The 138,911-nt window shown below is 40.2% G+C and overlaps 1 protein-coding gene across 1 annotated transcript; it reads right to left on the bottom strand.

The window, feature by feature from the left end:
• Nucleotides 1-37,444: 37,444 nt before the first annotated feature.
• Nucleotides 37,445-82,312, bottom strand: gask1a (golgi associated kinase 1A). The gene is made up of 7 exons (XM_073486456.1): nucleotides 82,223-82,312; nucleotides 78,751-79,102; nucleotides 77,990-78,264; nucleotides 72,210-72,617; nucleotides 44,297-44,419; nucleotides 41,677-41,780; nucleotides 37,445-38,911 (listed from the first exon to the last, which is right to left on the bottom strand). Exons 1-7 carry the CDS (start codon nucleotides 82,310-82,312, stop codon nucleotides 38,725-38,727), a joined length of 1,539 nt encoding a protein of 512 aa, XP_073342557.1. The 3' UTR covers nucleotides 37,445-38,724.
• Between the last annotated feature and the right edge of the window lie 56,599 nt (nucleotides 82,313-138,911).

Genomic DNA, 138,911 nt, shown 5'->3' with positions numbered 1-138,911 from the left:
TCTCATTCAGCCTGCCATCTTCTTCTGCCTGGATTTGTGTTTCGGTAAAGAATGCCCTTTGTGGTATTTTATACCTTGGGTCTAAAATGTGGACCAGTTGTTTGAATCCCTCATTCTCTACGACGCTGTAGGGCTGAATATCTTTGCAGATAAAGTAGGCTATGGCATCAGTTATGGCCTGGGAGCGGGCAGAGTTAGCTGCCAGAGGTGTGTTTTGTCCAAAGAAACTAGCGATAGACCTACTGTTTGTGTCACCAGCTTTGCTACTGCTCGGTGTGGCTCGTGCTTTGGTAGCATCCGAAGGAGAGGAAGGGGGAGCAGCCGCAGACTCAGAGGTATCCACGCTGTGCCGTCTTTTCATGTGCGTTTCCAGGTTCGTCGTGCTACTGACGTACTTGATAGCCGCACGGCATTGTTTGCAAATTGCGTGCGTCTTGTCAAGTTGACCTCCTCGCTTGAAAAACCCGAAATATTGCCACACGTTTGATTTGTGCATCTTTTTTTGTGCATTAAATATCTCATCGCTGCTAACGTCATTCTCATTTGCCTCCATATTTGTTGTGTAAAACACCTGCTTGCATCAGTGCCTGAGGATGTGATGGTGCATTCAGGTTGCCTCGGAAAATACGATAGGACAGGGAGTAGATACTAGAACATGAAATAATTGATTTAACAATGGTATTTACCGGTGCAGACAGGCTAGAAGAGATGCACCGCAAATTCACCCGTATATTATACCCGACGCACCTTGAATCTACCGGCGCAGTCGCATCACAAACGTTTGTATCGGACCACCGATATGAATCGGTGAATCTCGACATCCCTAATATGTATATATATATATATATATATATATATATATATATATATATATATATATATATATATATATACATATACACATATACATACACACATAAAATATATGGTGTGGGCTTTTGGGTATGGTAATATTGTGATATGACATAAGTGTTGTCTTTTATCTCTGGCTGCATTACAGTAAAGTGATGTAATTTTGTGAACTGACCAGACTGTTCTAGCTGTTCTATTATTTGCCTTTACCCACTTTCACCCACTATCAGACATTACTGATGATTATTTATCAAAGCACCAATGGCCATCCCCCCAATATAACCTAACAAGTAGTCAAATAAACAGGTAGTCAAATAAAATCTGGGTCTCGAATAAACTCCCAGTGCCTATATAATTTGCATGCCAAAGCATAATGTATAAAAGTGTTATAAATCTCTGGATTTATAGAGAAGAAACCCCTTTATGAAAAAAATACATATATTAATATACAACTGAGGAGTGAAATTAAATGTCTTGAAGAAACTGTACCTTTGGAGGAACTCCAGTGTTGAGCGTAGTTCCACTGAGTAGTGTATGTTGAAACAGTAGTAGCTCCCAAACAGCAGGCAGGATGGATCACAAAGGATGGAGCAGGGCCGGGGGTCCTCACAGAGGATGGAGCAGGGCTAGGGGTTCCCCTGGAGGCTGTAGAGGGGGTCCTCACAGAGGATGGAGCAGGGCTGGGGGTCCTCACAGAGGATGAAGTTGGGCTTGGGGTCTTCACAGTGACGGAGGAGAAGGAGAAGGGCTGGGAGTCCTCTAGCCACTAAATTCAGCTTTACTGAGGTCGACTGTGCTCCACCAAATCGTGATGTAGTGAACTTGAAGGAGAAACAATAACAACAAGTACATTTTATGATGCAACGCATACAAACAATTCATACAAGACATTAATTACTGTGACAATATTCACTATAGCTAAACTTGGAGGGGGGTGCAGGAAAGACCGCTGGGCTGCATTATCAGTTGCATCAAGGGCTGAGACTGAGACCACAGGCTGGACATCAGCATGACTGAGTGGCAGGCTGCTAAAACAACAGCATTACGACATGTGCTGTAACAGCAACAGCATAACAGCAATGTAAACAAACATGCAAGATGTAATTTTCCTAATGCTCACCTTAGCAGTGTGAAATCCACAACTAGAGGCCATGGACCCTCTAAAAAGGGTGGTCTGACCACGGGCCTGCATGGGGCATTACTCAATCTGAAACAATCAGAATTGTATTCAGCCTGGAGTGAGACACTCAGCGTACAGTCCATGGTCAGATTAATACTATCTGCACCATCAGAATGACTATTTCTCATCTAGTGATATGCATGATCATGAGTAATAGGTGGATATTTTGCTATACTTTACCTTCTGGTAGAGATCATGCCATTTGCGCTGCCTCAGGACTGGTCTGTTGCTTCCTCCAGCAGCCCAAACCCCAGAGCTGGCGAATGTCCTCAGTCTCACCATCCACTCCCCCTCTCCCATTGCCTTGTGGCTCTTTGGTTTAGTGCTCATCTGAAGACAACATGGAAATAATAACAGTAGTTACAACTATGAATCACAGCATAAACATAGTGTGCTGAACAAGTGCGCAAGTCCTGTGAAATTCCAATCTCTGTGCAATTACCACATTATATATATATTTTGATTAATGCTACACAGCATCTTATCTTATTACAAAGATGTGCTCACTTGTCCTGTGCAATTATCCAACCATGGTCATATCTATCAGTGAGAGGTGTATATCATGTATACATTTATTTATTTTGATTTTATTCATCAATCAATCAATCAATCAATCAATCAATCAATATTTTCCTCTACTTTTGACTCTTGAGCTGCTATTACAAGTTACTGGTGTAGGATCAATAGAGGTCACGTTATTTTGTCGTTTTTGCATTCAGATACTGTAATGACATGACTATACTTTATCTGTAGACATGAACAGCTTTCATACGTAAGCTTCAGGTTGGCTGATAAGGTCCGTTTTTTCTTGGAAGTAGTTTAAATTAAAGTCATAAACTAAGCAGCTAGAAGACCGGTTAACATGTACAGTAGGCTAAATCAGTAGACTGTACAAGTGTACTAAGCAAAACAAATGAACACCGAACATGAACAGGTAAACACGGAATGGGATCATGTAATAATAATACACTGTGCTACTGAAGCACATACACACTGGCGTAACGCTACCAAGAGCACTAATAATAGGTTAACTTACAGTTACAGTAGCTGTAAGACCGACGTTAGCTAACATTAACGCTGGTTATCTAAACTTAGCCACGTAGCTGTAAGACCGACGTTAGCTGACGTTAATGTTGGTTATCTAAACTTAGCCACGTAGCTGTACGACCGACGTTAGCTAACGTTAATGTTGGTTATCTAAACTTAGCCACGTAGCTGTAAGACTAACGTTAGCTAATGTTAACATTGGTTATCTAAACTTAGCCATGTAGCTGTAAGACCGACGTTAGCTAACGTTAACTTTGGTTATCTAAACTTAGCCACCGCTAGGAAGATGTGAAACAGGTCATCGGCGAATTTAAATGTTTAGCTAAATGATACGTTTCTTGAATCAGAATATTCGGAATATTATAACTATATAAATATATAGTTGTACACAAGTGTCTAGCTATGATGACTGAAGTTGCTGAAAAACATCATGACTCACCAACAAAATCATATAATTAGCCAGTGTGACGAATGGATATATAAAATGTATGACCATTCGATCAGAAAATAAAAACATTGAATGTACTTACTGTGAATCAGAAGTAGGTTTGTGCTTGCTTGACGACGGAGACGTTACTAACGTCACTTTAGCGGGTCAATGTCATTCAAAAGCAACGTGACCAGAAAGAAGCGCTGTGATTGGTCCCCCTCCAATGTGATGCCGAAGCGTGATTTTCCTCCATCCAATCTTGACAATGGAGAGGGAGTCCCGTAATTGGATGATGAGTTTGGACTTTGGACTGACTCTCCTGAGCCCACTAGTGTGGGTCAAGGAATTGTAAACCTGTGAAGCTGTACATTACATGTCTTTATTATTATGGGACACTAGTGACAGAGTTCAAGGGAGACCTTGAAACTGTCGCAAACTGCCTGTGTTCCCTCCATATTTTCCCAGGTTCCCACCAAGAAGTTGGTCTTTGAAGTGTCACAGGGAATCTCAAAACAACAAGAGTAAAACAGGATAGGCAAATAAGAAAAGTAGAGTACTTGCCTCGATTCAGACCTTTGAATCTGCCCACTCTCGCAAGTTATTTAATGAAATGTGAAGATGGAAATGTGTTATGACTGAGGAACATTGACGACTTGATAATATTAGGAAAACATAGTGGCCTACATTTAACTGCCACAAGCTAAATTTTTTTTTTTCTAAAATATAAATGCAAAATTTACAGTGTTAGCTGTTATATATTACGGCATATATCTCTTATTTACACAAGGTTAGTACACTTAACAGTGACAAAATGTATTTTTTACAAAAAATGATCAAAAAATTACAGTATTGACTGTAATGTAAATTACGGCATATTTCTGTTATAAACACAGTGCAAGAATATTTAACAGTGGAGCAATGTATTTTTTCCAGAAAAAAAATGTAAAAATTACAGTTTTGACTGATATATATAGTTACGGTATTTCACTATTCTAAAAATTTTATTTAGAGTTTACGTTTTTTTACTGTAGTAGTTTTTCAGTTTTTTACCATAAAATCTACTGACATTTTTTACAATGTGGAGTATCATTAATTTCCAGAAATAAATCTATTTGTGATGAGAGAAACACGCAGAAGTCTTTGTCTGAAAACAACGAGGGGTCCATCTCCACACACACTGTAGTGCATGACAGTTTGGAAGAGAAATATTCATTTGAATAGGGGAATGGTCTGATATTACAATAGCATGGTATTTACAGGAAGTAACTGTTGGAATAAGTGTACTATCTAGCAAGTAGTCAATCCTTCAATATGTCTGGTGTACTGGTGAAAAGAAAGAGTAGTGTTTAGAGGACGGGTCAATCACACGCAGTGGATCTGAAACATTATATGTCTCGAGAAATGATTTTGTAACTGTGGCTGATTTGTGGCCATTAATATCCGAGATGGTATTGGTAGAGATAAAGGGGACATTTTTCTTAATGAGAATTGCAACTCCTCTGTCTCTTGAGTTAAAGCTTGAATGGTAAATCTGAGTTATCCACTTCTTCTTTTTATTTTATTTATTTTTTATTTAACCTTTATTGAAATCTCGAGGGGATCATTGAGGGCAAGCCCTCATTTACAATGATGTCAAGAGCACAGGGGAACAAAGAGACAAACAACAACAAAAACAAACATTGTTTCATTCAAAAGCAGAGTAGCTGGAAATCATATTTTTAAATTGGTCCATGGAAACGATTGTGTTGAGTTTGAGTGTCTGTTGTAAAGTATTCCAGGATGATGCAGCAGAGTAACTGAAAGCATTTTTACCAAATTCAGTGTTAATCCGGGAAAGGTTGAGCATTAAGTAATCACTTGAATGTGTTGAAAAGTTACTATGAGACCAATTTAATAAAGTGTTAATGTATGATGGCATGTTGCCTTTCAAGACTTTATAGATGAAAGTGAACCAGTGCATGTCTTGTCTCGTGGATAAAGGTGCCCATCCAACCTTTTCATATAAAGTGCAATGATGGGTGGAGTAGCTGTCACCAGTAATGAATCTGAGTGTGGAGTGATAAACTGAGTCCAGTGGTTTTAGAGTGGAGACAGAGGCATGTCTATAGATGATGTCACCATAATCTAGAACTGATAAAAAGACTGCTTGGATGAGCTGTTTCCTGCAGGGCAAGGGGAAATTGGTTTTGTTCCAGTAAAGGTATCCTAATTTTTGTTTTAATTTACCTGTCAGTTTATCAGTGTGAAATTTAAATGTGAGTTTTTGATCCAGCCAGATGCATAGATATTTATAATCTGTAACTGTCAATATTGTGTCCTGATAGCGTGGTGATATGTAAACCATCATCTGTGAGGTTTCTTGCTCTTGAAAATACCATGTATTTGGTCTTATCTGGATTAAGGACTAATTTCAGGTTGAGAAGTTACCATTGTAAAGTGTCAAAGGCTTGCTGGAGGATCTTAATTGCTGACTGTGGGGTGTTGGAAGTGCAGTACAGAACTGTGTCATCTGCGTAGAGATGGGCATTACAATCTGTTATGTAAGCTTTCATGTTATTAATATAAATGGTGAACAGGACAGGACCCAGTATTGAGCCTTGTGGAACCCCCTTTGTAAATGGTAGAAAAGCAGATTGATAGTTTTCGAGAGTTACCCCTGGGCGGAACTGAGCTACATGCCGAAGTATCCTTGAGCAAGATACTGAACCCCGAAATTGCTCCTGACGCGCAGTTGGCACCTTGTGTGGCAGCCTCTGCCGTCAGAAGGGCCCTGCGATGAGCTGGCGACTCGTCCAGGGATATACCCTGGCCTCCGCCCATATGAAAACTGGGATTGGCTCCAGTAACCCCCGCAACCCCCCGAAAGGGGGGGGATAAAGCGCGACGCTCACGGATAAAGCAGTTAAGATAATGAGAGATGAGAATTGAAACCAATATCTTTCAGTCTTTGTAGAAGCAGAGCATGGTCAACGGTGTCAAATGCTTTGGTTAAGTCAATAAATAGGGCTGCACAGTATTTACCCTTATCCATAGCACATATGATGTCATTTGTGACTGATGTAACTGCAGTAGTAGTATGTAGTAGTGCTATGTTTGGTTCGGAAGCCGGACTGGTGAGGACTCAGCACATCATTAAGTGAAAGGAATGATTTGAGCTGATTATTGACTAGAGATTCTAGGACCTTTGCAAGACAGGGTACTTTGGAAATTGGTCGATAGTTATTAAGATTTGATTTATCACAATTCTTATGAAGAGGGACTATATGTGTACTTTTCCAGACTATGGGTATGACTCCAGAGGAAATTGAGAGATTAAACAGATATGTAATTTGGTCTGCAACACACAGTTTTAAGAAATAGGGATCTATTTTATCCTCACTAGTTGATTTCCTGCGGTCAATGTTCTGAAGAGCGTCTTTAACGGTGGAGGAGGTAAACGGCTGCAATGAAAACAGAGAGGAATGGATTGAGGACAAGTGATTTTGTGGGTGGCTGTTATGAGCAAGACCAGGATATACCATATCGAACTGGTTTCCAGCAGCAGCAAAGTGTGCACTGAATGCATCACAAATTTCTGACAGTTTATCAATTTGGTGGTCATTAAGTGCAATGGAGGGAGGGAAAGATCCACAGGACTTGTTTTTATTTACATTAACTGCTTTCCAAAATTTAGATGGATTTGTAAGGGAGCTAGAAATCAGTTCTATGTGGTTAGCTTTTGCTTTTCATAATGCGGAAGTGCATGTATTTCTAAGTTGTCTAAATGACAGAGCATGTCTTTAATTTGACATGCTCTGTAACCTGAATATATGTTTCTTGGATGAATAAGATATCTGGTTTAAAGGTCTGAAGATGTCTTAATACGTTATTGTGCTTAGCTGCATTATTAAGTCCTCTAACATTCCAAGTAATAAAAGTAAGTGGAGGAGGGCATTGTATTACTGGTCGGATTATAAGATAGCCATAACTGGTTAGTTGGGAAAAATAAGTCTCATATAGGAAAGTGAGTGTCAAGTAAAACATGGTTAAAATCAAAGGTACAGTACCACAGCTGAAAAAAGAAAAAACAAACCAAATACAAAAGTGACCAAACTAATCTCTGTATGTAACACGTATCCCTTGGATCATCTCCTCCCAAACAGGAGATGACCCCCACCCACCCCCTAGATGATCAATGATTCAACATGTAAAACTTGGGTCCGCTACTCTGCACTTAAAACGGCAACTCAAACTGCTCTTAGCAGAGAACAGCAAAACACAAGACTAAATCCTGAACATTCTTAGTATTAGAATTGATAGATAGTATGTCAACATGAGCTGAATAAATATATAAATGCATCAAATTTCCAGAAATGGTATTCAATTGCCACTTGAGCTTCTTTCAGGGCGTCTGCTTCAGCAGAAACTGAAACACATTTCAGCACTTACTCTTCAGCTAACCCTTTAACTCCTTTCAGTGCTTACAATTTGTGCTTTCACGTAAACTGATTAATCAGTACATTTCAATGCCTTATTTTAACTGACATTTTATTTCCTTTCAGTGTTCACCCCTAAAAAAACACTTAGACCTCTTTTAGCACTTTCATGTAAGCTAATGTTCAGAGCCTTTGAAAGTGCTAAAAGGTTCAGTGCTGTATATTCTTTACAGCTATTTCTCTCTCACAAATATGTTTCAAAAGCTAAACATTTGGCAATCTTTGGGAGATTGAGTTGTAATGGTGATACGCTGCTCATCATTGTTATAGCAATGCACCTAAGGGAGGATGTGTGTGTTCAGTCTGGTTAATGAGACAACTTCCAACAAGCTCTGACACCACCTCTTCACAGGGATGGCTGGCTGTGGAGGAAGCTGCTCTGCTCCGCTCCACCTTTTCCACCACCGTTTTCCTCTTTGTCTGTGTTGTTCTCCTGGTTTCTTCTGTCATCATTTAGTTAGCACTTTTCTGTCATGTCAGTTAGCACTTCATGTCAGTTAGCACTTTTCTGTCATGTCAGTTTCTTCTTTTCTCTGGTCTTTTCCCCATCCATCCCCTCTGAGCAATCCACATCCATCTCTAAATTGTACCCTCTTAGCCTGGGGAGCCAGTGCAGAGACATCAGCATAAATAAGGTATGAGGTGGTGTACCGTTACTACATCCACAAGCACACACACACACCATTGACATACCCACTCTCTTCCATCAGAAGAAGGGGAGTGTAGGGCAAGGGTTCCCTGGGGAAAGTGTTCATGTTTTCTTTGAAGGAGGGAGATGCCAAAAAGACCCAGAAAAACAATTCAGAGGACCAGGAATTAAGTCAGCTGGGTGGGGTAAACTATAAACCTCCTTTTGACTAGATCATACTGATGGTTAATACATCTTTAAATCCTGGCTAAAATTAGGAAATGATAAATTATAATACAGAAACTAATAATGAGTGCTGAAAAATTGACAGGACAAATAGTGGTCTGATTCGTAATATTAAAACAAATATAGGATTTACAACCGTTTACAGTTAGCCCATCTGCTAGACGACCATGAATATTTCACCTCATTGAAAGTACCTCCAGATGAGTTTGACCTGTTCTGCTTTAATATTTGACTGTATGGAATACAACCTTGCTAAGTGAACATTATGATGTGCTTGTATGGGACGTGGTAAATATTTCACTTTTCTCAGTCCCGAAGAAGGAAATAAAAAGAGGGGAAACCACACAACTGGATTTGCCATAGTGTTATTACCTCAGCTAATTCAATGCATAAAATCACTTGGTTGACTGCAAAATAAATCATGTGAAAAGGGGGATGCTACTGTAGTGTTTAAAGCAGTATTAGAAGTATGTGGCATTCCTGCCTAACAGTTTATTTAAAAAAATATTTTTGCTGACCCTAAAGCCACACGGTTACATGCTGCCATTCCGACAGACCGCCATTACGACATACCGCCATTCCGACATTGTACTATTCAGACATGTCACCATTCCGACATACCACTATTCCGACATGCAAACGTCCCGCCATTCCGACAAAGTTTCGTCCCGGTATTCCGACAAGGCTAAGCCTAACCCGCAACCCGTAACCCTAACCCTAACCCTAACCCTTTTAAAAGATTTGTCGGAATGGCAACACGTTTAAAAAAGAAATAAATACCACCATTCCGACCTTAGGAGGCAAAAAATGTCGGAATGATGGGACGTTTAATTAAAGGGTTAAGTGCTGCCATTCCGACAATTATGGCGGTTGCCTCCCAAGCCACACAACCAAATCGCAGGAATAACTGTTGGCAATGCTTCTTTCTGCAAACCATGGATATGACAGCCTTTGTCCCACATTTCTTTGTTTGGATACGGTCATCTTAGTTTCCGAGCTTGTGTATCTCACCGATTAACTCTTTAACTAACCACTTTGGGTTAGACAACAAACAGTGTTTTTGTGGGGGTTTTTTGTGCCTTAAGATTAGCTTATGGAATTGCTAATTGCCTTTTTTAGGTAAGAGAGCTCACAACATTACTGTGTGTTTTAGGCTGTTTAATAAAGCAAATGAATACCAGGCTCTGCGAACAATGCTGAATTATTTAGCCAATAAATATATTTAACCATATGTCGTTGTCTGTGCAGGTTTGTTTTAATGTGGAAAACCAATGGTAACTGTGTGCTGAAGTCACTGCTTCAGTTATGAGATTGAATAAATTGATTGATATTGATTCAAGTTAACCTTGTCTAGTCGAATTTGATTAATTTCCTCCGGATTAGTCAAAGAGATAAAAGAACGGAGGTGGTGCCCTATTTACGAGTGCTTTATTAATCGCAAGTGATTAATAAATTACATTTATTAGTAGTGTATCTCCTACATTTGTAACAATGCAACTTACAATTTAGTATCAGTGAGTGAAGTTGTTAATCTAAAATACCTAAAATTAGACTTGATAGTGGATGTAATGACTTTTTCTAATGAAAATGATGCTTTTTGCCTGCAGTTGGACTATATCCCTACACTATATCTCTATATATACTCGAAGAGTAATTCCCCAGGATCATCCAGCCATACAGGATCAGACCCAGAGTAAAATCCAGCTCAGACTGAATCATCCAAAGATGAGGAAAGTTTGAAAATCCTAGACAAAGCTTTGTCATAAGGGACTCATCCAGTTATGACTGGTTTTGGTGGTTAAAAATTGTACTTTGACAGTTAATCAATGCTAATAGACATTTTACAGTGATAAAAACCCATGTATTCAATGTTTTTGTTGTGGAAAATTTTGTAACCATTGTTATGCAGATGATATTCAATTATACATTTCTTTTAAACCTCAAAATGTTTCAAGGCTGTCTTTTCTGCTAAATTGCATAACCCGTATAAAGGATTGGATGGCTGATAATTATTTACAGCTCAACATCGACAAGACTGAAATCATTATTTCTGCTCCTGACTATTTTGTTCCAAAGCTGATTGAATGTCTTGGCCCTTTATACTCCTCAGTTAAACCTACTCTCTGCAATTTGGGTGTTTTTATGGGTAGGACTATGACACTAGACCATCAGGTTAACAGTTTGGTTCGTTCTTGTTTTGAGAAAACATGCCAAACTCAGGCCCATTGTCCCAAGACCTCAGTTGGAAATGATCATTCATGCATTTATTTCTTTGCAACCTGACAGGTAAAAGGTAAAACAGGTAAAAACACCAATCCTTATGTCTTTACACTGGTTGCCCATACAATTCAGAATTAATTTCAAGATCCTGGTAATCACATTCAGAGCCCTGCATGGTGAAGCACCAACCTACATTCAAGAGCTCCTAATGCCTTATAACACAAGTAGGACTCTGAGGTCCACTGACCAGGGTTTGTTAATTGTTCCTCACACCAGGCTAAAGACAAAAGGACACTGTGCTTTTGAAGTAGTAGCTCCTACACTCTGGAACTCTCTGCCATTGAACCTACATAATATGGACACAGCTAACACATTTTAAAAGCAGCTAAAGACTCATTTATTTAAACTTGCTTTTGAGTAATGTGTCTGCTATTTTATATTCTATGTTTAATCCCTATCTTGCTGGCTGGCTGTTTTTATGTTTTTTGCTCTGTTTCTTTGTTTGTGTTTTTGTTTTTCTGTAATTTTGTTGTGAAGCACTTTGTGACATTCTGCTCTTGAAAGGTGTTAAATAAATAAACGTATTATTATTTTTTTAACAGTTGTAACACATTTGTTTGTAAAATTAGTCAGTTAGGGATTATTTTTATGGTAAACTGTATTCTCAGTTAATCAATGCTAATAGACATTTTTAAAGTGATAAAAGCACATGTATTAAGTGTTGTTGTTGTACAAGGTATCTGTCAAATACCAAACAAATCTACATGAAACAACAGAACTGATCCTGCTTTTACAGCTCATTTTCACATTTTTTTTTCTCATTTTAGACTTTCTTTTGGTACTAACCTATATTAACAGTTTTAACAGAATTCATCTGTAAAATGACAGTCATGTATGACTGTTTTTAACCGTTTAAATTGTATTTTCACAGTTAATCAATGCTAATAGACATTTTACAGTGATAAAAATATACGTATTCAATGTGTTTGTGGTGGGGAAAACTAATTATACAAGATAAATGTCAAATAATGAGCAAATTACATAAAACTACAGAACAAATACTGCTTTTACCATTGATTTTCACCAATTTGATCAAATTTTCAAAATACTATTACAGTATTAAACTGTATTTTAACAGTTTCAGCAAAATTCATCTGTAAAAAGTCATTTATAAATGTTTTTAATGGTTAAAAACTGTATTTTGACAATTAATCAATGCTATTAGACATTTTTACAGTGATGAAAACGTATTCAATGTTTTTGTTGTGGGATATTCTGTGATTATATTGGATATCTATCAATTAAACAAACAAATCTATGTAACACTACAGAACAAATACTGCTTTTTCTGGTAATTTTCATTAATTCTATGTATTTTTTAGTGTTGTCAAACGATTAAAATATTTAATCACGATTAATCGCATTAATGTCATAGTTAACTCACAATTAATCGCAATTAATTGCACATTTGTATCTATTCTAAATGTCCCTTGATTTCTTTTTGATGCTATGACGAGAGGGCGGAGAATTCGCATCAGCTGTGTGCTTTGCCATCAAGTGGTATTTCAGACTGGACGTGCTACGATGATAGCTCAGTTCGCAACGACAAAAGACACAGATCACTTTGGTCTTGTCAATGGAACCATTTGGCAACTGTTTAAAAGTAAACTTTCCATTCAGAATCTTATTGGCATCCATTTCGGCGTCTCGCGCTCGCCATCCCTCAAAACGTAACGTGCCTACACTACTCTTTGACCGGCTCGCAAGCCCAAACGGCGTGCCTGTTATTTTGCTTCCGGTCTAGCTAGATCTGGTGTGGTGTTGTAGTTTTTCTAACATTACTAGTTGTTGCAACAGCATGTGAAAAAACTACAGTTTGCTAGGCCTGTTATTTTACATAGGACATGTGAATTTACAGAGTTTTTTTGTTATTTCCTTGCCACTTTCATGTTGTGGAATTACAGACTTTGAATGTTAAAGTACACATGAATATATATAAAAAAAAAAGTACCTTAAAACTACAAAGAAAAATGTTAAATTGTTAGTATGGACATAAACCTTTATATAATGAGCTACATATTTAATTACAGATAATTATTGTCATTTTACATAAATTTGTATGTAATTAAAGAAATCAGAAAAATACTGTATAAATAATAGAGTCATTTTACTGTACAAAAATGAGAAATAAATGTAATTTTTCATTATTGGCATAATCCTTACAATAACAGTTGGTTTGTTAATTTACAGATATTGTCCAATTGTATACAATAAAAAAACAGAAAACTACTGTAAAAATTTAGTTATTTTCTGTAAAATTAGGATTTTTTTTTTTACAGTGTAGCACACATACACACAAATGCGCTGCAAATGTCAACTAGTCATTGAAGCGGCGGTGCCAGGCAGCTGAGTTAAGGTAAGTCAGACACTGCCACCACAAAAAGCCTCGAATAAAGAGTGTATGTGGTTGGAAGAAGGAAAACATGACTGAAAAGAAGAAAGGAAGATGGGAAATGAGACTAAAAGAGGGAGAGAAAGAAGGGGATGAAATGAAGAGGTAAATGAAGAAACAGGCGAACTAAACAAAAATGGATGAAGGGTATGAAGGCAGGGACGAGCCCTGGCGGTAAGCTTGTATTTTTTGTTATCACCTTCAAATCTTTTAAGTTTTACTGCAGTGCCACCATGACATTAGATGATACAACTGGGCATTTTATAATGATGTGAGTTTATGGAATGTCTGAAATAGAAAACAGCAAAGTCATTCTTGGTGATTAATTGTTTCACATTAATTTAGATATTTCATTCAATTTATTGGTTCTGCTGTAAACTCATACTACACATGGGCATGGCTTCATGACATCAACTTCTTTTACAACTCAATCCAGTGTGCTGTGACCTGATGGCGTCAGTTCATGTGTTTGGTTTGGCTGTGACCGCAGGCGATTGGCTTTTGGGTGCAGGGGGCAGGATATATACTATACAACTGCCATCTGTGGTGTGGCAGACATTGCTATTGAAAATGCTTAAGAAGTGTTTGTCTCTCTCTTATAACGACTCTGGTGAGGCTCTCTTTGCAGGTATAGTGGGAGGATGAACGGAAGCAGAAGTGCTGGGAATAGGCAGGGGAATGATGTGTGGATACAGGATTGAGCTGGCGCTTGATTTGGAACAAACTGGTTATGACTTTGGGCTCTGTCTTACACTCGACACAAGGCAGTGCACAGCGCAGCACAAGTGTCATTGCTAGTTTCCGACTGACGTAGTTGTCATTTTCATGCCCAGCGCCCACGTTGTGTAAATAGCAAATGTACCTGCGCCCACCTGTGCACCCCTTGGCGCATTGTTCTTAAAGTGAGGTGTGGTCAGGCACACTGATGGCAGTTTGTTATATCGAGGCAGCAGAAAGCGACAGCGCCATAGACCAACAAAAAGCTGATCTAAAGGTAAAAGCGCAGTCTGTTTCCTGCTTTTTAAAGGCCGCATTAGATGCACCTACACAGGCGGGTTCACATCGTGCATACACTGATTTTATGATTTGAGAGGCTGCTTTCAGTTATTTTAAACATTTCCAAGAACACAGTCATGTCACTGTAACAAATATCGTGGCACATTTAATCAGCAAAACTAAAAGCTGTAGTTCACACAGAGGGACGCAGCAGCACTCCACCTTCTCAGCAGTTTAGTCTGAGTGTATTTTTTCATATACAGTCAAACAGAGATGTTGATGGGACAGATGATTGTGAAATGGCCAGGCAGAGGTTCCAGCAGCTGAGGATCACATCCCTTTCCCTCAGCCAAGACAAGTGCCACTGTTTAATGTGTCAGGCCCTGGCGCACCTGGCTCTAAAAGGAGTAGGGAATAGGGCCCTTTGGGTCATTCCATACCAACTCACCTCGGGCCTTGTTTCATATCATGAAAAAAACATGTTGAAACTTTTATTAAACTCATGGGGCCTTGTAAAAATCCTGTAGCTGTACTATAAATGCTTTTTAAGTTATGAATTGTTGAAGTTTGGCCCTCAGAGCTAAATTTCAGCATTTGTGTGATTCTGTGTATGTGTATTCTAAATCTCACCAATTGCTTATTTTTCACTGGATTGGGTTAGAATTTGTCCTGAACATGCAAGAGACCCTAAGGAAACTTGGCAACATGTCTTCATTTAAATAGCTGTTGCTGAATGATTATGTCAGAAATGAGCTCAGAGTTTGAAATCATGAAAATGTATGTGTATTGTGTGTGTTGTATGTGTAAAGAATTAAGATCAATATTTTGTCCAGACACAGAGAAAAAGATGACATCATCTAGTATTCAACAAACCATGCCATTACAAGGTGTAACTTGCAAATTTCCAGAACCCAATCTGACCACCTGTCATTGTTCCTACTGCCTAAATACTCACCACTCATCAGATGTGTTAAACCCACGGTGAGGACAGTCAAAGTTTGGCCAGAGGGAGCAGACTCTGCACTTCAGCAGCGTTATATGCCTCCTCCGCTCTGGACTGTATCAACTCCAACATCAACAGTGTTACCACCCTCAAACGGATCACCACATTCCCTGATCAGAAGCCATGAATGAACAGAGCGGTCGGACTCCTGCTGAAAGCACGTGACACCACCTTCAGATCAGGCAATGCTCGGGCCTATAGCTCATCCAGGGCTAACCTGAAGAAAGGCATCAAAAAGGCCAAGCACAGCCACAAGCTTAGGATCGAGGAGCACTTCAAGAACAACTCTGACCCCCAACGTATGTGGCAAGGCATCCAGGCCATCACAGGCTACAAACCCATCAACACCTCCACTCCATCCAGCGACGCCTCCTTACCTTATGAGCTTAACCACTTCTATGGCCGCTTTGACAGGGACAACAAGGAGGTGGCCATCAAGGTTGTGCTCCCTGCAGACCACCAGCCCCTCACACCCTCTCCCACCAATGTGCGTGCGGCACTGAGCAGGGTTAATGCACGGAAGGCTGCTGGTTCTGATGGTGTCCCCAGATGCATCCTCAGGGCCTGTGCTGTGCAGCTGACTGAGGTCTGGACTGACATATTCAACCTAACAGCTGTCCCCACATGCTTCAAAACCACCTCCATCGTGCCGGTGCCAAAACACTCCACTGCAGCGAGCCTTAATGACTTCTGCCCAGTTGCACTCACCCCCATCATCACAAAGTGCTTCGAGAGGCTGGTCCTGGCTCACCTCAAAACCAGTTTACCACCCGCACTGGACCCCTTCCAATTCGCCTACTGCCAAAACAGGAGTATGGAAGAAGCCATCTCATCGGTGCTTCACTCCGCCCTCTCCCACCTAAGAAACTGTAACACCTATGTGAGAATGCTGTTCATCAACTTCAGTTCAGCATTCAACACCATCATCCCCTCCAAACTGATCACCAAACTTAGTGACCTGGGCATCAATACCTCCCTCTGCAACTGGATTCTGGACTTCCTAACCAACAGACCACAGTCTGATCAAGAAAGCTCACCAGTGTCTCTTCTTCCTAAGGAGACTAAAAAAGGTCCATCTGTCTCCTTAGATTCTGGTGAACTTCTTCTGCTGAACCATCGAGAGCATCCAACTGTGTAACAGTATTGTATGGCAACTGCTCTGTCCCTGACCGGAAAGCACTGCAGAGGGTTGTGAAAACTGCCCAACGCATCCGCGGTTCCTCACTCCCCTCCATCAAGGCTCTCCAGAGCAAGCGATGTCTGCGAAAGGCGCGCAGCATCGTTACAGACTGTTCTCACCCCAACCACAGACTGTTCACCCTCCTCCCCTCCGGGAGGCGCTACAGGTCTCTCTGCACCCAGACCAGTAGGTTCAGGGGAAGCTTTTTCCCTGCGCGTGTCACCCTACTGAACTCCACACCCCGGTGATGACCAACTGCACCCCACCCCCCCACACCCCACCTTTAGTACTGCTAATAACACTTATATACTGTACAAACTGTATCTTCCTTTAGTACTGCCAGTAATATTTATATACTGTAAATATTGTACCTAGACCTACTTACACTCTATTCATTTATATACTGTACATACTGTAATATCTGTCTTTGCTGCACTTTTTATACTGTACATACTTTGCACTTTACTGCTTTTTGCACTTCTGGTTAGATGCTAACTGCATTTTGTTGTCTCTGCACTTGTACTGTGCACAATGACAATAAAATTAAATCTAAATCTAAAATCTAAAAACAGGCTCTACTGATGAAATAAAAAACATTGAATGTATTATTACAGCCAGTGAAAAGTGTGAAAATTGTCTAATAAAAAAAAATCATTAACGATGAAGAAGTAATATAACATCTTTTAATTTTGTCCATATATGCAATGAGTATCAACACTTTCACTTACAAAGTTTCAAGGAAATTGAAATAATCCTTCTTGGGAAAATCTACAGTCAAAATAACCCAAAAAGTGCAGATACAGGACTAAATAACTTCTTGATGTGATAGAACTACATTAATACTACATAAAACCAAAATTTGGCTGAAAGAAAGTGAAAACTACTGGAGAAATGTTTTTTTTGAAAATTACATTATTCTTAGTTCTGGAAAAAAAATATATAAAAAAAATATTATTATTAATGTGATTACTGTAACCAGTCAGCAACAACTGTTTGAATGAATACATGTTGCCAAGTTTCCTTAGCGTCTCCTGGATGTTCAGGACAACTTTCAACCCAATCCAGTGAAAAATAAGCAATTGGTGAGGTTTAGAATACACATACAGAGAATCACAAAACTGCTGAAATTTAGCTCTGAGTACCAAACTTAAAAAATTCATAACTTTCAACATGATTTTTTTCAAGAAAATCCATGACATGAACTGGAAAAAGTTCTGGAATATTGTCGAGTTTGCATGGACTGACCCCTTTTAATGTTCTGAAGAACTTGTTTACCCATAGAGCTACCTGGTTGGCGAGGGCAGATGTTGTCAGTGGCATGGTGGACATCATCCTGGTCTGAGTCCATGTTGTGCCCAGATCATTCTGTAATGATTTGTAAATTGGACCTTAATGCAGACATGGCCTCAGAAGTAAAATGGATTAAGAGGATTTATTGGAGGGACAGCTGGGAATGGAGATAAGTTGAAGGGAGAAGTGGGCTAAGAGAAATGGCAAAAGAGATGGTGAGGTATGGCAGGATCTTGGGGGTGGCAGGTGTTAGAGACTGGGCAAGCAGCAGGCAGGCAGCCAAGCAGGCAGGCAGTAATGATCCTGGAGTACATGAGGAGAGGCCTGAAGTGTGTACTACCACTGTGGCTGTGGTTACATATGGTTTCAATCCAATTGAAATCATTCTGATTGTTTCATTAGACAATCTTTACAGCTCATCAAGAACGGTAAACTTGGATGATGGTTTAATTCATATTTTCAAAAGCTTGTTTGAACAACTCAATGTTTGTAGCCTTTTGACCATGGAGGCGATCAGCGATCTTTATGTCAACAAAAAAGTTGTATCAGCCCCAGACAAGCTCTGTTTTGCTATCACCATGTTTCTTTCCCTCCTGGAAGCAACACCACCTTATATTACACGAACATGAGGTAAACATGCGCGGAAGAAATATATTGGGCTATAATGGGCTATAATTCAGATTATTAGTGGAATCTCAGGGTCCATGGAAATGCAGTTATTTGGAGATGAATGGATGAAGAGCTTGGGATGTTGTAGTGCATAGTGATGAGCTTGATGGAAGGCAGGTGTGTGTAACACAGGGTTGCCCAATGAAATGTAAGTTTTACCCCCTTTGCACACATACAACATAAATATTCAAATAAGAACATGATAAAAAAAATACATAACTAATTATACAATATATACAGTATAAATATGCTTATATACCTATAAATGTATTCAACCCACCTGTAAACAGGACAAAGGCTAAACAAGGATTCTTTATGACTGTATCAGCTATTAACAGGCTATCACATACTTGGCAAACTTTCTGCCACTGCTACACTTGTTGCCTGCAGTGTTGTGCACTTGACTATGTGGTCAGGTCTGCTCCAGTCCTCTTCTTGTGTTAAACACTGTGTACTGAGCTCAGTTGGTTTCATTTCATTTAGGTTAACAAATATACCTAACAAATATATTGTTAAATATAGTTCAGGAAAGCAAAATAAACATCACAACAACAAGAAAAAATCAAAAGCAGGAGGGAGGTCCCAAACTAAAGTACATGTCCGGTGCTTTTAGAATGACTATCACACTGAGTCCATGATTGGTGCAATGGAAGGTGCAGTAATGTCCATAATCAAAGATGAATGTTGAACACACGTGGAAAACTGCATCCTGTCTGTCGCACCGTTACACATCAGTAACAGCACACTGATCTTTGATACCCAACCAGGAGAGTGCTGATTTCCAGCTCCAAGGGCTTTAAAGATGTCTTAGTTCTGAAGGGGAGTTTGGGGAAACAAAATGGCAGTCGCAATTGCACATCTATGCAATCTTGCTCTTGAGGACAGTCCCAATATCTGTTGGTTTATACACTGGTATCTTTGTCTTTGATAACATGTATCCCCATTGTCGTCCTCTTAATGAATACCTGGATGAAAGCTTCATAATCTGCGACCTGTAGAATCCACATATCCACATACAGGCGTGAGGTGGATCATCTCATACAGTGGTGCGGAGCAAACAACCTCATCCTCAACACCTCCAAAACCAAGGAGATGATCGTTGACTTCTGTAGGACTAAGGTGGAACCGCACGCCCCCCTCCACATAAATGGGGAGACAGTGGAGGAGGTGGAAAAGCTGAAGTTTCTGGGAGTCACACTGTCGAACCAGCTGGCATGGACAAACAACACCATGCAGCTGGTCAAGAAACCCCACACAGAGTCTTTTTCTTGAGGAAACTGAAGCGGGCCAAACTACCTCCAAAACTACTCCTCAACTTCTACAGAAGCACCATAGAGTCCATCCTGACCAACAGCGCCACAGTGTGGTATGCCAGCTGTACAGCCGCAGAACGGTACAGTCTCCATCGTGTGGTGAAGGCGGCTCAGCACGTCATCAAGTTGGAGCTCCCCGGACTGGACACCATTTACACAAAAAGGCTCAACAAGAAAGCCCTCAGCATCCTCAGAGACACTACACACCCCGGTCACTCCATGTTTGAGCTGCTACCATCTGGCAGAAGGTTCAGGACAATCAGAACCAAAACAATCATACTGAGAAACAGCTTCTACCCCAGAGCTGTTGCCTCCATCATCCCATTTCCATCATAACAGTCACTGTTATACACATGCATGTTATACATGCTGCTGCCATCACTTATTATTACTATTACCATTATTTGAAGCTGCACTGACACCTTTCTGCTGCAGACACTTTCTTTTTTTATATATACTGCTGCTCTTGTCTTGTTTTGTTGATCTCCATGTGTGCCTTTTATATTTTTAAATATTTTTTTAATATATTCTATATTGTCTAACTTCTGTTGTCTTTTACAGAGAATAGTCGAACGAAGTTTCATTGTACACCCTGTATAATGACAATAAAAGATTCATTCATTCATTCACAAAATAAAACACAATGAAATTACATTTTTGCATTCAACAATTAGGTCAGATTGAGTCAGGAATGTGCACATACATAAACAAAACATGAACCACACTCACAGGCTATATACAAGCTTAAGGAGTTGTTGGTGTGTGTAATCATTCATTCTATCTATAATGTCTGTGAAGTGATGCCTTTGTAACACTACTACACTGACTGACTGGAGGAAATAATCTACAGACCAAGTTCTGAATTTAAGATGAAGTTCATACAAGGCTTCAACAATCCAAGCTAGAAATTCATTTGAAGTTTTTAGTACATTTTTTTTTGACAGTGACAACAAACCTATAAAAATAGACAACTGAGGGATCAGTAATATACATAATATATATGATATATTATATAATACATAATACACTGTATATTATCTTGAGCTGAACTTTATAATGTATCTTTTGCGAAGAATGAGGGCAAGGTGTTTGTCTCCCATCTCTACATTGGTTACAGGAAGCCAGTGTGGAGGAATGATTACAGGCACCAACTACTACTATTTAACCTATATGTGACATTTGAGTGTTGTACTAAAAGGGGAAAGGCATATAACTGGTGATGTATTTCAAGCTTAACAAGATAGCAAACAAGTAAAATAGAAAGGTATTTATCACCATAGACAGTGAATTTCGCAGCTGATTGTCTTTTTTCATTATAACTAAATCACAATAACTAAAACTAATGTTATTTTCAAATTAAGATTGTTTTCCCAACTGCTTGGTGAAGCTTATGAGAAATTGGGTAAATTCACTTAAAATTACCATCTAAGTAATTATCAACCACCTTAAAATGCAGTAAAAAATCAAATGAAGACATTACAGATAAGGTTTTAAAAGCTATTTAAGGGCTAATGTTAGCTTGACTACTGAATAGTAGCTAGCTAACATTTGCATTCAATGGCTGAAGTTGCGAGCAGATGAAGTGCAACAGCTAGGTAAAAATAGTGCATATCAATAGATCAGATTTTACTGATTTGATGTTTTAATTACCTAACATGATTGTGGTTGGTAGACCTTACATTCCTCAAGAATTAAAGAGTTCTATAAGATTAAAACATGTTTGAGAGAAAATATAAATGAAATGCCTATTTGTAAATTGAACAACTCAACATTTCCCCTTTCTTCAGTCTCAAAAAACAAGCATACAAAAAAAAAACGAGCTTTGCTCCCAACAGAATGCCACTCTCTTCTTCCCCTTGGTATCTGCCCTCCAGCTGGCTTATGTAAGACTCGTCCTCTGAACGTTGGCAACTGATCTGTGGAAACCTGTGACAATGAAAACATTTGTCTTACTTCTGTCAGAGAAAAACATGATCTGTATTGTTTACTGGGCACAGGTCAGGAGGTGAATGCAGACTTTGCTGAACATAGTAGCTGTGTGCATTAATGAACCTGGAAGTTACTTTTGAAAAGTGTGCCCGCAGCAACAGCATTGCAAATGAAGCTAATTCAAAATTTGATATCATTTAAATAAGGGAGGAAAAATATTCTCATTACTGGCATGGCCTCCTTTTCCCAGTTCACATGTTCACATCACTGCCTCAAGGTAGCAACAGCAGACCTGTGGCTTGCCTCTGCCTCTTATAATAGTCGATTCTTTTTGCTCTGCACCAGATAATGACCTTCATACTGCTCCATGATGATAGCCATTATGGATGAGTCATGGGTGAGTGGCTGTTTGTCTTTACCACCTATCGCTGTCTCCTCCACTCTCTCTTTCACTCTCTGACATACACATGCACAACTAAAAATGAGCAAATACATATATAATAGAAATAAAATTAATTAATTGGTAATTGTAATTGTAATTTGTACTTAGTGTACAATCTACATTATGGAAATGGAGCTTCTTCGGCAGCAATTCAAGTAGTCCCATTGATTTACCCTTTACAAGATGTGTCCTTTTTATATCCATAATGAGTAGGCTACATAGTACTGATACATGTAATCCTAATTATTAATTGTCAGTAGAACAATAAAACTGTTTCCATTTTGTCTGTTTCAACTATTTATCTATTTGTGTTTTTAACGCACAAATTGTAATTTCTGCTTCTAGGGGTCTCTTTAGCAGCAAACAAGTATGTAAGTGTGGGGAGGGCCAGGCAGAGTGGGGGTGCATAGCCACTTCTCAGTTGCCCAGAGCCAGCCAGCTCTGGAGGAGATTGTCAGTAATGTTGACTACTGAGTGGACTGGATATGCACTTTTCTTCATGAGCGTAATGTAACAGAGGAGTGGGGAAAAAGAAGACAGAGAACTGGAGTCTCCAGTGAGTTCTGAGCTGAGTAATTGACCAAAATACAAACATACAGACACACATACCCTCAGTGCATGCCGTTGCTAGCTAGCTTATGACTAATGTACAGTTAAGTAATCTGGCTATTTGGGGTGAATAAACACTTGCTTTGCTGGTGGTGAGCACACCATTAAACGACCATGATTGCTGATCAAATCTATCTGACGTGACTCAGGGGCAAATGGTCATGGATGAGATAATAAATATTTTTTATTCACTTTACATTTTGTCTCATTCACAGGTGGGATGGCAAAACAGTGGTTAGCACTGAGGTTCTGCAAGAAGGTTCTTGGTTCATACCTTAAGGGCCTTTCTGCGTGTTCTCTCAATGTCTTTGTGGGTGTCCTCTGGTTGCTCTGACCTACCTCAGTCAAAAGACATACAGGTTAATTGGTTACTGTAGTTGCCCATTGGTGTGAATGTGAGTGTAAGTGGTATGTCTCTATATGTCAGCCCTGTGATGCACAGGCGAGCTGTCCATGATGTACCCTGTCTCTCATCCAGTGTCAGCTTGGACTGGCTCCAAAGGATAAGCGGTTACAGATGATGGAAGTCAAAAATACTTCACAAATGCTTTCTATGTGGATTGCCCTTTAGATTCGTGACCTTAGTTTAGTGGTTTCCATAGCAGACTTGACATAGCTGTGTGCCTTTTACACTTCATTATTCTCCATGTGATTTCCTGAGGTTCAGCATCATAATTAATATTGGCTAATTCATATTTCTTTGTAATCTGAATTATGATCCATTCATTCATCCACATATCCTCTCATCTTAGAGACTTTCAACACAAAATCCTGCTATTTTAAACTTCTTTAACAGTGCAGCATGCAGGCTTTATAATCAGAGCTGGTCCTGACCTCCCTGGAGCTCCAAGCAAAATTCTGATAGGGGGCTGACTTATGAGACATGTAAACCATGTTTTAACCTTAAAAAAACAGTTTCACATTCATTTTGATAGTACAGTGTCTTGTAATAGGGTGAATGGTGTCTCAGCCACTCTGCCCTCCTATCACTTGTTTCTCCACTTTGTAATGTCAGTGAGAGGATCACAGCGCTATATACATGTTAACTTCAAGATACAAGTTTTCAAGACATAACATTGTTATGATATAATGAGTTTTGTTAGTACTCAGCACCTATATTACGTCTGACAAATTGTTACAGACCTGGGATTTGTGTTTACAACAGTGGTGTTGCACTCGTGTTTTTTGAAGACGTTTCACCTCTCATCCAAGAGAGTTGCAGGCTTTTAAACTCTTTGTGAGTGTGTCCTTACAGAGTCGTTAATGACACGTGTGAACTCTGAGTTTCAGAGTCAATAGGGCCACTTGGGGGTCATTGATTTAACTGACCTTCATGAGGGTTGCTATTGCTGGTTTTTCTCCTAAAGATGTTACATCTGAAGGAGAAAAAGCATTCCTTTGAGGACAACAATGTAGACATCTTGGGCAGAGAAGACAGATGGTTTGAAAGAGGAGTAAAAGAATCCATCTATGTCAAACTGGAACGACCGTCTTTGAACAGAGGAGGTGGCCTAAGACATTACTTATCACCCATCTGCAATGTAGTACTGAGTTCCCTCCCCAGACAGCTTAACAACCATTCACACCTGGGTTCACCCAGCCTTGGTGTAACCCACATGATAGTGACTTAGAGAAAAAAAAAAAACCTAACTATAAGAGTATTGCAATATTGTTATTTCACTCAAAATAACATAAGAGTTGTTTAAATAATGGAGTATCCAATATCCAGTGAACACATCACAAAAGATTGACAAGCTATCTTGGACCAGTCAGAGATGACTGAACGCATCTATTCCCACCCCCCTGCTCCCGTCTTGTGTGTGCGAAGAGACAGAGACGGCATCGTGTCGGAACACTGCTAACAGGGTCGGTGAAAAGACTGAAATAGTTGATGAAACTTCAGGAAATACCAGTTAACCTTGATAATATATGCTGTACGCTGTATGCTGTGACTTTCACAAAGTACTTGTGGAGTATCTTTGGAAAAGGCAAATTAGCACAGTCGCAAACTCCAGCGCTAGTAGCCATAGCTAATAGCCATTAGCTCCGACAGTGGTCGGCCCTTTTGATGTCTGTGACCTTCCCGCACACACTTCATCTGTACCACCCCAACGACTGTGAACCTGTGAGTTAAAGGGACATGGGGCAGGATTTGTGAAAAAATAAACAGGCATTTGAAGTTTTTTAATGCTAATGGGTGATGAAGCGTTCAAAACCAAAAAGAATGAGCCCACCCACATATCTCTTCATTGCCTTGAACAGGCTGTGTGCTGCATAATGTACTGCAATACAGCGTCCGAATTTCCCGCGCAGTCCTGCGGACGTGATGTCAGATGACGCTGACTGTGCGTCCTTGACGGCTTTCGACTTGGATACAGGAAGAAGACAAGCGCGGTGGACCCAAACTAGTGTTTGGGTAGTAATGGATTCTGCTACGGCCAGCAAACGACCCACCACCACACAAAGTCCACTAAAAAGTCATACTAAAAAAAACAAAGGTTTTATCAGTGGCATGTCGTGAGTCGAAACGAAATTACGACCAAAGCCGGGCTGACACCCGAATAAACATCGGATAAGCGTTCGGCTCATGGAGGCAGCTTCAACTTGAATTGGGACTGAAAACAGATGCTGACATGGCTCATTTCCTAGTAACCAGGTGAGAAAACATTACAGGTCATGTTTAGAGCTTGATTTGAAAATCATATGAGATCACAGAGGACTTGCAGTGACCTAACGTGCAAAGTAGCGTTAGCTGCAAACATGTAACTTAGTCCACCGCTGTGTAACACTGAATAGTTACAGACTGCGCATTTTCCACGGTCCTTTAGTCTGAAACCGAATAATTAGAAATGTGTCCCTTTATATATGGGACCGAAAGCCCAACCTGTTATCCGGGAGGTGACGTTAGCAGCTGGATGTAGCCACAGACTAAAGGTTTGTTTGTGTGTGTGTAGTAACATTAGCCACTTACACACAGCAATCCGGTATCAGAGACGATATTTTTGTCCCCCAATATGCCGTCTTTGCTTTCGCCTGTTCCTTTCAGACTGCATCAACCGTAACGGTAAATCACCGCGCTTGTGTGTCGCTACATACAGCGAGCCGGCTTCCCAGCTGCTTCATGTGTGTAGGGGATAAGGCATCAGCTGCACTGCTGTGAAGAGTTCATGTGCGCTCCCACGCCGGCTTGGTTCATCATCATCATCATCATTTCTTTATTCACATCAGTTAAAACCATGTACAACATACTCTTTTAAATCTGTAATAATCTTATGTGAAATGGGACACCCTAGGAAGCTTAAAAAGCTTATTAAGAGGGGCCCAGGCAAAGTAGATACAAGTACGATTAAACATAACATATCATAACCCCCCCCCCAAAAAAAATAAAATAAAAAAAAATAAAATAAAATAAAAAAAACAAACAAACATAAAAACAAAATAGGAGACATATTCACATATATACACATACATGTACACATAACACTCTCAACCATACACACCCAAACAAGAGATACCCTAACCTAAGGCTAAACCTAACCTAAGCCCTACTCCTAACCAGGTCCAACAGTCCAAAAAGAATTATGTTACAGTGTAGGAAAGAGAAATTGCCATATAAGGATCATGACTGAGAGTATTTCAGCAACAGGTGCCTCCTTAGTCGATTTTTAAAAACAGGTATAGATGGGGACATTTGCATGTCTCTATCAAGATTGTTCCACACCTGTGGACCTTTACAAACAATACTGAGGCTGGTACATTTGAGTTTCCGATTTTTTCCCTTAATAAGATGCTTCTTCCTAGTCTGATATGAATGCAGAGGAAAGGAAATTGGAATCAGGTCACAAAATCTTTCATTGAGCTTATTAACAACACAAAACATAGTACAAGCATTATGAAAAGTATTAAGTTCAGTAATTTTCAGAAGGCCATAGCGATGAAAAAGTGGGTCGGAAGGAGCGTCAAATTTAGCCCAGGACATAGCTCGAATGATTTTCTTCTGCAGAATTATCAATTTCCCTAAATGGCTGGGGAATGTATTGCTCCAAATAATATTGCAGTAATTAAGATGTGGCTCAAATAATGACCGATATAATGTTACAAGTGCTTCACCAGGTAAGAAATGCCTCAACTTAAAGAATAGTCCGACATATTTTGATAATTTTTTGGTTAATACATCAATATGCCCCCTGAAATTTACGAACTCGTCCATTTGAACTCCCAGGAATCTAGTGGTCTTCACTCTCTCAATAGGGCTGTCATTTATTTTAATATCAATAAGTTCAAGGTTGCTTCGATTTCTGTTTGAACGAAAAATTACAGTTTGTCTTATTTAAATTTAGTGACAATTTATTGCATTTTAACCATGTATCAACCTTGATCATTTCATCATTTGGATTTTTTTGCAGATCGTGTATGTTCTTGTGTGATAAGAATAAATTAGTATCATCTGTGAACAGAACTTTGTGTAGAATGTTAGAACAGTGTATAAAGTCATTTATATATAAAATAAAGAGGAGCGGTCCGAGGATAGATCCCTGAGGGACACCGTACTCTACTGTTCTACATTCAGATTTGTGATTGAATATGGAGACACATTGTTTCCTCCCAAACATGTAGCTACGAAACCAACTGAGAGCAGTACCTCTGACACCATAATATTGGAGCTTATTCAAAAGAATTTCAAAATCAATCGTGTCAAAAGCCTTTGACAAATCAAGGTTGATGACTGCAGTTACCCTAATGGCCGCAACGGCCGTTGTGTCACTATTGAGTCTTATTTCTTGATCCTGCCCCAAGTCCCTTTAACTGAGCGCCGCCATTTCATGTGAATGCACCCAGCTCGATAAGAGAGATCGGTGAGACAGTTATTTTTTCTTCTAAATGAGAGATTTTATTTAACTTGAACCTCATTGATTCATTTTTATGCACTTACTGTTTATTGTAAGCTGTGAGAAGATATTTTGTTAGAAAAAAGAAGGAAAAGGAGTTTTTGGTTTAATTTATGGTTATAAAGTGGATAAAATATAGTACCTTTGGTACTATATTTATATTTTGCTGATAGCATTTACTTGACTTGACTTGTAGTGGACTATTCTACAAGGTTACAAGGTAAATTTATCGTCATTTTTAAACACAAAGGTTTAAAAAAACTATGTTTGAGTCCTTACATTTATTTGAGAAAATGGAGTGTTGATGATGACTTGAGCAGTTTCACATTCTAGGAAATGAAGCTGCTATGTAGTCTCTTGGTATGGCAGCGGATACTTCTGTAACTTTTGCCAGATGGCAGCAGGGTGAACAGACTGTGGCTGGGGTGGGTGTTGTCTTTTACTATCCTTTGAGCTCTTTGCAGACATCTCACTTCCCTGATGTCACTGATGCCCTGTAAATGGGTACCAATGATGGTCGGAGCTGTTTTAATCACCCGCTGTAGAGCCTTCCTGTCCTGGGCTGTGCATGAACCATGCCAATGTGAGATGCTTCAGGTCAGGATGCTTTCTATTGCTTCACTGTAAAAGTTGACCAGAATCTGGCTTCAGAACTTAGCCTCCCAAGTTTCCACAGGTAGTAGAGCCTTTTCTGTGCTTTCTTATGACCAAGACAGGTTCTCAGTGTGGTAATTCCAAGGAACCTAACCCTGGAAATTCCTCTGGTTGCATGTGTGTTGCAGAATGGCTCCTCTGCGGTTTTGCTCTGTAATCCGTCATCTGTCAACACCCATCCACAATTGAGTGCAGTGCGGTGCAGCACGGTGCAGCACTCCCGGACAGCTGGAGTGGCGAGACTGAGGAGTTCCCAAGATAATTACAGAATCACGCACGACCGCAGTTATACACGTATGTGTTATAAACACAACAACAGACAAAAGGTTAGTGTTCCCAACCGAATGATTAGAAGAAGGGTGGACTTGCTTGAGTTGGTCTCTCTAGGGTAAGTAGCCTAATCATTTGAAATTTTGCTCTTAATTTATTGACTGTTTCTGTTGGATTTGCTATCTGTTTGGAAAGTGCTATGTAGATAACATTTACCTTTTCTTGTTGTTGTTGTTGTTGTTCTAGCCTACTTTTTTGCGCTACAGCCTACAGACATGAGATAAAACTGCACCAAAAAACATGAACTAAAAACAATCGATTATCAAATAGAAACATACAATATAAACAATAGAGCATCAATAGTGAATGTGTTTTATTTTTTACACAGTAATAATATAGTAATCCTAAAAACTATTCTGTATAATTCAGTTCCTGTTTCTAGGGGGAGAACAATAGCCTTACTTCTATTACTTGCAAGACTGCGGAGGAGGGGTAGAAGGAGAAGGAGCTTGCATTGGGTTATCATCTTGTGGTTGAACTGCGGCTGGACAGTCAACACCATCATTAATATTTCCGGATGAGTGCAGAGCAAATGGATGAGCTCCTATCACTCATTGGCCATGAACTCATCAGACAATCTACCAACTACAGAGCTGCCATAGAACCCAAGCAGAGACTGGCTTCTGCACTGAGGTGAGCTTGAAATTTTATACAATAAATTACTGACCAAATTTAAAACAATGGCAAATATTAAAAAGAAATCTAGAAAATCTTTACAAATATTCAAATATAAATATAAAACCACACCAAAAAACCCCAAAACAAAACAAAAAAAAACCCCAACAACAACAACAGCAGCAACAACAACAACAAAAAACCCAACTATGTCCAAATAGCTACTTTGCCTTACAGGTCTGTGTAGGGAGTGCTGCTTTCTCCCCATTGTGGTTCCTGAGGGGCAGGTTGGATAGTGTTTCTTTGACCTTGCCAAACACTTTTATGTGGTGGTTGTTGTAGGGCTGTGCTGCTTTCCAGATCAAGCAGCAAGTTCAAAATCTGAATTTTAGCTTGTTGCCTGTTGTCATCCGGTTTGTTCAATAGAAGGACAAGGCTCAAAGCAAAAGGGTATAACTCATCAAGTTCTGTTTGTGGTTAGGGAAGTGGCTCCTGTAGAATAGATAGAAGTTGCTCTTCCACATTGGTAGTGGTCTGTTGCTCCTCTTTGTCTCTGCCGTAGCATGTGTCATGGTTGACACCCACTCCCTTGGGCTACGGGACCTCTGTGGCCTGTCCCTCTCCCCAGAGGTAGAGGGTTGAGAAAGGGATGCTGCTGGAGACACAAGCCCTTTTCACACAGAGACTCCACATTATCGCCACAATGAAAGATTGCCTTTACCAACCAAGCAGTGGCAGTGTAAAGCTGCTCCAGTGTGTCATTTTATACAGCATGCCGACGCTGCGGAACCAAAAGAGGCGTGATGGTTTTTTTCAAGCTGTTTCCCCTGGTTTCCTCCTGTTAATCTAAACATGTATCGGCCGACTGTTTATAATCATATGGATGCAGTTAAAATGTGTTGTGATTGAGATGACCTACGATGCATCCTGGAAAATGTTACATGTTTTTGCTCAGAATTACATAATCGGCATCAGTAAAAAGCGGACGCTGTTGGACTCTCTCACCCGCGGGGAGGGATGCTGTTTTCTGGGGGAAAGTTCACTGAAGTCTCGGTCGGGAGGGCTCACAGTCGCTGTGACTTTTTTCAATACAAGTTGCCAGAGACAGTCACTACAATAGCACAATAGTGGACGGTGAAAAAGACACAGTGAGTTAAAGTTTTTTGCTCTAAACTGTGGGAGCTGCCTGGCTCTGTCTGCCGGGGACAGACCCTGTTTTTCGGGCAGGAATGTGACGAAGAGTTGGTAGGACAGACAGAATGACAGAGTCTTTTCCACATATGGATGCAGTATTTTTTTCCTCATATCAGTTGCCAAAGACTACCAGTTACCACATTACTGTTGTTTGGTCCTGTAACGTTGCTTTGTGGGTTGAAGTGTGGGACATTTCTCTTTTATTTGATGAGTGAAGGATCTGCTTAGCTGTCAGACTGTGAACATCATCAGACCAACACACCCCTGTTCCACACCTCCGGCTTTTCCATTCACAGATGCCGTCTCGCCTCTGCTGCGGCTCTGATACTATTTCTGCAGGCAAATCAGAGCCGCAGCAAAACCGTCTTCCTGATACTACCTCTGGAAGCAAATTAGAGCCACAGCGAAACTGTCCCCCCTCTCCGCATCTGTAACTTTCACACAGACAGCAAGGCGGATTATCGGAGCATGATTCCCGCACTGAAAGGGTAGTGTGAATGGGGCTACAGATGGTGGTCTGTGCGTCTCATGGATCACAGACACACTGCCACTGGGCTGCTCATCAGATCTACACAGCGACAGTGTCGTCAAAGATCTCTCTTCATCCACTGGAGGAATGCTGAGATTGCTTTTTGAACTATATATAAAAAAACACACAAAAGAAAAGCCAACTCAGTCCTTGTGATTGATTTATGTAATAGGAACTATATGCTTAGGGATTTCATAATTATACTAATCTATCAGTTTATGTGCAATGTACCATGAAGAATAACAAAGTTAATATTGTCATCAAAACTGTTATCCAGCTGTGTGTTAGATAATTTCATACAGACCTTCTTGGCTGTAGTTGGGGCACAAGAAAGGACATGATATTTTGTCTGAGTGCCTCCTGCTGATATGGTGTGTGCAGCCATTGAAAAAGTAATGATTGAGAAGGGATCTGATTTGGGGAGAGGAATGGAAAACAAGACACTACATGTGCCACCAAGTACCTCTCTGCCTGGTGCTGCTCACCTAGGGTGACCCTAACCTGGACAGAATCTCAGCCACAAAAAGAGGATTTTCAACTACAGACTATCTAGAGCAAGAATGGTGGTTGAGAATGCTTTTGGCATTCTGGCATTCCGAGGGAGGATTTTTCATCACAGGATTAACCTGCACCCCAAAAATGTGGATACACTTGTGGTAGCTGCTTGCATCTTGTAAGGCTGCTGAAAAAGGCTGAGGAGGTGGGGAGACGCATAGCACCAATGAGAACATGGGAGGAAACAGAGCCTCAAGAGAGGCCTGTGCTGTGAGTGATTATTATTGAAAATAAAAAGGTTTTTTTTAAAAAGTGCTTGAGATATTCATGTCAGCCCCCTTCACAACATTTACAAGTGTGAGTACAAGACATCCCCCCACAGAAACAGCTTGCTAGAAACCCTTTATAACTTAGCAAAGCAAAGTTTATTGTCAGTTATTTTTCTTCACTTCAAAAAATGTCAAAATCATAAATAAATACTTATATGAGATATAAGTGAACTTTAAAGTTAATTACATTAAATATCATAAGTGGTTTCTCCAAATTCAACACAAAATGTCACTTTTAATGACTACTGCAGTCTCAAAATGATTCAACCCCTTCATGAAAAGCATCTTTAGTACTTAGTAGAGCACCCTTTTGCTGTTATGACCTGCTGCAAACGTTATGCATAGCCAGACACCAGCTTCTGGCAGTGTTCCTGAGGAATCTTAGCCCATTCCTCATGGGCAAAGACCTTCAGTTCACTAATATTCTTGGGTTTGCGTGCTGCAACAGCCTTTTTCAAATCCCACCAGAGATTTTCAATGGGGTTCAAGTCAGGCGACTGTGATGGCCACTCTAGTATCTTCCAGGACTTCTTCTGAAACAAAGCCTTGGTGGACTTTGAGGTATGCTTGGGATCATTGTCCTGTTGGAAGGTCCAATGATGCCCAAGCTTCAGCTTCCTCACAGACAACATGACATTTTCTCCCAGGATTTCCTGATACTTGATTGAATCCATCTTGCCCTCCACACGCTGCAGGTTTCCAGTGCCAGAGAAAGCGAAGCAGCCCCAGAGCATCACTGAGCCACCGCCATGCTTCACTGTAGGCAGAGTGTTCTTTTCAGCGTATGCTTCATTCTTCCTCCTCCAGACGTACCGCTGATCCATAGGCCCGAAAGGTTCCAGTTTTGTTTCATCGCTCCACAGAACAGAATCCCAAAACCTCTTTGGCTTATTTATATAGTGTTTAGCAAATTGGACCCGACTTTTCTTGTGCTTTTGGGTTAGTATTGGTGTACGTCTTGGAGTTCGGGCATGGAGCCCTTCAGTGTTTAGTATGCGCCTTACTGTGGAAACTAAAACCTCAGTGCCTGCTGCCACCAAGTCTTGCTGCAGGTCTTTTGCAGTCAGTCGAGGGCTTTTGACCACCTGCCTCCTCAGGACTCTGGTGGCAGCCGTTGATAGCTTCCTCTTTCTGCCATGTCCAGGTAGTGTAGCCACTGTCCCTTTACTTTAAACTTACAAACTATACTTCCAACTGTATCTCTAGGAACATTCAGTGCCTTTGCTATTTTTTGTATCCCCACCTTGTTAGTGCAAGGCAATGATCTCTTCTCTGAACGCTTTGGACAATTCTCTTGACTTAGCCATATTTCTAACATGCAATGAAACGTCACCATCAACAGTCCAGGTATTTGAGGTGTTCTATCTCAAGCAAACCTGATGCAACAAATGAAGCCCTTGATTGGTTGCATCAGGTGTGCTTGAGATCACACCTGATTTGCAAATGTGTCTCTTATGAGGAATTCTATTCAGGGGGTTGAATATTTTTGAGACTGCAGTAGTGATTGAAAGTAGGATTTAGTGTTGAATTTGGATAAAATCCTTGTGATATTAGTTTTACTTAACTATTTAAACTGTTCTTGTGTAAATTGTTTATTGCAAACACCTGAAACTTTTTTAATTTTGCCAATAAACCTACCCTTGGCTGTCACAGCTGCAGTGTCCCTGGGCTCGTAGGCAGAGCAAACAGGCCGGATGGCGGAGCAGCGGCAGCTATAACCGACCTGTTTACTCTGGCTAACAAGCCCAGAGAAACTCCTGTAGCATAGACCGGCTCCACAGGCTGCATGACATCGAGAGGAGCAACAGAAGACTGGGACAAAGAGGTTGGTGTGTAGACCGCTGTATCAGACCACCAGAAAAGGAGATATTACTTCTGTGTGAGTTAATAGTTTTACAGGAGGAGCATGGCTGGTCTTGTGAGAACTGGTCCACAGTAATGCCTCTGACACTCTCTTCTGTTGTTGTGAGTCACATGGTGATGGTGCAACCGAACTACACACCTAATTAATGATTAATGACACGCTCCATTATCAAGGGATATGAAATGCTGTTTATAAGCCGGGGCGTATTCGTTATGTGCTTTCAAGTTGGTTTACATTAAATCCAAACATGTGAAACTATCGAACATTTTATCTAACTATTGGGAATATGAGATACATTTAATTTATTCAGTCTGACCAGAAATGGGGATAATGCATATCCCCTTGGGGATAAAAAATGAATGACCATCGGTGGGGATATTGAAAGCAGAGAGGAGGAAATCACCCCCATCTCCCCCAGCAATTCGCACCCAGCCTGCCACATGCTTTAGTGCTGTTGATGTTCAGGTCCCTCTCCAGTCTCTGCTGATGTCTTCAATGTGCATTCTTGATACCAGCTTTCAGTCTTGCTCTAGAGGCGTTGTATGCTTCCTTGCCACCTTATCGCTTGTTTGGCTCTGGATAGAGCCCTCACCTCTCCATTCATCAAGGTCTTCTGGTTGGGGAAAGGGCATAGTGGCGAAAAAATTAAAAAATGGCAACATATTTTCACAGTGTGGTATTAATAGGCTACTTTTACTGAAGTAAAGGTGGAATATTTTTTCTGACTGACTGAGAGAATAAATAATCATTATTTTGTTTTAATATTATGTGCACCACAGAGGAGTGTCATCACGCCCGTCTGGACTGTGTCCACAGAGGTTGTGGAGTTATTGCGGTTATCTTTTTGAGCTGCAGTTTATTAACACTGTCACTGTTTATCAAATGTAATAAATAGTTGTATTCATTCTCACTTCTGTCAGGCACAAAGTCACACAACACTGATTAGGAAGACACAGACAACATGCACTGCCCAGCCAAACTAACATTAGTAAGACAGACTACAGAGAGATGCACTGACATTGCAAGCTAGCACACATAAGCTTAATATTGCTGTTAATCAGTCCTTCCAGAAAAATGCGGAGTTTTTTTGTGATAGTTGCGGGCAAAAATCCTTGATAATGCGGCACATTTTCTTTTGCGGGAACTTGCAAAAACTGCGGTTTGGTGAATAAGAAAAAAAAAGTGATTCCCCCAACACTCTGTTACTAGGCTCACTAGGCTACTACCTTAATGTAAAGAGTCATTTCTAATGACTTCCTATGATAAGTAAGCATACTACATCACAGAAAGTGCCGGGAATAATTAAGTTCTCAGCTTTCTGATGACGTCACTTCATAACGTTCCCAAGGCAACAGGAGGAAAATGGCTGCTCTTGTGTGACGTAAATGCAACATTTTTCAACTTTCTGTGAAGATATATGTGACTTTTTTGCAACGAAAATGCGGGGATTATGAAATCATGCAAGCCCCACATATTTTGCGCATATTTTGCGCATTTTGCGCGGAAATCTGCGATTTATGTGGCCAAAGTGCGGCGTCTTTGAAAAAATGCGGCCCCCGCATAAATGTGCGGACTTTGGCTGATTATGCGTTGAATTATGCGATCGCATAATCGCGTTTTTCTGGAGGGACTGGTCAATCACTGATATCACACTTGGAGAGGGAAATACACAAGTTTACCGTACTGCTGCTCCCTCAATTCACTTTCATGCTGTTGTTTTTTTTTCTCTTCTTGTGACCAGAAAGGAAGTTACACTTCATACCCTCATCACCCAGTTGTAAACACAGACAACTGCTTTGACATGAGGGGGAGGTGGGGCCCTTGTGTACCTCCCGGGGCCCTACGCAACTTCTGTAGTGTGCGTATAGGACCGTCTGGCTCTGTTTATAATGTACAGTACGTGTGAAGGCATGTTAAGTCCAATCTAATCAAGATAGGGCTTAATGAGTTAGACCAAAAGTGTGCTCAAATAGAAGCAGAGAAATTAATGCAATCCAAAACCAGTGGTAGGCAGCACACTGTGGTGGTTTGACACATGATAACATTTAATGTAAAAGAGATCAGTGGGAATAAAGAGAGGATGATCCTTTTGAGCCATTTCTCATTAGAGTAATTTATTCAGCGATGAAAGAGGAAACCACTGAAAATGTCATTAATCCATCAACTACTATATATATATGTATATATATATATATATACACACACATATATATATATATACGTGTGTGTGTGTGTGTGTATACAATTTTTATCAAAAGGCTTCCAGGATCTGGTCCAGAAGCTATTTGCTGACAGCCATTTTTAATCCCTCTATTAAAAGAAGAAGAGCTTATCTCACAAAAACAGACATCCAAATCAATCACTCGATATGCTGTTGGCTCTCTCTAAAATTATAAAATACAAAAAAAAGATAGACTAAGCTTATTTCACCAAATTGTTTGGGGGAAAAAATCAGCTATTGGCTGTTGCAGAGGAGCGGGGAAATAATTTGTCTCATTTCCCTTCTGTGAGGTGACATTTTTTGAGATGCTGGAAGACTGAATGAAAAACACGAATATGTTTGGAGTGACAAGCATCCCTTATCAACAGATGGAGCAACAGAGCTACAGGGACATTTCATTTGGTGCAGATGATCAAACAATTAGCATGAATTCACATGAGGGCCTGAGTGTGCTTGTTGCTTTATGCCAGTCCAACAGATTCACTGACACACTCGTTACCTTGAGGCTTGTGTTTGATTCTGTTTCCAGAGCAGATGCATTTTGTCCTCTGTGTGCACTTTGATGGCAAGATGGTAATGTTTCTGTAGTAATGTTCTTTGTCCCAATACACAAACACATCAGCTTTATAGGTTACAGCTCATGTCTGTAAGGCATCCTGTAAGGCCTGTAAATAGTTTGCAAGTTGTTTGTAATGACTCCATTACTTGGCTAATAAATCATCAACTAATCCTTTATGGATCAGTTAAGAGCACTTAAAAAAGGAAACTTTGGGGGCTGGTGTTAGTCCTCCTCCTGCAGGACGGCTGCTTTGTCTTCTTTTGCTATAGCTCTTTAATTCTAGTTTATTATACATTCTCCTTCATTTGTCCTCTGACTTATTTTTCTCATATGGTGCACTGCTGCAGCACCCTTTTCACACTATGTCTTGAACGCTCCGTTTTAGCCACAGAGTGAGGCATCTTGCCTCTGTTTATTTTTTGGTGAGAGTTGCACATGCGCATTACTTAACGGAGCGGGATGTAGCCAATCAGAGGCAGAGTAGGGCAGGTAATGCTGAGCAAGGTAGTGTGATACAAAATAAAGTGAGAGAGTAACTCCCTTTGGCATGGACTTTGGGCTTTTTCACTTTTTTTCCGTACCTTTTACCTGCAAAAATACTACATAACACAATAAAGGAAAGGTAAAAACAAAAAAAAAACTCAATATGACCTCTAACATTTGTAAATGCAGACTCGTGGTTTATTTGCTGACTTATTGACACACAAAACTGCCTCTTAATGGATTATTGAGAAACTCATGAACATTTATTAATGATTTCAATGTTAATAAAACCAGCCAAGATTTTTCACAGCAAATCTGATCTAAAAAAAAAAATCCTTCGTGAATGACTTAAACAACAACACTTAAACAACAATAAATCTGTTTGAGCTTATGAATATGTTATAAGGAGCATCTTAGCAGAGTGTTCTTAAAATCCTGTGCTCTCTTTTGAAAAGAAAAAAAAATCTTCTCTGTCTACTTCTTAATGAATTTTTAAAAAATATTCAATCAAACCATTTTATTTTAAACATTTGCATAAAATAGCAATCATCACTATTCTGAGGCCAACAGGGACAAGGATGACACACAACACAAAACGAGCCAATCAATGTTAGCTAACCAGTTCCACCAGTGGAAACCATGCCCCAGGAGATGCATCAGCTTTGAAGCCAATTTGACAAGGTGGCCAAACTGTGTATTAAGAACAAAAATCTAAAATATTTTTTCCCATGAGCTTACATTGTGAAAAAAAGTGGCTGTAAAATGGTAGATACATTTTATGACATGTTTCATGGTCAGAATTGGAGCCATTTGGTCTGATAATATTTGGAAGGTCTAGAAGAGCCAAGAAATTATGCAATCCTCTTGACCAGCAAGAGTATCTGGTGTGTATACTCTATGAGCCCCACACTGCAGAAGTTATGCGGAAGAACTGGCTAATTTTATATTCAGGAATCCAATTTTTTGGCTGAGCAGCTTTCATAGCAATGAACACGGACCCATCTCTGATGCTATATCCAGTTCTCATTTTATGTCCATAAACATACACACTGTGGGCCAGTTAATTTGTTAGCTCGTCAACTACAGAACATTTACAAGCTTAAAATTTAAAAACTAAGTGCTGTTGTCTGTGTTCTTCAACACCACTGCTAACAGAGCACTGTGTGTGCTTAACTTGCAAGCTACAGCTAATAGCTAAGTTTTATACTGTGTTCGTGTGTTGGTTGGTGCTATCAATCAGACATGCAAGCTGTAACACCCACTCAAAGGCTTAGAGGCTGAAGGAACATTTCTGATCTCACCACTGTTGGGTTTTAAATATGTAAAAGATTGCCCTGTGCTTGTCCCTGGGACTGTTGTATTTATTGTAACCCCTCATAAAAGACTTTTTTAAAAATTACATCAAAGCTTGTCTGCTGTACTCCCAAATTAGCCAAACAATTTCAACTCTTTGGGTTTCTATAGACTCAGAACGTCTTTCTCATCAGAGTAATCTCTCTTGGATTACACTGAAGATATGTCATCTAAACAGTGTGACGATTGATGTGTCTGGTTTCTATTCCTTTTTGGTCTGCTCAGCTCTGTCACAGGTCCATCTTGAGCTATAATTTCTTGTCCCTGATGTGCTGGAGGAGAATCTTCCCTCTTTGCTCCACAGTGTGGATAAGAAGCCTGAGACTGCTGGCCCCACCTTGGCTATCCCAGAATTCCTTGTCTGTGTAAAGGGAGCGCAGAAGAAGACTCTCCAGACAGCCTGACTGGAGCACAGACACTGCTCTCTCTGGAAACCTGACAAGAGAAACAGAATTAAATTTGATGTGTTGTAGCTTCACTGACTTGTTTAAAATCTAGAAAACAAGATTAGTAATGCGTAAAGCCTCTCTAGCAGCCCTACAGGTTGTAGTGTTCTCTATACATCGCAATATAGGACTGTTGGACAGAAAACAAACAACACTTTTGTTTTTACCACTATTTGATTATCAGGCAAGTCCAGGTGCATTTACCTTAGAACTTCTAAATATGCCTCATCACTAGAGTAGCTTAAAGTAATATTAAAACACTTTATTTGTGTAATACATTTATAATTGCTTTACAGTTAAAGATGTAAAGATTGTCTTGTGCTTGCTACCCCAAGAAAGGCCATGAGATAAGTGTACGGGTGGTGCTGGAGGACAGGTGTCAGTGTCTTAAGTAAAAAGGTTCATCCGCTGGGCAGAACATTACTACAGAGCTATAGCAAATTAGTAACACCTGGTATAGCAATGGACATAGAGATGGGGAGTTATGGTTATTTGAAAGGAGCTGGATCTTATGGCTCTGTTCATCATAATCTAATCTAATTGTTATTTATTTATTAATTTTTTTAGGGGGTAGGGGTTATTTGGTTTATCTGTGAAATAATGGTATATACTGGTATAATGATGGGGTAAGATTTTGATCAGATTCAAACTTAGACATCCATTTAGAAACATTTCCACTTGCATGTGTGAACCAGGTTTAGCATTACTAATTTACTGATCTGCGTTGTGAACATTACACAAGGTGACACCAATTTCCCCTGCTTTGTGTGAATTTACTATTTATCCTCTGTATGAAATGTGTTATGTAAGTAAAGTTACCTTGACTTGAATGCAATTCATGAAACACTTAATTTCTCACTGTTCACGTAAAAGAGGGTGGTTTTAGGGCAAGCAGTGGAAATTTTGGTACAATGATAAAAAGAATGGCTCTCACAAAGTACTACTAGGTTCCCTAGGGTTTTTCCAAATAGTTATAAAGAATCGTACTGTTCATTGACGTAACATCACTAATTCGAAACAAAACGTATGCCGTGGTTGCTGAAATCAAGCACATCAAAAAATGGAGTGATTTAAACTGCTGGTGATTTAAAGGTATACTCTGCGAGAGAAAATATCAGTGGTTGAGCGAGCTAGAGAGTGAGTGAAGAGAGACAGTGCTGTGAATCAGAGAAATAAAATGTTATTTTATGCTTGTCTCACAATGGCTCAGTTCTAAAGCACAATAAACATTCCCACACCCACAACATCCTGTCAGCTGTTTGCCTCTCTGCTCTGTGTTTGTGTGTGTTTGTACCTCCGCCCTCAGTCAAACAACACAGCAGGTCTTTATACATCCATTACAGCCAGAGCGCAGAGAAGAGAGATGGAGACAGTGATGTAACCTCGTTGCTACATTTTTAGAGAGTCCTGACATCACACCCTGCATAATGTTGTCGGCAGGGGACTACACATCACTGCCCAAAGGTCAAAGTCTCAGACACATCCTGAACACAGCAAAATACTAAGAAAATGCAAAAATAAAGACAGAGGGCAGATACAGACATTATGCATTGTTTTTTAGGGAAATCATGCATTGTATACCTCTAAACTGCTGATCAGGTTTTACAACATGCCATCATAAACCTTTGCTTGCCATTAGTGGAGCATATAAATTCTAAGCTAATTGACTGGATTCAATTCAATTCAATTCAATTCAATTCAAAATACTTTATTTGTCCCCGGGGGGCAATTAAAGGCACGTGGAGTAGTTGTACACAGTCACAAACAAGTCAGATAGAATAAAATAGACTAAACAAAACAATCTATTCATAGTATTGCCATAAGGGGCAAAGTAGCATTAAGGTAGGTTGGGTTGTGCTGGATTCAATTCAATTCAATTCAATTCAATTCAATTTTTACAAATTTGGATGTTTCTTTCTTACCAAAATTAGTCTTTTTATGCATGCAGACTTGTATCTTTGGCTTTTTAACCAATTATAATATTAGGTTCCAGTAACTTGACATTCTTTATGCAGAAAATGAATGGTACCTGCACTTGCCTGTAATTACCCTGAAAGTATTTAAAACCTTCCCTACAAGTAATGTAGTGTAATCATGATTCTTGTGAAATTATTTTATCCACCATGGTAAGTAACTGTGAATGGTTCCTTTTCAGTTCATGCAAACAACATATAAAATTAAAAAAAACTACTGAGCAAAGTTCACCCAAATTCAATCCAAGAAGTTGTTTTATTAAAACGAAAACAAAAAAATCTAAAATGAGTTACGCTACCTCTGGAAAATAACCAATTGCTCCATATTACTCAGCAATGAGAAACAGTACAACATTCTATTTCCATTCAGTTTAACATCCAGGCTTAAGATGATGAAGAGAATGTTATAGAGCAGCTTTGTAATCCTAAGTGGCAGACAAAGGAGAATCTTTATCAGACCTGATTCATTCAGCATATTGAATAGCTGGCTAATTGAATGCACATTAATCTAATCAGACAGTCATTGTAACAAACACCTAACAAGCTTCCAGTGGACATTTCTGTGCTGCTGATTTGAGTGCTGTTCATCAGGAAAATATGTTATTAGATGTGTTTTATTTTCTTGAAACATTTCCTTACATTAGTGTTTATGCCTGCTGCAAGCCCAAATACGTATTGGACTCTGTATGGTGTAATTTATCAAGCCTGGGTGCCAGAATGGAGCAAAAACTAACTTACATTTACATACCGCTACTGCTTTAAAATAGTGCTTTGTACTCACTCATCAATGCCCTCCACCAGCCGGAAGTTGAGGTTGTCACTGGACTGCTGGGGTCTGCCAGCGTTGTCTATGAACACCAGTCTTGAGGGATCTGCCTTCCTCACCTGAACAAAATCATATACACTGTCAGCAGGAAGCATAGTTTCTACATGAGAACATTTCAAAAATGTAGTTTGAGGGCGAGTTTTGCCGTTACTAACAAATTTAGAATGTCATCTTTTTTTTTAATTACTTTTTGTATTTTTCCATTAAGGATTACAACTTTCTCCCACTGTACAAAAATGAAGCAAAAATATCCAGGAAACAAGTGCTGGTGACGTAATTTGTAGCCAGTCTGCGCAGTACTAATAAGGTTGCCAGATATACAGTAATTGTCATATTTATATGATAATGTTGCTTTCTGTACAATGTTCAATCAATAATACCAAAAAAGAATTGAATTTTATGATGCTTAGATAAATAGTTTGTTTTAGTCTATGCTGTCCAGGAATACAATCATCAGAATACAAAAACATGGATCCTGAGTCTCCCGTGAGCTCTTTTAAGCCAGTCATGCTTGGTGTAGGCTATGATGATGAATGTAATTCATGAGCACAGTTGTTATTTCTCACAAAGGTATGCTGTCTTCAAGTTGAGCTGTTTGGAATGCAAAAGCAAGCCTCAGTATTTATTTTAAATATTTTTTATTAAATATGTTTTGTTTAAAATACACACGTATGTCTATTTGTTGTTGTGTTTAGGACTTACCGACAATAATTTTCCCCTAAAATAGGATCATTTTAACCCTCTCGTATGATGGTTTGACATTTCCCATCTGGCAACACTACCACCCATACACCCACCCGACTTAATCATGAACAGGGCTCAGCTGAGATGTCCCATCCCCTTTTTTTCTGGCATCAATTAAATAATTAAAACCAAACTTATCTGAAAAATAACTCTTGAACATTCATCATGTGATAAGAACTACCTAGAATGACAGAAATCATCTTTGGGAAAAATGTATTTGACATATACTGTTTTTTAGTTGGCCAATGTCCCATCTGCTAACATGTGGCCAGCAGTGTTCATGACCTATACTGCAGCAAGCCACCACAGGGGTGATCCAGATGTTTTGGCTTCACTCTTGAGGACCTTGTCATGTCATCCATCTTTAGATATGTCAATGAACATGAACAAGAGCTATGAATCCCCTTCCTCACACCTTTCAATCACTGGAATCTGAAGATTTCAGTAACTCTCTGTAACTTAAACCAACAATTCCAGATTCACACACACTTCCTACTGTGATTGGCCATGTGTGTGGAGGTGAGAAAGGAGACATGGTTTAAGCTTCTCTCTCTTGTTTGTCACTTTCTCAGGAAGCATCTGGCTTCTTTTTAGAAGAACTTTAACACTTGCTTTCGAAGTGGTCAGACAACGCATCGTATAAACTTCTTTTCTAGCAAAGCCCAGCTCTTACTGTTTACTTACGTGTTTCCCATAACAACCTTAATGAGACGATCATTTGTCAGTGTGGTGTGTACAGCTCGATGCTGAAAAAATTTGCCTTTAAACATTGTGTGATCTTAAACATATATTTAAAAAGTAAAGTCAAGCCAAGCGTATGCAAAAACTATTAATTTGAGAGCACTAATTACTAGTTTGTGTGCTTTAACTATTATTTGATAATTTGTGCACACAAATGAGTTTTTATCTCTCCTGCCATGCATTGTACATACAAGTAGAGAGTAAAAAGTACATGATGAAATCAACCTCTGTTACATATCTTTGTCACCGTTGAAAAGTGTTTGATAATGGCATTCAACGAATCAATTAAAAAAATGTGCGTATTGGCGGATAAATTGATGTCTGAAATTTTTTATGCCATAATACTACCAGTATCCGCACCGCCCTCAGCCTCAAAAACCAAGTATTGGTCAGGCTCTAAAAAGGCATAAATTCTATTTCACTAAGGTTTCAGAAGTCAAGTGATGTTGGAACCTTTAAGCTGACTGCAGAATGAAAAACACTCCTGTGATTCTCACACAAACAGCTTTATCTATTTTTACAAATAGTAAATCACATGCAACCAGCACCTGCCAGCCTGAGGTTTTTCATTAGCTATGAAAAAGACATGCATCAACGCTACTGAATGTATAATACATGCATCTGTTGTATCTTTTAACTATAGATCCATTCTCCTGTGTTGCCATGGAAGAATGGCAGCAACAAAATGTTGTACAACAAAAAACAGAGCCAGCGAGGTGGATTTCATTTCCTTCATTCCCTCAGATATGACAACTAATATTTGACTAAAACAAAAAACAGTGACTTTTAAAGTTTGGAAATCAAACAACAATTTGGTATGGCAAGGGAAAAAGGCACAGATCAGTAAACTTGTCCTTTTTTTTTTAGAACTCATATTTTATTTTTATCAAAATCTTCCATTCCATGTAAACTTGTCCTTTGACAGAGAATAATTCATTGGTCTTTGTTCCGGCACTGCAAATAAAAATAAAACATCCCAAAGGCCTTCAGGACAGAAATAATTTTGATAATGGCACAAAGACAATACATCTAAGTTAATCTGTGTTATCTGTGGAGTTGAACTAACATTAGTACTGTTTGTAATATGTACCAGGATGTGAACCAGCAGCAGGTCCTCAGTGTTGCCACACTTGGTGTGCAGCAGGTTCTCCACACACATGTCTGTCGGATCAGGTGTGAAACCACAGCAGTACCTGTCCAACCGGTCATTAACCTGCACCAACAGACAAAGAACACACAAAAAGTAATTGATTTGACAGTGAGATATAGTGTTGGTTCTTATTGTTGTTGAAGCATATTGTCACAAGGGCATAATTTACAGCAGGTTTCTGCATTGGTGGAGTTTTTTGTGTCCAGTTTTGCCTCTCAGGCTGCAAATAGGCTACTCTAACCCTCTCCCTAATGGAACATTGGGTTGTAAGAGACACGAGAATTTAACACCAATCAAAGATGAGGCAGTGTCTTTCTTGGTAAAATGCAAATACATTATGAACAACGAAACTGAGGCTGCATCCAAATCTCCGGACTTCACTGCACTTGCAGACTTGCTGACTTTGGGGGCGGCGTTCACCCAATTTCATCCAGTCCACAAGGGCCCTCAAGCGGACTCTCTGCAGACCTCCAGGGAGTCTGCTTGGGCTGTTAACTTTGCCGGACTTTACTGATTTAATTACCCACAATTCATCGCAATACAGATGTACCTATGAATGTGTAAAAAAATTACTTTAGTATAACGTTACTTGAATTGTGTTGGCCAAAAGTAATATTCAACCACATCATTATACAGAAATATTTAGAAGTATAGACTGTAGAGGTAACCAAAATGCATTTTGTCTATCAGTAGCTTATATCTGCCTTGCAGTCTCATGCACTCACAGACTTGATAACAGTGAACACGTCATGGTATGTACGACTGAAGCCCACCTTGGTCCTTACATCTTAGAGGGTGGAAATTTGGATACAGTCTAAAGGTGATGCGAGGTTGGGTCAGTGGAAAAATAACAAAGCAATTTGCTTAGAAATTCCAATTGTTAAACTTCAGTTATTATAAGAAGCATGATACTTGATTTGATCACAATATTTTATTTTGCTTGTTTGATATAACTGCTAGAAATATCATTCTCAGTTTGAGGGTCTCTGTCATGATGGTCTTCCTCCCATCTGTCAATTTCCACTGTAAATTATGTAGAAAGTGTTGGCTCATCATCTCAGTCAGTGATCTGCTTGTGGATGCCAGTCTGACAGGTAATCTCATGAAATTACCAGGATGAAAACAGATGAAACCTACGTTTAGAGCCTGTGTGTGCAATCACATGAATATCAAGTGAAACAGGATAGTCGGTAATGACTTTGCATTAACTGAAATTTACATCAATATTCATAGCCTGAATCATCAGCGATGAAAGCCTACATCACCTACTGTTCAAGCACTGCTACAAATATATTTAAAAAAATGTTAGAATGTCTCAGGACATGCCTGTGATTTGGGGAAATTCCACCCTGCATGACATCTGCTCAAGAGATTTGCAATTCTACTGATATGTCATTTAGACTACACAGTTTAGTATTAAATTCCTGCAGTAGACTCACTTTAAACTGCATTCATGGACGGTACACATACTATACAAATTCAGTATTTGTATAGTCAGTAGTTAAATAGGTGTGTATTTTAGTTTTAGTTTTCTTGTAGTCCCATTTACAGCATATGTCAACATTCTTGGCAAATAAAGGATCGATTCATTGTTTGGTCCATGTCAAGAAAAAATGAAAAATGACTTAATAGGAAAAGAGTCTCCGAATTAGATTTTCTGCAGATTGACTGATTAATTCATCAGCTATAGTCTGTTTAGCTCCAAACTTTGGATAATCACAAAAAAGTCAGCAACAATCAAAACACTTGTCTCAGAAATGACAAATGACTGTACGCAGGGATAATATACCAAGGCTCACCGGCTCAGCTTGCTTTGAAATGTCATGAAGTTAATTTGAATGTAATACAGTTTATCTAAAATGACATTGTGTTTGTCTGCATGATGACATGTTTGGGACATGAACCCAGTCTAAACCCACTGTGATGTCATCCATTGGTTTTTGGACTTCTGTTCTGAAGCCTTGAGTGTGACTTTATGGCCACTGCCATCTTGGTGTGTAAAGCAAGCACTAAAGCATAGGCTGCTCCATCGTCTATTTCACTCCATAATTAACAAAATGAACATCATGCTGTGTTGATGAAAGACTTGAAACCAGTGATTGAGACCATAAACTCAAACAATTTAATGAGGTACTAAATCAAGTGAGAAGTAGGCCCATTCTCTCAGAAACCAGTAGAGTCACCTCCTGCTGACCACTAGATAGAATGCAAGTTTAAGACACTTCACTGTTCAGATCCGGAAACTCTGTCTGTATTTTATACGATCAATGCTCAAAACACACAGTTTGGACTTTGTACTGGAAAGACAAGACTTTGGACTTGTTGAGACTTACAAAACAACAAATTTCTCACTTATGTTTACAATGGACAGTTATATAATGTCCATTATAATTTTATAATTTTCCTTTTTTCCTTCATTTTTCTCTTCCAAATAAATTTGCCTAACCTAAGGATCGTAATGTAAGGATCTTGTCAGTGTGAGAGCCTTGTGATTTACTTTCTGGTGTTTAAGTGTGAGGCTGACGCTCTGAGAAGCAAACAGATATGATTTGATGATATCTGCCCTCAGGGTTTGGCTGGTTTTGAGGGTTTGTGTTTGCTCTCCCTGTGTCTATATGTAGTATGTGTTTTGTGTACATCAGCACACGTGCAAACCCTGGTGCTCTCAGACTAGCCATGTGTGTGTGATAGAGAAGGTGTTTGTGTGTTCTGTTGTGCAGTAAATCTACACCTTCTTTGTTTCTTCTCACCCTGCTGCCACATTTCTATCCCACACTTGAATACAGTGATTTTGAGTTTGGTCCAGTGGCCTTGTGGAGACTGAGCCAATATTGACTTACACTACCACTGAACACCAGCAAGCCTCAGGGAGAGACAAGACTGGTGATCCACTGTGGTCAGAGTCAACACAGAATTTAGATGGAGCAAACTGTAAAGTGTGTGTGGGGAGTCTGATTTATTCAAATACATTAGGACTGCACTCCATTTTAAGCACAACAGTGTACCTACTGCATGATCTAATGTTCTGTAGGATAGTAAACATTATTCTTTTAATTAATTCAATCTTTATTTCACCTTAACTGCATACATACTCCTCTTTGTTTCAGTGTTTATGTGCGGAGTGCTTGTTGCAATGCTGTTTCACCATTGAACTTCTTTGTTTTCACGAGTCAGTCAAACAGTGTGGGCAGAATGAGCTGCCTTTATTTTTTAAGGTTTTATTCCAATGGAATTTCTTTGTGGGTGCTGCTCTTCTCTCTGCTTTTCAGCCACTGGCTAGTAGAGTGACAAAATCAAACAACCCAGCTCTTAACTGCTCCAAAATCCTGCTGCATATTAACTCCAGGTTTTGTGTAGTGATCACACTAAAAAAGGTGATAAACTAGGCTATATTCAACAAAGTCAATATGCATACTAAACAAGACTGAGTCTGTAGGCATGCTATCTGTGAGTTGTTATAACACAAAGTGGTGATTTGAGCCAAATGCTAAAGTCAGTGTGCTAAAGTGGTCACAATAACAATTTCACAATAATGTTAACATGCTGATATTTAGCAGGTATAATCTTTAACATGATCACCATCTTAGGTTAGTATGATAGCAAGCTAACTTTTGGTAAATACACTTATTTGCTTCCTTCCTGAGCTTTAGACAAGTGGATCGATGCCACTGTCATGTCTGTTCGATAAATATGAAGCTGCAACCAGGAGCTGGTTAGCATAAAGAGTAAAACCAGGGGAATCCAGCTAGCCTATCTCTACCTTGTTTGAGTAACAGTAGCCCTTTTCACACAGTGAACCAAGCAGCTCGGGTGTAAAGCTGCACCAGTGCGTCAATTCATACAGCATGCTGGTGCTGCGGATCCAAAAGAGGTGTGACGGTACACATCATGATGTTGACATGTGTGTGTTTTTTTCAACGTGTTTCCCCCGGTGTCCACCTGTGAATCATATACACTGAACAAAAATATAAACGCAACACTTGATTAGACAGCATGAATATTGCACAGGTGTGCCTTAGGCTAGCCACAATAAATGGCCACTCTGAAATGTGCAGTTTTGCTTTATTGGGGGGGTCTGGGGGGGTCGGAAAACCAGTCAGTATCTGGTGTGACCACCATTTGCCTCACACAGTGCAACACATCTCCTTCGCATAGAGTTGATCAGGTTGTTGATTGTGGCCTGTGGAATGTTGGTCCACTCCTCTTCAATGGCTGTGCGAAGTTGCTGGATATTGGCAGGAACTGGAACACGCTGTTGTATACGCCAATCCAGAGCATCCCAAACATGCTCAATGGGTGTCATGTTCGGTGAGTATGCTGGCCATGCAAGAACTGGGATGTTTTCAGCTTCCAGGAATTGTGTACAGATCCTTGCAACATGGGGCCGTGCATTATCATGCTGCAACATGAGGTGATGGTCGTGGATGAATGGCACAACAATGGGCCTCAGGGTCTCGTCACGGTATCTCTGTGCATTCACAATGCCATCAATAAAATGCACCTGTGTTCATTGTCCATAACATACGCCTGCCCATACCATAACCCCACCGCCACCATGGGCCACTCGATCCACAACATTGACATCACCCACACGATGCCACACATGCTGTCTGCCATCTGCCCTGAACAGTCAAAACCGGGGTTCATCCATGAAGAGAACACCTCTCCAATGTGCCAGATGCCATCGAATGTGAGCATTTGCCCACTCAAGTCGGTTACGACGACAAACTGCAGTCAGGTCGAGACCCCGATGAGGACGACGAGCATGCAGATGAGCTTCCCTGAGACGGTTTCTGACAGTTTGTGCAGAAATTCTTTGGTTATGCAAACCAATTGTTGCAGCAGCTGTCCGGGTGGCTGGTCTCAGACGATCTTGGAGGTGAACATGCTGGATGTGGAGGTCCTGGGCTGGTGTGGTTACACTTGGTCTGCGGTTGTGAGGCCGGTTGGATGTACTACCAAATTGTCTGAAACGCCTTTGGAGACGGCTTATGGTAGAGAAATGAACATTCAATTCACGGGCAACAGCTCTGGTGGACATTCCTGCAGTCAGCATGCCAATTGCATGCTCCCTCAAAACTTGCGACATCTGTGGCATTGTGCTGTGTGATAAAACTGAATCAGCATCTTGATATGCCACACCTGTGAAGTGGGATGGATTATCTCGGCAAAGGAGAAGTGCTCACTAACACAGATTTAGACAGATTTGTGAACAATATTTGTGGGAAATGGTCTTTTGTGTATATAGAAAATGTTTTAGGTCTTTGAGTTCAGCTCATGAAAAATTTGAGCAAAAACAAAAGTGTTGCGTTTATATTTTTGTTCAGTGTAGATACAGTTATAATGTGTTGTGAGATTCTGACCCATGATGCATCATGGAAAGTGACAAAGTTACATTTTTCGCTCTAAATTACATAATTACATAATTGCCATCAGTAAACAGCAGACGCTGTCTGACTCTCACTCACGAAGGATGCTGTTTTCTGGGGGAAAGTTCACCGAAGTCTCGGTCAGGAGGGCTGATCTTCGTGGTGACTTTTTTCAAGACAGTTACTACAACAACTTAATAGTGGAAGGAGACAAAACACATGGTGAGTTAAAGTTTTTTACCGGCGATAGACGCTGTTTTTCGGGCAGAATTGTGACAAAGAGTCAGTACGACAGACAGGACGACAGACACTTTTCCATGTATAACTTTAGATTTTCTTTCCTCATATAAGTCGCCAAAGACACTACCAGTTACCACATTACTGTTGTTTGGTCCTGTAACGTTGCTTAGTAGGTCATTTCTCTTTTATTTGATGAGTGAAGGGGTCTGTTTAGTTATCAGACTGTGAGCACCATCAGAATGACACACCCCTGATCTGCGCCTCCGGCTTTTCCATTCACACAGACACTGGCTCACCTCTGCTGTGGCTCTGATACTACTTCCACAGGCGCATAAGAGCTGAAGCAAAACTTTCCCCCCTCTCCGCATCTGGAATTTTCACACAGACAGCGATGTGGAGAATCAGCGCATGATTCCTGCACTGAAAGGGCAGTGTGAATGGGGCTACTGTAAAGACGACAATTTGTGGTTTCATGAGCAGTTGTTATGGGCGGACTCTTTGTTATGAGTCTCAGGGCGCACTCACACTAGTCAATCTGTATCGCACCCAAGCAGGTTTGACCCCCAAAGTCCAGTTTGTTTGACTAGTGTGAGCGCTCTGTGTACTGTTGCAGCAGTGATGTTGGGGGTGCAGGATAGCCTGTCGTTGAGGATATCGCCCAGGTTCCTCGCAGTCGATGAAGGCGATACTATGACGTCCTCAACAGTGATTGACAGGTCCATACGAGGGCAGTCTTTCCCCGGATGAAGAGGAGTTCAGTTTTATGAAGGTTGAGCTTGAGTTGGTGCGCAGTTGTCCAAGCAGAAATGTCTGCCAGACATTCCGAGATGCGTGTTGCAACGTGGGTGTTGGAGGATGGGGTAAATGAGAGGAACAGTTGGGTATAGTGAAAACAGAAGTGGTCCTAGTACTGAGCCTTGAGGGACACCAGTTTCCAGAAAGCAGGGTTTGGACAAGGTGCCTTTATTGTCTTGGTATGTATTTATCTCTAAATCATTTTTTTGTTCTTCCTTAAACATCCTAATTTTTTGTAAATTACTGGTAAAGCACTTGATTTGTAGTTTGATTTGTTTGAAAGGTGCTACATAAATAAAGTTTGATTGATTGATCTAAATCGAATCAGAGGTGGGACCCTGTGACAAAAATGTATTTGCTGCCAGCACTAAGCTCTAAGACTTGTTTTATCATGATGACACTCTTGCCTGATTTTAGACTATACCCCAGTTATGAGGTGTTCTAACTGACATTTCTTTGCTAACTAAGCAGCCAATTGTGTGGTCGTCTGTGTTGACAGTCGCCACCCCTCCCTTCAGAGAAGGTACGTGATGTGTGGTCATCCGTGTCGATAGTTGCCACCCCTCCCGTCAGAGAAGCTACGTGTTGTTTGACAGGGGATAAATGCTACAGCTGATGCTATAGCTCTGAATTTAATAAGTTTAACTAGAGCTTGTTGTAAACATATGAAATTTGGATTATTGGAACTGCAACATCTTCAGAATTTACTACTATGCCCAGTTTCTTAATTGCATGTATTTTAGGGTTTAGCTTGTCTGCTAATAGACTAATATAGTTTAATATTTTGATCTTTTACTGTGCTAACGGAAGCGGACGAATGTCATGCTAGAAGTTATCCGCACGGACGTCATACAGGCGCAAATCCACATGTATCTTAATCACACTCTTCTCCAGACGTGCACAGTGAGCACACGTCTGGTACATTACCATGGCGTATGACGTGTGACATCGCCGTGAATGCGCTTGTACTGTAGCAGTGTACCTTCATTCTGAAAATCCCCACTGAGATTGTCACCTCATCCTCAGTTCCCTTATCTTCCCCAGGGTGTCCTTTACTGCGTTATGTGTGTGTGAATGAGTGAGGGTGTGTCCTTCACACTGCTCTTCCTGCACCTTTGGTGTTTGGTTCCCTGCTATCAGAGCCCAGGGAGGTGTTAAGGGAGCAGGTAGGAACAAGTGTTCAGAGGCGCACTCATTGGCTCTCAGCAGATCAATAGGAGGCTATTAGAGCTTGGCCCTGTTACAGGGATTGACTTCTGGTAGCGAGGGGAAGAGAGCTGCCTCATGGGTTATTCATATTCCACCCCCCACACACTTTAGATAGGTGTTAGATACACATACTATCTCAGTGTGCGGACAGAACAAACCAGTACACAATTACTACTGGAGATTGTAAAATCAGTGACATGGTGCAGTCTCTGTAGTGTAAGTTAAGTGTGTGTCAAACTGAGCTCAATACTGAGGAGGTGAAATGTGAAAATAACTGTGAAATGTTCAACAATATTTATGTTTAAAGACTGACCCGACAGAAGTACATTTACAGCATGTGCTCATGTGCACAGTGGCACTCAATACATGAATATCATAATCTAAAGACAGATGATTGAAAAAGAAGAAACAAAAAAATGAGCTTCTCATTTAGTGTTCAATTCTTCTTGATTATTTAGATTTTTTTCTCCTCACTTAAAATGAGGAGTGGAAATGACAAAGGGACATAATTATTATTACTGATTAATGTCACATTTTATCAAATTAAAAGATTGATCATTTTGTTTCTAATTTCCCAGTGACTGAAGTGACCCTTCAAAGTCCTTATTTTTTCTTACCAAGAGCCCAAATAAAACCCAAATATGCATTAGTATTTGTAATATTATATAAGTCAATTTGTGAATTCTGTGGATTCTTAACTATTTAAGATTAGTTTTCTATCAGCTGACTAATCAATTAATTCAGGGGTGTCAAACTAAATTTCATCCAAGGACACATCAGTATTATGGTTGCCTCAAAGGGGCAGTTGTACGTAACTGTAAGACTATATGAATGCATCTACTCTTTATCATATTCAAAAATTGCCTCCACATTTGATTGTTATTGGTTTTAGTAATAATTTAAATAATAATCAGCAGAAGTCTAACCCGATAACACATTCAGGTTCTGTACCGACTTTCGAAAAGTGAATGCTGTCACCCGGCCCGACTCCTTTCCGCTTCCGCGTATGGAAGATTACATCGATCTGGTAGGACAGGCAACATTTGTCAACAAATTCGATTTATTAAAAGGTTACTGGCAGGTTCCTTTATCCCAGCGGGCATGTGACATCTGAGCGTTCATAACACCAAACGGTCTGTTTTCTTACAAAGTCATGCCTTTTGGGTTGCGGAATGCTCCCGCAACCTTTCAGCGGTTGATGAAAAAAGTTTTGGGTGACCTGGAAGGGTGTGCTGTATAGACGTGGTTGTGTTCTCTGACACCTGGTCTCAACATCTGGAGCGCATCCGGGCCCTGTTCAGCCGCTTGGCTGAGGCGCGACTCACCGTCAACCTTGCCAAGTGTGAGTTCGCGAGGGCGACAGTGACTTATCTAGGTCGGGTGGTTGGGCAGGGTACCGTCCGTCCTGTGAAGGAAAAAGTCCAGGCAATCGCATGTTATCCTGTACCGGTTACAAAGAAAGAGTTAATGCGTTTTCTCGGTTTAGTGGGCTACTATAGGAGCTTCTGTAGGAACTTCTCTGAAGTAGTTGCGCCCCTTACTGATTCGTTGAAAGCAAAAGTAACCTTTGTCTGGTCCCCTGTGTGTCAGCAGGCTTTTGAACGAGTAAAGATGTTTTGCAGCCCCACGGTTATATTGCCCGTTCTCCCTGCAGTTGGATGCCAGCCACGTGGGGGCGGGAGCTGTTCTCCTGCAGGAAGACGACTTTGGTGTTGCAAAGCCTCTGAGCTTCTTTTCTAAGAAGTTCAATTCCTACCAGCTCAATTACTCAACAATAGAGAAGGAAGCACTGGCCTTGGTGTGGGCTTTAACACACTTTGACGTGTATGTGGGTTCTGGTGTTGTGCCTGTGGTGGTCTACACCGACCACAATCCCTTGACCTTTCTCAACTCTCTAAAACAGGGGTCGGCAACCCAAAATGTTGAAAGAGCCATATTGGACCAAAAAAAACAAAAACAAATATGTCTGGAGCCGCAAAAAATTAAAAGCCTTATATAACCCTTATAATGAAGGCAACGCATGCTGTATGTATCTATAGTAGCTATATTAGCTTATCAAAATGACTAAATTAACTACAAATATGAGCCTTCAGGATTAAATGTTTATTTTTCCTGCAGTGCATTCTGTAGAGAATGACTCACCACGTGACTACTCTGTTGCGCGATGCCGCCTCAAGTTTAACTTCATTGCAATATTAATGAATTATGTTTCATTGCTTTGATGAAATTAAAGAAATGCAAAAAAGAAATCAGATTTTTGATGTCGTTTTTATTTTGAGGATCCGAAAAAACAGCATAACATGCCCCTTATCGGCAACAGAGTGCAATAAAACGTATAGTCTGCATTTATAAAAATAAAACATCAGCCTTTTGAAAAGGTAAAGTATATAAAATCAAATTAATACAGTCCAAGTTTGACGTCTGTGCAATAAAGACATCACATTTTTGATGTTTTTATCTTGAGGATTCGAAAAAAAAAAACAGCATAACGTGCCCCTTATCTGGGCAACAGTGCAATAAAACACAGCCTGCATTTATAAAAATAAAACATCAGACTTTTGAAGTATATAAAATCAAATAGTTCAAGTTTGACGTCTGTGCAATAAAGAAATCAGATTTTTGATGTCGTTTTTATCTTCGAAAAAACAGCAACAAAATGGGACGTGCATAACGTGCCCCTTAACTGGGCAACAGAGTGCAATAAAACGCAACATGAATTTATAAAAATAAAACATCAGCCTTTTGAAAAGGTAAAGTATATAAAATCTAATGAATAGCTACAGTTCAAGTTTGACGTCTGTGCAAATGCAGGTCAGTGCAAGGGTAAAACGAAGCAGCATCCTCTTCTCTTTTGACACGCAACCAACGCAGCTATCCTCGGACCTGAGCAACAAAACACAATAATATCCCTAAGTGTCATTCCAAATATATAATCAGATATCACTTTAAAAAACAGCCACTTTGTTACTAAATATGTGCCTATGACAGGATTGTGTTCTTACCCATTTAATGTGACTTCTGTTTTCGGGCATCACTGGTCAGCTTCTCAACATCTGGCATGTAAGATGTAACTTTAATCTTGACGCAGGACTGCAAGCTCTCATCTGTGAGGCGGGTGCGATATTTTGATTTGATGTAGTTCATGTTTGAGAATATCTGCTCGCACAGGTATGTTGATCCAAAGATGGATAATACTGCAAATGCATATGTCTTCATGTTGTTATAACTGTCAGGAAGAGCATTCCATGTGTCATAGACAAGTTTCTCGGGTGTTGGGAGGCTTTCAATTTCGCTCCATTTGTGGCTGTGGGCAAGCTGGGCTTTCTGGCGAGTGACGTCTTCAATCTCGGCTGTCAGACGTTTGAATTTGGACACCCATAAATCTTTGTCGGCAATATCAGCCATTTCCATCTCAAGGTCAGCTTGATTTACTCCTGGGAATGTGCTCAACAAGGACGGGTCAATCTCCAGGGGTGTGACAGGGAAAGACAGTGTCATTTTTTCCTTTCGGAACTCGCAAAATCTGTTCCCAAATGCAGTTTGCATATCAACGATTGCACCTTGCAAATAATCACCGTTGAGTGTGTGATCGTGATGGGCTTCTTTGAATTCTCTCAGGGAGGGGAAGTGGGAGAACGTGCCTCGCTGTACATCTCTGGCAAAGACAGTCAGCTTGCGCTCGAATGATAGAACAGCTTCCAGCATTTGCAGTGCAGTGTTTCCCCGCCCCTGCAGACTTTCATTCAACTTGTTCAGGTGGCTTGTCATATCCACCATAAAGTGCAATTTTTCGAGCCACTCAGTATCTTCAAGTTGCGGATAGTTCAGGTCTTTGCTTTTCAGGAATGTTTTCACGTGCTCTAAACAAGCGACAAAGCGGCGCAAAACCTCACCCCTGGACAGCCATCGGACTTTGTTGTGTAGCAGGAGATCGGAATATTCGCTGTTAACTTCATCAAGCAATGCACGGAACTGACGGTGGTTCAATGCTTTCGCAATTATCTTGTTCACCATCTCGATCACAAGGTTCATCACCGCCGTACACTCCGATGGGAATGTTTGTGCACACAGTGCCTCTTGATGCAAGATGCAGTGGAATGCAAGCAGATTTCGATCCAATGCTTTCTGTAGCAAAGTCACAAACCCCCTTTTTGATCCTCTCATGCTGGGTGCCCCATCTGTAGCCACTGAAATCAGGTGGTTGGTGTTTATCCCATTGTCATTTAAACACTTCAGCACAGCCTCACATATGTCTTCCCCCCGTGTTTGGCCTTTCAGTGGTATTAATTGGATCATTTCTTCTTGCGGCCCATTTGCGTTCACATACCTGCATAAAAGCGCAGTCTGTTCAATATCGACCACATCACAGGACTCATCACAGGCAATTGAGTATGCTGGCGCTGAATTAATGTCCTTGATTTGCTGATCGGTGATGTTGCCTGCCATTTTAATTGCCCTTTCCTTCACTGTCTTAGCGGAGAGAGGCATGTCTTTAATTTTTTGTATTATCTCGGTTTTGTTTTTGAAGTCTGCAAATAGGTGTTCTGACACGTTGATGAATGACTCCTTCATGTACTCACCATCTGTGAACGGTTTGCCACGTTTTATTATCTCCCGGGCTGCAACAAAACTTGCAGCAGTAGTGGAGTTTGGAGATGCAATCCACTTCTTAAATCTATTTTTCCGCTCCTCTAATTTCTGCAGAAGTAATGCAATCGCACTTTTTCTCTCACTCCCAACTGGGTACTCGGCTGCAAATGTGGCATGCTTTCCCTGAAACTGTCTTTCCACATTGCTCTTTTTGTTATTGGACAACTTCTCGCTACAGAGCAAACATTCAGGCAATCCTTCCGCATTGGCAATGAATGCAAATGATTCGGTCCAAGAAACGTTAAATCCTCTGTTCTCCTCAGTTATTTTTCTCCTTTTTCCTTTGGGATCCATAGCCCATCACGCATCCGCCGGTTTGTTTACAACAGCCACCTGCCTGGCATCCCGCCCTGCTGATAGAGACCTGTGTCGCAGGCTATGACGTAAATATTCGTTGACAGAAATGTTGAAATTGAATATTTATTCTACACATTTTTTCAGCATTGGAAAACGTTAAGAATGTTTGTCCTCCTACAGAAACCATATTAAAACAAAAAATATATTTTTCTCCCCCATCTTTTTCCATTTTCAAACATTTTTGAAAAAGCTCCAGGGAGCCACTAGGCGGCGTTAAAGAGCCGCATGCGGCTCTAGAGCCGCGGGTTGCCGACCTCTGCTCTAAAAGGTCCCAACCAGTGATTAATCCGGTGGTCTCTGTTATTACAATCGTACTGGTTAGACATACGGCACATTAAAGACAATGTGGTTGCAGACGCATTGTCCAGAGCACCTTGTCAGTAACATTTCCAGTGTTTAACTTAAGCTGATGATGCATGTTTGCCTCTTTATGTCCCTGTCTCTCCTTTCCTCTCTTAAAATTGCTTCCTTGGTACCAGGTTGCTGAGGGGGAGGGCGTGGTGATAGTGATGAGCACCAGATGTGAATAGCAGGCAGCAGGTAAAACAAAACATAGTCCACTGGTTAAGAGAGTTAAGCCCAATATGGTAATGTATGATAGGTGTAGTAATATGGAATGATTTATGATTGTAAATGTATGGCACTACTAGCCAATGTGGTGAAAGATGGGTATTGGTGTGGGTTTTGTTATTGCATTACTTTGTGGCCCTGAGGTTGGGCCACGATCTTATGGAGGGGGGTGTAACGGCCCCTTGCTGTTCTAGGGCCTGCTTTGTGTATCCCTTCCTTCTGTCTGCAGGTATCTCAGTGGGCGGGGCTTGAAACCAGGAGCACCTGGCCAGTCTCCTGGAAGTTTTAAGAGCAGGCCGTCTCAGTCGTTTTCTCTCTCTCTCACCAGAAGGACCTGGTTTTCCTCCGGCTTCATTGTGTTGTTTTGTTGGCTTCGGCCTGGTTTCTGCACTTTACAACGCTCCGCACACATCACTCACATGCACCCATCGGCAGACACACTGATAACCACACGTTCACACCTCATGGCATGTGAGTGTCAAAGTTTCAAATCACTAGTGCAGGCAGATCCCTCTTGTGTTTGTGTGTCGCACAGTCGCTCAAAGCAGGATGTAAATACCGGTGTGTATCTATCGTGAGTCTCGTTCATCTTGTCCGGCGCGGCTTTCGTAGTGAAATCGGCTGTGAGGGAGACTCGCGTGAACGCGGAGCCTGTCTCCAGGCAGATATAGCATAGTGACTGTTTAGGCTAGAAAAATGTACTAAATGACTTCGTTTCAAGTAAACTCTGGATGTCGCCACTTCAGGACACTTGGATTGCAGCGGACGAGCAGTATGGAGGAATATTACAAAGTTTTTGTGTAGTTTTATGGACCTTTTCCTCTTGGTCGCCACTTATGCTCGTTATGTGGATTATTCCTGCCGGAGGGTACCCCCGCGGGTCTCCAGCTGCACTTTGAGGAATAAGAAACTACACCGGACTTCTCATCAGCATGTGGGTTAGTTGATAATGACTGAATTTTGTTTTAGAGTGAACTATTCCTTTAAGTGCAGTACTTTAAAGTCCTAGAAGTGTCGATCAAATTCATTAATCAACTGGTTCACTTTGGTAGCCAATCGAGTGCGAAAAAGCACCTGGGAAAGAGGTTGAGATGTTCTGACAGGAAAAGTGGGCAAGACTGTCCTGTTGGAGTTGGGACTTCCATAGGCGCAGTTTCAGCCGGAAACTGTGATTGCATGATACATCACCATTATGATATATTTGCGGCCCTGCAGCCTCTAATTCAGTTGGGCAAGATGCTCTGTTATGTAACACAACAGGGCAAAATCACACAGCCAGTTTGGATCTGACAGTTCGTTACTTTCCATGAAAAACAGCAATTTCTTCCCGCAGTTCAAAAAAGGGAGGCACTCGTACTCAGCCACCTTAATTCTGTATGGTACTGCACATCTCCATGTTCAGTACCCACCTCCTTCAAAAATAGTTGGAACTGACGGTGTTCACCATTTCATGACTGTGGTCATATGTTATCCAGAATCTTGCCACACAGAGCTTCTTGGTGGATAACACAATACATTTTCTCTTTCACCAGTCCAACCAAGCCATTTCTCTTTCCTATCTCTTATGAAATTGCCTTACCTCTGCATCAACTTTTCTTTTCTTGGACATTTTTGTACCAGTCATATTTTTCCCCCAACCCTATCACTCAGCTAGAGTGCTGCTACTTGATACGGCTGATATTGAGACACTGACATCTAGCGGCTGGACGCCTTCAGTGTGCATGATCCAAAATTGAGGTGCATTGTGGGACATGTAGTTTATGCACATCATACTTCTGTTAATGGCATAGAATTGTATTATAAGCAAATGATATGCTTTGCAAGCTCTCCTGGGCCACATAAACTGAGGCTGACCTTGAGGTCTTGAGTTTGACACGTGAATTAATTGAATAATATTTTTAGCTAAGCTGTATTGATCTGGCATGTTTTTAAAAGACCTGAATTATTTGATTTAAACAGGCTTGGTTCCTTTTCGCCATTCATCACACTATTAGTTTGGTTTATTAGCACGCGTGGAGCATAATAAGAGTGAAGACAGTCATAGAAGCCATTTTACAGTTACATGTTCCGTACGAACTCCAATCATATACTACCAAAACCAACAACTAGGTGCTCTATATAAACAGATTTTGCACTCACTTTTTCGAGCCTGGTCTCACAAAATGGTGAATGATTTACATGCCAGTGTCTTAAGTCATTTGCATGTTATCACTATGTATTTTTTTGCTTTTTGCACGTCATTTCATACCATTCAGTCTCAACAACCTGTGTGAATGCCAACAGAAAAACAAAACAAAACTTGAACTACTGCCTGCCACTGTTGCCATCTCCTCAGTAAGGAAAGTCACTATTGGCTGTCCTAAAAGTCGCTAGAAGTCGCTAAATGATGTCATCACCTAATTTGCATAACTGGCCATATGCATTATTTGTAATGGATGCTGTAAGAGAGAGGAATAACGTCATGGGAGAGATAAAAAACACCCTTAATATGTTTAGAACTACAAATGAACTTTTTTTAGTGCAGTGATTTATTTTGGACAAAGAAAATTTTACATTTACATCCAGCCCTGACTGTAACCCAGGGTGGGATCAGTCAGTTGCAGCTTTGCGCATGCGCGACTTGCAGTCTGGACATGAGTGGTGAACTTCTCCTGCTCTGACTGCAGCTGGGAGGGACTGTTGCGTGAGGACTAGGCCGCCTGTGAGTGCTTTGGGATGGTCCCACGGCAGCCCCTGCTGCTCTTTGAATGATACGTGCTTTCACGTCAGTCTTCACAGCCAAGAGCGAGTTGCAGTAGTCCAGAGTGTGAGAGTGGAGAGTGGAGAGGAGGATTCGGTGGTTGACTGTGTCAAACACAGCAGATAGGTCGAGGAGAATGAGGACGGATGAGGCTCTGGCGGCACAGAGGGACTCAGTCACTGTGAGGAGGGCCGTCTCAGTGGAGTGAGCAGTCCTGAAGCCTGACTGATTGGGGTCAAGGAGGTCGTTTTGTACATGACAGGAGGACGGTTGGTTGTGGACGGTGCGTTCCAGGGTTTCAGAGAGGAATGAAAGAAGAGATATAGGTCTGGAGTTTTGGATGTCAGCTGAGTCTAGGGTGGATTTCTGGCTTTACTGTAGCTGTCTTGAAAGGAGCTGGAATAAGGCCTGAAGTGAGGGAGGAGTTGATCAGGGTGGTGAGGAATGGCAAGATGTTGTGTGAGATGTCTTGGAGGAGGGAGGAGGGAATCGGGTCAAGGGAACAAGTGGTGGCACGGTTAGATGTAACTATTGTGTGAACATCCTCAGAGGAGAGAGGGCTGAAGCAGGTAAGGCCATCAGAGGTGAGGGTTGGGGGGGGGTGCTTTCTGGATGGGCATAGGAGTAAATGAGGAGCTGATGTCTTTTACTTTCTTGGTAGAGTAAGTTGCAATGTCATCAGCAGTGAGGGAGGAAGGAGAGGGATGGGTCGGAGGGATGAGGAGGGAAGAGAACATGGAGAATAGTTTCCTCGGTCTTGTAACTCCAGCTGTTCAGCGGAGCTGCGCCATGGTGGACTCAAAACACAGCTGGTGGGGGTTGCCGGACAACGGACAATGGAGCAAAACTGTACCGGAGCCGGAATGCAGCGGACATGCATCCAGTGTAAACTTTGGGTAAGTCTTCATTCGGCTGTCTTGACACTGCAGCTGATGGTGTAGTGACTAGTCCTTATGTGCTAGATTTACCTCATGCAGGGTTAGCTCCACCCTGCAATCAAGCCTATTCACCACAGCTGAGTTGGCCGAAACTGGCTAATAACCACTCAGCATCAACAGTTTCACAAGAATTTACACAAAAGAAATCTAGACAAGATTAAATATTTCAACTAACTAACAGGATGCCTAAACACTGGATCTACAATTATTTTCTGACTTACCAGCAGCAGATTCACAGCTTCTTTCCCTTAGACAAAATGTACTAATTTACTACATTTTTAGCCACAGTGCTACAGTAAACATTTTCATTTGGTTTTCTGCTCTTAAAAGTTCTGCCTCCTAACCATTATTGTTCCATGGCCATGATTGTGCCATGTGTTACAGGAAAGGTACAGATACCTGCACTGTTGTCTGGCCTCTGTGTGGAAGTGTAGGATTGTGCCATGCTGTGTAATTACAAAGTCAGTCACTCAACCTCGCTGGACAAAATCCATCAGTGGGATCTTCTCCTCTCTCTAATTGTCTCTCTTATTGTTAAACAGAACTTCATTCATTAGACTGTTTTAATCAAATCATGTATGTCTCTAGTAATACAAGTATAAGAAAGTGTACCAGACAAATTCTAGTACTTTTCAACGTGACTAATATTTTCATAGTAGTGGCCATTCTGACTGGGTTTTCAATTATTGGGCGTGTCACCGATCAGTAGTAAATAACTCATAAAAAAATGATGCAACGACAAGTGCACATTTTTTGGAAATAACATAACTTGTAAATGACCGATAATGCCGGGGAATCCTTGAATATTTCATTTTTTATCAGTAAATTTGATTTAAACCAAAAGAAGGAATGCAGCCCAGAAAGTTGCTTTGAATGTTCTACTTGCTTCCAGTTTTAGCATTCTAGCTGTAGCGAAGCTCTTGTATGACCAACACCTCTTCAGCCTGCTGTACTTTCGCATTAGCATGAGGCTAATGTGCGACCCTTACAGGCGATCAGCACACACACCTGTTACTCAATCTCATAAAAGACGCACCAAAAGCAACATTTGAGTTAAAATGAATGAAATCATTACTGGTGATTAACCCTAATTCTTTCTTTGGAACACATTGTTTTATAGAGCGAGTTCAGCCATGCTGCTAATTTGTCCAAGTGGACAACTGAGGTACTGCATCAGAAAAATTCCCTGTGTGCCAAAAAGTCTTTCCTGATTAAACTGCGACTATAAAAGAGTGGTCTAAGTCTGTTGAACAGGGCAACTCCATGTGTAAACAAGGTAATTATTACTCTTTGAGTTACTATTTAATCCAGGAAGATATATTTGTTAAACTTTCTTAGAGACTAAAAACACATATTTATGCGGGTAACCTAATGTAAAGTCAATGGGCTGAGCGGGAACATGCAGGCAGACCCAGTGGGAGAAACATCAATGCACATGGGACACATACAATGTGGAAGCAAACCTTGGAGGCAGAAAACTAGTTTGGCTTATGCTGTAGGAGAACCACTTGTTACAATAAATCCATGGGAACACAACAACAACCAAAAATAACCCCCATATATCATCATTTAACAATGGAGTCCTATAAAGCCTTCCAAATGAACGTACATTTTAAAAAAACGTATTTCAAGACCCTTGGTACATATGTATTTCTCAACGGGAGCATTAGGAGAATGTCTGGTGTTTGCAAGTTTTCACCAAACGTTCAAGACAAGACGAGTTTAAACTTTTATCTTCTTGCAAGGTTGGATGATGTGCCCCCTCGAATTATGGAACATTTTTTCAATGTTTCTATTGGGTTCTGCAGTAATTGCTGTATTTTTGCTATATAAGAGAGATCTCTCCTCCTCATGATGTGGTCATCATTGTGCTTTGTGAGGGGCAGCTCTCTTAGAATGCACGCACACAGACAAAACCCTGCTCTGATGACAGTGCGCTCAAAAATTCTAGTTAAACTTAACTAAAGCTGATGAAGTCGAACAAGTCTTGCATATGCATGGTTCATCACTCATTTCCTCATCCACTTTGGGTGTGTAGCATCATATAACTAGAGAGTTACCATTAGTCTGCTGATTGTTTAGCTTTATGGTGCGTTCATACATTCAATCAGAAATGAAGAAAGATTATTATTTTACTATACAACTAGAAATAATTAGGTCATATACAAACTTAAAAACAAAATAGTAAATTGAAAAAGCAAGTTTTAAATGGAAAATTATCTGAAAATACAGGCTAAGGTGAGTAAATGACAAAAGTTACATATACTGTAAAATGCAAAAGCTGAAATGGTATGCTCAAACTGAAGGTACCTGTAGAGATTAAACTGTAAATGGCAATGGAAATAAGAAAAGGATAACTGCTGTTTATAGTTAATCTTAAATTGAAATGTGCTATTTAAATTAAGGGGAAATAATCAGTGGATCTAAGCAGTACATACTTTTAAGCTACCGCTGTCATGATGATGAGTAAAATAAATTAAAAAAGAAATCTATGAATGTAACTTGTGAGTGTAATACCAACACCACACTAATTCCTGTCTGGTTAAATCTATTTTTATTTGGCATTTAATGACATGCTTTTTAATGCCTTCTAATGATATAACACATCATAATTGCAAAATCATAAGAATGTAAATAAATAAATGAATAAATATAATAATAAAAAACAAGTTTAATATAATAAATATTATACATAAAAGCAAGAGTAATAACCATAATAATAATTACAATTATTAGCAGGTTAATAATTGACAGTCAGGGAAGACAATTAGCCTATATTTTAAGGATAGGGGGTGCTGGCCAACAAAAGGCTGTGAACCATGGTGCTACTTTTAACTGCATAAGGAAATACTTCCAGGGTAACTAGAATCTACTTCCAAAAGTATCCTGAAAGGCTGTGATATCCTGAAAGTTTGGTACCTAACCACAGTCGGCTTGGATCAGCTCCAATCCCCCCATGACCCTCCCAAAAACTAGGGCTGCAACGATTAGTCAACATAATCGATTACGTCGACAATAAAAATTTGTTGACGTGAAATTTTTGCGTTGACGCGTCATATTTATTATTGTTATTATTATTATCATTTTTTTAAAAAAGATTTGAGCTGGAGCAAATCGCTTTAGCACCGCTACTAGAATGCGCACCACAGTGTGGTGTAGAAGAAGAAGACGGTTCCACAGAAGAAGAAGCAGAAGCAGAAGCAGCAGCAGCAGCAGCAGAAGAATATGAATGATGGCGGAGCATGTTGAGGAGAGCAGGAAAGCGAGACCAAAAACGTCCAAAGTGTGGGAACATTTTGAAAATAAAACTGCGAAACATGTGACGTGCAAACTTTGTCAAACACAGCTGTCATTTCATGGCAGCACTACAGCCATGCATGAGCACCTGAAACATAAGCACCCTGGAGCTATGGTGGCATGTACGCCAGACGGGTAAGTTCACGAGTTGAACTGATAAAAGTTATTTGTCTTAGTTATCAGTGAGTTATAGCCGTAGCCTATCTGTTTTGTAGCGGTTTGGAGCATATTGTCGCTGTCAGGCAGAAACCTCCTATCTTCAATATATGGTATTAAATTTACGTGTGACTCTGTAGTAGCCTACAAACCTACAAGCAAATCAAACCGAAATGGATTTGCATTTTTTTTTAGACATATTCATTCATTAGTGTGCAACCAAAAAGTGATTTATTGAAATTCATAGTTATTAAAAATGCAACAGATCTCAAATGACAACTGCGGTTGTTGTGAACCCATGCTCCCCGTGTATCATCAGACAAGAGGCTGGCTGGAGACAAGCTCTTTGAATACATTCATTGGTTAATAATGCGTACAGACGTGAAGGGTGGCCAGTAAATCGATTATGAAAAAATAAGTCAAATTTGCAAATAAGAGGTTTCTGTCAGCAATGACAGCAACGATATCAGTAATAATTCATGTGTAGGATATTAAATCAGTACAAAACAGTAATAATATACATTGGATAAAACACTGAATAGTAAACCTCCACTTAATGCAATGATTTTTAACATAATAATAATTCACTTGTAAGATATGTAATCAATTAAAAACTGTAATAATTAGTATTAGGCATTACAATGTGATAAAACATGATGCATAGATTTCAGCTTCTTAAATGATATACAATTCTGTTTTGTTTACTCTGTTCTCTCTTTTAGTAGTTCCAGTGCCAGTGCCAAGCAAAGGCGTGTGGATGAGTTTGTCGTGAGAAGAGGCACATGCACCCCTCAAATGGCTCAAGTCTTGACAGAAAGCATCCTCAACATGATAGTCAATGACATGAGGCCAATATCCATGGTCAAAGATGAGGGTTTCAAACAGATGATTAACATCTTTCATCCAGGCTACACCTTGCCATCGAGAACTCATTTTACAAAGCTCATGGAGGAAAAGTATGAAGCTGCTGCTGCCAAGATTATAGATGTCCTTAAATTAACTAAGAACAAGATTGCCCTGACAGCTGATGCCTGGACCAGTGTTGCCACAGAGGCATATCTTGGCATCACTTGTCACTTTATAAGTGATGACTGGGAACTCACTAGCTTCTGCCTCACCACCATGCTGCTGGAAGAACGACACACTGGAGTTAACATTGCTGCATGGATTGAGCATGCCATGGCAAGGTTTGAGGTCCCTGCTAGCAAGATTGTGGCTGTTGTCCATGACAATGGCTCCAATGTTGTGCTGGCTGCAAACATTTTGAAAGAAAAGCATGGGTGGAATTCAGTCCGCTGTGCAGGCCACACTTTGCAATTGGTGATCAGTCATGCTCTGAAACATCCTCAGATCACTAAAACACTAGGAACAGCGAGGTGTCTTGTAGAGCACTTCAAAAGAAGTGAACTAGCCTCAAGCAAGCTGAAGACCAAACAGAAACAAATGGGGATCCCAGAGAAGAAACTTATCCAAGATGTCTCTACTAGGTGGAATAGCACCTTTTACATGGTGACTCGTCTGCTAGAACAGAGATGGCCACTGACTGCAACATTGACTGACCCAACAGTAACACAGAGAGGGAAACAGCATCTCGACCTGAAACCAGACCAGTGGGCCTTGCTAGAGGAACTGGCAAAAGCTCTTCAGGCCTTTGAAAGTGCCACTGTCTACCTGAGTGGTGAAGCCTATGTAACCGTCTCTGCCCTGCCTCCTCTGGTCAGAGGGCTTCAGAAGTCCACTCAGACCACCTATGATACAGCTCCTGTGCAGGCATTCCAGGCAGCTGCTTCACAGGAGACCACTGCACACTGGTCCAGAGAAGTCACTGTCAAAGATGACAACCCAAACACACAGATCATTGCAGCTGCACTAGACTCGCGTTTTCGGAAACTGAAATTTCTGACACCAGAGGAGAGGTTCAGTGTTCAAAGTAAAGTCCAATCTCTCGCCTTACAGTCCATGCAAGAAGAAACTACAAAGAAGCAGTGTGCCAGTGAGAATTAGGAAGCCATTACATGTGCTAAGAGTCTCTTGATTCACTGTTTGGATGTGACTCCTCAACAGACAGTGACAGTGAGACTGCTGAACAGGATGCTCACAACCAAGCTATCACCAACGAGGCAAGATTTATGTGTTTAAATAAGAACAGTTCTTATTAATTAACATTTAACATCAACTGTAACATGCCATACTTTTTCACAAGCCTAATTTTCATCTGTTGTCTCATTGCAGGTACTGATTTACTTTGGAGAGCACCCTCTGTCAAAGACAGAGAATCTCCTATCTTGGTGGAAGTCAAATGAAGCAAAGTATCTTTATCAAAGTCTTTCATCATTAGCCCGGTCATTCTTGTGCATTCCTGCTACTTCAACTCCTTCTGAGCGACTGTTCTCAGCTGCTGGGAACATAACCTCCAAGAAGAGAGCCAGCCTCACACCGGAGCATGTTGATATGCTCACATTCCTGCACTGCAATTTGAAGAATTTGTGAATTATACAGTAATTTGTGCTGGAAATTCTTTTTTTTTTTTTTTTTTACATTTACTAGCTTTATTTGAAATTTTGGACTTGGCAGCAATATTTCAAAAAGGATGGACTTTTTTAAAACTTTTTTTATTACTGTTAACTGCTGCTATTTTTAGTTGTTATCTGTACATTATGTTTTTGTTTTCACAACTTGCACTTTAATGTATTATTTTGTTAATTTATTTTTCATTAAAATAACAATTTAAAAATGTAGTTATGTTTCAAAATATTATGTTTACAAATACATGTTTCATGGGTTTTTAATTTGCTCTGAGAATGAGGTACAACCAAAGTCGAAACAGATGCTGCCAAAATAATCGTGACTAATCGACTAATTGAAAAAATAATCGATAGATTAGTCGACAATCAAAATAATCGTTAGTTGCAGCCCTACCAAAAACAAGTGGTTATCGATTGTGGATGGATATAAAATCATTCTCCCCTGATAATACTGTCCTGTATTATAATGTTGTCTATTCTTTTCTGGACAGTGTGTTGAAAAATGTGTCTTTCCTCTGGCTGTGGAAGAGATGATCTGGCATTATTTACACCTCTCTATCTCACCTTCTCTTTAGAACGTCTGATTGTCGACATTTCCCTATCACCATGGCAACCACATCCATCCATCCATCACATTTAGCACAGGAACAACTGCTCTGACACAATCAATAGCAGCTGACACCTTATAAACGAGCTCCACTCAAAATGTAAATCCAAAGAAACACAACTACACACACAAACATCCCAACTGAGAGCTGTATTGGATTTTTCATTGAACCGGCAGGCCCACATCCATACCCACAGACATTGACGCATCAATACCCTGGACACAAACTCCTCTGCACACACAAAGATATACAACACACATACACACATCTAGTCTGTAGGTAATGCTCATTAAGTGGAACCATTATGTAAAAATAATCCTGGCAGTTTTGGCCTCCTGTAACCTCTGAACGTTTTCATCAGTCAGAAATGAATTTTCTGATATCTAATTACACTCAAGAATGACAAAAGAAAGTCAGGCTTACTTCTCTAATACACTCTTACAATTATTTCTATTAAGAATGGTTCAGTTAGCTCTTTTAGCCTTAACAAATGTTTTTTTTTTAATATATATTTTAATGACTTCACTCCTAGGCTGACCCATTTCCTGCAAAGATATATGTGTAGTTGACTTTTGCAGGAAATGGGAACTCTAAATTGTCTACAGGTGTGAAAATGATTAACCGTTTGTTTTAATCTATGAGCTTGTCACACTGCTGCTCATCCTGCATTTTCTTTCCTCATACCTAGATCCTGGCTGAATACAGGTTTGATTCTGAGTTTAAGGTTTACAATAACTAGGTTTCACACAGTTTCACTGTCACAACACTAAGGTTGCCACTTTGTTTTCAAAAAGTGAAAGTCATATTATGTGGGGTCGAGGTGAAGTCTGAACAAGTGAGTCTTGAGTCTTTTGTGTAATGTATGTTCTGTATTTTGTTTGCTACTGGACACTTGAATTTCCCTCGGGATAAATAAAGTATCTATCTATCTATCTATCTATCTATCTATCTATCTATCTAGCTATCTAGCTATCTATCTAGCTATCTAGCTATCTATCTAGCTATCTATCTATCTGATGTTTGCTACAGTGACATTACCTCATGCATTGAAAGGAAACCTTTAAATGATGGAACACAGCCTCTCTTATCATTAAAGAACAGTGTACATGCGTTGTGAACCTGCCTATGAAGGTGCATCTTACTATATGAATACTGAGCCCTCTATATAGCGGGTCAAACACTGTGACATTGACTTTGGATCAAGGGCCTATTGACATTTATTATTGTAAACTCTTTTTGCTGCTCCGATATGCGCAGCAAAGCACCTGATCTCACCTAATTTTTCGGTCTAAAACTGGCAACGACACTCGCACTGTGCGTCACTTCAGCCAGCAAAGATATGGGCGCAGATGCTGGAGGATCGCTGCAGGTTATGTTATTAATATGTTCCTCATCAAAGATGAATTACTTCACCCACCCACACCCCATCCCCTATTAATCAGAATGATAGTTCTTGTGACCTGTCCTGTCCCATCAGAGGAGGATTAGAAGCCTAATTGGAGGGAGTGCAGGCTGGTCTACAACAGGTTTGGCTGATGGCTGAGGCTTGGGGGTGTTCATACCTTGTCTCTCAGCCAGGGCTTTGAGGAAATTCTTTTGTTAGCCAGAGATATGACAGCCTCTTTATGACCCTCATAGGTGGGACTCATCTACATGTCTTGAAGGCATACTAAATTCTCAATTAACTCTAGTAGTTCATCGGTGATGTCTGCTGGGTCCATTCTGGTCAGTTCCTTTGGTTACAATTTGTGATAAGGTGAGGACCCAAATGCAGAAACACACAGGAGGCAGGCAGGATTAGGAACTGAAATGAGCTTTGAATGAAAAGCCAAAAATCCATATCATATTAACCAAAACCAGGTAGAGTATAATACCAAAAAATATAATAAAGTAGCAGACAAAAGCTAAGACAAAGTACCAACTAAGAAGAACAAAGTACAACTACGTAAAAACAAGAGGAACAAAAAAACAGAAACATACCATGGGGTTTACGGGGAGACACTGGACAACATTGAAAGACACTGGAGAGAACAGGCTCAGGTGAATCACACAGGTCAAACACGGGAATCATACAAGGAACACAGGAAGCGATTGGTGAGGTTCAGAATACACAAACAAAGAATCACAAAAATGTTGAAATTTATCTCTGAAGGCCAAACCTAAAAACTTCTTAACTTACAAAGTATTTGGAGTACAGCTATAGGATATAGCAGGATGCCATGAATTTAATAGAAGTTTCAACATTAATTTTTTCAAGAAAATCCATGACATGAACTGGGAAAAGTTCTGGATTTTGGGTGAGTTGGCATGGAATGACCCATATATAAATATATTACATTTTATATTGTGTACAATATACTGTATATTGTGTATCATTGCTAAAAGCACTGACATTACTGTCCAGATTCTCCCAAAACATCAAATAAACAGCTGAGATTTTCTCTGCAGAACTGCCTTCACTTTGGCATCCTTAGTATTTTGTTTACTTCCAGAAGTCCTCTTAAAAATACTGGACAAAATATATAAAACTTGAAAAATATTGTCTCCCTCTTCCTCCTTCCATATGGAAGCAAAGGAGACGATTGTGCTTGAAGATATACAGGCATTTTGGATGCTGCACCTGGATTCTGAAAAGGCTCCCTGTCAAACTCTGTGGTATTGTTCTATCAGTAGAAGACACTGTGCTGCTTATGCTGGCACCAAATCCATGTGTTGATTGTGAGACAGCAGAACATTCAAGGATGTCCTCTCATTAACTGCATACTATAGCCGCTGTGGTCCCTGAATATACTGAACAGAAATAAGTAGACTTGGGTGGATGAACCAGTGAATGAACTGCTGCTGCACAGAGTCAACAACATGACATCAAACTTATTCATTATATCTGTAACTCCAGAGATATGAATTATATGACACATATCCCACCCCTTCCCTTCGAGCCAATCGTGTGCTTTATCACAACAAACTGGGAAACATATCAGCCAATCGAGTTGGTGCACTGATGTGAGCACACACTTGAGATTCAAGACAGTTGCAGATGGACTTCTAATAAGAATGGATGAAGAGGATATCACACTAATGCACATAATTACCAAGAAAGGTGAGATTATACAAAATTAGTCATTAAACTTGCAGTTGTTAAAGTGCTCCTAGGATGAGCTGACAGCATCATGTCATGCCACTCTGAACTGAGCCGTTATTGAAGTTGGTGTTATGAAACTGTGTACATACATAGTAGAAGTAACACTTGTGGGGAAAAAAATGTAAACCTTATTTTAGGGCAAAATCACCAAACTTTGAAAACAGTTTTTTTAAAATCAGATTTGAACAGTGTCCTATATCTGCAGTTGTTTTCCATGTGAACAAATCTTTATTTGCAAAAGGTGCAAAAGTGACAGATACAAATGAAAGTGTTTGTTTATATACATAAATGCCCTCCTCCTTTGTCATCCCACTCCATGGCCACATCCCTCCCAATAGCCCCCTTAACAACCCACCCCAGTGTCTCCCATGGACTGCTAAAGCATAATTTATCAAGAAAGGTGTGACATAGTGGTTCCCTGTTCATAACCCAGCGAGCTTATTGGTTGTGAATGCTGGAAGCATTATGTTTTTATGTTCACAAATGTTCTTCTATAGACAGAATTTTTATTCTTCCACCTGTTTTTTGGGTTTGCTACTCCTTCCAAATTTTTCAACGTATTCACTCCATTCAAACATCAAAATATTCATCTCAATTGGAATCAGTGTGCTATGACTTTTCTCATTGATATCATTCATAATTTAAGGGATATTTAACGTTTTACCGCCATTTTTGCCCCATTCAAGCAGATGGAGCAGAAACCCAGTCATTTATCAAAATCTTTTCACTCCATACATTCTCATAGAAACTCCATTCAAACTCTCAAACATTCACAAAGATTAGGACTTTCTCATGTCAGTTCAACTTTTCCTATTATTCATGCACAGTCACAGTTCAGAGATTCATCATTTTTCAGTCATTTTCAGATTTTTACATTGCTGTGTATGGGGCAGAATGTCGACAGCCAGAGTGGAGGACCCAACTGGCAGAGTGGGGAGGAGCTGTTAAAACGTTGCTCTCATTCTCACAATGTTCACTCCACATATGTAATTTACGTAGCATAAGCTTGAAGGAAAATTTGTGTTGGTGGCAAAAATGTTCCTCTGGCAGCAATCGGACCAATACTTTTTTTGATTTCTCGTATTCTTTCCTGTTTCATGTAGGATTCCTCCCTCTCGCCAGTTAGCCTACCCTTTCTAGGATGGAAAAACATTTATTCCCCCCTCTACAAAATGAAAAGATTATGTTACACTTGTGTGTTTGTTGTTATGTCTCTGTCCTATGAGGAAGACACAGCATGAGAAAAAAAGCACTTACCTGTAATAAAAAGTCAAAAAGAGCCAGTCTGCCCCATTCTGAGTGTTCAACTCCCACACATGGCGCTGACCTCAGGTCTGCTTCACTCCCACAGTGGACCTGCAGCAGCTTCTGGTACTGGACCCATCTGAGTGGCACAGAGTTCTGGTCATTGTCTCTATCCGCAAGGTGCTGAATATCTGGATCCCACCACACTACAGGTCTGGGGGTGCCACTGATGTATCGATACGGTAAAATCTCACTGTGCAAAGTCCTAAGCACCGTGGGGAGACTTCGGTTGAATCCCAGCACCCTGTCCAGGTGGAAGGCAAACACTTCAAACCAGTCATCAGTGCGTTTGACCAGGGAGCAGCGTCCCTGCTGGCAGCGCTCACTATGAGTTTCTGGATGTTGTTGGCCAAGTCCATGCTGAGGTGAATCCCTCTTTAGTGATATCTGCTGGGATGTAGAAATACAGTTATAATGCTTTCAGTTAGTTTTCATATATACAGTAACACAACATTTTATATTAGACACCACGCCCAATATCTAGTGCAGTGGTTCTCAACCTTTTGAGGGCCAGCGCATGCCCTATGCATATTTTAATAATGACCAAAAATCCCTTACAGAGGATGCTCTGAGCTCTCTGGAACTGTGACTTTCTGAACAACCAGCTATTCAAAGCTAAACAATCAGTGGACTGATGGTAACACTTAATCATTAACCCATGTTTGCATAGTTAACAACATAACACACCCCAGGTGGATGAGGAAATGACAGATGAACTACGAGCAGTAGGTAATTTGATAGTTAGCAAAATTACCAAAATGCGTCCCCCTTTTTAATTGCCGTCCCTCTCCGTCCCCCCCAGGTCACTGATAGGCAGGCTGCCGTCCTGAGTTCTCACAAGATCTGCCCTACTCCACTTGGCTTTGTTAGTTCCGTGCTTAATGCATAACTCAAACTGGTTACTCACAAAGTAGCTCTGGTAATATCTATTTTTGGTGGTTTTCTGAGCTGTAGTTTTGCAGACACTGCAGCTACGATAGCCAAAGTAGTGGTGTGTTTACCTGGGCAACTACAGCTCACAATCAAGGGCGTTACATTAAAACCTGGATACAGTTTTGGAGGGAGAGACCTCCGCCGACAGAGCCAGCTAACTTCAGATTTAGAGCCCGACTAACTTGAATAGAGGAAAAATAATCTTAATAATATTGCTGCTCTTCTACACTTTCCAAATTGTATTTGGCTAAATGGCCTAAATTATGGCAATAAACAAGGCATTTCCTGGGGGTTGCAATGCTCACAGAAATGTATCTGTTATTTTACAGCCGCTTCTTTCAAAATGTAAGCTCATAGGAAAAAGTATTTTTGGGCTCCAGTGCGCCACATGGCGTTGTAATTACATGGTTTGGCCACTACAACACTACAGGCTTCAAAGCCTGGCGCTCTTCCTGGCGGCTTGCCCACAATCTGCTGCATCAGCTTCACCGTTGGCAGTTTGTCTTTTCTAGCTTACGGTAGGACAGATTGTTTTGTTGGCCTCACTTATGATAATTTGAATATGTTTACAATGAGCATGTAATTATTAACACTAAAGTCTGCCCCCAACCTTCTACACAAAGAGGAGGGTTTAATATGCAGCTGGGGAACTTGTGGGACCAACTGTATGTGGCCCACCTTTAAAAGTCCATACCATTTGTTTTTGACTTGTAGCTCTTTCACTACAAATAATGTACACATAACTTGCTCTCTGTGTTTTTTTAAAATGTGTATTACACAGATTTATATTTTAGGAGTGTTTCCTTGGTTTCTAATAATTTCTTTACAGTACAAAAATAAGGGAGTAGATCTGTCATATGTTTATATTTATATAACTGACACACTAATCATCTGAATTCAAATTTGTCAGTTTTACATTGCAATTTAAAGGTATAATTTGTAAGAAATAGGGGTGTCCCTATTCTCCAAATCCACAATTCGATTTGATTTTTGATTTTAAGGTCACGGTTCGATTCTATCTTTTTTTTTTTTAGCACAGATGGCTATGCCATTTTTAGACTAGTCTAGGATCATTGGTTTTATGCCATGATAACTCATTAAATTTTTTTAAATTCTTATTTCAAAAGATGGTCTACATGGTGTCACGAATCATATAATTGCCATTATTCGTTTGCAGTGTACCACACTAATACCTTATTGTCAAATAAGTAATAATTTATTAACAATATAAATGTAACAAAAAAAAGTCATAGAGGGTACCTGCCATCTAGTGAATCTTTTTTTGTAACTGCAGTGTGCACTCTTCACAGCAAATGTCATTCAAGTTCACAATAAAACATCCAATATGTGGTGGTATACGTATACGTGTGTATATATACAGTCGTCCTCAAAATTATTCATACCCTTGCTAATTTTTGTGATTTTCTATTTTTGTGATGAAATGACTGCATTTTTTCAAGTTTGTTTATGAGGTATACGTGACCAACAAGTGAAAGAATGACAACAGTACACAATTCAAGAAATTCTTCATTTCAGGGGTATTTTATTCAAGGATTCCCAAAAAATGCCATGTTCAAAATTATTCATACCCTAGTCCAATGTCTTTCTTTAATAGTCAATAGCATAGCCTTTGTTTTTTATGACTGCTTTGAGACGATTCTTGTATGTGTCCACAAGCTTCCTGCATGTCTCCTGTGGGATGTTTGCCCATTCCTCCTTTGCGAGAATCAAGCAGGGTCAGGTTGGTCGGTTTCCTAGCCATCACTCTGGTCTTCAAGTGATGCCACAAGTTCTCGATGGGATTCAGGTCAGGACTCTGACTTGGCCATTCTAGGACGTTGACATCATTGTCCTTGAACCATTTCTTCACTACCTTGGCAGTGTGTTTGGGATCATTGTCTTGCTGGTACGTCCAGTTGTGGCCAAGCTGTAGTTTCTCAGCAGATTCCTTCACGTTTTCATCAAGGATCCTGATGTAATCTTCCTTTTTCATTATTCCTTGGACCTTGACTAGGTTCCCTGTGCCACTGGAAGAGAAGCATCCCCATAGCATTATGCTTCCACCACCGTACTTGACTGTGGGCACAGTGTTCTTTGGTTTATATGCTTTCGCCTTTCTTCCTCCAGACATATTGAGCATCCATATGGCCAAATAACTCCAACTTGGTCTCATCAGACCACAGGAAGTTTGACCAAAAGCTGGGATCTTGCTTCAAATGACCTCTAGCAAAGGCCAGGCGAGCCTGCACGTTTCCTCCTGAGCAGCGGCGTCTTCCGAGGCCCATGTCCATGGAGACCTCCTCTGTGCAAGACTCGCTCAATGGTGGACCGTGAGACCTTTGTCCCTGCCTGGTCAAGCGTTTCAATTAGGGCCTTGGTTGTGGTCTGGGGGTTGTTGTTGACCTCTCGGCATATTTTCCTGGCAAGTTTGGGGGACACCTTACGCTTCCTGCCACGCCCGCTGAGGTTTTTAACAGTATTGAATTTCTTGCACTTGTTAATTATGCTCTGGACGGTTGCCACAGGGACATCATACTGCTTTGAAATGGCCTTGTAACCCTTTCCTTCACTGTGGGCATGCACAAGACGTCGACGTAGGTCTTCACTGAGCTCCTTCTTCTTGACCATGATGACCAGAAATTGAGAATGACCAGAACACTTTTCCTCTATTTATACTCTTCTGGAAAGATGCTATTTTTTTTAAATCAGTGTTTAACATTTGTTCAACAATGTTAATGGTATTTATTCCATTGTAACATTTTGAAATAACCACAGGACAAAGATTTTTGTTGAGATATTGTCAGGGGTATGAATAATTTTGAACATGGCATTTTTTGGGAATCCATGAATAAAATACCCCTGAAATGAAGAATTTCTTGAATTGTGTATTGTTGTCATTCTTTCACTTGTTGGTCACGTATACCTCATAAACAAACTTGAAAAAATGCAGTCATTTCATCACAAAAATAGAAAATCACAAAAATTAGCAAGGGTATGAATAATTTTGAGGACGACTGTATATACGTATATATATTTATTTATACATATATATATTTATTTATAGATGCTAGACGGTGGCGCAGCAAAATGCTACTGCGGTCAAGCCCGCCTCCACTCTGAAAACCTCCGGTCAAACTAGCCTGTATACAGTAGATGTTACGGTAATGCAGTCCAAGAACAGAATTCAAAATAAAAGCACCGACCTATGAAAGCAATTTGCAATTTCCCATTAATTCAGTCAGTCTGTTAATTAATTGATTAATTAATTGAACGATTCGTTAATTAATTAATTGAACGATTAGTTAATTAATTCATTAATTGAGCATTTAAGCAATTCATTTATCGATTATTTCCTTAATTCATTTTACCATCCTAATTCTGATCACATTGAAGCCTTAGCAGATGGAGGCCATGGCATTTCATCTGTGTGAATAATTAGTCCCAACGTAAAAATAAACACTATCAGGAGCTTCTGATGAGGAATTTCAAAATTAAAGCCCATTTAATATTCAAATATTTTCAATATTTCCCTCAAATTCAGATTTACATTAAAAGGAAACTACCTGTTTCCACAGTGTAATTTCAGTTCAGAATGATAGTACTCCACCCAAGAGAGTCACTCAGGTAATACCAGGAAGTTCTGATGTGGAATTTCAAAATTAAAGCCCTCTAAAATGTCAGATTGTCAATATTTACATATAAATTCAGATGGATATTAAAAGGAAACTCCCCGTTTCCACAGAGTAATTTTAATTCAGAATGATAGTACTCATCCTCAGAGAGTCCCTCAGATAATACCAGGAATGTGGAATTTCAAAATTAAAGCCCCCTTAACAGTAAAATATTTTCAACATTAACATTTAAATTCAGATTGATATTGGAAGGAACTCCCTGTTTCCACAGAGTAATTTCAGTTCAGAATGATAGTACTCAAATATTTCTAATATTTCTCTCAGGTCTAGTTTGGTTTTCGGAGTGGAGGCGGGCTTGACCGCAGTGAAATGCTGCAGGTTGGTGCGGCGGTGTGGGAATGTCACTCCATGGTCCGGGTGTGTGATGTGTTGTGAACTCCGAAAGGCGAAGCCTCTATGTTGTTCTGCTACTAGCACACTGGACCTACTAGTGATTGTTTGTACTCATCGACCGATTAAAAATAACAGTAAAGTCATTGCTGTCATTACTGTGTTTTTTAAATTGGGGCACAAGACCGAACTGAAGCAAAAGTGAAACTTAATGCTACACAGAGAACCACCACCCACCACCGGAGCCAAAATGGACTACCATCATTAAAATGAATGGGATAACCTGTGTTTTCGCCACAACGCTGGATCCAAGTGAATCCACTCGCCGCGCTACAACATGCTGTTTGTGTTTTTTTCCCTCACAGCACACCTGCCAGAAGTGACACTGGGTGCGTGGCTAAATCCTCGATTCCACCTTTGATTTTGAAGGTCCAGATTGTGACGTCATTTCAATCGAGATTGTGACACCCCTCGTAAGAAATAGCCAGGATTTGAAGGTACCTATAGCATAGCCGCTAACTGCTGGACTACTTCTACGTAAAGAACTAAGAGACTGTCATATCTCTCTGAGAGAAGCTTGTGATTTTGGGTTGTATAATTAAAATTGGCTTGACCTGACATGACTAATTTGAGGACACTGCCAGGTCATAAGTGACTTTTTGAGTCACTTGTGTTCCATCTATGTCTACATTGTATGACATTTCAAATGATCTCCTAAGCTTATACTTAAAATCAGTCACTATGTACCTGCTGGTGTGCAGGATGATCCAGTGCTACTTGAAGCACCTGTCCATGTGCAGGCACCCTCGCCTTACTGACCACCTCACCCCCAGCCAGGAGCACCATCTTCTGGATGTCATCCTCACTGAGCCAGGGAAGAGGTCGGAGATCTGGACTAATCCTGATCTTCCTGTGGTCAGTGTCTGGAAAGTCCTGCTCTGTGAAGCTCAGACACCAGCCACTGTCATCTTTCTTTATGGCTGCCTCCTGTTTGGACAAAGCCTTTCTAGAGTCAAACGACCCAGGATTCTTCTTCCCTTCAAAGTGCTCCTCTGAGAGATGATGGTGTTTTTTGAGATCCCTGAAGGGCTTTTTCACAGCCTGCTGCTCCTTACTGACTTTGTCAGATTTCCCAGAGTGCTGTGTGTGTTTTTTCAAATCCTTGTAATGTTCAGCTAGCTTTGCACTTGTATTTCTGCCACTTATTTGTGTTTCTACAATCCTGTTTGTGTTTCTATCCTTCCATCTGCCTGCCTGTCTGTCTGAAGCTCGCATGTCACTTATTAGGGTGTCTTCCGAAACAGGGATATGTGCTGCTGTTGATTTGCTGCTTTCAGCATGAATGTATGTCAGTGCAGTGTGCTTCACCACAGCACTGTGGTTGCTTGGCTTAATTCTATGCTTTGGCCCTGTGTTGTTGACTGTAAACTCTGGGAGATTGGGGCGGTGATGACTGGTTGAATGCTGGACAGCGGCTGCCATCTCTCTTCTTTTGGAAGCAACGCCTTTGTGTTTATTTCTGCGCAATTCTGTGTGACTTCTCCCTTTGAAGCTGTTTTTGTCATCGCCAGCAGCATTCCCAAAAGGTTTAGGTTCCACTGAGTGTTTAGACGTCTCTTTCCCAGTGTATGTTTTCCAGGTGCTGCGTTGGGTATGAGTGAGTGGCTGCTGGAAAGCAGAGTCTGGAGGGAGCTCCATGATCCTGGGACTGGTTCTGAACTCCCCAGTTGAGCTCAGGGCACGGGACGACTGTCGGTCGGTGTCAGCGAGCGGCAAAGGAAGCGGGAGAGTAATTGTCATCACAGAGATCGTGAGGAAGAGGAGGAAGATGGGGGAGAGGACCAGCAGCCATTTTTCACCACAGCAGAGTTTTGACCACACTCGCCATGCCTGGAAGAAAAAATGGAAAAAAGAAAGACAGAAACAGAAGTTAGTGGGAGACCAACAGAACCATGATTATAATGGAGTGGAACCATAAATTGCAAGATAGCATTTTCACTAAACAGAATAGAGTGCTCAGATTCCTGTGGGGTTTAAAGGCTGCACTGCGATATCTTGGCTCCGGGCATGTGGAAAGCAAATGTGCTCATGATTCACACTATGCAAGAGGAAGAAGAAAAAAGATTAAAAAAAACAAGCTGCTTTGGCACGTTATTCTGTTCTGTGATATCACAAGAGTGATGTGTAAACTTTGAGTTTATTGCCTAAAATGGAAACGAGAAGAAACAGCAGGAATCTAGTGACAAAGAGGGAGCAAAGCTTAAATGTCCTGTTTATGCTGCACAAATCTGAATATGTGAGTGGCAGAATATAAAGCTTGTGTCAGCCAGATCTGTGTTTCCAGTAGCTTACAGCTGAGACCAATATGATTGTGGCGCGCCCATAATTAAGTGCTGCCTTATGCACGCAGTGTACAACGAGAGGAAAAGCCATATTTCACACAATGTGCTGTCACTGCCCCAACATGGCTCACTGTATACTCACTGACGGCTCTATAAAAGTGATTTTGCTGTAGGAATTCTAAGCGCTAGCCCTTTATTTACTGTGGAGTCAGGCTGTGTAGACATATTATGCCTCTCCATTTGATGCCTATAAAAAGAGAAAACTGCTGCTCTGTGAAACTGACATCCAAATAATAAAACCAAAATAAGGCCTTCAGAATATTTATTGTTGTGTCTTCCAGGGTTTTTGTTGGAAGAAGCCTCTATAGCAACACTTATTCTATGTGACAGCAACCATCTGAACAGGAACTACAAATAAAAATGTCTGAGGAATGCTGGCAGTTCCACAACAGACAGGGTGGTCTGCACTTAATGCTCACTGGAAAGATAAACACTAGAGGAAGCTCAGACCACCTTTCCCAATAACAAAGTGTTTTTTCATTCCCAAAAATTGGAATCATGCCCAAATGACATGAGAAAACCTGAATCAGTCTAAGCTCTATTCCAATGCCCCACTTTATATCCCCACCTGTAAGTAAAGCAATAGGTGAAAGGCTGACGTTTTCAATCGTCACCAGGATGACCCAGATAACGGGTGTTTCTCCTCTCTGCCCCTGACTGCTCTCTCCCTCTCTGTCCTCCTCTCTTTTCCTCCATTTGGGTGAACGCAAAGTGAATGAATGTCTCAGACCCTTGAGATGTGCTCCCCATCCTAAGAGCCGTTAACAACATTCCCAGATCCCTCCACCAGTGAAAGGATCCTATTATTCTTCCTCTGCACTGGAATGCCCTGAACCAGGATACTTAGCGAGCCTGACAAATTATACATACACAGTATGTATAATAAGTATAATTTAGACAGGCTATGTGTCTAGCCTCTTGGGTGTTTCTTTATATGCCATAATGAATAGTGCTGTCCCACTGATACTATGGAATCTACAATACTTTACTGAGGCAACACAATGAATACTAATCAGTCTACAACTGCCCAAAGGTGCTACATGGAGGACTTTAATGTCATTGTATCACTACGCAACTTGGTGTGAGACTTGGTAATTCACACAAATTTAACGTAGTCACTGCTGAAAGGATTGGCAGCCTCTACTGCCCTCTAAATGGCTTTTTATATTTCACAGTACTGGGTTGAATTTCACAGCAAATCTGCCTCTGCCTCACAGCAGGGGCATGACAAGTTAACAGTCAATGAAAACAAAAGATGTAGCTTGATGACGTCATGAAATAGCATGGGATCATGGTAGGTGTTGTCTTTATTGTTAAACAACCACAATTTCCAATGAAAATCTATCAATGCACAAGGTAATGTCATGTTTAGTTTAGTCACCCTTGCTGACTTCCTTCCCCACTGTGACATAATGTATCATCGAATGTTTTCCCAGAAGTTATAGCTTACAGGCCACAAGCCTGGTTTACGGTAGAAATGCGCTATTTTCAACACTGCTTTACTTTCATTTTTCTTGCATACCTGAGTTAGAGTTAAGGTTAGCCGGAGCAAGCTGGAGGAAACATCAGGTTACCAAGGAGACAATTGTCACCTTTCACCGATGCATAAATTGAAAATGTTGCACTGCTCTTTAATTTCTTTTGAAAGTGTCAAGCACCTAACCAGTTAATTACAAAAAGAAAAAAAAATGATGTGAAATACAAGAAGTGCTTTCCATTTAGTCAGGCACTACAACTGTCTCAATGAGCTCTGGTGCACCATGTCAGCCACCAAGACTGTCTGACATGTGCCAGACAGAGAGGCTCTGAGTGAGGAGCACATTAGAGGACTTATTTTAACACTTGTTTTTGTTGCTGTGTCGGGGCTGGAGAATGGAGGCACACTGGACTGCATCTCCCAGTCAGCACTGACAAAGTCACAGGTAGTTGTAAAGTTAATTTTGTTTGTGAGAGCTGCGCAGCAGTGGCTTGTCAGAGCTAATTTTAGCCTGTCTGCCCTGGCTAACGTGACTTTTAGCTAATCATTCTTCTTCTCACACACTTTCTTTCCCCGGCTAGCAGCAAATTAACCTATAGATTGACATGCATAACCGCTAAAAAATAATGTCAGTCCCCTACAATCCTGATTGGTTACTATAAATAGATGCATCTCTGTGCAAAGAGATGTATACTTTCAACCCTGCTCTCCAGTTACAAGCCCACACTGATTCATTTGTCACTGCACTGAATCACCACAGCCACAGCCAGACCCCTGTTTGCAGACTTCTCCTCTGCATTTAACACCCTACAGCCACTCACCTCTGCTCTTCATCCTTACACCAAGGAGTCACTGCACAGTGATGTGTTAACGCTTCACTCCCTTATACCCAGTGGTGTACTGTCTCTGCTTTCATACTACATCTCCCTCTTTGTTAGTACTTGTTTTGGCTGAGCATCACTACATTAGTGTCCAAACAATTGCAGCTTAGTGTGAATGTTGTCACGTTCTGTCACTTTCTGTGGCAGATACTTGTGTTTTGGTGTTTTGTTTTCTGTTGTGCTTGCAGAGGTGCACTGAGAAGCTGGGTGGAGCCGGCCATTCACTGGAGCAGCTGAGACGCACACACACCTGCAGCAGGTTGGCAATCAGCGCCTGCTGATAAGCCCTGCTCTCTGCGCTGCCTGCTGCCAGATGATTTCGTCTCTTGATGTGGTACATGGCTCCGGCTAGATCGATTATTGTTAAGTCTACTAGTGTGTTTATTTGTCTCTCCTGGACATCTAACTTGTCTCGTGTGTTTTCTCTGTGCTCAGTATTCACCGGCACTCCTGCTACCAGTGATCCTGCTCCAGCCGCCCAGCTCTCTGCACCTCTGCGGCCAACTGCATTACCCTGTGCCTTTCACCAGCGCCACCGTGAGCTCCCTCACCTTCACCTACACAGTCTCTGATGGGGATTCAGCCTCGGACACTTCACATCATCACCTGCTACTTCCCTTAGTAAGTCAATAAATTACCCTGAACTCTACTCCCTGCCTCCGTGTCTGCTTCTGGGTCCACACACCTTGAACCAAGCGTAACAAATGTGTCAGCATGAGAATGTGTTGTTGGAACTGTCTTGCCTTCAACACTTCTCTACAGCAAACATGCACAACCAGGCCACAGTAAGCTCAACAGAGAGGGACATGAAGGCATCTGAAGATAAAAAAAACAAACACACTCAATGTTTCATGTGATGTGGTTGGCTTTTGTTACGTGTGCTTCTTTCTTTCTTTCTTTCTTTCTTTCTTTCTTTCTTTCTTTCTTTCTTTCTTTCTTTCTTTCTTTCTTTCTTTCTTTCTTTCTTTCTTTCTTTCTTTCTTTCTTTCTTTCTTTCTTTCTTTCTTTCTTTCTTTCTTTCTTTCTGATCACATTTTCTTTTAAGACGGAAGGATACAGAGTCTAAGTTATTGTTACAGTTTCTCTTCTCTCAAAAATAAACATGACACTATAACTGGCAGGCTAAAGATATTTTCCACTTGTAATCTCTCCAAGTTCTCCCTTTTTTCTTTCTGACAGGTCTTCTCACTGTGCTGCTCTGACAACATCCGCACACTCAACACACACACTGTATGTACACACATGCAGTACCAGTCAAAAGTTGGGACACACCTTCTCATTCAATGTTTTTTTTCTTTATTATTTTCTACATTGTAGATTAATATTGAAGACATCAAAACTATTAAGGAACACATATGTAGCCACCAAAGTAGCCACCTTTTCCTTTGATGACAGCTTTGCACACTCTTGGCATTCTCTCAATCAGCTTCATGAGGTAGTCACCTGGAATGGTTTTCCAACAGTCTTGAAGGAATTCCCAGAGAGCACTTGTTGGCTGTATCCCGGTTCACTTTAAACCTACCAACACACTGAGGCAGAAACTTGTCCATCCTGAGGACAAAACACCCAGGCATAAACAGAGTAATGTAGTTTATGCTGGTCAATGCAGCCAGGACTGCACAGATTTCTATATTGGGAAGACAAAACAACCTCTCTATAAATGAATGGCACAACACAGGAGGGCCAACTCCTCAGGTCAAGACTCTGTCCACTTACATCTGAAGGAGAAAAATCATTCCTTTCAGGACAACAATGTAAACATGTTGGCCAGAGAAGACAGATGGTTTGAAAGAGTAAAAGAATCCATCTGTGTCAAACTGGAACGACTGTCTTTGAACAGAGGAGGTGGCCTACGACATTACCTATCACCCACCTACAATGCAGTACTGAGTTCTCTCCCCAGACAGCTTAACAACCATTCACACCTGGGCTCACCTAGCCTTAGAAACCCACATGATGGCCGGTTTGACCAAAGACCCACAAGTGGCCCTAACGACTCTGAAACTCAGAGCTCACACTTGGCCCTTAACGACTCTGTAAGAACACACCCACAGAGTTTAAAAGCCTGCAAACTTCTCTCCAGTTAGTTAGAACTGAAGAAGCCTCTTGGATGAGAGGTGAAACGTCTTCAACAAACTGAAACAAGTCCAGTTGCCTACGATACAGCACCTAGATTTACCATGACCTGGACGACTGAGAACCTTCATCAACACCTGAACAGCTGACGTTGAGATGTGTCTGCTACTTGAACTCTGAATAATTTATGTGGGTCCTAATCTGAGGTGCTGTTAATTTGCAGTTTCTGAGGCTGGTTAGTGTAATGAACTTATCCTCTGCAGCAGAGGTAACTCTTGGTGTTTCCTTCCTGGGGCAGTCCTCATGAGAGCCAGTTTCATCATAGTGTTTTCGCGACTTCACTTGAGGATACATTCAAAGTATCAAAGTAGAAATTTTCCGGATTGACTGACCTTCATGTCTTTAAGTAATGATGGACTGTCGTTTGTCTTTACCTAGTTGAGTGGTTCTTGCCATAATATGGATTAGACCAGAAGTCAAATAGTGCTATTCACTGTATAGAACTGTGTACCAACCCTACCTTTGCATAACACAACTGATGGTCTCAAACACATTAAGAAGGCAAGAAATTCCACAAAATAACTCATACCTGTTAATTGAAAACCATTCCAGGTGACTACCTCATGAATCTGATTGAGAGAATGCCAGAAGTGTGCAAAGCTATCTTCAAAGCGAAAGGTGGCTACTTTAAAGAATAAAAAAACAAACAAAAACAAATTCTGGTTTTGTTTACTACATAATTCCATGTGTTTTTTCATAGTTCTGATGTCAATATTAATCTACAATGTAGAAAATAATAGAAGAAAAACCATTGAATGAGAAGGTGTGTCCTAACTTTTCACTGGTACTGTATATACATGTATAACATCCTGCCAGCTGTGACAAGCCAGGTGTCTGACTACCGGAAAGCTCTCCAGCTCTTTTTTTGTTTTCTTCACTTTTCCTTTAATATCCCTGCTTTTCTTCTCTCCTAGCTGAGAGCTGGAGGGGAGGTATGCAGCATAAGGTCGAGACATGCAATAGGTGCTGCAGCCAGCCAGCTAGTCTTAGGAGAGGACGGAAAGGAAGAGGAGGACAAGGAGTCGGAGGAGAGGAAGAGGAGGAGGGGTAATAAAGTCTAGAGGCAGCAAACTTTCTCATACGCCATCTACATTACATTTCATCTGTGACAGAGGAAGCACTTACTATTACTTACTTTTAAAATTACTGATACCACACTGTTAAAATACTCGTCCTGCATTGAAAATGTTAATAACAGAAACATTACATAACTATTTTTACGTTATAATAACAGCTTCAAAATCATTTTGATGGTACAGTGGCTTCAAATAGTGTGAATGGTGTTTTTGTCCCTATCACTTGTTTGTGCACAAAGTGAGAAACTTAAAATTCCTGGACCTTTCCCTTTATCCAGATCCGCACCAAAAGTTAACAGGGTCTACTTTGGGCCATGAATCATCCCCCACCCAAGTTCAAAGTTTTTATGTAGTCCTGCTGACAAACCAACCAACAAACAGACATGGGTGAAAACAAGACCTCCTTGGTGGAGATGAAAAAAACAGTGAATCCTCACATTTAGCAAGTTTCAACCATGAAATTTTTTTTTGCATTTTTTTCATTAAAAATCACTTAAACCATTATCAAAATAGTTGCCATTCAGCTTTAATCAATTACTAACCAAATGATTTAGCTCTTACTTGTATGTATTTTTAGGTGTAGTAGTTTAATTTAAGCTCTCCGTATGTTTTGTATGTAAAAGTACATCTTAATCTGTAAAGTAACTAGAAATTAAAGCTATCAAACAAATGCAGTCCAGGAAAAAGTACAATATTTCCCTCTGAAATGTAGTGAGTTTAAGTATAAAGAAGCATGGATTGAAAAACTCAAGCAAAGTACCTCCACTTTATATGTCAGTGTAGTGCTTGTGTAAATGTAAGGGGAACTTGCGCTTGTGCTAAAACACACCAGATGGAGGTCCTCACATCAACAACAGGGAAGTGGCCATCAGGTTAGGAGTATATTAGCAAACCATCTGTGCTGTGGCTGTTGTTATAAAGCTAGAACAAAGATACCAAGATACTCAATACATTCTTACAAAGCGCAAACTGGTGTGTGTGTAAATTGTGTAAATTGCTGCGAGTAGACCAAAAAAAAAGAGGGGAACTGACTCCATGAATGATAATTTAGTGAAACACTGTATTAATTATCCTAACCAGAATAGGAGTTACAGTAATAATACGTATCATAGGACATAAACTCTCTCAAAAGCTCTACTAAACTGCTCCTAAACAAAGATACATGTTGCAACATTAAAAGGTGTAAATCGTTGCAAAACCTCCTCCACCTAATTCACCTCCAGAGCCCCAGGTCTGAGCTCACCAAGCCCGCTCCTTTTCACATCCATCCAGATCTCAGCCATTCTATTCATCCAAACACCTCCACCATCACGACTGTCAACACCACCACCACCGGTGTTTTACGAAGAGAAATATGTATCAGAAGTATTTGTACATGCACAAACAATGATCCATAAATATTCCATGATTTGCAAATGAGTTTTTCTATCCACAAACACAAAATTCCTTAGTCGTGACTTATGAGTTGTCATTTGAATCTGCATTTGTGGATCGAGCAATACACGTATTCATTCATTCTGCTGATGACGTAATTTTGAGACATAATTTTGTTTCGCCTTTCTGCGATCCACACGTGTGCCCCCCACCCCGACTAGGCGGCAGTGTTGTTCTCTGCCTCTGCCTCGATGGCACAAGTGCATCCAGGAATTTCAGTGAGCCTGACCGACAACATGTTGATAATATAGCTGGGCAAGGAGACTCGCCTGCTGTGCCTGTGTTAGTAAGGAAAAATCATTTGAAAATGCTTAAAAGTTTATTTATTAAATCAGTTACTTTAAAAGAGAAGTGATTGCACATGCTGATAAAAACATTAGCTTTAGCTTACTCAAATAATGTTAATTTGGCTCTAGTTAAAATGTTAGCTAGTTACCATTAACAATGCCAAGTTTAAGGAATAACTTTGGTATTTTTAAACCTACACAATTTGGTGCCTAATGACTAATAGGTTTGAAATTGGTCCAGTATATCGCCTCAGCTGGTATCCGGGGCTGCAACGTAATGCTTTAGGGCAAGTGTGCCCATCAAAGTAATGTTACGTCCACGAAAAGTGTTTTTGCCACTGATAGCTTCAGGTTTTTATTTTAAGTGTCCAACATAATGAAAAGGATCCGTACAGAGATGGACCTTTCGGCTAAGGCTAAGATCGTTAATTTAATCACAAACTGCCGTTAAATTGTTCTCTTTACAGCCACCAAACTCCATTGACAAAAACAGTGATTTTAGCTCAGAACAAGGGAGTTGCTGGTTTACCGCAGCCTCGATCTGTTAATAATTAATATGTTTGTGTTATTATGTGACTTGGTTCGAATCCAATCCAACCCTCTAGAACACTAAAGCTACTTGTTAACAAAAAGGTGGGTTACGAAGCTAAATTGGCAGATGCATGGTAACAGTAGAGTTAAATCCCAGTTTGCAGCTCTGTTATTACAGTTAGATTAGACTGAAAAGATAATATCTGTTTTTAATAACATTTAGAATGTGAGGTTTAATTTCTGATTACAGAAACTGGTGGAGACTATGGCTCAGGCTTCATTGACTGCAATAATAAGAGCAGCCAATACTTCTTAAAACATTTCTGTTGCATCATCAATATAACCCTGCATCCTCCCCAACACAACTGCTCAGACATGCCATGCCACCACACCGCCATCCCTGCTCACACCCCAATATTCCAATAAGAACATTGAACTCCTTAAATATGGCTAGCATATGTATTTTGTTGTATTTTATTGTTTTCAACAGAACTGAGAGATAACCCACATTTCTTCTGCACTCACTACGCTTTTCTGCCACTTCTCCAATTATTTTCAGTTCTGCTTATATGCAATGGAGACTGCAATACACATAATTCAGAATGGTGTACTCAGTGGTGGAATGTAACTAAACCATTTTGTTACATATATATGATCACAAAATGTTTTAGGAAATATGATGGCAGATACACAGTAGATTTAACAAGATGTTTAGTGTAACCTGGGTGGAGAGTGGGTAATGTCACTGAGGCAATTAACCTGCACTGACCACAGTTACTGCAGTGAACATGGTAAAATGTATCTTAGCAGTATCTTCGCTGTTCCTAGGACTGCGCTCTTCTGGACAGAGATCTCGGATGTTTTTCCTGTAATCTGCTGGAGCCACTCTCCCAGTTTCGGGGTCAAAGCGTCAAGCGCTCCTATTTCAGCCCTTGGTATTTCTCGAGCTTCTCGTGTTCCTTCTTCCGGATGTTGCGGTCACTTAGGATTGCTACATAAATCACCATTGCCTTCTTCTGTTTGTCACAACGATGTCCTGTTGGTTAGCTATCACCAGTTTGTTGGTCTGTATCTGGAAGTTCAACAGGATCTTGGCTTGGTCATTCTCCACCACCTTCGGAGGTGTCTCCCATTTTGACTTGGGGGCAGAGCCCATACTTGGCACAGATGTTCCTGTACACTATACCAGCCGCTTGGTTATGGCGCTCCATGAACACCCTGCCTGCCTGCATCTTACAACCTGCTGTTATGTGCTGGATTGTCTCAGGGGCATCTTTCCACAGCCTGCATCTGGGGTCCTGTCTGGTGTGTGTGGGAATTAAACAGTTTTGGATTCAGAAATCAATGTATGGTGGAGAAATATCAGGATGTGAGAGGGGAGATTCCCCTTCACCTAAGATGTGGGAAGTTGTCAGTGAACAGGTCAGGAAGTCATATGAGGGGCAATTCTCTTCGCCTAAGGTGTTAACTCTTACTGTCCAATAAAACATTAAAGGGTCACTGCCCTGGGAAAGGCATGATCAACACAAAGATAGGGGGGGTCATTGTTTGGGGAAGGAGTGATTAACAACTGTCATAAATTATGTAACCACTGTTCTGTTGTATTTAAGTCAGAAACATTTGAAAGACGGGAGAGAACACTGTGGGTCTTCTCTCCATGCTGCATGAATTAAAGAGATCTGATTCATCACACCAAAAAAAATTCTTCAGAGAATTAGTAACTCAGCAGTTCATCACTTGGGGCCATCTTCCTGATGTAGTCATTGATGTTTGTCGTTTCATGTGTTGATTGCTTGGACCTTGTTCTTACCATTCAGCTGACATTTCAGGACTTGGCTTACTCTATATAGGTATTTGATCATGGTTTCCATTTGCTTGTGGGACCCCAACGTACTTGTAGCTGTCTACATCTGCTATGTTGCCTTCTGGTAGTTCAACCCCTTCAGTTCTGATCATCTTCCCTCTCTTCGACCACACTAATCTATTCTGAATGACATTCTGATGTTGTTGCTGTAGATCCTTGTGATGGGAATCAGTGAGTTGATATAGCTTGTTGTCATCCATGTAGAAGAGGTGGCTGATGATTGCTCCGCTCTGAAACTGGTATCCATAGCCGCTCTTTGTGCTGATCTGGCTGAGGGGGTTCAGGCCTATGCAGAACAGCAGTGGGGACAGAGCATCGCCTTGGTATATTCCACACTTGATGGTGACTTGCGCAATTGGCTTTGAGTTGGTCTCTAGATGTTTCTTCCACAGTCCCATTAAGTTATTGATGAAGGCGCTTAGTGTCCTGTTGATCTTATACAGTTCCAAGCATTCCAGTATCCATGTGTGCGGCATCGAGTTGTTGGCTTTCTTGAAGTCAATCCAGGAGCAGATTTGACTGTCTGGTCTTACAATCTGACCGCTCTGTCGACCAGCAGCTGATGTTTTGCTCCTCTGGTTTTTCTGCCTTATGTATTGAACCATCTGCCTACCTATCCGAGCCGCTATGATGCTCAACAGGAGCTTCCATGTTGTGCAGAGGCAGGTTATAGGGCAGTAGTTGGATGGGATTGCCGCCCTTCTGGTTCATTTGTGCTGCCAGGCGTTCATGGTGTTAGTCATTAGGTATGAATCATGTCAGGACCCGGTGCTGTCTTCATACTTGACACTCTTTCTCTAGTGTATCTCTTCAGGTGGGTAGCCAAGGCTGGGAGTCTTTGTATGGCAGTCTCCAGTGCCTCAGACATGGACAGCCTGTTGTACAATAGCCATTTCTTCAGTTCTGATAATCTGCTAATTTATTTCCATGGAGGACCCTGTTTCTTGTGGCTACTGTTGTTCATTTTGTAGCCAAGCATCTCAAGAATGACTGTTGCTGTAGTGTATATCATCCTGTTGGTTTTGGTTATGGACTCAGTGAGTGTTATGGTGTTTAGTGCTGCATTTGCATCTTCTAGCAGACTTTCAGAGGGTACTGTATCACTTAAACATGGTAGTCGGCACTGGAAGTTCCAGGTTCGTCATGATCTCTGGTCAGCTGCTCATGTTAAGCGTGTTGGGACTTGTTGTTACTGGGGCCCACTCAAAAACGAGGTAGGCTGGGAGAGTGAAGGACCTTGCCTAACCCCTCGATTCCACCAGATACGTGTCTGCTGCGTTACAGCTCTGCCACGGCAGCGGAGCTGATCGGTTTCACTTTAGTCTGTTTTAACTTCCACCAGGTCCGCTGCCCTGCGTGTCTGCTGCGTCCCAGCTCCAGCAGTCCGCAGCCCTCCAGAGCAGATACGCAGGACTTCTACTCGGCGGATTCGATCCTCCCACCTCCTGTACCGAAGCACAGCGGTATCCATATATATAGTATAACTATAAAGAAGGAATGAAAAAGTAAAGATGTCTGGAAAGTAAAATAGGTGTTAACTTACAGAATAGAAGAGGGACAGAAAATAAAACAGAGGGAAATTGAGACAAAAGCCGGGCATGCAAATGACAGTTGGTGAGAAAGGAGCAAGAGGAAAAGAAGAAGAAACAAAGACTTATATATGGATGTGTCAGTAGAAGTTAAAGGACTCCATAGGTACTTGAAACAATAAAAGTAGTAGTACTTATTTTAGGAATGCTACCAAATGATGTAGCAGTAGTTTCTAGCAATAGTGACAGTAAAAACTGAGAAACACTGCTTTTGACCAAAAAGCAGGGAAATTCAAAACAGGGTTTAATTTGTCAGCAGGCAGAACACATTACACAAACAGGATGAACAGGGAAAGGGTTAAGGCAGGCAAAAAAAAAAGCCAAAACACTAGTATTGTTCAAAATCGCAAGCACAGGCAGGCAGATACAAGCAAAACAAGAGGGCTAAATGAAATGACTCCTCAATTAAATGTTGATAACTGTAATGGAGTATTGAAGGAAAACTTTAAATAAACATGTCTTCATATAAAGTATAGGTCAAATGAAGAACAAGCACACTAATGGCTGAATTATGGTACTTCTAACGCAGGCAAAGGAACAGGCTTTGGTAAAAGTAGGATGAAAACACTGGCAGATTCAGCAAGACAGGTTGACCAGGGCCAGTTCGAGGAAAGGTGAGTGAACAACAGTAATGTTTTTAAAGAAGAATTACAACATGAATTCAGCAATTGAACAATCTACGAAGATATTCTGATTGTTTTTCAAAAGGAAAAGATAACTTTTCTGCTTTTGTTTTGAAGTGAGAAAGAAGAGACGTCAATGGCAAGGACAATGAATCAAATGTGTTGCATTGTCACTAATGTAATAAAGCTTTCATAAGTATGAAACTGAGTTTGCAAGACTTTTTAGCCCCTCTGGAATAATCTAATCCAGACTTGACAAGTCTTGGTATAGTGGTTTTAAAAATGTTAATTGTCCCTTTTTTGTATTTCAACAAATAGAATAAAGGTTTCACAAATCTGAAAGTGTGTTTTAAAGAACCTTTAGTCTCTCCTGGATAATATAGTCCAGTTTTGACAAGTCTAGGTACAGTATGGTGTTTTTTTTTTAAGGAGACCAGGTCCAATGTTGTCTTGATGTGAATGTAATCTAGACCAGTTTTGACAAGTCTTTGCATAGTGGTTTTTGAGGAAGACCTGGTCTAATGTGGTCTACATGTGAAGAAAATCCGGAAAATGTTCCTTTTTTGGATTTTCCACAGAGAGTAAAGATTTCACAAATCTGAAACTGTGTTGTAATGAATCTTTTGTCTCTCCTGAATAATGTAGCCCGGACTGTGGATTGAGTTGACTCACATCAATTTTATTTATATAGTACAAAATCACAATCACATTGCCTTAGTGGGTACAATCTGCACAGTGAATGACATTCTCTGTCCTTAGACCCTTGATTTAAGGGAGGAAAAAACTCCCCAAATGAAAAGAAACCCTGTTAGCATGGGGAAAAAAAAAACTGAAGAAACCTCAGGAAGATCTGGATCTGGCACACGTGTGGATCAGGAGCTGTGTGTGTGTGGATCGTAGAAAGGCGAAATGAACGTCTCAAAATTATTTAATTAGCAGAATGAATGAATGCGTGTATTGCTCGATCCACAAAAGCTGATTCAACACTTGACACACGAAATTGCAATGTACAAATGACATTTCATGAAAAATGCACACGCAAAAAATATTTTTACATTTTACAAACGATATATTTACAAAAAGACACATTTTTACAAATCATAGCACATTCATTTAAATGGCAACATACGAGTCACAAGTCAGGAATTTAGTGTTTGTGGATAGAAAAACTCATTTGTATATCGTGGAATATTTGTGGATCATGGTATGTGCATTTACAAATACTTTTGAGACATATCTCTCTCCATAGTGTCTAGACTCTATCTAGGTATCCTCTAGTAGGGCTGGGTATTGTTAAAAAATGTTGATAACGGTACCAATACCAATACCTTGACTTTGATAGTGGTTCCTGAACAAAAAAAATTTCCATACTAATTTTATGAAACCCATTTTAACAAAAGATTACATTATACATACATGTGGTTAGCCCTGTCTCTGGGCATAACCTAGTCTTTTTCTATCAGCACAACAAGCATGCTGTATGCTCATTGGGTCACTGACACTGATACAGGGTATATGCAGAAATCCTTAAGTTAAATTTAATACCTTTTAAGACCCTTTCTTAAGACCCTTTCCATATATTTTAAGACATCATCCCCACTTCGAGTTCCAACCGGTTACATCAGCAACAGACTTGCATTTACTAGATATTGATTGTAAGATAGCACAACTAAACAGTCTTAGTTTTTGCTAACAAATACAACATTATTCAAATAGGCAGGGTGGGAACAAAAGCACAAGAGAATGAACTGAGCGACTAACCCAATGCAAGGTTTATTAGAAAGACACCATTAGAAACCAGTATTTGACCAATAAACAAAACAATTGACAAAACTAAAAATGAAATATATTAAACTTGAGCTAATGGTGAGCTTCAGGAGGGTCATGCCATCACAAATGCCTAGTGGTGGAAGAAGTATTAAAATATTGTACTCAAGTCAAAGAAGCAATACAACAATGTTAAAGTACTCCACAACAGGTAAAAGTTTTGCATTCAAAATCCTACTTAAATAAAAGTGCAATGTTATTAGCTAAAAGTATTCAAAAGTAAAACTCATTCTGAAGAATATTGGCCCTGTGACTGATATATTATTAGATCATTTATCATTAGATTAATAATATTGCATCAATTCTGTTGTAGCTGTAATTACTTTATATACTATTAGGTAGTTTCATCCAGTTGTTCCTAACCTAGGGGTTGGGCCCCTCCAAAGATAAATCTGAGGGGTGCTGAGATTATTAATGGAGTAGAAAATAAGAAACAATGTTCTGCTACACAAATTTGTATTATTTTTTACGGAACTTTAATCTTGACTTTTTTGTGAAATATTTCAGATTTTTCCCTCGAAGAGTCTCAGGTATCTGTTTAAATTAAACCATGGGCCCTATTTAGATGGTCTATAGCGCATGGTCTAAAATGCAGTGCATTTAGGGCATATCTAAGTCCATTTTTGCTAGTTAAACGGCGAATAATCTGGGCGCAAAGTGCGGTGCATGATGCAAAGAGATGGTATTTAGACTCTGAATAAGTCATGGGTGTGTTTTTGGTGGAACATAAATCAAACAAATCCGAGTATCGTCTCCCATTCCCTTTAAGAAGGGGGCCTGACACATATTAAACAGTGGCACTCGTCTTGGCTGAGGGAAAGGGATGTGATCCTTGGCTGCTGGATCCTCTGCCCCACCATTTCACAATCATCTGTCCCATCAACAACTCTGTTTAACTGCATATAAAAAATACACTGATAATAAACTGAGAAGGAGTGTGTGTGCACGATTCTCAGTCCGTGGATCAGGGGTCATAAAAAGTATTATCCTGATCAATAAAGGGTGGGATGAGAGGGGGGAAATATGTCCTTAATGTGGAAAATCTTAATGACATTACCTGCATTGATCCTCCAGCAGCAGAAACGATATGTGTATTTGTATATTAACATGCACATTTGTGCACAAGGAACAGCTGATGAACTTAATTGATTATTTAAAACTCCTGACTCGTTTCCTTTGGAGAGGGTATAACTACAACCTCTAGTTTTGCTGATTAAATGTGCCACAATGTTTGTTACAGTACAGTACAGTACATTACTGCGTTCATGGAAATGTTTAAAATAACTGAAAGCAGCCTCTCAAATCATAAAATCAGTGTATGAATGGTGTGAACCCGCCTGTGTAGGCGCATCTAATGCGTCCTTTAAAAAGCAGGAAACAGACTGCGCTTTTGACTTTAGAGCAGCTTTTTGTTGGTTTATGGGGCTGTCACTTTCTGCTGCCTCAAAATAGCAATCTGCCATCAGTGTGCCTGACCACGGCTCACTTTAAGACCAACACGCCCAGGGGATGACAACAGCGTCAGTCTGAAACTAACAATGACACTTTCGCTGTGCTGTGCACTGCTTTGTGCCGAGCGTAAGATAGAGCCCTATATGAGGAGTTAAGAGGGGCAATGTCTGGTAACAACTCATGGGCACACAATGATTAAATTCAGGCAAACTTTACCTATTTGGATAGATATGCATATTGAAAACAAGCTATACAATTTAATACCTTGGAAAATGGCATTTAAGACTTTTTAATACTTATAAAGGACCTTAATTTTCGTGAAATTGATTTATCAACTTTAAATATTTTTTAAGACCCTGCATACACCCTGTGATAAGATTAACACCCTAGGTATTGAAATTTGGTATGGAATGACAAGGCATTTTTTGATACTCGGTAGTATTAAGGCAATTCAGTTGGTGCCAAAAAAAAAGTATGATACCCAGCCCTATCCTATACCACACAGGGCCTCATTACCAATTTAAAATACGATGATGTCACGGTAGCATCTAATTGCCAAAGACTTTTAACATTTCTCATCTTTATTGTTCACATGTCAATAAATGCTTGTCACTCTCTCCTGATTGAGCTGCGTATATGTTTATGCTGTTAAATGACTTGTGATTTGGTGTTCTTAGCGTGGGAGTGCAGAAACTGCCTCTTCCCTGGTTAACACCAATGAAATCCCTGTTTAAAATGAGAAATCAACAGAGATCACTGCCTGATACAGTTTTTCTACATAGAAAATAATATAGAGATTATAGAGAATATAGAGCACTGCAGCCAATGGAAGAGGAGATGAGGATAAAAGATCTTGTCTTACTTTATTTTCAAATGTCTGTATTTTCAATTTAGGCTTTGCAATACAGAAGGAAAATGCATCATTCCTGTAGGGAAGGCTTAGAGGGAGAAAAAAGCAAAGAAAAAACAAGCATAATTTTACTGGAGAGTGAGTGAGATAGTTGTGGTCTACAACTTGAACCCATTTTGCCTATGCTTATTTTTTATTTACAGTATGCTGAATTAGCTACGTTATAGCAGTTCCTGTTTGTAATGTACCCTTGTTACTATCACTGGATTTTTAATGTACAAATCAAAATAGATATACTGCTTGTGAAGCACTGAATGAAGTCATTTGAGTGACTATATATAGTCACACACAAACACACACGCACACACACACACATCCATATATGGATTAAAAATGAACGTTTTTATTTATTTTTACACCAAACCTTACCTATATTTGTCTTGCAGTGCCAGGAGGAGTATTTCCTCTCTGACAGCCAAGACGGGTCAGAGCTTGTCTTTCTGTGCTTGCCGGTGTGTGGAACTGTCAGTGCATGGGGCAGGGCTAGCTTCCCTACCCTCCACAGTGGAGGAGTTACAAGCATCCTCGCCACTGGTTCCAGGTTCAGGTTCGGTAGTGGTAGGTTGGGTGACGACATTCGGAGTTGTGACGCGATTGAAATACCTCCCTCTGGGGCTGACATTTGTTCATTTCGGTTTTAGTGTTGCACTGAACATACATCTTCAGCTCCATTACTGACAATCAAACCAGATCCTCTTCTTTGTTGTGCATGTAAGCAGGGATAAGCCACACCTTCGGTAGGGACACAAGAGAAAATAATTCACGGCTCAGGAGTGAAATGCATATAATGCAGTGCTAGGTATAATAAGCTTTGTGCATCTCAAGGTCAGACCTTGATGACACCTTTAAATTGCAGTAATTAAATACAAGAGCACGTGGTGTTAATATATGTAAGGCACTGAAGAAAAAGGAAGGAAGGAAGGAATGTACTACTCCACAGGCTAACATGCCTGAGGCAGACAAATACATCAGTAAGCTGTGGAAAAGCTGAAGTAATATGAACCAATATGATACACATACACACATACAGACAGACAGACACACACACACACACACACACACACACACACACACATACACACACACACACAATGGAATGAAGGTGTCACAGCTGAAAATGATGCATGTAGGCAGTTGCACGTGTGGACAAGCAAATGCATCGGCAAGCACACAGTATGAATTCCACCCTGTATGCGCTTCCAGATATTTCAATTTATGGTGCATACTGATTTATGTATTTCAGTACTCTCCTGTGAACAAGCATATATCTAATGATTTCTACAGCAACCTTACATTGCTCTTTCTGTAGAGAAACGTGAGCAGTCCTCTGTGCTGCTCTCTAGTCAGCAACTTTCTCCTCAGATCAAATTACAAAAATGAAATGAAAAATGATCTAAATTAGCAGATGATGATCTTTATGAGGAAGGAACTCTGTAACGGGGTTACATCTTTTAAAAGAACTCATGGTTTTGATCACTCTTACATTTTTTTAAAATCTAGTTTACCTTCCTCACAAAAGCTGTGGACTTTACGGCCTGGTTTTCCCTCTGGGGCTGACGTTCGTTCATTTCAGTTTTAGTGTTGCAGAAGCATCCAAACATTCAATCAATGCCCATATCAGACAGATATAACCTCAGCAAACTCAGTTGGGGTCACTTGGACTTGCAAGAGATAGAGTTACCATGTTTGCAGCTCTTTGAGGCTGTACTTCAGCATAACAATTTGTCTGATTCTTTGAATCAGGATAAATCTTTCGAAAGTCAAGATGCTGTGGAACCAAGTCCTTTATCACCTATTGTTGTCTTAAAAACAGGTATTTTGTTACAAACCAAAGTACTGGACAAATTAAAATTTGACTTGATGATGGCGCTAGAGGAGTTAAGTGTGTGGACCCCAGGAAGAATAGCTTCTACCTTTTGTAGTGGCTAATGGGGATCTAAATAAAATAAAATAAAAAGGGCTCACCAAAGTTATTATAATTCATCCTGACGGGTACCATTAATGTCTATGTCTAACTAAATGTCTCACAAATTTCAAGGCAATCCATCTAATAGTTGCCAAGATATTTCAGTCAGGACCAAAATGGTGAAATGACCAAAAAACAGACCAAGAGACAAACTTACTGTCCCTCAAGCAATGCTGCTAGCATTGGTAAACAGAGATGATAAATCTCAATGCAGCAGGAGGGAGGTTCAGACATTTCAAACCTTTGTCTACAGATTAAATAACATAACTGTTGTTATGACGACAGCGGCGCATGCAGTTGCAGCGACCAGTAACTCCTTAAATCTTTGCTACTTTTTTGATTATTTTTTTTATTTTTTCGAGTCCATGCCTTCATCAGAAATCAGAAATTCAACAGCTGCTGAGCTGTTGAATTTTCTGATTTCTGATTTCTGAAACTCCCCAACTCTAACGCCTAGATGAACGAAAGCTGCCTTTAAGTCAGGTGACAAGGAAGCATGTATCACATCACCAAGACTGAAAGCTGGCATCAAGGAGGCAAGGAGGATACATCAGCAGAGACTGGAGAGGGACCTCAACACCAACAGCAGTAAAGATATGTGGCAGATGATTCAAAATGTCACAGGCTACAAAAGCAGGAGCACCCAAAAAAGGCTGCTGGTCCATATAAGATACCTGGCCGTGTACTAAAAACATGCCGATCAGCTAGCTTATGTTATTACTAGGGCTGGGACTTTATCGCGTTAATTACGATTAATTAATTACAGAAAAAATAACGGGACAAAAAAAATAACACATTTAATCGCGATTTATTTTTGCACTCCAAACAGCGCGGAACATTGCTCGTTGCACGAGTTCCCGGCAAACCTGTAATACTGATGCACAGGACACAACACGAGAAATGGAAACCGATAAGAAGTCGTTGCTGGGTTCGGTGGGCGGAAATTTTAGTTTTAAAAAACTACTGGGTGGAAACCTGGATAAAAGCACAGTTGTGTGCAAACTGTGCAAGAAAGAAAGTGCCTATCACCGGAGCACTTCCAGCCTCCGCTACCACCTCAATGCCAAACATGTTGCAGCTAGCACAGGCAACGCTCCTAGTTCGAGCTGTTGGCCACTCTCGGTGGTAGAAGATCAGGGGCTAGAAGCGGTGCTACAGATAGCGTCGTCTGACCCAACTTATGAACTGCCATGCAGAAAGACAATTTCTTTTTATGACACTGAAAAGCAAGCGTAAGCTCATTTATGTGTCTATACATTGATTCAGTCATATACCAGAATCCATTTAAATTGAAAAATGTTGCTTCTCGTGTCAAATATTGATATGCGATTAATTGAGATTAATTAATTACAAAGCCTCTAATTAATTAGATTAATTTTTTTTAATCGAGTCCCACCACTAGTTATTACTGAATATCTTACTCTCACAGGAGAGTGAGATGACAAGCCATCATCATTCCTGTACCTAAAAAAGTCTGCTGTGTCTAGTCTAAATGATTACCGCTCTGTGGCTCTCACCCCCATCCTGATGAAGGGCTTCGAGAAACTGGTTTTCCAGCACATCAAAGATAACATCCCTGCCAGCTTGGTCCCCCACCAGTATGCTTTTAGAACCAACAAATCCACAGAGGATGCCATATCTACTGCTCTTCACTCAGTCTTCACACACCTGGACAATAAGAACAGCTACATCAGGATGCTGTTTGTTGACTTCAGCTCAGCATTCAACACAATCTCACCCATGAAGCTGATTGGAAAACTAAACGCTCTGGCCTTGTGTACAACGCTCTTTAACTGGATATTGGACTTCCTCATAAACAGACCCCAGTAAGTCTGGGTCAGTGGTCACACCTTCTCTACCTTAGTGCTCAACATTGGAGCCCCCCAGGGCTGTGTGCTCAGCCCCCTCCTGTTCACACCGTACACCCATGACTGCATGACTCACAACTCTATTGTGAAGTATGTGGATTACACCACCATCATCGGCCGTATTACAAACAACAATGAGAGTTCATATCGGGAGGAAATCAACATTCTTGCAGAGTAGTGTACAGAGAACAAGCTATTGCTCAACGTCAGCAAAACCAAAGAAACTGATTGTTGATTTTAGAAAAAAGGAGGCAAAGACACACCCCCCGTCTACATTAGTGGAGTTTAGGTGGAGCAGGTGAAGAGTTATAGGTTCCTTGGAATTACCATCACTGAGAACCTATCTTGGTCATTGCACATCACCACCCTGGTTAAAAAAGCACAGAAAAGGGTCTACTTCCTATGGAAAATTAGGATGGCTATATTCTGGAGCCAGATTCTGGTAAACTTTTACACAGAAGCAATAGAAAGCATACTGACATCACAAACTGGCATGGTTTGTGCACAAGTCAGGACAAGAAGGCTCTACAGCGGGTAATTAAAACTGCCTAAAACATCACTGGTACTCCTTGGTGAAGTGAGATGTCTCTGCACAGAGCCCAAAGGATACTAAAAGACAACACCCATCCCAGCCTGTTCACCCTGCTGCCTTCTGGCAAAAGATACAGAAGTATCCGCTGCCATACCACCAGACTACGGAGCATTCCTCAGGCTGTGAGAGTCTTAAACTTATCCTCAACAGTCCAAATAGATGTAGCAGGACTTAAGGACTATTTCATTTTTTTGAAATGCTGTTCAAAAAATGACAAATACATCTACCTTGTACCTTGTAAAATGACCTTATTGACATCATCAGGGATTACTGTTCATAGAAGACTGTATACAAATGTTTTCAAATGCAGAAAGCTGATCCTCATGCATACAAGCAAAGATGAGCCCTGAAAGGATACTGAAAGCCTGTTTTCTTGAAATTTAAATTAATCATGAGTATGGTCTAGACCTGCTCAATTTGGACAGTGTCATGAGATGACTTTTGTTGTGAATTGGCGCTATACAAATAAAGATTGATTGATTGATTGATTGATTGATTGATTGATTCTTGGACTTCACTGGCCTGTTGTTAGCTGCGACCCTGATAATGGGAACGCTGAGGAAGAAACCTGAAACATCTGCTGGGACACTGAGGCGAAGAGATGCATGCATCTTCCTCCACCTTCGCCCTTTCCTAGAGCCTTTATTAGCTCAGCTTACATGGTAACAGGCGGGGTTTGCTGTTATTCAAACACACAGAGAGAAAATTGAGAAATGCAGACCGTATGAGGAGGTTCTGCTTGGTCAGATACAAGTTTTGTGTTGTTGATATGTGATGACATCAGTTATTAACTCTTTTGTGCAGGTCCTTTGTGTATCAGTCACCAGCTATGAATAATGGTGAATCTTCTTCAAAATGTACTAACCCACATTTATCAGTGGTGTAATACTGCAGTCACTGACCTCTTTGACTCATCTGACAGCAATGCTGTGGTTTGATGTTATGAATTTTCATTTACACCATTTACACCATTAATGTCAAATCTACATGTAATTTGTAAAGTGATGAGTTTATAGAGCCAGGGGTCTCAAACTACTGGCCCATGGGCCCCTCCTCCTCCATCCTGCTCTCGACCTATATCTAATTAAATAAAATTATCTTTTTATTTAATTATGTTTCTTAGTTGTTTCACGTTTAAACTACACTTACATAAGCAAGTGAAATGACAACACAATTCTATTTTTAAAAAATGCAAGTTGACTTTTACTTTGAAATAGACACAGGAAATGCAATGTCTTCAGTTAGCAACGCTGACATTCATCAAAAATGCATCTACAGCACAAAACAGCTGTCATTTTTAAGCATTTGTAGACAGCGGATCAATTTTAAATATGTCTGGGAGTAGTTTTATTTAGTCTGTGAGTAATCTAACAAGGAACTGTTAGATGAAGAGCTGTAGGTGACAGGCTGCACATCTCCAACTTATCAGAGAGTTAAGTTTTCCCTCATTAATGCTATCAGATTACCTGTTATGAGTTGAAATCTGACATATTACCAAACAGGCACGATAGCTTTTCTCTTTGACAACAAATCCTCTGCCATTGTCTTGTCAGTCAGCTGTCTCCACACTAAAAGTTAAATATGACTCCTGTTGTGCTGCAGCTGGTTGGACTATTGATTTATGGCGATGGCCAAGTAATTTAATCGGTGTAAGCCCCAACACTGTGGTTAACCAGATAGCCGACTTCCACAGCAAGCATAGTGCAAGGTTTAAATAAGTTATTTATTAGGAAAAAAGATTTGCACTGTCAAAAACTAATGAATAATGACCTAATAGATGTCTACTTCTGTTTTTTCATTTTTTTGGTTAACCATGAAGAAAATATGAGCAGAAGTGCTGCCAGGTGTCTGGCAAGAAATAAAGTACAGATTTATTTCATTTGTTAATTCAGTGCAAGGTTTCAATAAGTTATTTCATAGTTGGGGGAAAAAAAAACATTTGCACTGTTAAAAATAATCATATAAAATTGTATATAAACTGCTGTTTGCATTTTAGTATTGTTATGTTAATAATGGATTTAAAAACAACATTTTCAGAAAATATTGCGCTTTCTTGTAGTATTTGGGAAGTTGTAGTGACCCCCCTACGACATGACAAAAATGGCAGTGGCACCAAGCTTATCTGAGTTTGAGACCCCTGAGAATTTTCAACTCTAGCATTGCTACTTAGCTCAGCTCATTGTTTTGGTTTAACAACACAACTTTACTGTTTGGTTCAGTCTCAATGCTCTTATCAACTACCAAGTTAGCATCTAGCTTATGAACACAGTGGAGCACTTGACAGCTAAACAGCACGATAATTTTCTTAGGAGCTGGTGGAGACCAAAAACAGAGCTTAAAAGAGAGGGGTGATTGGATTTAAATTCAACAAGTGGCCAGAAACAGAACTCGATCTTGATCTCTGGAGATACAAAAGTTGCTCCATATTTGCTGGATTTGTGAACCAAGTTCAAAACATTAACGTTTTTTCACAGACCATTTGAAGTCATTGATTAAGCACATTTACATTCACATTTAGACCATATTTCACTGGGATTTGCAATACTGGCTTTAAAATGAGAAATTTGGATGTGGTTTATTCGTCAGACTCCAAAATTATAATAGGCCCTTATTTGCACATTGTAGAGCAGGGGTCTCAAGCTCAAATTAGCTTGGGGCCAATGCTGTGCACTCCCATGAGACAATACATCTCATAGGAGGGCCGCTTCACCATTTACATACTATAAGAAAGCATACCAGTAATATTTCTGAAAATGTAGTTTTTTAATTCCATTATCAACTTAACAATACAAAAATGCAAACTGCAGTTTGTATACATTTTTAAACCAATAGTTATAATAATAATAAACTTTATTTTTATAGTACCTTTAAAAACTAATGTACAAAGTGCTTTGACAAACAAGCAAAAACAGGAAACTCAGGAAGACAATATTACAGCATTTACACTTAACAGTCAAGCCAAACACAAGGAAACCTATTCTAAGGTGGAGTTAAACCAAGAAGGTGGAACACAATGTAAAAACACAAGTCAATATACAAGTAAAAGGAATAAAAGTGGCAAAAACAGGCAAAATCACAGAAAAAAAGTATTGCAAATAAAGAGATAACTAAAAGAATAAAATCAATAAAGGATGATAAGAAGACAATAAGAAGGCAGCATCACATCAGGGGGATTAAGTACAGATAGATTAAGAATAGTAAAAACAGTAAAGGATAATACATTTAAAATAAATAAATAAAAGCAGGAAAGGATGGTAAGAAAAACACATCACATAAGAGCAATTAGACACAGATAAATAGACTAAGAACAGTAAAAGGAATAAAAAGAAAGAGAAATGAAAAATCAATATAAAAAGGCTTACATTTTCACATAAGTCTAAAAAAGTGGGTTTTAAGAAGTTATTTGAAACAAGTTACTGATTCTGCAAGGCTTATCTCCTCAGGAAGGTCGTTCCAGAGATGAGGGGCCCTGATGGCAAAAGCCTGGTCACCCTTAGTTTTGAGCTGCAACTTTGGAACGACCAGAAGGGCCCCATCCATTACTTTATTTATTGTCAGACAACTGGCAGTACTTCTGCTCATAGTTTCTTCATGTTAAACAAAAAGAAAATCAGAAGTATACGTTTGTATAGACATTGGTTTGTGCAAATCTTTTTTCTGTATAAATAATGTGCTTTAACCTTGCACTAACTGACAAATGAAATCACTGAATACATTTGCCAGACACACTTGCTCACACAGCTGAGCCACATTTTCCTGATGGTCACAGTTGAAACCATAAGTACAGCTTCAAGATAGGCATCAGTATGCCTTGACCTGTACTTGCATTCATTAAAGTTCATGGTTGAGAACAGTTTCTCACACACAGTATGTGCTTCCAAAAAGGCACATTATGTGACTGAACACTTTGGACAGCTCTGGGAAAGATGGAAGGAATTCTCTCAAAAATTGTCCAGTCAGGTCTGCTTTTCCCTGTGCCTCTCTGAATGTAGGTTTTAGCTTACTGTTGCACTGCACAACAATAAGTTCCATCTGCAAAACATTTGGGACACTCCATATCAGCTGAGAAAGGGTCTGCAAATAGCTGCAAAGTATCACACCTTTAAGTCAGCATAACACTTATCAAACTCCTGCTGTAGGTTTGCAATAGCAGAGGCATATTCATCACCTCTGAAAGCTGTGCCATCTTCCACAAGTCATCTGTATCCTCTGAAATGACAGACGTTTTTTGCAGACAGCTGACTTTTTCCACAATCTCAGTTTTGTGGAGAAGGCTTTCACATTTTCATAAGCTGCTGTGATGAGCTGACCAGGGCCCTGCAGCTTCAAGTTATCCTAGATCCATGATCCAGTTTGGATCATCAAGTTCAGGAATTCTGACTCGATGTGTTATTAACGTCTTGTCCATTGTTACTAAGACTAAGACTATACTAAAGAACATGCGCAGATGGGCAGGGACATTTTTTGCACACCAAGCCTGCTCAAGGTTTGTCCTGTTCCTCTATTACTTTGGGGGAACATTTCTTGTTTTTTTCAAAACATGTCTTCCTGGAAAAAATGTAGTAGTAGTCCAACTGAAACAATTTCCACTTCCCTTGCCTGTTTCTCATTTTCCAAACACTACCTCATAATAAAATATGTATCTCACAGCCACAAAACATCTCTTTTTGTTCAGCACACCAAACCAATCTTACCTTGAAATGAAAAAAGCTTTGTTAAAAAACTTTGTTGTGAGTGAACCGACTTGATGTTTCTTTCCTTTGGCAAAAGAATAAAGGATGCTGTGCTTTACGTTCTTCATCTCTGTGTGTAGAACAAAGCCCAGACATCAGATCAAATCTCTGAAAGTAATTACTTTGTGGCACAAAAATCCTCGCTTCATGTGGCTGCAACAGGAGTGCACATGTGGTTGAATCTATTCCACATTGCACATTCCATTCTACTAAGAGGAAGGTGCAGGAAGAGAGGGAACATTTACTGAGAAAAATGGGAGCCAAAAGATAGCTGAGGCTGACATTGCCAATCATTTGCTTACAAACATGAATCACGACTAATTTGGGGGCCGGCCAAATCACATCCACCCACTGTGAGCAAAAATTACACACAATAATTCAAGCACAAATAGCAAAATGTTCTCTTATTTTCTGGTTGAATAGAGCAACCTTATCATGGCTACATGTCAGTTTTTTGAATAAGGCTGGAGGAAGACTATCACAGCTGCCAAAACCACAACCACACTTCTTAGTCCCTCTCCTGAGACTGAAATATTAAATCTAGACGGTCAGTGGATGTACAGGTCACCACTGCTGCTTTATTGTATTTTGGAATCTACTAATATACCTTTACAGGGATATAAACCCTCCGTGCTTGAGTCCAAGCCATACCTTGTGGCTGTTCATTTCTGAAGATCTTTGATGGCGGAAGCATAACACCTCATCGTTAGCTGTCTATTACACAAAGTCGTTTGGAGACTGTGAGTTACTTAAAAATATGGGTTAACACATGCTTGAGAGATTTTCATGTTTTGTTCTACGACATAAAAAACATTAGTAAGTACTCTGAAGTACTCTCTTAAATTTTTTAATTAAATTTAATTTAGATTTAAAAAAAGCGCTTGCTAACAAGTGACTAAATGAGACTACAGAGGTTGTTGGACATATTAAATGTCATCACACCGAACATGGAGACTCATATACTCATTATTTCTTTAAAGGCCGACTTCAGCTGAATACTAGTGTGTATACAGTGCTTATAAAAAGTATTGACCCCCTCGTATGTTTTCCCCTTTTATTGCTTTTATAAATGGAATCGTGGTCAATATACAAAAGATTTCTACAAAGTAATGTCAATTAATTAAAAATATATAATGTAAAATAAGTGATTGCATAAGTATTCACCTCATTTAAAGTGACTGACCTAATTCAACAGAGGACCAGCCGATTGGTGCTAGTAGTCTCACAATTAGTGAAATGGAGATTACCTGAGTGCAGTGAATGTGTCTCAAGTGATTGTAGTACAAAGACACTAGGTCCAGTCACTAATTAATCATTATTCCTGGCTACAATTACACCACGAAGCAACTCTGTGAAAAGGTTATTGAAAAGTATAAGTCAGGGGATGGATACAAAACATTTCCAAGTCACTGAACATCCCCCAGAGTTCAGTGAAATCCATCATTAAGAAATGGAAGGAATATGACACGTTTAAATCTGCCTAGAGCAGGCCGTCCTCACAAACTGAGTGACCGTGTAAGAAGGAGACTAGTGAGGGAGGCCACCAAGACACCTATGACTACTCTGAAGGAGTTTAAAGCTTCAGCAACTAAGATGTGAGAGACTCTGCATACAACAACTGTTGCCCAAGTTCACCCAAAGGCATGTGGAAGACACCAAGGCCAACTGGAAGAAGGTTATTTGGTCTGATGAGACCAAAACGGAGCTTTATGGCCATCAGACTAGACGCTATGTTTTGCAGACACCAAACACTGCACAACACTGCAAACACATCATCCCCAATGTGAGGCATGCTGGTGGCAGCATCATGTTGTGGGGATGATTCTTGGCAGCAGGCCCTGGAAGGCTTGTAAAGGTAGAGGGTAAAATGAATACAGCAAAATACAGAGAAATCCTGGAAGACAACCTGATTCCGTCTGTAAGCAAACTGTGACTTGGGAGAAGATTTATTTTCCAGCAAGACAATGATCTGAAGCATACAGCGAAAGCGACAAAGAAATGGTTTAAAGACAATAAGGTTCTAGAGTTGCCCAGACCTCAATCCAATAGAGAAGTTTTGGCTGGACTTGAAAAGGGCTGTTCAAGCCCTATCCCCATGCAACCTGACAAAGCTTGAGCAGTTTTGCAAAGAAGAATGGAGTAAAACTGCAGTGTCCAGATGTGCAAGCCTGATTGAGATCTATCCACACAGACTCAGTGCTGTTACTGTGGCCAAAGGGGCATCTACTTAATACTGACTCAAAGGGGGTGAATACTTCTGCAATCATTTATTTTACATTTTATATTTTTAATTAATTGACATCATGCTGTAGACATCTGTTTTCACTTTCACATTTTATTTTGTATATTGACCATGATTCCATTCATAAAATTAAATCAAAGGGAAAAAAATCAGAGGGGGCGAATGCTTTTTATAGGCACTGTAGTGTAGTGTAGTAGGAGACTTAGAGGTGATGACATTGAAGTCATGGGACTGCAATGTAGTTTGTTTATAGCCTAGCCTTAGCTTTTTACTTCTGGTGAGGGGGGGGGCTGAGTATCTATGATGATAGATATCCATCTTCAGGACAGAGAACTGAACAAACACACATCAAAAGAGATAAAATATCCAACGAGTAAGGAGAATGCATGGTGTAACATCACGTTTGCACATGGCAAACAGCTATTCAGATTACATTTGTTGTTGCATGTAAACACCAGACCCTATTAATCCCATCCTATGTAAACAGTTGACCTGAAATCCTCAACTGGGACGAAGAAATATTGTCCATGTAAACATAGCTACTGTGGATCAAAGTAAGAGATTGACTGCCAGGCATTATGACTATGTTTGTATGTTGTGAATTTGTTAGAAGAGACGCTCTATGATACAGCAGAAATTACTTACAGTCAACATTGCCTATTTGGATCCATCCAGAATGTAAAGAAAAGGGTTTTATACAAAGAAAGTATAGAGAAATCTTTAACTTTACTTTAAAACCACCACTGACTCGATTTAGTTTGACGACTCTCTCTGTTGCATGCAACTCTCAAACTCTCAAACATTTTGTTGCAAAACTGGCAGTAGAGGAGAAAAGTTCAATATAGAATTGGTTTTATCCTTAGGGAACTATAAATGTGCTCTGTATATTTCTGAGAATTCCAGCCAGTAGCATTTCATATTTCTTATGTATAAGTAGAAAATTACACCACGGGAAAGGACAGGGAGTCAATGCTTACTGCCTCTGCTGAGCAAATTCCTGGGGGAAAAAATCAGTTTCAAGCAGGCAAGTAATATCACGATAAATTGCTCAGACTGACAGGCAGGCCCCACCACTACCAAACCATTCATTTAAAAATGTACATTGTTTGTAAAAAAAAAGACCCCTGGCCTCTGCCTGTCTGCTCTTCACACCTTTCACCCCCCTCTGCTCTTTCCTCCAGCCCATCAGGCATCAAAAAGCAAATGACTTTTAGTACTGAGCTGTTAAAAAACCTCAACAATAAACACCACCACTGACTGAAACACTGTGTTACCATACTTATTCCTGCCTTTACATATCATTATGTTTATTCCCTGTTAACACCACCCTCTCTACCTTCTCTTTATCTCTGCCTGCCTGTTGGTCTCTAGTAATGGACAAATCCAATCTCACAAAGTTTCAGATGGCAGCAGCTGACTCATGCCAGAAGTTGTGAGACAGCATGCGTCTGCATCTTCCCACTGACTGCTGCTTTTGCAAAATGTGCTTACTAAGCATGTTTTATTTGCTTCTATTTATCATAAACATGTCAAATACACTTTAAAGCCAGCAGGACACCAGCTTACAAGGGGCCTGTATTCACTTAATGAAAAGCCTTGGAGGGCTGACCAAGTTTATCACTTGGAGCAGGAAGTTTGTTTCCCAAGCTTTTATTTATTTATTTTTTTAAATTGGGTAAATGGACACTTTACACTTAGATTCCAATAATACCCTCACTCCTCCTCTACATTATAAAACCTTTATCAACCTGTTTTATTACTGTCTTACTGTCTTTCCTGATTATTTGTTGGTACAGAAAGCTTGACACTAGCAAACTGAATGCTCAATTACAAAAAAATGGTAAAAAGGTATGTTTTTCTGTATTTTGGGAACCTTTAACCCCATTTATACCTTACAAGGAACTGCTTTGACGTGTAAGGCAAGTGTCATGTGAATGGACAGCACTGATGGCTGAGAGCTTTTTTTGGTAAGAGTGTTAGCTCAGCTATGCTTCAATCATGTGACCCTCATCCAACACCTCGTAGTGGTCCCTAGAGAGTCTCCTGGGGATCCACTGCTGTATGGGCTAAACCTATAATGTCTTTGCCATGGAGGCTGCTACTTGTGGCTTCTTGATAGCCAAATTGAGCTAGCAGGAAGAGGTGCAAGATAAGCAATTTCTTTTTCTTAATGTTGAACCAAGAGTTCACATGTAAAAAAGTAGTATCAAACCTTTTTGGGCTCCAGAGGAAGGTGCATGTAATTTAATAATAGGGGTGGGTAAGAAAATCGATTCACATAAGAATCGAGATTCAGAATCTGTTCACAATTGTCAAAAAGCGACATTCTTCATGTTAATTAGAAGCTGGATGTTGACGGAAAGAAAAAGGTGTAACTAAACTGCAAGGGTAACGCAGCAATTTACAAGCGCACACACTCTAGAGTTACCTTGATGTTCATCACGTTTGTGATTACTTTTTTGCCATCACGAAACCTTACGACATATCATTAACGAAGTGCGAAGTATATACATTAACACACGTACGTACGAAGTACTGTATGTATATTTTTAGATTTGGTCACATTTTCAGAAGACCTATAATAAATTCATGATTGAACCAAACTTCATGAATGTTTTTTGGTGACAAAGTAGTATGCGTTCCACTCATTCCATCACAGAAAATGAGAGTTGAGTAGAGTAGTACATGTTCTTTACAAGTGTATGTAAACTATTGACCACATCGATCTTTACTTTTGCACCTATAATATCCATTATAAATGATGGATTAGCTGCTCTATATATGTGTGTGTATAATAATAAATGTCTCATAAATTGCCCAAATTTTTAATATACAATTACAATTAATATACACAATAATTACCACAGGAATTATTGAAAATGACCTCGACATTACTAAGTAATAATATTCTGTTATTTTCCAATAAGCAGTGTATAAACAGTTGGTAATTTCGTTAATACATTAAACTTCCAGTAAACTTCCAACTCATTTTCTAACTAACTAACTAAGCTGCAACAACTTACTTCAATTTAGTGGCCTGCTGAAGTGAAGTTAGACAAATACTAGTCAGTTAAGCAGAAACCATATGGAAGTTTCCTAGAAATGTATTAAAGAAATGACATACTTTAATTCATAACATAAATTATGTTTGTAATTACCACCTACTTAACATTTAAAAATTGGGAAATTAAAAATTAAGTGTCACCAGTGAGGTCAGATGGCACTCATTAAGTTACACTGGCAGGCCTTGTGAAAAGATACCAAAAATTGAAGTGACTGCAGGGCTCTGGGTCCTACTACTGTCTGATTCAGACATGGTTGTGGTGTGTGTGTGTGTGTGTGTGTGTGTGTGTGTGCGTGCGTGCGTGCGTGCATGCATGCGTGTGTGTGTGTGTGTGAGAGAGAGAGAGAGAGAGAGAGAGACAGAGAGTGAGACACTGAGACAGAAAAAACAGAAAGATTGGTTGACTCAGCCTGGAGCTCCAAGCCAAACTGTTCTCAATTCAAAAATCTACAGGAGTGTGTTTGAAAACGCTCATCTGATATAGGCTCAATCACTAAAATCAGTTAAAGCATGTCTACCCTATATTTTTCTTTCTTGGTCCACACAGATTTAGATGTGGAGCAAAGGAACAGGAAAGCACAGCTGAGAACACAATGAGCAGCAGCAGGGCAGCAGTCCCTGGTGTTTAACATACAAACACTGACTATACTGTCGGTCTGTATGGTTTGTGTGCCCAGCACTGAATTCCAATGTGGGCCCAGCGGCTGAAGAACAGTGAAGTTCAACCTGAGATCTGCAGAGGACTGTACAGTTATGTTTCAAACAAATATTACAAACATAAAAGGGAAAGCAGCAGTGAATGAACAGCATTTCACAGTTAAAAGTTACTCTGAAACATCTATCTGTCACTCCCATTGAATTCCAAGTAAAATAACAACCTAAATCAACTTAAACGTATGTTTTGCATTTCCACTACAGTCTACAGTGGGAATTACAGTATAATGAGAGGTTGTTTAGTCAGAAAAAATAGATAAACCTGAGAAGGGATGGAAAGAGGAAAATAATGAGAAGAACAGAAGAAAATAGAAGGAAAGAGGAGGAAGAAAGAGAAGAGAAGAGAAGAGAAGAGAAGAGAAGAGAAGAGAAGAGAAGAGAAGAGAAGAGAAGAAGAATGGGCAGGCAGAGAGTTTCCCTCTTGGTTTCCATGTGGCAGTTCAAACGTGGAGCCTGTCTGCTCTGCATATGGAACCAATTTGAAACGTAAGACTATAAGGGCAGCTTGAAAGACAGACGGTCACCCAAAAGAGGATAGGAAAACACTGTTTTGACTTGTCAACTAAAAACTATGTATGTAAAACTATTATGTACTTATTCACTAATTAATCTGCTGAATATTTTCTCAATTAATGTAATGTATTTATGTAACACATGGTGGTCTGACCTATTTGACGTCCCTACTGTGCTTATTTTATGTACTCGTGTTGTTTTGCTAGCATGTTTTATATTAGCTCCCCAGCAACATCTCAGACTAACTGCTAGTTTTGGATAAACTTAAGTTCTCGTTTGCTCTGAAGTTTGCAACGTAACGTTAGTGAGAGTATTGTTATTAATGAGATATATAACAACATCTAAAATTAGATGAACAGATGTATACACTTGGAAATAGCATCATGAAAAAAAAAACAGTTAAATTGTAAGTAAGCTAGAGAGTGATGTCAGGATTTTCTACCCGGAAGTTATTGTAAACACACTGTGACTGGATAAACTGTGATTGGTTTATTGTCCAAATATGGAATGTCCTTTGTTCTAATGCAACACAACACATGCTATAAAAACAATGCCTTATCCTGTATCCCTTAAACCAGACATATAGGTCAAAATATGTCAACAATAACACTAGGAGAAGATATGTGAAAACTACTGACATCCTTTAAGTTTGAGTCACAACTGAACTCGCATCTATAGGTCCCTTCTCACCGTGTCCCGTCTTGTCTCAAACTGTTTAAGACGGCTGAAGGGGAAACATTAGTAGTCTTACCATGGTTTATATCTCAGTTCCAGTGCATTCCGATCCAGCCTCTTTAAAGTCATTTATCGCAAAGACATCCCGTCGACTGGAGGTTGATAAATCTCCACAAGAACGGACAGCCGGTGGTCCTGAAGTTGCAGCAGCGCGCGACTCACTCAGTAACTGTAGTTTGGAAAATCTTTCCAGAGGGAAGTAAACACAGTTTTCTGTTTTTGAAAAGTAATCTAAGTGAAACAGGTAACATGACCATACGGTCATTTTCTACGCTGCAACCTTAACATTGATTGGCAGGCTGTCACGAGCCCAGCTTCACTTCCCAGGGGAACGCGCAGTTCCACGCGGGCGTCTGGGAAAGCTGATTTCAAAGTAAAAGCCCTGTGTTTGGAGGAAGGACTCCGCTTGGAGAGAAATATGAGAGCTCTTCCTCCACTACATAATACCGTTTCTCCCAGCAGCCAGAAAACGCAGGTCATTTTAAGTTGTTCTCCTTGTAATGAAAAGAAAACTTAAGGTAATGCAGGTAAAAGTTAGACTATCATAATTCATAAAATAACTTGAACGTATCACATCGCATTCAGTTAGCCTATACAAATCCTGAGAAAAACAGTTTTTATCTCCTTTGAGACAAGGAGTGTCACTGACCTCTGCTGGTAACTGTAGGGCTTACATTGCTGTCATCCATGATAGGCAAACATAATTATACACTGCTCAAAAAAAATAAGGGAACACTTAATCGTGACAGTATAAGTCAGTTAAACTTCAGGGATATCAGTCTGTCCATTTAGGAAGCAAAAGTGATTGTGAATCAATTTCGCCTGCTTTGGTGCTAATGAAAGTGACAACAAGTGAAATGGAATGGCAAAAGCAAGACAACCCCCAAAAAGGGAATGGTTTTGCATGTGGTGGCCGCAGACACTTGCTCTCTCCTGATCCTTCCTGACTGATTCTTCTCTAGTTTTGTGTTCTGCGAGTGTCTTTGTCACTACTGGTAGCATGAGGCGGTACCTGCAGCCCAATCAGGCTCACAGGTAGTCCAGCTCCTCCAGGATGGCACATCCATATGTGCGGTCGCAAGAAGGGTTGCTGTGTCTCCTAGCACAGTCTCAAGGGCATGGAGGAGTTACCAGGAGACCGGCCATTACACCAGGAGAGCTGGACAGGGCCGTAGAAGAGCATAAACCCAGCAGCAGGACCTGCATCTGCTCCTCTGTACGAGGAGGAACGGGAGGAGCACTGCCAGAGCCCTACAAAATGACCTCCAGCAGGCTACTGGTGTGCATGTTTCTGACCAAACTGTCAAAAACCGACTCCATGAGGGTGGCGTGAGGGCCCGACATCCGTTACTGGGACCTGTGCTCACAACCTAGCACTGTGCAGCTCGATTGGTATTCGCGAGAGAACCTCAGAATTGGCAGGTCCACCTTTGGTATATCATGTTTGTACTAAACAAGCATGATATGGGAAGACTAAAGAGGTATTTATTCATACATAGTCTTTTTTAAATACATAGGCTTACAGACTCTAAAGGACACAGCACAGCCCACTTTCTTCAGCACCGTACTTGCTGGTTGCCAGTCTTATAATGACAGGTGATTCTGAACGTCAAGTCGGGTCTAATACCAGCTTGTCTGTCGGTGGGATTGTTTTGTAAGCTCAAGCTAGTTTTAACCGAACACTTAGCCGCCATAGAATATAATTAATTAAACTCCAATCTTACCGTTTCTGTGTGCTCCTCCAAATCAACACTGCTTGTCACTTGAGGATCATGATGGCCAAACAATTGGTGGCTTTTTTTCTGTTTGGAAGCCTGAGGCTATAATGCCTGCTTCCATTTTCATCTGATGTCACTGTTGTTGATGCACGTCTCTAGATTGTTATCACAACAGGGGGCAAGCAAGGCCATTGGTCAAACAAATGTCCCAGCAAGCCTTCCTTTGTAACTTTTGGGAAGAAAAAGTAAAACATTCTGAATTATGTCATGCGTCATTTGTACAAAACTGAAGTACATTAACTCCTCGAATACCAACCTCAATGTTGGACGTTCTATTAAATTAAATTTATTAGACCTCTCAAAATCCTTTAGCTGTACTCCAAATACTTTATAAGTTATGAATTATTGAAATTGGCCCTCTGTGCTAAATTTCAGCATTCATGTGATTATTTTTATGTGTATTGAAAACCTCACCAATTGCTTATTTTTCACTGGGTTGGGTTGAAATGTGTCCTTAACATCCAAGCGACCCTAAGGAAACTTGGCATCATGTTTTCATTACATAGTTGTTGCTCTCCACTAGTTTTCACTTTCTCACAACCAAATTTTGGTTCTGTGTAGTATTTATGTCATTCTATCACAGTGCCACAGATGTTGTTAAATACAGCTTTGGAGATGAAAAAACTATTTTTTGGGTTATTTTGACTGTAGATTTTCCCAAGAAGGATTATTTTGATTTCCTTTAAAAATTTGTGTGTGAAAGTGTTAATATTAATTGCATGTATATATATATATATATAAAAATCTGATGTTATATTATTCCTTCATTGTTTATATTTTTTTAAATTAGCTTGTACTTTTCATTGGTTATATTACATTCAGTGGTTTTATTTCAAGGTTTTCTGTGTGTGACACCTATTGAGCCTGCTTTTCATTGGGTTTTAGGAAATGTACAAGTTACAGCTTGAAATGGCATGGTTTGTTGCATAGATAATGTCCTGCTGTTCCTCTTCGGTATGCCAGGACACAATATTAATCTTAATTTCTTAGCTCAGTGCGCATGTTATTTCACAATGTCAAACTTCTCTGCACTAATTTCTGACATTATCAAAAAGTAGCATTGAAACAATACAGCAATTCTATCCCACCTAAAACAGGTTTGGGTGGATTACTGCAAAATAGATTACAATATAACCAAAATAGTTTGACAGTGAGATCATGGACCCTGCTCAATTGGAAAATCCTATAAGAAGGAGTCATCTGTCACAAGACAGCCTGGAGAATTTTAGCTTGAGTCATTGATGTCAGAAATTAGTTCAGAGTTTGACATTATGAAATAATATATGTGATTTAAGCAAAGGAACTAACATTAATATTTTGTCCAGTCACAAAAAACAAGATGGCATCATCTAGAATGCAACTAACTAAGCCATTACAAGTTGTAACTTGAAAATGTCCAGTAAATTGATGTTTACAACAAATTTCAACCCAATCCAGAGAAAAATAAGCGATTGGTGAGGCTTCAATTACACATACAAAGAATCACTAAAATGCTAAAATTCAGGTCAGAGGGCCAAACTTCGAAACTTCACGATAAACTTAGTGGAGTACGACTATAGAATTTTGCAAAGACACATGAATTCAATAGAACTTTAAACATGATTTTTTTTTGAGAAATCCATGAAACAAACTGGGAAAAATTCAGAATTTTGGATGAGTTGGCATGGAATGACCCATCTTTTCCTCTGGTATCAGAGAAACCCTTAGCTTGCTGCCAGATGTGCTGAATAACAGTAGCCTGTAGGTGGCGATGTTGGTGTGTTTTTGAAATTTAAACAAAACTAAACAAAAGCACAAAGCAATCACTTGCCTGTTTTTGGCTGGACATGTCAGGGCAAAAACACTGACAGAAATCCAGATTCAACAATATTATGCAGCTAAAAAAGGTAGAGTTAGAAACCCATGACAGACTGCAGCCACCTCTGCATGCACCCACTTACAGCTCTGTTTTTCTTTCCATATTATGCAAACAGAATTGTTTTGCATAATATGGGAAGTTGTACAACAAGTTTCTTTCTATGATGAAAAAAGCAGTCAATGTTCGAAAACCAAAGGAACAACTTTATTAAGAATGCACAAACTAAGAATGTTTTGTCATGACAAAACAAGAAGTTAACAGTTTGATTTAGCATTACAGGGCTATTTCATTACAATTAAAAGGTTAAAGGTTCATTTATAAGTAATTTACAACACCAGGGTTGTATCACTTGTGACTGATGCAACACTGAGTTTAAGTCCGTTATCAGGAAATCAGGAAATATAAATGGGAAAGATATTTTCAGCACCATACTTAAAACCATTTTTTCTTTTTGCTTTGGTAATGACAAATTTTATACATATGCAATTGAATGTAGTAAGAAATAGCAATGTTATTATCTGTTGTCTTACAAGTACGTCATATCTGTAAGATGATATGAGGGAGACATACATGGACATAAACACTATATATGTAGTTTACATATTTTGTTATAATAGATTTATGTATGTTAGGCCATTCAGAGGTTGCTTCTGGGCCAGATATGGCCTGTGGGTTGCCAACTGAATAGGTCTGGAATAGATGCTGCTGTCTACTTGTGCAGGGTACTTTGAAGTTCCTTTTTATAATGTTCAAAAGTGTACCACTAGAGCACACCAAAACATGTCCTGCTAGATAAAAGTTCCTGACCCAAACCTGTCTGAAAGCAATTTCATTCCATGTGCGCACACGCGCGTGTGTGTGAGAGCGTGCGTGTGTGTGTGCATGTGTGTGATAGCACAAAGCTCGGCTGATCGTGCTCATCTGGTCTCTAGCCTTTCTGCCTCTCTGCTGCCTCGCCACCTACTCAGTCATTCCAAATGTTCAGCACTACTGTCTCACTGTACAATCAGCTGCTTCATCTGATTCTCCTGACCTCTGACCCCACCCTGACCCCCCAGCAATGCGACCCCTACAGCACACACTGTATGACATTTCAGCTAAATAGAAGAGCCACTAAACACGATGCTTTGTGCAGGGATTTTTGTGCAGCAGAGAGCACACCCAATAAAGTATTTGAGTGCATGCAAGCACAGTACAGTACAGGACAGTACATATGTGTGCTCACTTCCATTGTGTTAGACTGCACAGGCTTTATGGAAGACAGAAGGAGAATATTTCTGAACCACAGAGAGGCAGATAGAGAGATTTCCTTGCCACACAGTGAGAGCTTTGTTCCCTGGCAGCATTCCTTTGGCTTTACACTTCTGTACATAATCAGCAGTTTGGAAACATAACAGCAAAGTGCACCACCATTCAAACTACATTAATTTATACTGTACTGTACTGTAGCCCAGTTCCGTTTGAATCTGCAGTAACTGCCGAACCTGATTGTTGGAGACGCCCACCTTGAACCTACAAGACCACGAATCACAGTCAGAGATAAAACTGTAGCCTTGTTCCACAAACAGATATTTGTACCATTATCAGATAAGTTCCCCAATACTTTTATACAGTGGGAGTAAAGATAATTTAATACTATGATGAGCCTGGGGAAACCCCAGCCAAGACTTTACAACCACAACAGGTTGTTCAGTTCACACACTGTTTTTGTTCACCTGTCACTTCTCTCCTTTTTCATTGTTATTGTTTCTGCTGTCTCACTCCTCATGTCTAAGCCTCTTATGCATTATTTTGCAGTGCTGGATCAATCTGAAGCAGTGGTGAAACAGAACTACAAAGTACATTTAATCAAGTATTACACTTCACTGAAAAATGAAAGTTCAGTCATTATCTACTCACCCTCATGCTGATGCAAAGTCGGGTGAAGTTTCAAAACATTTATGGAGCTTCACAGCAAAAAAGCGTTGCAGCATTCTCCTAAACAACTGAGGTAGCTGGGGACATTAAAACAGACCAGGAAAAAGAGACAAATAGATAAGAATAATAACAATAATAATGCAATGGCTCCTTGCAGCTCGTCCGGAATCTTTGGAAACCCAAAGAGATCCCAAACTGATTTGAAAAGGCATTATTCACACCCAGGCCCGGTTCTAGACTGCCTTGATTGGGGGGGCAGTAAGAAATGTTGATGGTCACCAAAAGCTACTGTGTTGAATACCACAGGGATGACATTTTTTAGTATGCCTACCAGCCTGTTATACCAACCCAAACATAAGCATCAACGGTTAGCCGTGATTTCATTGATAAAACTCTATTGAAACTTTTTTGAGATATTAACAAATAAAACAAAAGTCTAATAGCATAATATGAAGACAATGTCACCAGACAGGGCCTTCAATTCAAAGCATGTTTATTAATAGTAGACACACCCCTTACACACAAACATTTGATGAACGTCATTACCCGCTATATCATATTCGGCCATGGTGGCACAATGTAAAACTTATATTTATGTTAATTTAGCACACACATCATTAGAACATAACAGGACACAACCACAACACTCAGAGCATGTACAGAAAGTAATAAAATGACACATATCTGAACAATAACAGCCTCATGAGTGTCTGACATTACACTCCCATCATTGCGCCACCTAGCCCTCACTGTCCGTAACTGGTACTCCTCCAGTCACTACAATATTGTCTATTTAAATGTGAAGCTACAATGTTATTGGCATTGTAAATTTTAAATTTTAAATCACTAACGTGTGTTGTTTAATCCTGTCGGCGGGGGTGGGGCAGGCTCGCGGGCCAACATAACTAACAGCGGGCCAGCAAGGGTTGAAAGTTGAAACCCGCTTCACAATCGGTACGTAGCCTGCACTTGTGAGGCTTCCCATGCGGCGGAGCGGGACAGAGATAAACTCCACAGCAGCTGCGGATGGGACTATGCTACTACTAGCAGTTGCTAGCAGGCATGCTAACAACTAACAAGCCTGTGGCTAAAACTATCTGGAGTGCCGTGGTATCTAATGTGATGCTAACCGAGAGAAGCTGCTACTGACTGTATGCACAGCACAAGAGAGACAGACCCCGGCTCTGTTGGCAGAAGAGCCGTGGACTGTGACTGCATAACTATATAAGGAATTCAAAGCATGTACTGTGTTATAATCAATCCTCAACCTATTGGCATGCAGTATCAGCATTGATCAGTGTTTTGGTATATGATCACTTTAAACAGGCTCATTGCATTTAATACAAAATATGAAATGCTTTCCTTCAGAGAATTGCATTTTACCTTGTAACATGAACATACAGCTACAATATAGAGCAAGTATTGAGGTCTTACTTACCCACTAAGCCAGCAGATGGTAGCAGCAGAACGTGGAGCATTAAATTACCTGACCATTTTTACAATCATGGCAATGCCAGCACTATGTGAACAAGTGTGGCAAGCAAACACTGTTCTTTTCAAAATATTCAGCCACCGCCAATCTACTCAAGCAAGCTACCATTAGATAGCTTAATTTTTTGAGCTAATCGTTCATAGATGCTATTGTTAACTTTCACAACTGACTTACTAACCTGTGTGTTTTCAGGTGCCTGACATAGTTTGACGTGGTCGATCCAGCATAATTTATTTTGATTTCACAGACGTTGCATTTGGCAAGTCTTTTGTTTGGGCCTTGTGTGAAGTTTTTATAGCCAAAGGTAATGACAAATGGCACAGCAGCTGCCAGCGTTCTTGCCATTGTGATGTTTAGAGCAGTGTTGTTGCTACTTCAACATCTGTGGCCACGCACTTGTGAAACAGGAGGAAGAGAGGAGATGACGGTCAGCTCGCCAGACTTAAAAAAAAAATGTGTCCAAGTCCAAGTGAAGTCTGTGTGTGACGACCAGAGGTGGGTAGTAATGAGATACATTTACTCTGTGACATGTACTTGAGAAACTTTTTTGAGTAAGTAGTTCTTTTTGGATTACTTTTAATGTAGCATACTTTTATTCATAGGCTACTTGAGTACATTTTTTGAGAAAAATCTTTGCTTTAACGTTACAGCAGGAGGATGGCTTTCAAATCACATGGATGAATTATCAGCGCACAGTGCAGTAGCTGCAGTTGTACGAAGTCAGTAGAATATCAGAGAAACTATTGCTGACAGAGAGCTGTAAGTGTGTCTGTTGTGGTAATAAGTTTTTATTTTTTAAGTTACTCACAACTCAAGTAACTGTTTAAGTTAGTACTGTTGTACTCTTACTCAAGTAGTAGTAGTATTTTTTTGGCTACTCTACCCACCTCTGGTGGCGACTTAGGTGCGACTCAAGTCATGCCACAAGTCCAGGGTGTAAGGGGTTGACTATGAAACTATGAATCACCTGTTTCCATCGGCGTGGGGGTGAATAAATGATGACAGAATTTTCATTTTAAGGTGACAATTCTGAGCAACCTGTACGTTCTAATTTTGCCATATTATGCTACTGTAGGGTTATCAACCTTGCTTTCATTTGAATTGGACAGGGAAACCTCTCAGTCAGCCTGGTGTCTTCAGGACACCCCCCTGGGAGTCATAAAATGACTCCAGACACACAAGGACATTGTCTCGAGGACATCAAAGAAAGACCAAATGACAAGACAGTTTATTGCAGGATAGAGAACCAACCTATTTGATAAACTGTCAGCAATTCTACATTGTCAGACATGGCCCAGAGTTCACAAAGAGAGTGAACTGCTCAGGATCTCTGACCCCAGGGTGCCATGGCCCATGTAGATGCTAATCTACATGCCTGTCTGTTAACTTACACTACAGTCCTCCTCAAGAGTGGAAGGAACAATCACTGGACAAACTTGATTTTAATTCTCTGTTTCATTCATGTGCCCGTTCAAAGATATCAGTGTGTCAATACATCAATGTATTTAAAGCTTATGAGATGATTGCCACTCAAAACATTTCATACTGAATTATTTATGTATATCATGCATTTCTCAATATGTAATTTGTGTTAATTAATGTATTTGATATTTGGTATCACTGAGAAACTTAAGCCCTTTTCACAGAGAGACTCTGCATTAGCGTTGCAACGAAGGCTCGCCTTTACCCCACCATTTTTTGTTCACACTGAATCAAGCAGAAAGAGTTGGATGGTACACATCATGATGTGACATCTCATATGGACGCTGTTATAATATGTTGTGATTGAGATCGTGACCCACCATGCATCCTGGAACATTACGTTTTTTGCTCTAAATTACATGATCACCATCAGTAGATAGAGGACCCTGTCTGACTCTCACTTGCGGGGAGGAATGCTGTTTTCTGGGGGAAAGTTCACTGAAGGCTCGGTCGGGAGGGCTGACAGTCCTGGGGATTTTTTTTCAATACAAGTTGCCAGAGAAAGTAACTACAACAACACAATAGTGGAAGGTGACAAAGACATGGTGAGTTAAAGTTATTTGCTCTAAATCATGTCACATAATCACCAACATTCAACTGCGGGAGCCGTCTGCTGCCGGGGACAGATGCTGCTTTTCGGGCAGAAATGTGACGAAAAGTCAGTTGGACGGACAGGACAACAGAGGCTTTTCCACATATGGATGTGGTATTTTTTTCCTCATAAAAGTTGCCAAAGACACTACCAGTTACCACATTACTGAGGTTTGGTCCTGTAACATTGCTCTGTGGGTTGAAGTGTGGGTCGTTTCTCTTTTATTTGATGAATGAAGGATCTGTTTAGCTGTTACACATCCCCGGTTCCACGCCTCCGGCTTTTCCATTCAGACAGATGCCATCTCGCCTCTGCGATCCAGAGGCGGATCAGAGCTGCAGTGAAACTGTCCCCCCTCACCGCATCTGTAACTTTCACACAGACAGTGAGGCGGAGTATCATCACATGATTCCTGCACTGAAAGGGCAGTGTGAATGGGGCTTTAGAGTGCCACCTTGTCAAATCTGTAAACAGCAGCTTCTTAACAGACTTTGATAATGTTTAACAAGATTTAAGTTAAATGAAAGTTTGACATCTGAGAAGGCCACAGGAGAGGAGTGAAGTGTCACCTCTAATGACATCACACATCACCTCCCAGTCTCAAGACTCCTTTAAAGGATGATGATCTCCTCTTGAAGCTACAGTAAAGACTAAAGCCTTGAGCCTGCCGGACAGAAGTTTCTCTTGACTCCTTGACCCCACACGAGGAGAATGAAGAAACTGAGTATCGCCTGCTCATTGATGTGCATGAAACGGAGAGAGAGAGAGAGACAGAGAGAGAGAGAGATATGCAGGACCCCATGCCAACAAAGAACGATTGGAAGATCACAATGCCTCCTCCCTCTTCATTCTCATCAGACTCAATTTCTCCTCCTTCCCCTACAGATATAACAATCTTTCCAAGGGTTGAATAAGGCTGATGATTTACAGGTTCAATAAGTGTAGGCTAGGATAGGAAAACACTAAGTTCAAACTTAGATTCCATGCTTTCTTTCCAGTTACTCTCAATACTCTCAGCTCTGAACAGTGCAGACAGTCTTGTTTTAAGATTCCTCCATTCAGGGTTCTATTGTGTTCCTGATTGCACCTTCATCTGGTCCCAACCCCCCACCATAGTTTAGTTTGTGTTTTGCTGTTGTCATGTCTTTGTCTTTAGTTTAGCAAATAAATGTTTGACTTCTAAAGTCGTTGTTTGAGGTTTCTGTACATTTTGGACCTACATTTGTATGTGAGTTATCTTCCGTAACTCACATACAAATGTAGCAAATGAGTCTAGAATAACAGACTTGCTTTCCCATGATGCAGTATCCCACTGAGCTGCCTTACCCCTCAAGAGATTCATAACATATGCAATGTGGGCCTTGTCAGTAGGATAGCTTGAAGGTTGTTGGTCAACCACAAAAGAACACTGGAGAAGGAAACGGCCACAAGTGCACAGATCACCTGAATAATGTTCTGGAGTTGTTCACGGTTGAGTGCAGGCAGTTTGCAGAGGTGCTGGAGGCCAGGTAGTAGGGTTGCCAAGAAGCTGGAAGCTGGAAGCAAGTCGAGCACTGGAGGGATTGAGGAGAGACAAAGTTAATGAGGGAACAAACAAAGTAGCACAAGAGACAAGTTTCACTGAGGAAAGCACAAATGAGGAGGCCATGTACCACATCTGAGAGACTAAATAATCTGGCAGCAAGTAGAGAGAAGACCAGGGTATTTAGACTGGTGTGGATGATCAGATGTGCTGCAGGTGTGTGAAAGTGGGAAGCTCCAGTCAGCAGGAAAACACAAAAAACACACAACACAGCCACACCAAAAGTCCCAATCATGACAATTATGGTGGATAAGAGAAGAAAGATATCGTCTATAGATATTTCCTGCTATGGAAATCAAATCAATATTATTGTCATACAACACCCTTCAACACCCTGTGAAGCTTTTATTATCTGGACTGCAGTGGAGGTAAAACACATGGAAATGTAGTTTACCCACCTTTTTGTGAATTTATTCCAACTTAACGTTGGACAGTTTATCCAGCAGACATTTATAGTTTAAAGTGCATCCCCTCTGTGATTTTGTCATTCTTCTAATAATTCTAACTACTCTGGTGTAGTGAAGGTGCCAGTTTCTTGACTTAATCCAAGAGGTTAGGTTGTGTAGAAATGCAGGAAGTTTTTAAAAAAAATATTTTTCTTTTCTGGGAAAGACCCCCGAACACCGCTTCAATTATGTATATTTCCAAACCTATTTTAAAGCATAACAAGCCACCCATGTCAATACTGCTACCATCCAGAAAAATGCTTTACGATAGGTCTCTGGGTCAGGAACTTGAACTGATATCTATGGAAATGATTAATGTCTTCAGTTAAGCCCTGTCTCATAGCCCATTTTATTCCCTAGAAAGAGGGAAACATTCACAAAGAACAGACAGCAACATCATGTGGGTTCTAATCTTGCAGAAATGTCAGGTGGAAGGAAGACATTTTTTCTGAATCTGGTGTATGTGTGTTCCTGAATGTTTCTACTATAGGAACCACATGCATATTAAGGGTATAGTATGCAATGGATTTGCAGTGTCCTGGTGGCACATTGCAATAAGGTGTTAAGTATTTGCTTGAAAGACATCAGACTCAGTCCAACCAACCCAACGTCACATCATAAGCTGTGATCTTGTGACTTGAATTGTAATTACCTATCAGCTGCATCTTTCATCAAGTCTTCCCATCATACTCCATGGTGTACTATCTCATAGAGCAGAAATGAATGTGGAAAATACTGTAAAATCCAAGGACCTTACACAGTGTGGCCCCACAGCTAGAGCCCAGTCAAGGCAGTGGAACAAACAATGATCTCAGTGTTGGTCTGGTCCTGGGTGGAGGCCTCAGTTTCTCTCTGGCAAACAGATGGTGCTCTGCACAGGTCCATTAAGTCCTCTCTCTAACTGGTAGAGAGTTGGACTCACAGACAGACAGATGTATTTTTTGCTGCCATGTCTTCAGTGTTTTGGACCTGGTTTCTCCCCCCCCCCCTCTCACTCATCTTCTCTTCCACTCTTTCTCCCAGATACGTTTGTGAGCCCAGACTTCAGTCTGAGGGCCCAGATTGGTCGCCATGGGGACAGACTGAACAACAGATGTAAACAGAGATGTGAGGAGGAGTATGACGGAGTGAAGGGTAAGATAGATAGATAGAAAACTGAGGTGAAAGGGCAAGTTTGACATCAAAGTGGTCCAGGAGTGAAGGGGCTGCATGGAACAGACTCAAGCCTGGTGGGCTACTTGTCTGAACAAAAACATTATTAAGGATGGAACCATGGAAGAGAGGAGTACTGTGTGTATATTTGCTGCTCCACTGCACCAGTGCACAAGGGACGTTTAATGAACTCTGTAGACCTAATACAGAATGGCAGAAGGGCAGGCATTAATTTGACACAGGATACCCTAACTGCATGATTTGAAAAAAGCCAAATCCCAACCGTCCACCCAGGATTGCATACAAACTACCACCATTTTTGGGCAAGAACTACAATGGCAAGAGTGACACTCTCTTTTTAATCACTAATGATGCTGCAGTTTTGGCCAATAGTGTAACCACTACCTAGTTTGCAGTGATGTAATGTGATGAACATAATAATGTAAATAACTTAACCAACCAGGCAACAAACAAATGGACAGGGGTGAAAACATAACCTCTTTGGAGGGGGTAAAGTACATTCAAAAAAGATTGAATGCAAATTAAATACGGTCAATTTTTCAGTCAAGTCTTCAAGTTTAGTATGTTGCTTTCTGTGTATGCTAACTGATTCAGAAAACAAACAAACCCACGTTTTTTAAATGTTAGTTCTGATGAAGAATTTGCACAGAGTTTACAGCTGCTGATGTTTTGCCCACAGACAACTTCACTGGAACTGAAGAGTCAACCACAATGTCAGTGAGGTCCTGCCTCTAATAATGGGCTGTGAGCAGACTGTAAAGTTTCTGGTGGTTTGTGTGCTTGTGTCAAGAGGACAGCCAGACGTTCTATGAGGGAGGAGCCAGGATGGTGACAGGAGGATGAGTAAAGCTACCCCACACTCTACAGTCTATACAGCAGTTGTGTGTTCATTTAAAAAACAAGACAGGAAAAGCTAACGAGATTTTAATGCAAATGTGAACTTTACTCTGGTGTTTGTTCCCAAAAGTGGCATAATTCAGAACGCACACAGCCCTGCACACTGTGTATATTTATAAACGGGGTGGTCCAACAGTTCCGGAGGGAGGGGCTCACATGCACGCGTGGCCAGAGCGGCTATCCAAAACAAAAAAACAGAGAAGCTCAATAACAACACACAGAGGGAGTATGACGTCACTCTCTGCTCAGGACAGCTAGTGAGGCTGCAGCACAACATGATAATTAATTTGGAGTCGTAAGCCATTGAAGTCCACGCTCCCTTTTAGTTCTCTTTTTGGTCTCTACCAACTCCTGAAAAGAAATATAATGCAGAATGCTCCACGCCCCTTCACCATCTGTATCTTAAGTGGTATAATTGCACCAGACAGGAGAATTAGCGCCACCAGCTGTTTATCTCGATGCACCAGAACCCTAATATTTGTATAGTAGTACTGGATGGAAAACATCTTCATTAGTATTTTCTTTTGACAGTTTTTTGGGAATTGACTATTGTCACATTGTTTTCACATTGTCATTTGATACACTGATATTAATAAAATATCAACTATAGTGGCTTTAAGTCCTTTCGAAGAACAAAACCAACTAGTTGATGGTACCTTCTGAGATGACCCATATGACCCATACCACGGAATTCCAACAGAATTCATTCACAGGAGTAGTTGCTCTTCTGCCACCTGAGGCACCATCAGGAGAGGGTCAAAGGGCACAGATGGCCCAGGGGGACTGATGCAGAGCTCTATGGTTGACTCTTAAATGGGATCAATACAGCATTTTACTCTCTTACCTATATCACTGACAATACAATGTATGTATTTACATGATAAATACATTTATTGTAATCATTTGGAAATGTTTGTCAGAGACTTCATCTGTCACTTCATCTGTCGCTCTCTGCAAGCCCTTTGTTAATGAAAATGTAACCCTGAAGTAAGTTGATGTAATTTCTTTTGGAAAGTAATTTTGGAAAAATTGAGCAGATGTCTCTTATCACCATGACAATAAGTTATGAGGAAAACTTTAAACATGATACAAACCATTAACTTTTAGTGTCTTTATTCTTAAAAGGTAGCATGTATAGTGTGTCATACTGAACAGGAGTAGCCTCTGTTTTTCTTAAATAATGTATAAATAGTGTTGGTGTAATATTCAAGTCAGAGTGGGTTGACGCATTCCAGTTCTTAACAATAACTTTGAGTACCAAGTACCTACCACTCTACCCACATGGATCACTTTGAAAACGTGCAAATCACCACCCATGTTTAGATGCCCAAGCCCAATCTCAGCATGACAATGACTAATCCCCTGCTCATTCATTAAATTATTAGTCCCCACCCATCTCTGTTCAAACACATCCCAAATCCCTAGCCCTTGACCCACCAGTCACACCAAAATCATAATCATTGATCCCTGCTTGATCATGACATGAAGTCCACCCCTGCTGTAAGAAACACTATTTCACAGTGTTTCTTGCAGTCCTTACTGCTACAGAAAACACATTTCCATCTTGCTTTGTTACCTTCTCTTTTTTCAGCATTTTTTCTTGAGAAAATTTGTGTTGGTGTTGGTCTGTTAGTAACAGAAAACAGGACCTCTGTTGCAAAATAATGACGTTATGTAAGGAAAACTGGACTACATTAGCATGCAGCAAACATGGAACAGATTCTGGTTAATTTAAGGAGAAACATTATGGAGAACCTATACATCCTGTGTAAATCATACAGAATGTACAACTGCAGTAAACCAAGAACACACTGTGTCTCATCCAATGTGATGGCTGGTTAAATCCCACTCTTAAAACACACGTGTTTTGCACAAGAGGAAGGAAACTTTCTCTAGAAGCATCCAGTGTCTGTGCCAACACAAAACCTCAGTAACAGCAGTCCTCCCTGAACCTGCTGCCAAATTTGTTTATGGTTGAGGAGAGAGACAATATGAGAGGAGTGTGTATCTTTATTCTCCATGTTCGCTCTGTCCAATACTGTATAAAAGCCACACAGTAACTATAACTGACACTAACTGCTATGCAACACTCACCTTAGTGCTCCAAATTAGCATCTGGTTTGCATCTGGTCCCTTGGTCTATATAGGAGTTATGAACCTGCAGCTGTCTTGGGTTTGTATACATCTGAAGACAAAAGTTTGAAAAAGGAGAGTACACTCAATATATTTTTAGATGTATTTATTCACTGGTTCATATTGATTAATTGATTCATTCTGGTTTGTAGTGCAGATCAACAAGAGTGAATCAGTTTAACTTGGCCCAATGAAGAATATTAGGTTCAAACCAATCACTCTGACATATAATGAATATAAGATGGGAGTAACTGAAGTTAACTCTAGCTGTTTATTAAATTAGCGAAAGTTACTATCTTTTCAAGTAAGCAAGTAATACTCTGCTCCAATAGTAACTACTATGTAATTTATCACATTACACCTGTCTCTTTCCTGAGGGCTTTGGTCTTTTTGACATTATTGCTAGTCAGCTGTTATTCATCTCAAGTTTCCGTCACAGGTAACTGAATTGACATCGCTGGGTAAGTCAAATTCAGAGGGAGATGATGTGACATTTGATGCTGCAGGAAACTTTGAAAATAGGGCCTGTTTAATTGATTACGTGTTGTTTCCCAAAAAAGCATTTGCCTATTCTGCCTATGCCACAGGCTGGCCCTGGGGGGCAGTTTGACAAGGTGAGTTTCTTGCTGAGTTTGGCTTGTGGCACCCCAAGGCTGCATTTGCAAATAGGACCACTAAACAAGCTAAGCTTGTGTTTTTTACAGTAGTCCATGAGGCCCAGCTTCCAAAAATACGCTCCTGAGAGATGAATCATATACATTTTTAAAAATAATTTTCCAGGAATTAACCAACTCTAAGAATACCTGCAAAACAACTTTTTTGTTATTGTTGGGACAGAAACTGGTGTATGAGAGAAACATACAGTCATGGTCAAAAGTTTACATACAATTGTAAAGAAAATCTACATCATGGCAGTTTTTCAGTTCCAATGATTTCTACAGCTCTCTTTTTTCTGTAATTGAATGAGTGGAACACACTACTTTGGTTCAATAATGAATTTATTATAGGTCTTCTGAAAATATGACTAAATCATGCAGTAATTCTAATATTTGATTAAAAGTCTCTTGGCCATTTTCACCTCAATTAGATGCTTTTGATAGCCATCCACAAGCTTCTGACAGGCCTCTGGCTGAATTTTTAACCACTCCTCTTGACAGAATCAGTGAAGTTCAACTAAATCTGTTGGCTTCCTGGCACAGACTTGTTTCTTCAGCATGGTTAACATGTCCTGGATGGGGTTGAAGTCAGGACTTTGGGAAGGCCATTCCAAAACCTCAATTCTAGCCTGATCTTGAAGTTAAAGGCCTCACCTTCTCACCTCCAAACATATTGCTAGTCATTGTGGCCAAACAACCCAATTTTGTTTCATCTGACCACAGCGTTTTCCCCCAGGTTTGTTTCTTTGCCATGTGATCAGGAGCAAACTTCAAGGTGCCACATCTGGAGCAATGGCTTCTTTCTTGCACGGCAGCCTCTCAGCCCATGGTAATGCAAAACAAGCTTGAATGTGGACACTTTTCTTTCAGCAGTTTCTAATTCATCGCAGATTTGCTTTTTGGTGGTTGTTGGTTGACTTGACCATCCTGACCATTTTTTCTCTCAGCAGCAGGTGATAGTTTGCGTTGTCTTCCTGATCGTGACAGTGACACAAATGTGCCATGCACTTTATACTTATACTACAACTACACAGTTGATCTTAGGACCTGTAACTGCTTTGAAATGGCTCCAAGTGACTTTCCTGATTTGTTCAAATAAACGGTGCGCTCTTTCAGATCAATGCTGAGCTCCTTAGACTTTCCCATTGTAGTGTTTGTGGCTGAGTCTAATGGGTGTATCAAACAAGCCCTATCAAAATGGGCACAGAAAAGTCATCAGCTGATATCAATCATAATCCCTCAGAAGAAGTTAAGAGGCCATGCTACAAAGAAAATTTGATTAGCACAACTTTCTACATCACCAAAATTGGACATTTAATTTGTTGTATGTATATTTTTGACCCAGCAGATTTTGTCACAGAACCCTAATAAATTCAGATTTCAGATTTCTCATTCCATCACAGAAAAATGAGAGCTGTAGAAATCACTGGAACTGGAGACTGCCATGATATACATTTTCTTTACAAGTGAATGTAAAATTTTGGTGCCAACCACCATACAGTGCCACCTAAAACCAATTATAACATGCTCTCAATAAATAATACAATACAAAAAACAAAATGCACTAATCTTGCCCACTGTTTCTATAACAGCCTATATGCTTCTAGACAACAATTAAATAGTTCTTTTGAGTAATAACCCCATTTTACAGTAATGCTGACCACAGTGTGTATGCACAAGTCAGGTATTTCAGGTGGACAAAATATGTATTTTTTTAATACTTAAGATGCCTGACAGATGCCTCAAACTCCCATATCACTGTAATATAGTCAAAATGTTAGGATGCTCATTTCTGTCATAAGTCAATGTAACTGGCAGAAAGAACAAGCGAAGAGAAGAGAAGAGAAGAGGGGAGAAGAGTAGAATTGTGTTAATCCTCTCCTGTTCTGTCTTCCTCTGCTGACAATCCCTTGTGGTGTGATTGCAGTCAGCTGATGGTTATGTACACAGGGCTAATTGAGCTTGATTTGTCTTCTCTGGTTAAAGCAAGTGTTTGATCTCCACTAAGCCTTTGACCACAGTCACGGCTTGCTGCTAGAGGAGATGGAGCCTCTCGGTCAACACCTCTTAAATCGTGAGATGTCTACAATTTTTTTGGTCTATTCTTTTCTATTGCCTGCGTCCATGTCATGAGACCGTCAACTTTCTAGTTGCTGCCATTTCTTTTATTTCCAGTGAAAAATGCAATATTTTAAGATAGGTATTACATTAAAATGTGTTTTGATGACATTTTTCATATTTTTTTCATAATCCTCGCTCAGTGAATGTATGCGGTCTTTAGTTTCTTAGTTTTTACGAAGAATATTGCCGGTTTCGCCAGAAAATTGTGGGCCTGTTACGTATGATATCGTTGCTATGGTGGTTGCTATAGACGCTGCTACGTTGCTATGGTGGTTGCTATAGATGCTGCTACGGCGGAAACCACGGCTTGCACTTAAATGCTAGCGCCGCTGTTTTGATTCACAGGCTTACTGTGGCTGAAGCCCCAGGGCCCAAGATGTCAAAGGATGTCAAAATATCTTGAAAAGATAACTATATGAAAGTGACACTGATTGGTAAATGTATGATGTGCCTGTCGCTATTGCCCCATTAATGAGTTATTTTCTATAATTGTTTATGAGTGGCAATTGTGGCTTGAGTGGGCATTTAGGGCTACTTCAGAAACCACATTTTGGGAGTCACGGCTATTAGCAAAATATGTTTCAAAGCTGCAAGCACTAAGGCCGAGATGGCCGAGAACCCTCCAGCAGCACTAGTAGCAAGGCTGGCGTGTTGTGTTAGGTATGCTTCACTCATTATGGGCTGATATTGGTGGTACAACTTGAACCTTTGTGGTGCCTTAACAGTCATAAAATTAAACTGCAGCCATAAGTGATTGTTGATGCATTATTGAATCCAAATCAAGCGTTGCTGATGTTTGCGTTGGATGGGGCAATTGTTGAGTTGTGATGGTGCTCAGGGCAGTGGGGGAGGGCCTTGAAAAAGTTGTAGCCCTTGGGTACTTTAATGGGTCCTTGGATTTTTAGCGGGGATTGACAGTGTGACCTCTGCAGTGCAGAAAAAATGACATGTATTGCTGCTCTTTTTGAACATGGCTGCTAAAAAGAATATAGAAGAATATGGAAGGAATGAATGTAGTCCGTTTTTGGGACTGAGAAAATTTTGAATTAAAAATATGTGAACTATGTCATTTTTATTTTTTATTTTATTTATACAAGTATTTAATACAACAGCATTAAGACAAGCAAGTACAAGAAACAAATAAGACAAGAAACCAAACAGCGAAAACAGAGACAAAAGCCCCCCCAAAAACCAAACAAAACCGGCCAGCACTCGTTCAATACAAAGAGAAGAAAATGCATACAACTGCACATGTCAGTTCATTTAACAAGATGCCCCAGAGTGTCCACTCATAAAAAAAGATAAAGAATAAATAAAATAAAAAAAAGGGGTCAGAAATAAAGACCAGGAGGATGGGGCCAAAGGGGATCAAGGCAGGCCCGCTGTAATTAGGATATCAAAGTCCCAGGTGTAGATAGAAAACAAGAACAGTACAATGCGTCACAGCCACACACAAAAAAGGAAACATAGAGAAAAAACAAACAAATAAATAAATAAATAAGTAAAGCACAATCAATTCCCGGCTTGTGGTCTTCTCTCCTGATATGTTCAATGAAAGGGCCCCAGATCTTCTTAAACTTGGTGTGGGAGCTAGACAGAGTATATCGTATTTCCTCCAGATGTAGACAAGAAACCATGTTAGGGCAGCAATAGCTCAGTCCATAGGGACTTGGCTTGGGGACTCAAAGGTGGCTGGTTCAAGTCCTACTTGGACCAGAAAAAGTGTGATGTGGACTAGTAATGGAGAATGCTAGTTCACATCCTGGGCATTGCCGAGGTGCCCTTGAGCAAGGCACTGACCCCTAACACTGCTCGTTGGGCGCCGTGCATGTGGCAGCCCCTTCACTCATCTCCTCTATACACTGTGAGTGAAAAAGAGAATTTCCCCATTGTGGGATTAGAAGGGATTTTAAATAAATACAATAAAAATAAATGTCATTCAGCCGTTTTTGAAGCAGGGAGGGGACATTGACTTCCACTCTTAAAATGACCCATTTTGCAATGACCACACCAAACATGAGAGCTTGTTGTAAAGCAGAGGGGAGAACTAGTGAGTCATTAGAACAGCCCAGTATCACTAAGAGACAGTCAGGAGCCAGTTGTCTGTTATATACGACAAAGTTTGATTCCAGAAATCCCATACTCTAGTGTTACAGGCCCAATAGTAATGACGGAAGACAGGGAGACCTAGGCCACCCTCCTCAGTGGGCTTCTGTAAGTGTGCTTTTGAAATACGGGGGGGCTTGCAGGCCCAAATGAAGGGCATAATTATAGAGTTTAACATCTTGAAAAAGGATGATGTGAGGCACAAAAGATAAGTACATTTATGGAGCACTACCATTTTAATGATGTTAACTCAGCCTATTAACGAAAGTGGAAGACGTTTCCAATCATGCTCTTAAGCCTATCAAGTAAATCCAGATAGTTGAGTTTAAAAAGAAGTTTGGGGTTTCTGGGGATGTTAATCCCCAAATAGGTAAAATGGTCATGGGAAATTCTAAAAGGCAAATTATTGAGAAAACTGGAATCGAGACCATTAGACAGAGGCATAAAGACAGATTTTCCCCAGTTTATGGTAAACCCAGACAGTCGCCCAAAGCCATCTATCAGAAGTGGGGAGAGGGATGTCCTCACTTCCGAAAGAGTCAGAATCATATCATCTGCATACAACCCAATGGTACATTCAGATGCTGCACAACTTATTCCAGAAATCTGGGGGCTGGCTCTGATGGCTATGGCTAGTGGCTCGAGAGCAAGAGCGATTAGCGTTGGAGAGAGGCAACAGTCCTGCCTGGTACCACGGTGTAACGAGAACAGGGGGGACCTTTCATGGTTAGTTATAACGGAAGACTGGGGACAAGCGTAAAGCATCTTTAATATAGTCATACATTTCAACCCAAAACCAAATTTTTTGAGAGCAGCAAACGTACTTCCACTCAACTTGGTCAAAAGCCTGCTGGGCATCTAATGAGGTAACAGCTGAGTGGGGCAACTTAGTTGAATACATTAAATTTAGTAGACATCTTGTGTTGTAGAAGGAGAATCTAACAGGAATGAAACCTGATTGATTGGGGTAAATTAATGTGCCAATATATTTGTTTAACCGGTTCGTCAGGACAGGAGCAATTATTTTTTGGTAGGAGTTGAGCAGACTTAAGGGTCGTTAGGATGCAACATTTGTTTCCTCTCTGTCTTTTTTCAGGAGGACACAAATGTGAGCGTCGTACAGAGTATGAGGGAAAGTACCATTTTTCACTGAACAATTAACCATCCGGAGCAAAAGAGGGGCTATATGAATCTTGTAAAAGCCATCAGGGCCACACGCTTTGCCATTAGGAAAAGAACGGATGGTGATTTTGATCTCCTCCAGCGGAAAGTTAGAGTCCAGTTCTTGTCTCGCGGGCTCTGTAAGGACAGAAATATCTAGTGTATGGAGAAATTAGCAATATCTGAATCGGTGGCAGTAGATTTAGAGACATATAGCTGATTATAAAAACTAAAAAAGCTTTCATTAATCTGCTTGTGGTCTGTTAATAGCTGTCCAGGGGGCGAAGAGATTTTATGTATTGTCCTGTCAGCTTGGACCCCCTTCAGCTGCCTGGAGAGCAATTTATTGGGCTTATCACCTAACTCGAAATGCTTCTGCTTTAATTTGAGAATATAGTTCCCGACCTGCTCACCAAGAATATGATTGTACTCTGGTCTTCAGAACCTGTGATTCGGTAAACTGCCAGATCTGAGCATTAGTTATGTAGATGCCTAAAGAGATGGCAAAGCCACAAAGATGATATGTACCAAGAGCTAAGATTTATCTGCTAAGTCTAAAGAGTTGGCAAACCGTGCAGAGAGCACTTAGCACCTGCTTTGGCTAGCTGCCTCTTCACGTTGTTGAAAGCCTGCTGCTGTGATGATACATCCGCCGTGTAGTCAGGGAATATAAAGACCATCTCGCCCAGGTAGCGCAGGGGAGCATGTTGACGACTGAGCTGAAGGACGTTGATCACGTCCCGCTCGTTGTGGACCTTGGCGACGATGACCCGTGGCCGCTCCCTTAAAAAATCACAGTTTTATGAGTTGTTAAGTTAGGGGAAACTTGATAAATGAAAATCCTGTCTATGAAAATATCGCACCTCAATTTTGACTTTACACCTGCAAGGTCAGAACGCCAAGTAACGACCAACTTAGGTTAAGACTAGGCGTAAACCCTGTTGGTGCAACCAGACCCTTCAAAAAACTTGCTTAAAATTTTTAATTTTTATGTAATTAGCATTATTAAGTAATCCATTACTGTTGGCAGAATAACTAGTGTGACAGACTATTTCTTGTATCCAACCCTTAATTTGCCCCTGGTTTTCTTCAGAGCTCTGACTGGACTTGTGTCGGTCTACTTTAGTAGCAGTTCAGAGCTTCATTGTTTAGTTCAGAGCATAATTAAGATTATGCTCTACAGTTCTATGTTATTGTAGCTGCCCTGTGTTGTGTTTTTTTTTTCTGATTTAGCCATCCCCTTTCACATTTTTTGACACTTGCCTAATCCTCTGTTCCAGTCAGTTGGACAGACCACTGGCCATTCTGCCAGTGTTCCCAATAGTCAGTCCAGGCCTGCTTGTAACCTGCTTATACACTGTTTCTCAAACAATCATTGTTGAAATACTCAGTTTAGCACAGCTGACCATTACATTACATTTATTTAGCTGATAGTTTTTTCCAAAGCTACATACAATAGGTGCATTCAACAATGAGGGTACAATCCCTAAATCATAAGCATCAAGCAAGTATGTATGGGCCAAGAAATAGATGAACAGATGAGTTTTCAGTCTGTGACCAAAAGTACAGTTACTGCTGTCCTGATGTCAGTAGGGAGCTGGTCAAACCAATGTGGAGGAAAGAGTTGTGATTCTGTTGAGTGGTAGCTTGGCCCCTCTCATAGTCCGGAAGTAGAGAGCCACCTGGCAGTACGCAACAGGCTGGGTACAGTTTGACCATGTCCTGGGTGTAAGATGAGCATGAGCCCAAATTATTATTGAACATTATTTATTAAGGCCAGTCAGACCATCAGTATGAGAGTGATAGCAGATTAAATAATCCTGACTTTTCAGTGTTAATACTACTGCTATCTTTATTGCTACAGATAGAGCTCTGAGTTTCAGAGTCGTTAGGGCCACTTGTGGCTCTTTGACCCAACCGGACTTCATATGGGTTGCTAAGGCTAGGGTAGCCCAGGTGTGAATGGTTGTTAAGCTGTCTGGGGAGGGAACTCAGTACTGCATTGTAGGTGGGTGATAAGTAATGCTCCATGTATTAAATATTAATGCACACAATTGAAAAACATTGTGCAATGCTAGTTAGATGATCATTAAAGATGTGGTTAACAGCTTCCACTACTGCAGCTGGATAGTTTTATGTATCTTATTTTATGAATTGATTTGACAGATTTGGACAGTTTCCATGATTTACAGATAAGAATACATACTCTAAATCAGCCATGATTCTCTTGAGTTCCTTAATCCTTAAAATGACTCATCAGCCTCTGATTTGTGTTTAATCTGTTTGGACATATGATCATGACATTTGATCATATGAGCATGATTCTCAAGCACAAGCTCAGGTGTTATTTAAAGCATGTATTTATACTGTATGTTCGTCTGAAACAGAAGTTGATCATCCCATTTCTGAGTATGAGTAATGACAAATGGATTGTGTCTTAACTGTATTTACTAGCAGCAATAGCGGCCAGAAGTTAAAAAAGACAAAGATCGGCAGGTGACATAAAGTATGTTAGCAATGCAACTAATTTTACTGTAATATATAGATGTGGAGAAAACAAGTTTTTCTCTAGCTTGAGTCTGCCAGTTACTCATCTGCTCCTCTTGGACTCAGGAGAGACTAAAGCTGTGACACATATGTGATCTGTGACAGCGTCATCAAAGACTTGTCCGTTTCTTATGAGGAAACTGTTTGAAAGCTTGTTAACATTATGATGGCACACTACGTCATGTATTAACACAGTCTGTCTGTGTTCTACTGTATGTGCTATCTAACGGAACCTGAGGTTTTGTGTTTTTTAAAGGAGAATTCAAGACACAAAATGCTTGGCATTTGTGACAATACTTTCAAAATTCATACTGCAATACTTGTTCATTTTACCACCGCAAATGATTCACAGCTCCATTGTTGTCCAAAAGCTAAATCAAACTAAATTGAGCCATACAATTACAGTGGGCTGCTGTTTACACTTGGCATTAACATGTCTCTCAGGTAATCCAAACACAAGAGGACGGCCCTAAATACAAGTGCAAACGACCACCAAGATGCACTGAGATGTTATCGCTAGATGCACTTGTTGAGGTGGTCTGGAACTCATTTGACCACATGTATTTTGTAGTGTAAAGGCTAATGCACCATGAAATGTCATTGACATTGACAGGAAGTCAATCTCCTCTGTGGAGCAAGTAGAAGAAGCCAAAAACAATTACACACTGTCTGATTTCCCTTTGGTTCACTGTAATGCAAATGATATTACCTGCCTTGGTAAGCAGCAGATGTTTGTGACACGCTGCCTGTTCAGTTGATTTCATTATTTAAAGCAACATTATGTAGAAATTGACATTTTGTGTGATTTGATCCTTTCCCTGTAAAAAGTGTCAGTTCATCTGCCTCCAACTAACTGACACTTTTTAGTGTATCCGTCAATGTTTAAGAAAGTATGTTACAAAATAATAACTGTATGCACAAATGATCTATTCCAAAATCATTTAAGAAAACAAAAACCAAAGGAAAGGATAGTTAAAGACAAACTCCAAACAAAACCATCAATAATAGAAAGAATAATTCCAAATTAAAACAGTTGAATTTTACCAAACTGAATGCAGCAAGCACATACTCCTTCCACGTCTGTTCAATTTGACACAATGAAACCTTTTAATTGTAATGTGTATTTTATGTTATTCTATATCAGTAATTTTAATTTTATTTTATTTTTTAAGATTTCTTCCTTCACTTAGTATCTGGATTTCTTTCTTCTCCAGTGGCATTTCTCTCAGTTCAAAACATCTCTTGATCTCACGTAACGCAATGTATACTGAATGTTTGAGCAGATGTTTCTTTGTGTTCGCGTGTGTGTGGTGTGTGTGATGGTTTTGCCAGCTGAGTGCAGAGCGCACCTGTCCTGCCATCTTGAGAAATGAAAGGACGCATTTTACAAGTCCTGTAGTTGTACTTCCTTAACCTGAATCATGCTGTACATCTCAGCCTCTACAATTGAATGCAGCGATTGTATGGCATTAAGAAAAAAGGTTCTTAGCCTACTACTGTATACTATATGGTCAAGTAAAAAAGAAGAGAAAACTGTGATACTGAGGTGTTTGTTTTTTATTTTATCAGGAATCTTCCTCTATTTTCTGCTACTTTATATTTCTAGGTAAATACTCTTTTTACACACCAACTATTATTTGTCAAATTTAGTTTCCAATTACTTTGCAGATTTTGTTTATTAATACTAAGTATAATCAACCAATTAATTATAATGTAAGGTAAAACGTTATTGATCTGAGGGGAAATTCACAAGCTAATCATCAAAAAATAACGTATTTTTTTATAGTTTTTCTACACTGTGATATTGCTACTTTTAATTAAGTACAAGATCTAAGAACTTCTTCCACCTCTGTTAACAGGGCATTTATGCAAAAAGCAGAAGCAAAAGCCTCACCTTTTATGTCAGAATGTGTAACTGAATTCATAAACAATAAAGTTAGAAATAATAACTTGAATTCATAAACAACTAGAATGGCACTCAGTAGAGTGCATACCTCTGCCAAGGCTCCAAAGCCTTTAATTCAATCAAGCCTAGTCCAATATCAACTAAAACACATTTAAATTAACTCGATCAGAATTTTTATTTTTATCCGCATCAAATTGTACACCTGCGTCTTGCCGATGTTGTTCTGAGATCTTAATGACGGCATGCTATTCATAATATCAGACAATATTGGCTTAATAGGTGGATTTCTGTGCTCATTTCAAACATCTGATATAGGTTGACTTTGGGTCGGCCTGCTGCTCTGCAACGCATCAAAAATCCACAGTGACTGGAGCACACTGGACAACGCCTGTGGGCTAGCAGATAAAACTAAAGAAAACAAACTGTCACCACAAACAGACCCTTATTTATTCACATTTGTTAATCAAAGCATGCACAGTAATCACTCAAAAACAGCAGAGAGAGGTGCATAGACACAGCTGAAACAGCACTCTGGACGGTGTTGCACACAGATCCTAAAATGACCATAGGCTAATCATTTTGCCACTTCACAGCACAAACACCCACTTGATTGTGGGACTTACAGTTATGTACCAGATGATTTAGTGACCAAACAGAATCAAACCACATGCCAGCATAGCTTGCATGACATGCACAAAACTCAAAGCTTTAAATTACACTTCAGGTGTCACTGGTCAATGTGTGACTCGACAGCTTTCTCTCTCAATTCATCCAAAATCAGCAAACAAGCAATTTAGGAGTAACTTCAGTGGGAAACAAAAGAGGCATTAATAGATAATATTAAATATTACACAAATTGTATTTACAGGTTTAGACAGTGACAAAAGGATGTCCCAGATCCAATTAAGTCAGGGCTGGTTCCAGCCTGGGAGGATC

Source organism: Pagrus major, chromosome 18 (genome assembly GCF_040436345.1).
Source record: "Pagrus major chromosome 18, Pma_NU_1.0".
Taxonomy (NCBI): domain Eukaryota; kingdom Metazoa; phylum Chordata; class Actinopteri; order Spariformes; family Sparidae; genus Pagrus; species Pagrus major.
The sequence above is the reverse complement of the archived record's forward strand: the minus strand, read 5'-3'. Positions and strand labels throughout refer to the sequence as shown.

Coding starts and splice junctions, on each gene's coding strand:
- gask1a (XM_073486456.1), bottom strand. CDS start 82,312: ATGTACCACATCAAGAGACGAAATCATCTGGCAGCAGGCAGCGCAGAG. Junction 44,420..72,209: donor TTTTTGACTTTTTATTACAG/GTAAGTGCTTTT, acceptor CTGTTGGTGCAG/GTTAATGACCGGTTGGACAG. Junction 38,912..41,676: donor CTGGTGGAGGGCATTGATGA/GTGAGTACAAAG, acceptor TTCTCTTGTCAG/GTTTCCAGAGAGAGCAGTGT.